Source organism: Lissotriton vulgaris, chromosome 1_1 (genome assembly GCF_964263255.1).
Source record: "Lissotriton vulgaris chromosome 1_1, aLisVul1.2, whole genome shotgun sequence".
NCBI lineage: Eukaryota > Metazoa > Chordata > Amphibia > Caudata > Salamandridae > Lissotriton > Lissotriton vulgaris.
The window spans coordinates 302,676,436-302,820,614 of record NC_141685.1 but is presented as its reverse complement, the minus strand read 5'-3'; positions in this window follow the sequence as shown (position 1 = coordinate 302,820,614).

Genomic DNA, 144,179 nt, shown 5'->3' with positions numbered 1-144,179 from the left:
GGTGCACCAATTGGTCTGACTGGGTGTTAGAGAGAACATATGTCTGAACGACTGAAGAACCTGTTTACAGTCGCTCTGTTGATGCTCGGAGAGGCTGCCACAAAAGACAACACCATCTACCGATCCATCGTCAGGATTCTGAGTGAGCAGGTCGGGGAGAGGGTCACTCTCCTCTTCCTGTCCCTCATCTAGGGCCATGAGCAAACTCATGTCCTTCCTGTCGACATATGCATTGAGCCTGTTGACATGAAGCACCCTGTGGGGGCTCCGGGGAGTTCCCAGGTCGACCAGGTAGGTGACCTCTCCCTTTTTCTCCAGGATGGTGTAGGGCCCGGACCATTTGTCCTTGAGTGCTGCTGGGGCCACTGGCTCCAACACCCACACCTTCTGTCCGGGCTGATAAACAGTCAAGACAGCCTTTTGGTCATGCCAAGCTTTTTGGAGTTCTTGGCTGGCCTTAAGGTTTTCAGATGCCTTTTCCATGTATTCAGCCATCCGCGAGCGGAGGCCAAGCACATAGTCCACTATGTTGGCTGCAGGCTTTTTGAGAGGTCTCTCCCATCCTTCCTTCACCAAACACAGGGGTCCCGTTACAGGATGTCCGTACAAAAGTTCAAAAGGGCTGTAGCCAACCCCCTTCTGCGGGACTTCTCTGTAGGCGAACAAGAGGCAGGGGATCAGGACGTCCCATCTACGCCGAAGCTTTTCCGGTAGTCCATGAATCATCCCTTTCAGGGTCCGGTTGAATCTCTCAACCAGCCCATTGCATTGTGGATGATAGGGTGTAGTGAACTTGTAGTTGACACCACATTCCTTCCACATAGCAGTTAAGTAGCTCGACATAAAGTTTGCACCTCTGTCGGAGACGACCTCCTTAGGGAAGCCCACTCTGGAGAATACTCCAACTAGGGCTCTTGCCACAACAGGTGCTGTAGTGGTCCTAAGGGGAATAGCTTCAGGATACCTGGTGGCATGATCCACTACCACCAGTATAAACTTGTGCCCTGATGCTGTTGGTGGTTCCATGGGACCGACGATGTCGATTCCCACCCGTTCAAAGGGCACCCCCACCACAGGCATTGGTATAAGGGGGGCCTTTGTCGTGCCACCTGACTTACCACTGGCTTGGCAAGTGACACAGGAGCGGCAAAACTCCTTGGTATCTTCGTTCATGTGAGGCCAGTGAAAGTGCGAGACAAGCCTGTCCCACGTCTTCGTCTGGCCTAAGTGACCTGCTAAGGGAATCTCGTGGGCCAAGGTAAGTAGGAAACCTCGCTGAGACAAGGGTACAACCAGCCTCCTGGTCATGCCAGGCTTGGGGTCTCTTGACTCAGTGTACAGGAGTCCGTCTTCCCAGTATACCTTGTGGGTACCTGTGGCGTTCCCAGCAGCCTCAGCAGCAGCCTGCTGTCTGAGGGGTTCAAGAGAAGGGCAGTCTAACTGGTCCTTCCCCAGGTCTTCCCTTGAGGGTCCCCCTGAACCCAAGAATTCAACTTGATCAAGTTCGAATTCCCTAGGCTCAGTTTCCCTCAATTCCTGTAGGTCAGCCTCCTCTGAGACTTGATCCACGACCTGGGGCAAGGGGGAAGGCGCAGCCTTAACCCTACTGCTCTTTTTCTTGGGAGGTGTCTGGTCCGTTGTTCCAGGATCCAGCACCTGTTCAGTGGGGCATTTCCTGACCTGTGACCTGGTCACAGCGAACACATGTGCTGGCAAACCTAACATTTCCATGTGAGTCCGGTGCTCCACTTCCGACCATTGTGATGACTCCAAATCATTGCCCAACAAACAATCCACTGGGAGGTCTGAACTAACTACAACCTTCTTTTGGCCAGTTACCCCTCCCCAGGAGAAAGCTACAATTGCCATACTGTGATTGGTAGTGACATTGCTTGCATTGGTCACCAGGAATTCTGTACCTGGCATGATCTGTCCAGGGTCCACAAAGTTAGGTGTCACCATGGTGACACTGGCACAAGTGTCCCTATAGGCCTGAGCCATTTTTCCATTTATGAAAGGCGTCTGTCTGTATTTGCCCAAAGTATTGGGACTTATGTCGGGGGACACGTCCACGTCCCCCGTACTGACAAGGGCAGCCTGAGTGAGTGTGCCAACTAAGTTGTCACGCCCCTCAGAACCCAGGGTTAACCCTACTAAACCCTTGGGAGGCGCACTACCACTGCTGACTGTACTAGGGGGCACAGGTGCCTTAGGGGCTGCAGTGGCAGGAGTCTGCCCTCCTCCTTTCTTGGTGCACTCACTAAACCAGTGAGATTTACTTTTGCAGTACTGGCACCATCTTTTGGATTGGCCTTCTTTCTTCTTTTGGGGAGCCTGACCCCCACCCTCTTTGGGTTGTTGGGGACCTGTCGAAGACTTCTGGTCATTTTGTTCCCCCTTAGAATCTTTACCCTTTTGGTCTGCTTTCTTCTGACCACCTTGATTCTGGCCCTGGTTCTGTTTAACTCTCGTACGAACCCATCTGTCTGCCTTCTTTCCCAATTCTTGGGGAGAGGTCAGATCCGAGTCGACAAGATGCTGATGCAACAACTGGTTCTGACAATTGTTTAAAATTTGTTCTCTCATCATCAAATTATACAATCCTTTGTAATCAGTAACCTTACTGCCCAGCAACCAGCCCTCAAAAGCCTTAGTGGCACAATCGACAAAGTCAGACCAGTCTTGAGACTGCGTTTTCTGGGTATCCCTGAACAGCACCCTGTACTGCTCAGTGGTTAGGCCGAACCCTTCAACGAGTGTGTTTTTCAAGACTTGGTAATCGTTAGCATCCTCCACCCTTGTGGTGAGGAGCTTGTCTCTTCCTTTTCCTTCAAAGGAGAGCCACAAGATAGCTGCCCACTGACTCTGGGGAACACCTTGCACAGTGCAGGCCCTCTCCAAAGCAGTAATCCATTTGTGGATGTCGTCCCCTTGTTTAAAGGGGGGTACTATCTTACCAAGGTGTTTCGTATCAAAACTCCTTTTCCTATTGCTAGGTACATTGCTGCCACCAGTGGGGACTACCCCACTTAACTGTTGCTCTCTAGCAAAGGCAAGCCTTTCTTTGGCCAGGGCAAGTTCTTCCCTTTCGATCCTCAGATTAGCTGCTCTTTCTTTAGCTTCGTACACTCTCCTCTGAGGGGACGTCATCCCTCTTTGAGAAGAGTTGTGAGAGCCATTGGTTTGAAGGGATCTGCCAGAGTCTCTCGACAGAGATCGGGCTCGTCCATTCCCAATGTTAAGCCGACCTGACAGTAGCGCTGGGGGTCCCCCGGTACCACTATCATGTTTGCTTAAGTTGGACCTGCTTAGTCGAACGACTTCTACCTGTCCCTTATCTGCCTCATCCCCAGAGGGATCCTCATCCTCATCATCCTCCACATCTTCGTTCTCAGTTGCGAGGTGGATGAGGTCAGGATCGTCTCTGGTTCCCTCGAGGGGAGGCATGTCACTTTCTGGATTAGAAGAGCTGGGAAGGGTCTCAGCTTTTCTGGCATCATAAGTCTCCAAGAGACCAATCAGAAAGGACGTTGTGGGGTTAGACCCCTGCTTGATCTTCCTGGAGTGACACACTTGTCTTAACTCCTTGAAGCTCAGCACAGTATATCTCGAAGGGATGACCTGTGGAGGGTCAACTGACACAAGGGGAGACTCAGAGTTTCCTCCTTTGTCCGACATACTGTTTCTAGTGTGGTGTAAGTGATGCACCTACCTACACTATGTGTTTACCTACTGTTCCCTTGCTAGGAGTTGCAGCCAAGGTGTGCTAAGCCTTGAGGAGCTGCAACAGCTGGTTCAGTAGAACTCAGAGTATTCTAAGCTTTAGTTATATGTACTAACAGTCCTTATGTGATCTTTCAACAAGATATTCCTAGGATACGTGTGGTAAAACAACAGCAAGCTCAAATCCCAACCGCTGCTCACCAATGTGAGAAGTTGGCCCGATATGCAGCGTTCGCTATTCTAGCGACCGCTATGTATCGTTCCAAACAACCCTTATGGTGATTGGTTGTAAGTCAACCTATAGACCAGCTTTCCTAGTAGCGTGGATACGAGCAGTCTAAGGCTAAAGACTCGAGAGGGCGTGTTAAGCCAGCTGTTTACCACACATGTACCCCTTGAACACCAAGTGAAAGGACACCACACAAGTGTTATGAAAATAAACAGTATATTTATTAAGAATCACAACAGCCCTGTACTCTTTATGAGGACAGGGTACTAAGCACAACCCAAATCTCTTAGGAAAATACTTCAAGTGCACAATTAAAACAAGTGTCCGAGGACACGGAAAGTTTAAGGTCTCGGGCGGACCCGATAAGGCAAGTCGGAAGCGAGGGACTCGGGACCCTAGAGTAAAGAGGCTATGCAGGCACCGAAATGCCGAGTTACCTAGCCACGAGGGCTGCGGCTGCACAAGTCTTACAGGCGTCGGGGTCTTCGCTGACGAGCCAGGAGCCGGAAGAAAAGGAGTTGCTGGCCGGCGACCAGTGATGAATAGTTCGAAGAGATCCAAGCCTGGATCAGAGATTGATGACACCTGAAAGCAGAGGGGACCAAGTTCGTACTACTAGCCAGTAGTCAGAGGGTACCAGGAAGGCACCGGTTGGCCGTCACCTCGACCAGGTGAGTGGGCGACGCGAGGCTCCACAGTCTCACGAACCAGGAGGCGTTGTCGGCGACCACGGTGGAGGTGCGAGCTGTCCCACGAAGAATGATGCTGTCGGCGTCGCTGGGCCCAGGATGGGGCAACAAGCCTTGGCAGATCTCAGGGCCACGTGGTGGGCCTAAGATGGCGTCTTGAGTGGACCAGGAGGGTCCGGAGTGCTTCTCTCACAGATGGAAGCAAGGGCCAGTCTGGAGCAACCAGACCAGCAGTGTTGATTGTCGGGTGTCGTCACAGAAGGGCACAAGCCAGCGGCTAGTGACCAGACAACGTGCTGAGCAGCGAGCAGAAGGGCCCCACGCAGATCGTGGAGATGCTGGGAGACTGCACTTCGGTGCTGGAGCGGCTCAGGGTCGGGGCTTCTCGGACCCCAAAGCACTCACCAGAGAATTGCTTCGATGGTCGTGCTGGTTAAGAAAGCGTGCAGGTTTTGATGATGGCCGGTCCCTCGAGGTCTCGTCGCACCCACAGATCACAGCTGGGCTGATGACGTGGGTAGAGGTCAGAGGTGCCAGGGAAGCCGGTTCTCGTCGAGCTGGGCCGTCGGATTCCTTGAGGAAGGACTTGCAGCAAACAGCAGAGTTCTTAGGTGGTGCCCGCTGATGCAGGGTGACTACTCCTTAGTCACAAGGGAGAAATCTTGAGAAGAGTCTCGAAGTCCTTTCGTAGAAAGTATTCTTGATTCAAAGATGATCTAATTTGGAAGGGTCCCCGCTCCGGTCTTTATCCTAAAGAAAGGGGTGGGTACATGACTAGGTCCTGCCCTAAGGGTGGGACCAGGAAGGGGGGTAGTTACACCCCTCTCCCCTGCCGGACTTTCCCCAGGCCAGGGCTGGCGCCCCTGGAACTGGTTCTGACCGGCAGATGCGTAGTGAGCACCGGGGTGCCACTCCGCAGTCACCTTCTCGCAAAAGCCCTACCTACCCAGAATACACAAACCCTGTCTGGGACGGTGCGAACACCGCCCTCGACAGGAAACCCTTTGTCCAAGCTCTCCTCGCTGGAAGGACTCCCAGCAGCAGGAGGTCAGACTCGTGTCTGTGGTGGCAGCATCCATTTTGTGGAGCTGAGGCTTTAGTTAACTTTAACCGGGGTTCACAGTTACGTACATGTCGTGTCCCTCTAGAAGGGCGGAATGCTAACCTCGTCGCCAGAGTTGGTGAGAGGGCAGCGTCCCGATTCGTATGACACCTTACTCGACATGTCTTGATAACGCGACACCGAAGTTACCGATGTGGCACGCGTTATCATGGAACAGCCATTGGGTCTTGATCCCGCAAGCTGCAACCGGGCTCGGCTCGGGCCAGAACACAGTTCACACAAGCCCACGCACTCTGCCTTCAGGATTGTCAAGGCCTGCCATAGGAGTGACTGATAGGAACTCGGGTGTCCATTGTATGGTTAGATATAGGGCTACTATATCTAAAGCAAAGTGTGATTACACGACTTCGCCCCAGCTGTCATGCAGCCAGTTGTGTCAAATTTAGGAGGCAAGCCAGGGGTGGCATAATACATGCTGCAGCCCCTGGCGGCCCTGGGTACACCTATGCCCTGAGTTACGGGGTCTGAAAAGGTGGCCCAGTACCAATTGGTAAATGCACCTAGGGTACATCGTAATTTAGAAAGAGAACAGCCAGGCTGTGGGTCTGATTAGCAGGCCCACAGCCAGAGAAAGTCGTAAACCAGTGAAACAAAAGCAAAAAATCTGGGTGATCATAGGATTGCAGACCCTACTCTCCTACAGTGGCCTCCCCCAGCTCTTACCTCAGAGCGCCAAATGCAGGGACCACCACGGGCGGCCAGAGGGCTAGCTACGCCACTGCTTGAACGAATGGCAGGAGAAAGAGAGTTCCACACTTGGGCATCCATTCTGAGAAAGACTGGGCGGCAATGTGTTTTATGTTGAAGGCCAGGACTCACTGTAGTGGTGAGTCAGAAGTGCTGAGATGTTGAGCGCCTCCACAGATCATCAGTTCCTTGAACAGATAGTGGGGATTATCAGAATGGATAATGCACATCAATGTGTAAGTAGATCTTCATTTAATAGGCCAGCGTAGAGAGTACAGGACTGGGGTGATAGGATCCAAGCACTCAGCTTGAGACCTCAGTGGAGTGAGATGCATTTAGGGAAGCTTTAAGAATGCTTCCGTTTTTTAGATTAGTAAGAAAAGGGCAAATTCATCACATTTCTTGGCAGGGTCAATTATACTAAGAGTAGGTGGAGCGTTCGTGGAGATCTGATGTCTTTTAAACATTCCCTGAGTCTATTTTGACCAGATCAATATGAGTTCTAATGGCCTGAGATTTTGCATCAAACATGGTTTTTTTTATATGTTCATCTGGCCACGTGGAAGTATTGTGGATTTACCCTGTCAAAGTAGTGTCTCCACTCTAGTAGAAGTAGTTGTTTTTCTGCATTAAGTTCTTTGCTATGTTAGGAAGCAGATCATTTACTCTTGATTCTTTTGTCCTTGAGTGGAGCGAAATGTGTAGGATGCTTGTCAAAGTGTCATTAAAAGTATTTGTATCTTTATTCATGTCCTGACCATTGGTGGGAAGGGTAAATAGGGATCAAGACAATAGGCAGGACCGTTGTGGTTGCAGCCGTGGGCGGGCAGGGAAGAGCGGTAGGGCAGTGGAGCCAGGTGGGGAGGATTTCGACAGACGACATCAAGGAAAAATTACCGAATCCCCCACAACCCGGTCCCTCCGATCTTACTTGCACGGGCTGTGGCTGTGTGGTTGAGATTAATAGTATCGCTGAGAAGAGCTGTGGTGCTCTTAAGCTGTCCACATATTGAAATACTAGTAAAGCATATGAGAACAAGCATTTGCAATGCAAATTGGTCTAGCATTTGTGAGACTTAGAGGTAATGGCGTTGTAATTGACAATGGGCCACATGTTAAAGGCAATTTTGCGATCGCAAACGCCGAAAGTCGCCGATCGCAAATCGGCAGCGTCCAATGTAATTTTGCGATTCCCAATTTTGCGATTGCTTTTAAGGAATCGCAAATTGCAATTCCTTAAATGCAATGTAAGAAGCACAGAAAAAGTGCAATTTGGATTTAAGGAATCGCAAATTACCACCAACTTCAAGATGGTGGTAATTTGCGATTTCTTTGAAAAATGCACTTTTTTGCATTTTTCAAAGTGCCATGTGACTCACATACATGCCCTTAGGGCAATGTATGTGCACCACATCTGCACCCATGCTCATTTCAGGGGTGCAACAGGGTGTCCTTTTGATCTTCAGCCCAAGTGCACGCGATCAGCTGCTACACTTAATTCTTTCTACCCATTGGGTGCAGCGTTTTGTTCAACCGACTTACTTTCATTTTGTCTTGCAGAGGTCCATTTGAGGCAACATGAGCAGAAAGTTGCAAGTTTAAAAAGCACTTGTGAAAAGCACTTCTAAAGGGGTAAAAAAACAACGAGGGCGGAAAAAGACGGCAGAAAAGTGAAGTGATCAGCAGGGCAGAGAGAGGCCAGGGAGGGAGTGGAACTAACGGAGCAGGAAATAAATAACTTCTGTGGCAGGAAACTATCATGCAAAGTATGCCCAGCCATCGTGCTATGAAGGACCAAATGAAACCATTATTGAAAACGCCACCAGGCGGAACAGACACATAAAAGAGGGATCAGCATTGACAAACACCAATAGCAAGCCAGCATTTCTGAATGCCACAGATAATAACCAATGGCAATAGGTAGGTGTGAGTAAACCCCACAGAAGGGAGTACAACAGATCAAGGCTCGGCCTAAAAAGGGATTTAACAATAATTGGACTAATGAACTGTGTATGTCCCTAGTCATGATAATCTAGTCCAGGATAGTGTCTTTGATATGAGCGGGTTTAATGTTGTTCTCTTGCTGGAAAGAGGAGTATAATAGGAAACAGGTGTCGCCCAATTGGGAGTTGAACTCTCCAATGAAGATATTGTGTTTGATGGATGTGATTAGTTGAGAAGCAATGTGAGGCGGGCTGCGTAATTCCATGTAAGGATGGGCGGTCTCATTGAGCCATGTTTAAGTTAGTAGGAAGACTTCTAAGTCTGAATGAACAATAGTGTCTGCAGTCTCTGTCCACTTGACTGCCAACCTGCAGTTGTCCAGCAGACATCTTAGAGTAGAGGTAGCAGTGGACTAGTTAGGAAGTGAAGTTGGCTGTATCTCAACGAGATTGTGCCCAATTTTAATATTTCTACCTCTTTAAACCATCTCTTCTCTTTATTAGTCTACATACCACCAATAAAAAAAAGCACACCAGACACATCCTGTCTGCCGGTCCCCAGTTTGTTGTAGCACATTTGAACCTCCATGGCCTGTACACTTAAGTCCTTTATTTTATATGCATTTATATGGTGTACGTTCTGAAACTGGTATGAGCTTTTAATTTATAAAGCAATTCTTGGACTTCTTTGGCAAAACAATGTTAACAAAGTTTCTATACACGCCCCCTATCCACACACATCCTCTTCTGCTGTCCTCTAGCCTCAATCCTGTTTGCACTCTTAGGGCCCGATTCACAGAACTAACTTAAGACAACATCCTAAACTTACTACTTTTGGTATTCACAGAAGTTAGGATTTAGTCTTAAGTTTGTCTTAAGACAGACTTAAGACAGACTTAAGACAAAATCCTAACTTAAATCTGTCTTAAGAAAAAATGCTAACTTCTGTGAATACCAAAAGTAATAAGTTTAGGATTTTGTCTTGTTAGTTCTGTGAATCGGGTCCTTCGACCAGATAGAACCAGCATTACCCTCGACAACCTGGGAAGCTCCGATTCCAATCAGCTCAGAAGTATCTTCCTCATACTCATTTTCCTTTACTCCCATTCCCCTAATTTCTTGCTCTTTACATTTATGACCTGTCCTGATATTCAGCACACATAACAAATTCCACCTTTTATCATTTTCATTCAGATAGAATTTGCACAACCTTTTCAACTTGCTCTGGATTCAGACACTCGTTTCTCGTTTTAGACTTTCAAGCGCACTTCACCTGCATTAAGTGCCACAGCTCTCTGTTTCTAGGTCGCAACTTTGCTTTTACCAAGGCGGGCCTTATTTGGAATTTGCTGTATTTACAGAGGCTCCTCCACCGTTCTCTGTCAATATGAATTATTTTGCTTCCACTTGCCACATAACTGGATCCCATTTGGAAATAGCTGAGATAATGGTCTTCCCGTGAGTATGTGTTGATATAGTATGGGAGGGTTGTGTGAGATTGCTAATTTAAATAATTTCCAACTAAATGATATTTTTCAAACTTTGCTGGAACTAAGAATCCAGCCACAGTTGATCTTTGAAAGGAAGCATCAAATGGATCTTTTTGCCAGCAGGAAGATCCCAGCTGCCACTCTTCACTTCAAGCATGAGGCTTTCCAAACTCTTCCAGAATGCTGCCTGACATTCCAACTGCTGAATGTCCAAGGCAACAACATCCAGCAGTAGGGCGTAGGACGGCTCAGCTACTTTGTGGTAATTATTGCCTTTACCTGCTGTCCCATAGGTTAAGGGCAGTCATGGGATGGGGTGAAGCCAATCCCCTGTAGGCAAAAATTCCATTCATCTTTGGTGGTTTGTCTGTCTGCAGGACAGGAGATAAAGTAAGGTACATTTACCTGAGGCAAAGTCAGGAAACCTCCCCTATTTTTGAGAAGAGCAAGTTTGCAAAACTCATTCAACTTTGAGGGTAGAATTTTCCTTTTGACCAACCCAGTATAATAAACCTACAGCTGCACCTCTAATTATCGTGACTACAACAGATTCCCTGTGCTAGCACTCCATATTTGTGTCTTTCACGACACAAAAAGCATACGTTGAGGTTAGTAAAGGAAGCATTTACTTGCTAATCACTGCTTTTAAAAACAAAAAAAAGACTCCATTGTTTGTGACAAAAACTGAGTTTAATGATCCTTAATGCTTGGTATGGAAGAAACATTTGTGACAAAAATATAATTTTACATATCCAATCACCATCTTAGTGACTGAAACTGTCATGAAGTCGATTACGTCCATTTACTGTGATAATTTATCAATTCTCTTTCAACTTCCTCCTAAGTTTCTTCCTCGTATGCCAACTCTTCCACTGATTTGTCTTCCACCTTCCATTAATCACTCAACCTGTCAGTGTCGAACATAAACCTACCCACACCGTGGTGTAAAAAGTAACACTATTTTGTGTACTGGTGATCAATTTGAGGCGAGGGTGTGGTGTGGGGAGTAGGGCTTGGGATGGGACTCAGAAATAGGGAAAGAGTACTGCCACTAGAATTATTGTTGTTCTGTGCCATTATTTGTCCAAAAATCATGCTGAACTAACCGTAGGTTGCATGATATGGTAAAAAAAATTGTTCAATCACCAAAGCTAGCCAAAGGCAAGCCCGTCTGCGCCCGTCCGCACTGGGCCCGCGCTTAGCGCCATAACCTCTGGTCCGCAACACTTGAAAACCAGGCCGGTACATTCCTATAATCGCGATACTCTGTTGGCCCTACGTGGATACGACAAATCCTCAAACTGTATTACATTGGAATTGCGGGAAGACCTGCAGTCCACTTCCCACTTCTGTATTAATTGTAAGCAGGCTCTCCTCAAACCTCTATGGCATACCAGTACCCATACCATGGCTCCATTTAAATCCGTGGAAAAGAAAACAACAATCGCGGTAAAATGTATGCTACTTAATGCCAGATCGCTGGTGAAACACAGCACTGAATTGGCGGAACTAATACAGGAATCCGAGGTGAAGATAGCCTTCATTACGGAATCCTGGACAGATGCTGCCTCAGGCCCAGATATTGTCATAGCCACCCCTCCGGATTATGAGTGCTTTGTCCAAAACAGAGTAAAGAAGAGAGGCGGAGGGCTTGCCATAATCTATCACAAATCGGTTAGAGGGTCCTTTCAGTCTGGCACGACCGACCTATTTTAAGCACTTGATTTTAATTTCACGCTTTCTAATCATCAAACCCTCAAAGGCTGTCTCATGTACAGGCCCCCTAGACCTAAAGCCCATTTTCTCTCAGGACTCACCAACCTGTTAGAAAAAGCTGTAGGCGTTAATACTTTCACTCTGCTAGGTGACTTTAATTTTCATCTGGAGAGTGATTCGGACCCAGATACTCTAGATGTTATTGATTTGCTACACGGGTTAGAACTAAATCAACTCGTCAGCGGTTCCACCCACAGGGCAGGACATACACTAGATGGCATTTTTTCTAACCATCCCTGCCCAGAGATGACTGGTGTTCACCAGGTCTCCTGGTCGGACCATGCGGCTATCCACTTTGAAATTAGGCTAGTCCCCCCTACCAGATCGGACAAGGTCAAAAACCCACCCAGAGTAATCAGAAAGTGGAAAAGCATAGAAGGAAAGGTACTGGAGAATCTGCTGAGATCCTCTATGGTGCCCCCCCCAGTAGAGGTGGAGGAAGCTGCCACAATTTACACAAACTGTCTGGAGGCAGCCTGCCTTCACGTAGCCCTCCAAAAACATATCACTCCACACGTTTAAGTCCCTCAGCCCCCTGGTTCTCGGAGCAGATCAGGGACCATAAAATACGCTGCAAAAAACTTGAAAGATCATGGCGGTAAAACTATAGAGAGGAGGATAGAAAACTACTGAATGCTGAGCTGAGAGGGTACAAACAGACGATCCAAAAGGCGAAACACGACTACTTTTCTAAACGCATTAAGGAAGCCAACTCCCCCAAGGAACTTTTCCAGGCAGTATCATCCCTGGTAGCCCCTAAGCCAGCGAAGATTCCCCCAAGTCGCGAATTATGCGAAGACCTGGCCAAGTTCTTCCAGACAAGGTAGGAAAGATATTTCTCCGGTTAGACAAGCAAGTTAAGATTGGGTCCCCCGAAACCGACACTGAAACAAACAGTATCAAAAGGACGCTACTCAATTTTGCCACTACCAATGAGGAAGAGGTCGGGATCAGATTACTAAGGATAAAACCGGGCTCCTCGTCAGACCCCTGCCCAGCCACAGTGGCTAAATTATCCCCCGCGTCCATGGCCGCAGGTCTTACCCCATTGTTCAATGCTATGCTGGACAAAGGGGAATTTCCCTCACGATGGAAACAAGCCTCCATACTTCCATTACTCAAAAAACCTAACCTAGACATGACCGATTTGAATAACTTCCGGCCTATTGCCAGACTACCTCTTCCAGCGAAAATCATGGAGGGTATTCTAAACACACAGCTGAGTGCCTTCCTGGGGGCAGGTCAATGTCTAAAACCTTCACAGCACAGATTCAGGGCGGGGCATAGCACCAAATCCGCTCTGACTAAATCAGTAGATAACATAAGAACAGTGATGGATGCAGGAGGCAGAGCTGCCCTGATCCTGCTGGACCTGTCTGCGGCCTTCGACACGGTCCACCACAAATTATTGGTGGACCGTCTGAGGGCCTGTGGTATACAAGGAAAGGCTCTTAAACTCTTACATGCCTTCCTTTCCGGAAGGACTCAGAAAGTGGCTTTAGGCGCCTAAGAGTCCGACCCTTTTGTGCTCCCCTGCGGAGTTCCTCAGGGGTCCTCCCTGAGTCCAACTCTTTTTAATGTGTACGTTTCTACCCTAGCACCAGTGATTAGATCTTTTGGCTTCCACCTAACATCATACGCAGATGACACACAGATAGTGGTGTCACTGCTACCGGGAGAAACTGACAACACAGCAGATAGGTTCAGAGGCTGCATGCGTGAAGTTAGCAACTGGATGGCAGGAAACTGCCTTAAACTGAATTCGTTATAAGGAAAATGGCCAGCAAGGGGTTTTATTGTTTTCCTATTTCTCAGCACTGTTGCGACCTGTTTTAAATAATCAAAGTACCTAAACCTGAGATTAATCAGTGGCTGTCCTATATTATTGATTTTTAGGAAAAGTCCCATAAAGTCAGAACAAAAAGTGTTACCACACTAACACAATATATTCAATAAATGATCAATAAAATACGAAAAAGCAGGATTTTGTGTTGTCTGAAAGTTATTATTTGTTTTCAAGACAGAAAAATATATTTATATACAAAAAAGATGAGCATTCATGTAGAATAGGATACATACATGGATATTATTTAGATATTCAAGGTAATAGTTGTTTCCTCCTTTGACATATCCAAATATTAAGTCCAGACTGCTTAAGCACAATAGTTCATTGATTTCAACTCAAAATCAGAAGAAAATCAAAAGATGACATAAGATCAAAAGTGCAGAGTTGGACTAAAATAGTCGACGTTTCGGTCTTTTTTGAAGATTTCATAAGACCATCATCAGGACAAAACTAGTTGTATATACAATTGATGACCCTTTTTACTTAGTTAGAAAGCACGTCAATTTAAATTCAAGACGGCAGCAGCACTTTCAATTGTAGCGTAGATGTGAGGCAAAGAAGTGAATCTTTTGTGCCCAGATTTCACTCGTATTAAATACAGGAGTGCTGTCTACAATTTCTGACGGAATATCCAAATTCGATCAATCTCAAATCACTTGTATGTTTTTTCAATCTCGGTCATGACCGCGCCAAAAAACGTCAAACGAATCCGGTTGAGGCGTTTGACGTTTTTGGGTGATTTTGAGTTGAAATCAATGAACTATTGTGCTTAAGCAGTCTGGACTTAATATTTGGATATGTCAAAGGAGGAAACAACTATTACCTTGAATATCTAAATAATATCCATGTACGTACCCTATTCTACATGAATGCTCATCTTTTTTGTATATAAATATATTTTTCTGTCTTGAAAACAAATAATAACTTTCAGACAACACAAAATCCTGGTTTTTCGTATTTTATTGATCATTTATTGTATATATTGTGTTAGTGTGGTAACACTTTTTGTTCTGACTTTGTGGGACTTTTCCTAAAAATTAATAATATTGGACAGCCACTGATTAATCTCAGGTTTAGGTACTTTGATTATTTAAAACAGGTCCTAACAGTGCTGAGAAATAGGAAAACAATACAACCCCTTGCTGGCCATTTTCCTTATAACAAGTTTTTGCCCGAGCCCGCAAGGGTATATTGGGTTGCTCACCTTCATATCCATTAAACTGAATTCAGCAAAAACTGAAGTTTTGTTATTTGGTTCCAGAGACAACTTCTGGTCCCCACGCTGGTGGCCAGAGGAAATGGGGATTCCTCCATCGCCGGTCACGAAAGGTAAAAATCTGTGCATTCTGATGGATGACTCTTTATCCTTCAGGCCTCAAATAAATGCCCTCTCTTCAACCATCCACTATGTGCTTAAAATCATATGGAAAGTTCTGCCGGTTCTTGCGGAAGAGCGGTACAAAAGGGGGGTGGTGATGGACGGAGCATCTGAATCAATCAAACACTCACACCCAGTCAAAAGATCTGGGTTTAATCCATCACCGTTCTTTAGCCCACTCTGCCACCCCAGTTCAGACATGGCCATATGCAAATCAGTCTGACCCTGTGCCTCATGGAAACAGTCCAGCCCGAACTGCCAAGCCATATCTTCCCTGGACCAGATACAAGCTTCCAAGGACCGTTTTCTGGCATTCCAGCCGTCTTAAGCCCGGCTTGCTTGAATCCAGTGGTAAAGTGAATAAGGGACACACGTCCGAGCATACCCTGCCACACTTATGGCGGCCAAAAGTGGTACAAAAGGGGGTGGTGATGGACGGAGCATCTGAATCAATCAAACACTCACACCCAGTCAAAAGATCTAGGTTTAATCCATCACCGTTCTTTAGCCCACTCTGACACCCCAGTTCAGACATGGCTATATGCAAATCAGTCTGACCATGTGCCTCACGGGAAAAGTCCAGCCCGAACTGCCAAGCCGTGGCTTCCCAGGACCGGAAACAAGCTTCTGATGACTGGTTTCTGGCATTCCAGCCGTCTTCAGCCCGGCTTGCTTGAATCTAGTGGCAAAGTGAGCAAGGGACTCACCTCTGAGCATACCCTGCCACACTTATGGCGGCCAAAAGCGGTATAAAAGGGGGTGGTGATGGACGGAGCATCTGAATCAATCAAACACTCACACCCAGTCAAAAGATCTGGGTTTAATCCATTAACGTTCTTTAGCCCACTCTGCCACCCAGTTCAGACATGGCCATATGCAAATCAGTCTGACCCTGTGCCTCATGGGAACAGTCCAGCCCAAACTGCCAAGCCATGTCTTCCCTGGACCGGAAACAAACTTCCCAGGACTGGTTTCTGGCATTCCAGCCGTCTTCAGCACGGCTTGTTTGAATCCAGTGGCAAAGTGAGCAAGGGACTCACGTCTGAGCATACCCTGCCACACTTATGGGGGCCAAAAGCGGTACAAAAGGGGGTGGTGATTGACGGAGCATCTGAATCAATCAAACACTCACACCCAGTCAAAAGATCTGGGTTTAATCCATCACCATTCTTTAGCCCACTCTGCCACCCCAGTTCAGACATGGCCATATGCAAATCATTCTGACCCTGTGCCTCATGGGAACAGTCCAGCCCGAACTGCCAAGCCATGTCTTCCCTGGACCGGAAACAAGCTTCCGAGGACCGGTTTCTGGCATTCCAGCCGTCTTCAGCCCGGCTTGCTTGAATCCATTGGCAAAGTGAGCAAGGTACTCATGTCTGAGCATACCCTGCCACACTTATGGCAGCCAAAAGCGGTACAAAAGGGGGTGGTGATGGACGGAGCATCTGAATCAATCAAACACTCACACCCAGTCAAAAGATCTGGGTTTAATCCATCAACGTTCTTTAGCCCACTCTGCCACCCCAGTTCAGACATGGCCATATGCAAATCAGTCTGACCCTGTGCCTCATGGGAACAGTCCAGCCCGAACTGCCAAGCCATGTCTTCCCTGGACCGGAAACAAGCTTCCGAGGACCGGTTTCTGGCATTCCAGCCGTCTTCAGCCCGGCTTGCTTGAATCCAGTGGCAAAGTGAGCAAGGGACTCACGTCTGAGCATACCCTGCCACACTTATGGCGGCCAAAAGCGGTACAAAAGGGGGTGGTGATGGACGGAGCATCTGAATCAATCAAACACTCACACCCAGTCAAAAGATCTGGGTTTAATCCATCACCATTCTTTAGCCCACTCTGCCACCCCAGTTCAGACATGGCCATATGCAAATCAGTCTGACCCTGTGCCTCATGGGAACAGTCCAGCCCAAAATGCCAAGCCATGTCTTCCCTGGACCGGAAACAAACTTCCCAGGACCGGTTTCTGGCATTCCAGCCGTCTTCAGCCCAGCTTGCTTGAATCCAGTGGCAAAGTGAGCAAGGGACTCACGTCTGAGCATACCCTGCCACACTTATGGCGGCCAAAAGCGGTACAAAAGGGTGTGGTGATGGACGGAGCATCTGAATCAATCAAACACTCACACCCAGTCAAAAGATCTGGGTTTAATCCATTAACGTTCTTTAGCCCACTCTGCCACCCCAGTTCAGACATGGCCATATGCAAATCAGTCTGACCCTGTGCCTCATGGGAACAGTCCAGCCCAAACTGCCAAGCCATGTCTTCCCTGGACCGGAAACAAACTTCCCAGGACCGGTTTCTGGCATTCCAGCCGTCTTCAGCCCGGCTTGCTTGAATCCAGTGGCAAAGTGAGCAAGGGACTCAGGTCTGAGCATACCCTGCCACACTTATGGTGGCCAAAAGCGGTACAAAAGGGGGGTGGTGATTGACGGAGCATCTGAATCAATCAAACACTCACACCCAGTCAAAAGATCTGGGTTTAATCCATCACCGTTCTTTAGCCCACTCTGCCACCCCAGTTCAGACATGGCCATATGCAAATCAGTCTTACCCTGTGCCTCATGGGAACAGTCCAGCCCGAACTGCCAAGCCATGTCTTCCCTGGACCGGAAAAAAGCTTCCGAGGACCGGTTTCTGGCATTCCAGCCGTCTTCAGCCCGGCTTGCTTGAATCCAGTGGCAAAGTGAGCAAGGTACTCACGTCTGAGCATACCCTGCCACACTTATGGCGGCCAAAAGCGGTACAAAAGGGGGTGGTGATGGACGGAGCATCTGAATCAATCAAACACTCACACCCAGTCAAAAGATCTGGGTTTAATCCATCACCGTCCTTTAGCCCACTCTGCCACTCCAGTTCAGACATGGCCATATGCAAATCAGTCTGACCCTGTGCCTCATGGGAACAGTCCAGCCCAAAATGCCAAGCCATGTCTTCCCTGGACCGGAAACAAACTTCCCAGGACCGGTTTCTGGCATTCCAGCCGTCTTCAGCCCGGCTTGCTTGAATCCAGTGGCAAAGTGAGCAAGGGACTCACGTCTGAGCATACCCTGCCACACTTATGGCGGCCAAAAGCGGTACAAAAGAGGGTGGTAATGGACGGAGCATCTGAATCAATCAAGCACTCACACCCAGTCAAAAGATCTGGGTTTAATCCATCAACGTTCTTTAGCCCACTCTGCCACCCCAGTTCAGACATGGCCATATGCAAATCAGTCTGACCCTGTGCCTCATGGGAACAGTCCAGCCCAAACTGCCAAGCCATGTCTTCCCTGGACCAGAAACAAACTTCCCAGGACCGGTTTCTGGCATTCCAGCCGTCTTCAGCCCGGCTTGCTTGAATCCAGTGGCAAAGTGAGCAAGGGACTCACGGCTGAGCATACCCTGCCACACTTATGGTGGCCAAAAGCGGTACAAAAGGGGGTGGTGATGGACAGAGCATCTGAATCAATCAAACACTCACACCCAGTCAAAAGATCTGGGTTTAATCCATTAACGTTCTTTAGCCCACTCTGCCACCCCAGTTCAGACATGGCCATATGCAAATCAGTCTGACCCTGCGCCTCATGGGAACAGTCCAGCCCAAACTGCCAAGCCATGTCTTCCCTGGACCGGAAACAAACTTCCCAGGACCGGTTTCTGGCATTCCAGCCGTCTTCAGCCCGGCTTGCTTGAATCCAGTGGCAAAGTGAGCAAGGGACTCAGGTCTGAGCATACCCTGCCACACTTATGGTGGCCAAAAGCGGTACAAAAGGGGGGTGGTGATTGACGGAGCATCTGAATCAATCAAACACTCACACCCAGTCAAAAGATCTGGGTTTAATCCATCACCGTTCTTTAGCCCACTCTGCCACCCAGTTCAGACATGGCCATATGCAAATCAGTCTGACCCTGTGCCTCATGGGAACAGTCCAGCCCAAACTGCCAAGCCATGTCTTCCCTGGACCGGAAACAAACTTCCCAGGACTGGTTTCTGGCATTCCAGCCGTCTTCAGCACGGCTTGTTTGAATCCAGTGGCAAAGTGAGCAAGGGACTCACGTCTGAGCATACCCTGCCACACTTATGGGGGCCAAAAGCGGTACAAAAGGGGGTGGTGATTGACGGAGCATCTGAATCAATCAAACACTCACACCCAGTCAAAAGATCTGGGTTTAATCCATCACCATTCTTTAGCCCACTCTGCCACCCCAGTTCAGACATGGCCATATGCAAATCATTCTGACCCTGTGCCTCATGGGAACAGTCCAGCCCGAACTGCCAAGCCATGTCTTCCCTGGACCGGAAACAAGCTTCCGAGGACCGGTTTCTGGCATTCCAGCCGTCTTCAGCCCGGCTTGCTTGAATCCATTGGCAAAGTGAGCAAGGTACTCATGTCTGAGCATACCCTGCCACACTTATGGCAGCCAAAAGCGGTACAAAAGGGGGTGGTGATGGACGGAGCATCTGAATCAATCAAACACTCACACCCAGTCAAAAGATCTGGGTTTAATCCATCAACGTTCTTTAGCCCACTCTGCCACCCCAGTTCAGACATGGCCATATGCAAATCAGTCTGACCCTGTGCCTCATGGGAACAGTCCAGCCCGAACTGCCAAGCCATGTCTTCCCTGGACCGGAAACAAGCTTCCGAGGACCGGTTTCTGGCATTCCAGCCGTCTTCAGCCCGGCTTGCTTGAATCCAGTGGCAAAGTGAGCAAGGGACTCACGTCTGAGCATACCCTGCCACACTTATGGCGGCCAAAAGCGGTACAAAAGGGGGTGGTGATGGACGGAGCATCTGAATCAATCAAACACTCACACCCAGTCAAAAGATCTGGGTTTAATCCATCACCATTCTTTAGCCCACTCTGCCACCCCAGTTCAGACATGGCCATATGCAAATCAGTCTGACCCTGTGCCTCATGGGAACAGTCCAGCCCAAAATGCCAAGCCATGTCTTCCCTGGACCGGAAACAAACTTCCCAGGACCGGTTTCTGGCATTCCAGCCGTCTTCAGCCCAGCTTGCTTGAATCCAGTGGCAAAGTGAGCAAGGGACTCACGTCTGAGCATACCCTGCCACACTTATGGCGGCCAAAAGCGGTACAAAAGGGTGTGGTGATGGACGGAGCATCTGAATCAATCAAACACTCACACCCAGTCAAAAGATCTGGGTTTAATCCATTAACGTTCTTTAGCCCACTCTGCCACCCCAGTTCAGACATGGCCATATGCAAATCAGTCTGACCCTGTGCCTCATGGGAACAGTCCAGCCCAAACTGCCAAGCCATGTCTTCCCTGGACCGGAAACAAACTTCCCAGGACCGGTTTCTGGCATTCCAGCCGTCTTCAGCCCGGCTTGCTTGAATCCAGTGGCAAAGTGAGCAAGGGACTCAGGTCTGAGCATACCCTGCCACACTTATGGTGGCCAAAAGCGGTACAAAAGGGGGGTGGTGATTGACGGAGCATCTGAATCAATCAAACACTCACACCCAGTCAAAAGATCTGGGTTTAATCCATCACCGTTCTTTAGCCCACTCTGCCACCCCAGTTCAGACATGGCCATATGCAAATCAGTCTTACCCTGTGCCTCATGGGAACAGTCCAGCCCGAACTGCCAAGCCATGTCTTCCCTGGACCGGAAAAAAGCTTCCGAGGACCGGTTTCTGGCATTCCAGCCGTCTTCAGCCCGGCTTGCTTGAATCCAGTGGCAAAGTGAGCAAGGTACTCACGTCTGAGCATACCCTGCCACACTTATGGCGGCCAAAAGCGGTACAAAAGGGGGTGGTGATGGACGGAGCATCTGAATCAATCAAACACTCACACCCAGTCAAAAGATCTGGGTTTAATCCATCACCGTCCTTTAGCCCACTCTGCCACTCCAGTTCAGACATGGCCATATGCAAATCAGTCTGACCCTGTGCCTCATGGGAACAGTCCAGCCCAAAATGCCAAGCCATGTCTTCCCTGGACCGGAAACAAACTTCCCAGGACCGGTTTCTGGCATTCCAGCCGTCTTCAGCCCGGCTTGCTTGAATCCAGTGGCAAAGTGAGCAAGGGACTCACGTCTGAGCATACCCTGCCACACTTATGGCGGCCAAAAGCGGTACAAAAGAGGGTGGTAATGGACGGAGCATCTGAATCAATCAAGCACTCACACCCAGTCAAAAGATCTGGGTTTAATCCATCAACGTTCTTTAGCCCACTCTGCCACCCCAGTTCAGACATGGCCATATGCAAATCAGTCTGACCCTGTGCCTCATGGGAACAGTCCAGCCCAAACTGCCAAGCCATGTCTTCCCTGGACCAGAAACAAACTTCCCAGGACCGGTTTCTGGCATTCCAGCCGTCTTCAGCCCGGCTTGCTTGAATCCAGTGGCAAAGTGAGCAAGGGACTCACGGCTGAGCATACCCTGCCACACTTATGGTGGCCAAAAGCGGTACAAAAGGGGGTGGTGATGGACAGAGCATCTGAATCAATCAAACACTCACACCCAGTCAAAAGATCTGGGTTTAATCCATTAACGTTCTTTAGCCCACTCTGCCACCCCAGTTCAGACATGGCCATATGCAAATCAGTCTGACCCTGCGCCTCATGGGAACAGTCCAGCCCAAACTGCCAAGCCATGTCTTCCCTGGACCGGAAACAAACTTCCCAGGACCGGTTTCTGGCATTCCAGCCGTCTTCAGCCCGGCTTGCTTGAATCCAGTGGCAAAGTGAGCAAGGGACTCAGGTCTGAGCATACCCTGCCACACTTATGGTGGCCAAAAGCGGTACAAAAGGGGGGTGGTGATTGACGGAGCATCTGAATCAATCAAACACTCACACCCAGTCAAAAGATCTGGGTTTAATCCATCACCGTTCTTTAGCCCACTCTGCCACCCCAGTTCAGACATGGCCATATGCAAATCAGTCTTACCCTGTGCCTCATGGGAACAGTCCAGCCCGAACTGCCAAGCCATGTCTTCCCTGGACCGGAAAAAAGCTTCAGAGGACCGGTTTCTGGCATTCCAGCCGTCTTCAGCCCGGCTTGCTTGAATCCAGTGGCAAAGTGAGCAAGGTACTCACGTCTGAGCATACCCTGCCACACTTATGGCGGCCAAAAGCGGTACAAAAGGGGGTGGTGATGGACGGAGCATCTGAATCAATCAAACACTCACACCCAGTCAAAAGATCTGGGTTTAATCCATCACCGTTCTTTAGCCCACTCTGCCACTCCAGTTCAGACATGGCCATATGCAAATCAGTCTGACCCTGTGCCTCATGGGAACAGTCCAGCCCAAAATGCCAAGCCATGTCTTCCCTGGACCGGAAACAAACTTCCCAGGACCGGTTTCTGGCATTCCAGCCGTCTTCAGCCCGGCTTGCTTGAATCCAGTGGCAAAGTGAGCAAGGGACTCACGTCTGAGCATACCCTGCCACACTTATGGCGGCCAAAAGCGGTACAAAAGGGGGTGGTAATGGACGGAGCATCTGAATCAATCAAGCACTCACACCCAGTCAAAAGATCTGGGTTTAATCCATCAACGTTCTTTAGCCCACTCTGCCACCCCAGTTCAGACATGGCCATATGCAAATCAGTCTGACCCTGTGCCTCATGGGAACAGTCCAGCCCAAACTGCCAAGCCATGTCTTCCCTGGACCAGAAACAAACTTCCCAGGACCGGTTTCTGGCATTCCAGCCGTCTTCAGCCCAGCTTGCTTGAATCCAGTGGCAAAGTGAGCAAGGGACTCACGGCTGAGCATACCCTGCCACACTTATGGTGGCCAAAAGCGGTACAAAAGGGGGTGGTGATGGACAGAGCATCTGAATCAATCAAACACTCACACCCAGTCAAAAGATCTGGGTTTAATCCATTAACGTTCTTTAGCCCACTCTGCCACCCCAGTTCAGACATGGCCATATGCAAATCAGTCTGACCCTGGCCTCATGGGAACAGTCCAGCCCAAACTGCCAAGCCATGTCTTCCCTGGACCGGAAACAAACTTCCCAGGACCGGTTTCTGGCATTCCAGCCGTCTTCAGCCCGGCTTGCTTGAATCCAGTGGCAAAGTGAGCAAGGGACTCACATCTGAGCATACCCTGCCACACTTATGGCGGCCAAAAGCGGTACAAAAACGGGGGTGGTGATTGATGGAGCATCTGAATCAATCAAACACTCACACCCAGTCAAAAGATCTGGGTTTAATCCATCAACGTTCTTTAGCCCACTCTGCCACCCCAGTTCAGACATGGCTATATGCAAATCAGTCTGACCCTGTGCCTCACGGGAAAAGTCCAGCCCGAACTGCCAAGCCATGGCTTCCCAGGACCGGAAACAAGCTTCTGATGACTGGTTTCTGGCATTCCAGCCGTCTTCAGCCCGGCTTGCTTGAATCTAGTGGCAAAGTGAGCAAGGGACTCACCTCTGAGCATACCCTGCCACACTTATGGCGGCCAAAAGCGGTATAAAAGGGGGTGGTGATGGACGGAGCATCTGAATCAATCAAACACTCACACCCAGTCAAAAGATCTGGGTTTAATCCATTAACGTTCTTTAGCCCACTCTGCCACCCAGTTCAGACATGGCCATATGCAAATCAGTCTGACCCTGTGCCTCATGGGAACAGTCCAGCCCAAACTGCCAAGCCATGTCTTCCCTGGACCGGAAACAAACTTCCCAGGACTGGTTTCTGGCATTCCAGCCGTCTTCAGCCCAGCTTGCTTGAATCCAGTGGCAAAGTGAGCAAGGGACTCACGGCTGAGCATACCCTGCCACACTTATGGTGGCCAAAAGCGGTACAAAAGGGGGTGGTGATGGACGGAGCATCTGAATCAATCAAACACTCACACCCAGTCAAAAGATCTGGGTTTAATCCATTAACGTTCTTTAGCCCACTCTGCCACCCCAGTTCAGACATGGCCATATGCAAATCAGTCTGACCCTGGCCTCATGGGAACAGTCCAGCCCAAACTGCCAAGCCATGTCTTCCCTGGACCGGAAACAAACTTCCCAGGACCGGTTTCTGGCATTCCAGCCGTCTTCAGCCCGGCTTGCTTGAATCCAGTGGCAAAGTGAGCAAGGGACTCACATCTGAGCATACCCTGCCACACTTATGGCGGCCAAAAGCGGTACAAAAACGGGGGTGGTGATTGATGGAGCATCTGAATCAATCAAACACTCACACCCAGTCAAAAGATCTGGGTTTAATCCATCAACGTTCTTTAGCCCACTCTGCCACCCCAGTTCAGACATGGCTATATGCAAATCAGTCTGACCCTGTGCCTCACGGGAAAAGTCCAGCCCGAACTGCCAAGCCATGGCTTCCCAGGACCGGAAACAAGCTTCTGATGACTGGTTTCTGGCATTCCAGCCGTCTTCAGCCCGGCTTGCTTGAATCTAGTGGCAAAGTGAGCAAGGGACTCACCTCTGAGCATACCCTGCCACACTTATGGCGGCCAAAAGCGGTATAAAAGGGGGTGGTGATGGACGGAGCATCTGAATCAATCAAACACTCACACCCAGTCAAAAGATCTGGGTTTAATCCATTAACGTTCTTTAGCCCACTCTGCCACCCAGTTCAGACATGGCCATATGCAAATCAGTCTGACCCTGTGCCTCATGGGAACAGTCCAGCCCAAACTGCCAAGCCATGTCTTCCCTGGACCGGAAACAAACTTCCCAGGACTGGTTTCTGGCATTCCAGCCGTCTTCAGCACGGCTTGTTTGAATCCAGTGGCAAAGTGAGCAAGGGACTCACGTCTGAGCATACCCTGCCACACTTATGGGGGCCAAAAGCGGTACAAAAGGGGGTGGTGATTGACGGAGCATCTGAATCAATCAAACACTCACACCCAGTCAAAAGATCTGGGTTTAATCCATCACCGTTCTTTAGCCCACTCTGCCACCCCAGTTCAGACATGGCCATATGCAAATCATTCTGACCCTGTGCCTCATGGGAACAGTCCAGCCCGAACTGCCAAGCCATGTCTTCCCTGGACCGGAAACAAGCTTCCGAGGACCGGTTTCTGGCATTCCAGCCGTCTTCAGCCCGGCTTGCTTGAATCCAATGGCAAAGTGAGCAAGGTACTCATGTCTGAGCATACCCTGCCACACTTATGGCAGCCAAAAGCAGTACAAAAGGGGGTGGTGATGGACGGAGCATCTGAATCAATCAAACACTCACACCCAGTCAAAAGATCTGGGTTTAATCCATCAACGTTCTTTAGCCCACTCTGCCACCCCGTTCAGACATGGCCATATGCAAATCAGTCTGACCCTGTGCCTCATGGGAACAGTCCAGCCCGAACTGCCAAGCCATGTCTTCCCTGGACCGGAAACAAGCTTCCGAGGACCGGTTTCTGGCATTCCAGCCGTCTTCAGCCCGGCTTGCTTGAATCCAGTGGCAAAGTGAGCAAGGGACTCACGTCTGAGCATACCCTGCCACACTTATGGCGGCCAAAAGCGGTACAAAAGGGGGTGGTGATGGACGGAGCATCTGAATCAATCAAACACTCACACCCAGTCAAAAGATCTGGGTTTAATCCATCACCATTCTTTAGCCCACTCTGCAACCCCAGTTCAGACATGGCCATATGCAAATCAGTCTGACCCTGTGCCTCATGGGAACAGTCCAGCCCAAAATGCCAAGCCATGTCTTCCCTGGACCAGAAGCAAACTTCCCAGGACCAGTTTCTGGCATTCCAGCCGTCTTCAGCCCAGCTTGCTTGAATCCAGTGGCAAAGTGAGCAAGGGACTCACGTCTGAGCATACCCTGCCACACTTATGGCGGCCAAAAGCGGTACAAAAGGGGGTGGTAATGGACGGAGCATCTGAATCAATCAAGCACTCACACCCAGTCAAAAGATCTGGGTTTAATCCATCAACGTTCTTTAGCCCACTCTGCCACCCCAGTTCAGACATGGCCATATGCAAATCAGTCTGACCCTGTGCCTCATGGGAACAGTCCAGCCCAAACTGCCAAGCCATGTCTTCCCTGGACCAGAAACAAACTTCCCAGGACCGGTTTCTGGCATTCCAGCCGTCTTCAGCCCGGCTTCCTTGAATCCAGTGGCAAAGTGAGCAAGGGACTCACGGCTGAGCATACCCTGCCACACTTATGGTGGCCAAAAGCGGTACAAAAGGGGGTGGTGATGGACAGAGCATCTGAATCAATCAAACACTCACACCCAGTCAAAAGATCTGGGTTTAATCCATTAACGTTCTTTAGCCCACTCTGCCACCCCAGTTCAGACATGGCCATATGCAAATCAGTCTGACCCTGCGCCTCATGGGAACAGTCCAGCCCAAACTGCCAAGCGATGTCTTCCCTGGACCGGAAACAAACTTCCCAGGACCGGTTTCTGGCATTCCAGCCGTCTTCAGCCCGGCTTGCTTGAATCCAGTGGCAAAGTGAGCAAGGGACTCACGTCTGAGCATACCCTGCCACACTTATGGCGGCCAAAAGCGGTACAAAAGGGGGTGGTGATGGACGGAGCATCTGAATCAATCAAACACTCACACCCAGTCAAAAGATCTGGGTTTAATCCATCAACGTTCTTTAGCCCACTCTGCCACCCCAGTTCAGACATGGCCATATGCAAATCAGTCTGACCCTGCGCCTCATGGGAACAGTCCAGCCCAAACTGCCAAGCCATGTCTTCCCTGGACCGGAAACAAACTTCCCAGGACCGGTTTCTGGCATTCCAGCCGTCTTCAGCCCAGCTTGCTTGAATCCAGTGGCAAAGTGAGCAAGGGACTCACGTCTGAGCATACCCTGCCACACTTATGGCGGCCAAAAGCGGTACAAAAGGGGGTGGTGATGGACGGAGCATCTGAATCAATCAAACACTCACACCCAGTCAAAAGATCTGGGTTTAATCCATCAACGTTCTTTAGCCCACTCTGCCACCCCAGTTCAGACATGGCCATATGCAAATCAGTCTGACCCTGTGCCTCATGGGAACAGTCCAGCCCAAACTGCCAAGCGATGCCTTCTCTGGACCGGAAACAAACATCCCAGGACCGGTTTCTGGCATTCCAGCCGTCTTCAGCCCGGCTTGCTTGAATCCAGTGGCAAAGTGAGCAAGGGACTCATGGCTGAGCATACCCTGCCACACTTATGGTGGCCAAAAGCGGTACAAAAGGGGGTGGTGATGGACGGAGCATCTGAACCAATCAAACACTCACACCCAGTCAAAAGATCTGGGTTTAATCCATTAACGTTCTTTAGCCCACTCTGCCACCCCAGTTCAGACATGGCCATATGCAAATCAGTCTGACCCTGTGCCTCATGGGAACAGTCCAGCCCAAACTGCCAAGCCATGTCTTCCCTGGACCGGAAACAAACTTCCCAGGACCGGTTTCTGGCATTCCAGCCGTCTTCAGCCCGGCTTGCTTGAATCCAGTGGCAAAGTGAGCAAGGGACTCAGGTCTGAGCATACCCTGCCACACTTATGGTGGCCAAAAGCGGTACAAAAGGGGGGTGGTGATTGACGGAGCATCTGAATCAATCAAACACTCACACCCAGTCAAAAGATCTGGGTTTAATCCATCACCGTTCTTTAGCCCACTCTGCCACCCCAGTTCAGACATGGCCATATGCAAATCAGTCTTACCCTGTGCCTCATGGGAACAGTCCAGCCCGAACTGCCAAGCCATGTCTTCCCTGGACCGGAAAAAAGCTTCCGAGGACCGGTTTCTGGCATTCCAGCCGTCTTCAGCCCGGCTTGCTTGAATCCAGTGGCAAAGTGAGCAAGGTACTCACGTCTGAGCATACCCTGCCACACTTATGGCGGCCAAAAGCGGTACAAAAGGGGGTGGTGATGGACGGAGCATCTGAATCAATCAAACACTCACACCCAGTCAAAAGATCTAGGTTTAATCCATCACCGTTCTTTAGCCCACTCTGCCACCCCAGTTCAGACATGGCTATATGCAAATCAGTCTGACCCTGTGCCTCACGGGAAAAGTCCAGCCCGAACTGCCAAGCCATGGCTTCCCAGGACCGGAAACAAGCTTCTGATGACTGGTTTCTGGCATTCCAGCCGTCTTCAGCCCGGCTTGCTTGAATCTAGTGGCAAAGTGAGCAAGGGACTCACCTCTGAGCATACCCTGCCACACTTATGGCGGCCAAAAGCGGTATAAAAGGGGGTGGTGATGGACGGAGCATCTGAATCAATCAAACACTCACACCCAGTCAAAAGATCTGGGTTTAATCCATTAACGTTCTTTAGCCCACTCTGCCACCCAGTTCAGACATGGCCATATGCAAATCAGTCTGACCCTGTGCCTCATGGGAACAGTCCAGCCCAAACTGCCAAGCCATGTCTTCCCTGGACCGGAAACAAACTTCCCAGGACTGGTTTCTGGCATTCCAGCCGTCTTCAGCATGGCTTGTTTGAATCCAGTGGCAAAGTGAGCAAGGGACTCACGTCTGAGCATACCCTGCCACACTTATGGGGGCCAAAAGCGGTACAAAAGGGGGTGGTGATTGACGGAGCATCTGAATCAATCAAACACTCACACCCAGTCAAAAGATCTGGGTTTAATCCATCACCGTTCTTTAGCCCACTCTGCCACCCCAGTTCAGACATGGCCATATGCAAATCATTCTGACCCTGTGCCTCATGGGAACAGTCCAGCCCGAACTGCCAAGCCATTTCTTCCCTGGACCGGAAACAAGCTTCCGAGGACCGGTTTCTGGCATTCCAGCCGTCTTCAGCCCGGCTTGCTTGAATCCATTGGCAAAGTGAGCAAGGTACTCATGTCTGAGCATACCCTGCCACACTTATGACAGCCAAAAGCGGTACAAAAGGGGGTGGTGATGGACGGAGCATCTGAATCAATCAAACACTCACACCCAGTCAAAAGATCTGGGTTTAATCCATCAACGTTCTTTAGCCCACTCTGCCACCCCAGTTCAGACATGGCCATATGCAAATCAGTCTGACCCTGTGCCTCATGGGAACAGTCCAGCCCGAACTGCCAAGCCATGTCTTCCCTGGACCGGAAACAAGCTTCCGAGGACCGGTTTCTGGCATTCCAGCCGTCTTCAGCCCGGCTTGCTTGAATCCAGTGGCAAAGTGAGCAAGGGACTCACGTCTGAGCATACCCTGCCACACTTATGGCGGCCAAAAGCGGTACAAAAGGGGGTGGTGATGGACGGAGCATCTGAATCAATCAAACACTCACACCCAGTCAAAAGATCTGGGTTTAATCCATCACCATTCTTTAGCCCACTCTGCCACCCCAGTTCAGACATGGCCATATGCAAATCAGTCTGACCCTGTGCCTCATGGGAACAGTCCAGCCCAAAATGCCAAGCCATGTCTTCCCTGGACCGAAAGCAAACTTCCCAGGACCGGTTTCTGGCATTCCAGCCGTCTTCAGCCCAGCTTGCTTGAATCCAGTGGCAAAGTGAGCAAGGGACTCACGTCTGAGCATACCCTGCCACACTTATGGCGGCCAAAAGCGGTACAAAAGGGGGTGGTGATGGACGGAGCATCTGAATCAATCAAACACTCACACCCAGTCAAAAGATCTGGGTTTAATCCATCAACGTTCTTTAGCCCACTCTGCCACCCCAGTTCAGACATGGCCATATGCAAATCAGTCTGACCCTGTGCCTCATGGGAACAGTCCAGCCCAAACTGCCAAGCGATGCCTTCTCTGGACCGGAAACAAACTTCCCAGGACCGGTTTCTGGCATTCCAGCCGTCTTCAGCCCGGCTTGCTTGAATCCAGTGGCAAAGTGAGCAAGGGACTCATGGCTGAGCATACCCTGCCACACTTATGGTGGCCAAAAGCGGTACAAAAGGGGGTGGTGATGGACGGAGCATCTGAATCAATCAAACACTCACACCCAGTCAAAATATCTGGGTTTAATCCATTAACGTTCTTTAGCCCACTCTGCCACCCCAGTTCAGACATGGCCATATGAAAATCAGTCTGACCCTGTGCCTCATGGGAACAGTCCAGCCCAAACTGCCAAGCCATGTCTTCCCTGGACCGGAAACAAACTTCCCAGGACCGGTTTCTGGCATTCCAGCCGTCTTCAGCCCGGCTTGCTTGAATCCAGTGGCAAAGTGAGCAAGGGACTCATGGCTGAGCATACCCTGCCACACTTATGGTGGCCAAAAGCGGTACAAAAGGGGGGTGGTGATTGACGGAGCATCTGAATCAATCAAACACTCACACCCAGTCAAAAGATCTGGGTTTAATCCATCACCGTTCTTTATCCCACTCTGCCACCCCAGTTCAGACATGGCCATATGCAAATCAGTCTTACCCTGTGCCTCATGGGAACAGTCCAGCCCGAACTGCCAAGCCATGTCTTCCCTGGACCGGAAAAAAGCTTCCGCGGACCGGTTTCTGGCATTCCAGCCGTCTTCAGCCCGGCTTGCTTGAATCCAGTGGCAAAGTGAGCAAGGTACTCACGTCTGAGCATACCCTGCCACACTTATGGCGGCCAAAAGCGGTACAAAAGGGGGTGGTGATGGACGGAGCATCTGAATCAATCAAACACTCACACCCAGTCAAAAGATCTGGGTTTAATCCATCACCGTTCTTTAGCCCACTCTGCCACTCCAGTTCAGACATGGCCATATGCAATCAGTCTGACCCTGTGCCTCATGGGAACAGTCCAGCCCAAAATGCCAAGCCATGTCTTCCCTGGACCGGAAACAAACTTCCCAGGACCGGTTTCTGGCATTCCAGCCGTCTTCAGCCCGGCTTGCTTGAATCCAGTGGCAAAGTGAGCAAGGGACTCACGTCTGAGCATACCCTGCCACACTTTTGGCGGCCAAAAGCGGTACAAAAGGGGGTGGTGATGGACGGAGCATCTGAATCAATCAAGCACTCACACCCAGTCAAAAGATCTGGGTTTAATCCATCAACGTTCTTTAGCCCACTCTGCCACCCCAGTTCAGACATGGCCATATGCAAATCAGTCTGACCCTGTGCCTCATGGGAACAGTCCAGCCCAAACTGCCAAGCCATGTCTTCCCTGGACCAGAAACAAACTTCTGAGGACCGGTTTCTGGCATTCCAGCCGTCTTCAGCCCGGCTTGCTTGAATCCAGTGGCAAAGTGAGCAAGGGACTCACGGCTGAGCATACCCTGCCACACTTATGGTGGCCAAAAGCGGTACAAAAGGGGGTGGTGATGGACGGAGCATCTGAATCAATCAAACACTCACACCCAGTCAAAAGATCTGGGTTTAATCCATTAACGTTCTTTAGCCCACTCTGCCACCCCAGTTCAGACATGGCCGTATGCAAATCAGTCTGACCCTGCGCCTCATGGGAACAGTCCAGCCCAAACTGCCAAGCCATGTCTTCCCTGGACCGGAAACAAACTTCCCAGGACCGGTTTCTGGCATTCCAGCCGTCTTCAGCCCGGCTTGCTTGAATCCAGTGGCAAAGTGAGCAAGGGACTCACGTCTGAGCATACCCTGCCACACTTATGGCGGCCAAAAGCGGTACAAAAACGGGGGTGGTGATTGATGGAGCATCTGAATCAATCAAACACTCACACCCAGTCAAAAGATCTGGGTTTAATCCATCAACGTTCTTTAGCCCACTCTGCCACCCCAGTTCAGACATGGCCATATGCAAATCAGTCTGACCCTGTGCCTCATGGGAACAGTCCAGCCCAAACTGCCAAGCGATGTCTTCTCTGGACCGGAAACAAACTTCCCAGGACCGGTTTCTGGCATTCCAGCCGTCTTCAGCCCGGCTTGCTTGAATCCAGTGGCAAAGTGAGCAAGGGACTCACGGCTGAGCATACCCTGCCACACTTAATGTGGCCAAAAGCGGTACAAAAGGGGGTGGTGATGGACGGAGCATCTGAATCAATCAAACACTCACACCCAGTCAAAAGATCTGGGTTTAATCCATTAAAGTTCTTTAGCCCACTCTGCCACCCCAGTTCAGACATGGCCATATGCAAATCAGTCTGACCCTGTGCCTCATGGGAACAGTCCAGCCCAAACTGCCAAGCCATGTCTTCCCTGGACCGGAAACAAGCTTCCGAGGACCTGTTTCTGGCATTCCAGCCGTCTTCAGCCCGGCTTGCTTGAATCCAGTGGCAAAGTGAGCAAGGGACTCACGTCTGAGCATACCCTGCCACACTTATGGCGGCCAAAAGCGGTACAAAAGGGGGTGGTGATGGACGGAGCATCTGAATCAATCAAACACTCACACCCAGTCAAAAGATCTGGGTTTAATCCATCACCGTTCTTTAGCCCACTCTGCCACCCCAGTTCAGACATGGCCATATGCAAATCAGTCTGACCCTGTGCCTCATGGGAACAGTCCAGCCCAAAATGCCAAGCCATGTCTTCCCTGGACCGGAAACAAACTTCCCAGGACCGGTTTCTGGCATTCCAGCCGTCTTCAGCCCGGCTTGCTTGAATCCAGTGGCAAAGTGAGCAAGGGACTCACGTCTGAGCATACCCTGCCACACTTATGGCGGCCAAAAGCGGTACAAAGGGGGTGGTGATGGACGGAGCATCTGAATCAATCAAGCACTCACACCCAGTCAAAAGATCTGGGTTTAATCCATCAACGTTCTTTAGCCCACTCTGCCACCCCAGTTCAGACATGGCCATATGCAAATCAGTCTGACCCTGTGCCTCATGGGAACAGTCCAGCCCAAACTGCCAAGCCATGTCTTCCCTGGACCAGAAACAAACTTCCCAGGACCGGTTTCTGGCATTCCAGCCGTCTTCAGCCCGGCTTGCTTGAATCCAGTGGCAAAGTGAGCAAGGGACTCACGGCTGAGCATACCCTGCCACACTTATGGTGGCCAAAAGCGGTACAAAAGGGGGTGGTGATGGACGGAGCATCTGAATCAATCAAACACTCACACCCAGTCAAAAGATCTGGGTTTAATCCATTAACGTTCTTTAGCCCACTCTGCCACCCCAGTTCAGACATGGCCATATGCAAATCAGTCTGACCCTGCGCCTCATGGGAACAGTCTAGCCCAAACTGCCAAGCCATGTCTTCCCTGGACTGGAAACAAACTTCCCAGGACCGGTTTCTGGCATTCCAGCCGTCTTCAGCCCAGCTTGCTTGAATCCAGTGGCAAAGTGAGCAAGGGACTCACGTCTGAGCATACTCTGCCACACTTATGGCGGCCAAAAGCGGTACAAACGGGGGTGGTGATTGACGGAGCATCTGAATCAATCAAACACTCACACCCAGTCAAAAGATCTGGGTTTAATCCATCACCGTTCTTTAGCCCACTCTGCCACCCCAGTTCAGACATGGCCATATGCAAATCAGTCTGACCCTGTACCTCATGGGAACAGTCCAGCCCGAACTGCTAAGCCATGTCTTCCCTGGACCGGAAACAAGCTTCCGAGGACCGGTTTCAGGCATTCCAGCCGTCTTCATCCCGGCTTGCTTGAATCCAGTGGCAAAGTGAGCAAGGGACTCACGTCTGAGCATACCCTGCCACACTTATGGCGGCCAAAAGCGGTACAAAAGGGGGTGGTGATGGACGGAGCATCTGAATCAATCAAACACTCACACCCAGTAAAAAGATCTGGGTTTAATCCATCACCGTTCTTTAGCCCACTCTGCCACCCCAGTTCAGACATGGCCATATGCAAATCAGTCTGACCCTGTGCCTCATGGGAACAGTCCAGCCCGAACTGCCAAGCCATGTCTTCCCTGGACCGGAAACAAGCTTCCAAGGACCGGTTTCTCGCATTCCAGCCGTCTTCAGCCCGGCTTGCTTGAATCCAGTGGCAAAGTGAGCAAGGGACTCACGTCTGAGCATACCCTGCCACACTTATGGTGGCCAAAAGCGGTGCAAAAGGGGGTGGTGATGGACGGAGCATCTGAATCAATCAAACACTCACACCCAGTCAAAAGATCTGGGTTTAATCCATCACCGTTCTTTAGCCCACTCTGCCACCCCAGTTCAGACATGGCCATATGCCAATCATTCTGACCCTGTGCCTCATGGGAACAGTCCAGCCCAAACTGCCAAGCCATGTCTTCCCTGGACCGGAAACAAGCTTCCGAGGACCAGTTTCTGGCATTCCAGCCGTCTTCAGCCCGGCTTGCTTGAATCCAGTGGTAAAGTGAGCAAGGGACTCATGTCGGAGCATACCCTGCCACACTTATGGCGGCCAAAAGCGGTACAAAAGGGGGTGGTGATGGACGGAGCATCTGAATCAATCAAACACTCACACCCAGTCAAAAGATCTGGGTTTAATCCATAAACGTTCTTTAGCCCACTCTGCCACCCCAGTTCAGACATGGCCATATGCAAATCAGTCTGACCCTGTGCCTCATGGGAACAGTCCAGCCCAAAAAGCCAAGCCATGTCTTCCCTGGACCGGAAACAAGCTTCCGAGGACCGGTTTCTGGCATTCCAGCCGTATTCAGCCCGGCTTGCTTGAATCCAGTGGCAAAGTTAGCAAGGGACTCACGTCGGAGCATACCCTGCCACACCTATGGTGGCCAAAAGCGGTACAAAAGGGGGTGGTGATGGACGGAGCATCTGAATCAATCAAACACTCACACCCAGTCAAAAGATCCGGGTTTAATCCATCACCGTTCTTTAGCCCACTCTGCCACCCCAGTTCAGACATGGCCATATGCAAATCAGTCTGACCCTGTGCCTCATGGGAACAGTCCAGCCCAAACTGCCAAGCCATGTCTTCCCTGGACCGGAAACAAGCTTCTGAGGACCGGTTTCTGGCATTCCAGCCGTCTTCAGCCCGGCTTGCTTGAATCCAGTGGCAAAGTGAGCAAGGGACTCAAGTCTGAGCATACCCTGCCACACTTGCCTCTTGCGGAAAAGCACAAAAAGACAGTGGTTACAAGTCTGGTGATGTCCCGCTTGGATTATTGCAACAGCCTTCTCCTAAATGCGCAACAGGGAATTCTTAATAAACTCCAAATTCTGCAAAACGCTGCTGCGCGTCTGATCACAGGCACATCCAAACGTGTCTCGGCTGCACGGGACCTGGTGCAGCTACACTGGCTACCAGTTCGGAAAATAATAATTTTCAAATCATTGTGCGTGGTCTTCAAGGCACTCAATGGCCTTGGCCCTCAGTGAATGACTCTGCTTTTCCACTGGTGCAAACCGGTAAGATCCCTCAGGTCTGCCAGGCAAAGACTGGTGGCAGTCCCAAGAGCTAGGAAAGCTGGCTGGGGGGCAGGAACTTCTCCTTGGGAGCGGCGAAAGCATGGAACGCTGTGCCGCTAAACCTCAGACAGATGCCTGACCTTTTATCATTCAGAAGAGCTTGAAAGATGTTATGCTTTGTGACCTCGGGGTCGGGTTGCCCACCGTGTGCCTGTAATAATAGCAAGACTAGTCCTTCAGGAAGAACAACAGACACGTTATGATGAGATTAGCTGTGCTAGTTTATTAAGTAACTAGTGCACATGAAATCATACAGGATATGAAATAAGGAAAATGTCAACGATACCCTTGCCTTCCAGCAATTCACCACGGAACCCCCTCGGCCGACAACGCCGAGCGAACCAAGGGACCAAGCGTCCTCCGCAAGAGCCACCTTCCTGGTGGCCCGCCAACGGAGGGCACTGTGCTAAACAGCGGCTGAAAATGCCGCTCGAGTTCTGTTTTGCTGAGGCAGAGTGAGATACTGTCCAGAGTCTGCTCAAGTGTTAATGGCGCAGCTCCGATGTCTTGGGGGAATTGCCTTGCCAGTCAAAGTCCGAACCTCCCCCTACGTTGTGCCGGTTCCCGGAGTCGAATCACAGAAGAGGACAGGCTCGCTTCCCCTGAGGCTGCACGGCTCGTTAGTCACAAGGTATTTCCCGACGCGGGGCACGAGCTCCTAGAATCCCGACTAGCACTGCTAGGGTACGGCAATATCTGACGCCGTTTCAGGTTCCCGGCTTCAATTTAAGCTATCTGTGTCTGCGCATGTCCACGCAGGGCCTGATGGTGCTCGTAGTCCCCTGCTTCACGTGACGTGTCTTCCGGCGATACTCTGCTGTCCTAGGCAGACAGGTACTATGGCAGACCCGGCTTCGGCTGTGACATTGCGTTGCCTCTCACTTCGGGCAATGCACTTGAATCCTTGGGATGTTCGCGCCGCGTTTCGTGCAGGTGTGTCACCGCAATGTTCACTGTACATTTCGTGCGGGTGTATCACCGCGATCCTGACAAAAGACCTGGCTTTTTACAAACTGATTTCTCTGATTTCTCGCACATATTCTCAGTCAGTCAGCGCCTGGACACCTCTGGGTAAAAGCGCGCTCTAAAAATGTGAAAAATAAATAAATAAGTGTTCAAGGCAATTTATATAACTTAGTCATATTTTTAAGTGTCTGGTGAAAGACAGTGTCACCCCATGAAATTATTCATTTAAACTATTCTATTCTTTTCCATTTGAGCACAATGTAAATTAACTATGCAGTTGCTCATGGTGGAATAACTAATACATTAATTGTTGCTTCTTTCCTCACAAGATCCTGGTGTTCCCCTGAGAAGCCCAGGCCCAAGCTCCAGTACCAAAGAGTGGTGAGAAGTAGCCACTTGGCAATGCCACCGGAGTGAGATGGCCATCATGGCGGGCTTCTGTCAGCAAATGATACTGCAGAAGGTGGAGGAGGACAAAGCAGAGATCTCTTCTTCCTCCAGATCGAAGGTCAAGCCACCATTGCCTCAGCGGCCGTAGAAGATTGAGTGAACCACCTCATGCTGAAGTCACCACCAATCCTCCTCATCCATCGAGTGCCTCCCCCACATGGTACTCATAGGCATAGAGAACATAAAGTAGGGCTAGAGGGACATTTTCAATTGACTGGAAGTTTTGGAGAGGCATTTTGAGTAGGCCCAGGTAAAATGTAAAGTACGCCCGACAGGAATAACGTGAAATTAATTTTTGACATGAGGAAAGAGCGCATTTCACTCTAAAATATAGGGTAAATACCTGATTTGCAGTACATGCAATTACGCCTAATTTTCCTGAAATTTTGCATAAATGCATGGAAGCAAGCTATGCGAATTTCACACACCCCTAATTAGGTATAGGAAGAGAAGTGTGGCTGTTGCCATCGCAGTGGGTGAGAACAGATGAAGAAAGGGCAGATTACAGTAGCATAATCTAGCTATGTATGTTTTTTATGGTTTGGAGAGAGAGGTGGGTCTGTTGCGGTGATGTGGGTGGGAACAGTTGAGGAAGGGGTAGGCTAATTTAAGATAGATTTGCGTGTTTTGTCGGATTTAGGGAGTGGGGTGTGGATTTTGGAGGTGGCGTGATTGGGAGCAGTGGGAGAAGAAGTATATTAAGTTAGGATAGATTTGTGTTGTTTGTGTTTAGGTAGAGTAGTGGGTCTCTTGTGGAAGGAGTGGGTGCTTTCATTTTTTGTTAAATAAAAACATTCTTTTTTTCCTTCTTAAGGGTTTTTATTATGGTTATAATTATGATAATTATCACTAAGGTTATTAGTTGTTTCATTTGTTGTACTTTTTACTGTAACATCTGCAAATCACCATGCACCACAGTCCTACCATCAAAGCACACACTGAACCCCAAACCTGGCCTATCACAACAAAATTGTCCAATTGTTCACCTCCTCACTCCCTCACTTTAGACTAATCTCAACTTGACCTGAGCTCTCTTTCTTGGTTACTCCTAATGACTGCCTCCAGTCTGCCCTCCTGCAATCAGTGTTGGAACATTGATGATACATTACCTTTACCTTCCCCTGCATTCAATAATGTCACCTGAGAGCACACACACCCAATCAGTCACTAGTAGTAATATCTTTCTGTTTCCTTACCCTATGCCCCTAGACACCACTCATCAGTAAACCAACCAATGGAATACAAGCGATGTGCTTATATTATGCCTACCGCTAAGTCCTGTCCAATCCCAACCCTACCACTCCCTCCTTCCAGTTCTTCCCTGAACTGAAAGGTATTGTCTGCCACCTTCCCATGACTTGCTGTTGTTGATGGTGATACAATGTTTTTGCCGGTCAAACGGGACTAAATGCTGGTTGCACTAACAGGCTTGAACAGGGAAGATGTCACAGGAAAACACAAGGTAATCCTTCTAGAGAATAGACGTGGTGAACCAGTGAAGAGGGTTTTTTTTCTCAACATGAAACCAAAATATAAACAGTGAGTGGAAAATCCAAGATAAAGGCCGGCATAAATCAACACAGCTTAAAAAGGGAGTGATTTACTAAAGATAATGGTAATTGGTTGTCTGTGGGATGTAGATTGTAGAAACAAAGGGTACCTACCATTATAAAATGTTATTCTATGCACTATGATGTCTGTAGCCTTAATTCTGGTTGGAGGTGTAAATTAGAAAAGGTTTGTAACCTCTCCTTGTAACTCTTTAGCATTACTTACACCACATCCACCGTACAATGTGTGGGATATGTTTAAGGTGGAAGCAGATGACATCACAACAGATCTCACAACATAAAGGAAGAGGGTTAGGGTATTGATGATTGAATGGGAAGGAGAATTAGGGAAAGATTTAGAGACAAAAACAGCATTCAGCAAGTACATGATCATGGCACATCAATCACGAAAAGAAGATGACAGTTAAGTTAACCTATATACTCTATAGCAGCTAACAGACTCCCAAGTTAGTTATAGTTATCTAGGCTGAAATCCAAAATAGCAACAATACACAGAGTGAAATAATATTTGTAACAAAAGTGAAGAGAATTGATACTGTAAACAAATGGTGCAGCTGCATTCCTCTGCCATTGTCGTTCTTGGCAGCAGGAGTAGAAAAACAGAGCAGGAGCACCATGGATGTTACACTCCCTTGACGAAGAGAAGGTATGTAGAATGAGAAAAGAAAAGTTACAGCATTAAAGAGTCAAGATAAACATGGTGTGCGAGGAGTCAGAGTGCAAAGCATATCCTATGATTCAAAAACCTAAAGGCCAATCTTGTACCACCTATCACAGACAATTTGCTGCAAGTTCCCTGAATTATTGATCACCTAAACTATAAATAGGTTTATCTGTGCCTATTATCAACTGTCCACCGCAACCACTTAGGACTTGCCACTCGAGCCACTAGTCTGTAATATTTTAAATAAGTCACCCCTTTCCAGTGCACAAAGGTGGGTCTCTTTGAGTTCTCTGGCTTTCCATGCAAGTAGATAGGCATTGGACCATCTTTCTCATGCTTTGTCCAGACTTGCAAAATTAATTTCTTCCAAAAATATACAGATCTGTTGAGCAAATTTCAGAAGAATAAAGAGTGCTGGAGTGCAATTACCAAAAGGCCAATCAAGTAACACTTGCAGCATGCATTCTGAATCAAATCATCAACTAAGCATTAAATGGCGAACTTACCTAGGGTAAGCCCTTCACATCCTTCACATGTATCATCACTTGGCATTTACTGTTGCAAGTTACCTGTACCAGTGTGGTGTCCATCTACCTATCTAAATGTCTCTTTTTCCCCAGAAGAGAGACATACATAAGCTGTGCATTCCTTTACATCTTCACTTATAGCTAAGCTTATTAGTGTGAAGGTAGACATGGGACACAAGTATCTTGTGGATTTCAGGAAATGTTCTCAAGTCAACCATTGTACACTTAGATTGGTTGCTCCCTGAAAAGTATACAGTTGACCCTAAGGTTGAATTAGTCTTCTTTCTTTGCCACGTATAATCATTCCACTTTTGCAATAGCCAAGAAATTACATTCATCTGTGCTTGTGTCTTGTGGAGTTCTTCATTTTTGAGTATGAAATGTTTATTAGTTTTAGTCATCATACGTCTCTCTACATGTTAGGAGAGGAACTGGTCATTCTGAACAATGACAATTGCCCCGCTGCACTGAACACCTGCTCCGAAGACACACAAGCTACAGGGAATGCAATGTACTTTATTGCTAGCCTACTGAGTTCTAGCCACTGTTCCTTTTTCGTATGCCAGTAGGTCAACTGCGCTTGATCCAAATAGATGTTTGGTTGGTCAACCAAAACGTTTTGTGCCATTTGTTATAGTTGAGGGCACTGTCTGTTTCATGATTGCTTGCATGCTTGATGTAAGTCATGGAATATTTATAAAAAAAACCCTTGCAGATGTTGGAAGTGAATTTGATGCTGTTGGTGCTGTCGGTTTAGCAACAGGAGATTGTGTTACACTGGTGGGTGCCGTTACAACATGCTTTATGAGTAGCAGTAGCCACCATGCCCTTTTGGAGATTAAGTGTGCAACAATGAACAGTGGTTCCCGTGGAATATGCAGAAAATATATTATAATAAAAAAGCTCAATGGCATATATTTATGGGGAAAACATTTCAGAGGGAGAAGCAAAACCATGCACAGATGAAGTTTCTAATATTTTTACTTATTTTTGCATTTCATATAGTGAAAACGAGTTTAAAAAAGCAGTATGCTCGGTGACCCAAGAGGCTGAATCCTAAACAAGGTAGGAAGGGGCAAAGTGACAATTTGTGAAATACAATAGGTTTTCAGTTTATACAAAAAACAACCACAGTTACATATAGGCAGAGTATCAACAGCCTTTTAACACAATAATACAGGCTGGGAAGTGGTTCGTTTAATTTGCGTATATTCTGCCTAATTAGAAAGTTGTAAGTCTTTCTAATATGCCTTTTGATCTCTTGCTTCAAGATCGATTTCTGGAACAAAATTGCCTTTTAGGTAAATATTGAATTGTGTGCTATAAGTACTGTATGTTGTGATGCAAGATATTATTGTGAGGTACTGCAACACTTTATTCATGCCAGTAAAACTATAACTTCAAAAATAGATTAAAATATAATACATCTAAAATTGCACACTATCCCAAGCATTGCTTGAACAACAGTGTAGAAACTCAAAAGTGTTCATGCCACATATATGTAAAGAAATAAATATGTGTGCATTGTAGGTGAAGTGCTTAAAGAACTGATTACTGCACAGCAATCTAGAAAATAAACAATGCCACGCTGATTTCAAAACTTTGCTATCTGCAATGATTTTCCGAGCACAGTACACCCTTCTGTTTTGTCTGATCGACATTGGAATACATGAGTTCTGTTTTCAAAGGCCTCCCTAAATCATTAATATTTTCCTTGCAGGCATCCTCCTTCTCCTCAAAAGCGGAAGGCGACCAACCATCAACCAGTGAAGAACACACAGCATCTTACAAGAACTTCAGATTCCTAGCAAGAGGCAGGGGGCACCGGATAATCAAATAAATTGCTATTCTACAGATCTAACATTCAGAGATGAGAACAAAGAAGCACACATTTCTATATTTCAGGGATTCACAGGATAGCATGATTCCTCCCTCAGGGAAAATGTTGAACTGTGTATATTTCTTGAGTAATAGTGTGGCAGCTCAATGTTGTATATTTCCACTTCTTTTCAGAAAGTTTTGATTTTCTGATTATAGATTCTCTTGTTGCTTTAAGTTATTGAAACATGTTAGCTTGAATGGAATCCTTACCATCTCTTTCCTCCTTGTGATTCTATGTGTAGTTTGTATGTTCTTTACCATCTAAGCCTCCTGTGCTTGACTGAAAAGCCTTCCTCAGGTGCACACCTTCTGTCTGGGATCAAAGGGGGTTCTGCAATGGCTGCCAGGCAAACTGCTGGCACTTTAGAAAGCGCAAGAAGAGGCAAATACAATAAGAAGGAAAAGAACAAAGATAAGTCGTAAGAAACATGGTATCTCCTCAATGTGCTACTGGTCTGACAGGAGCACATACAGCAGTGGTTCTTAACCTATGGTTCGGGAACCCCAGGGGTCCACAAGGCTTATTCAGGGAGTGTGTGACTAGTTAGAAAACTAAATACTATTATAAGTGCATTTAAATAAAGCAGCGGCGGCTGCTTTATTTGGGTGGAAGTGAGTTGCCACTCTGCTGTGGGCACAGCAAAAGTGGGAAATAAAATGGTAATAAAGCGACTTTATTACCATTTTACTTGTTTGCTCTGCCAGCCACCGTAAATGAGATTGAGGGAATTACAGGGAGGGCCATTGCTGCTGTGCACACTGGGAGCAGGGGTGCATGGCTACACTAGTTGAAACTGCACATGTCACTTAGGCCCGCAGTTTTGCGATGGTCAGCCTGACATGCGCAGTTTAAACTTCCCCAACCTGAGCTGTGATACACAACGGGGGTGTCTAGAGAATACAGTCCCTAGTGAAAGTTTGAGCACTGAAGCAGCCTGCCCCCACCAATCCCGGTGCTGCTCTCATGCTGGTTAACAGCATGAGAGCAGTGACAGGATTGGCTAGGGGAGTTGACTCTGGGGATGTCACCCAGTCAATGCATGCTGAGGCCACCAGAGCTCAACTGAGCGAAGACAGAGGCATAACTTCCTTGCGCTGACTTGGCGATCCGCCGATGAGGGCATTCAGAATAATGTGAAATTATGAGTGCTTTCTTCTGTAATTGGGGAATTTTGAGACAATAACATTTAGGCTGAGGCCTAGCGACTCCCAGGTCAGTACAGAGCAATGCACTGTGTGCAGGGATAGGGGGCGTTAGTCATGAGAGGGGAGGCTGGCTGAAGTGTGAAAGGTAAATAAAATAGCTTGGGTAAGGATAGAGAAGGTAGTGGTGAGACGTCTCAGGTGAGCGACTCTGCTGATGTCTATAGCACAGTTTACAGAGGCAGCAGATAGTCTGTTTCTGCTCCTTTCATTTTGGGACAGAAAGGCGGGGCAGGAAAGCCGGGAACTGGAAACTTTCCTGCTGAAAAACACACACACCCCACCGCCATTGTTGGCAGAGTGATACTGCTTCTTCTTGGAGCCAATAGCCATAGTATCAACAGGTGCTGACGTGTGCTCCAATCATCAAACCATTTTCTCTTTATAAATTCTAGGCCTGTATATTACCTGGAAACCAGGCATTGCCTTGATGAACTTTATTTCAGTCATTAGTGAAACACATACTTCCCTGTTTCGCTTTCACTGTTAATACATCCGGTAGCTACAGCGGGAGGTTCTTTAGGTAAACCATTACACTCTATTGACAATGTGGGGCCCATGTTTTGCGGCTGTGAAACTTCCTAAATTGCTGGAGGGCACAGAAATCGTTTAGTGCGTTGCTTCCTCCACCTCCCACAAACCCAAGGCCACCTAAGATGTGCTGTCCAGCTTCACATTCCTTGAGCCCACTCCTAATGCTGCTTGCTGGCACACGCATCGTGTGACCTTGGCAAGTTTGAACCCACATTTTGCTTGGTTCAAGAATACCAGGTTTGTCGTCATGTAGAATGTTCCTTACATTCATATATATTTATTTAGATACTCTCTCTCTCTCTCTCTCTCTCTCTCAATATATATATATATATATATATATATATATATATATATATATATATATATATATATATATATATATATATATATATATATATATATATATATACACAGTTCACTTCCTTTGAAAAACCGGGACACTCGGACTGCGGTGCACACCAGGGTCAAAGGCACCCTGTCAGTATTGCGTTCCACCACACGCTCAGGACAAGCGTGAAATGCACTCGAAATCCAGTAAATATTCACCATTCAATTAAACCATCCAGCAGAGTTCGTGGGTATTCATTTTATTCCAGCATGGAAAACAGTTCATGGAACCAAACCCCCTTTGGTTCCATGAACTGTTTTCCATGCTGGAATAAAATGAATACCCACGAACTCTGCTGGATGGTTTAATTGAATGGTGAATATTTACTGGATTTCGAGTGCATTTCACGCTTGTCCTGAGCGTGTGGTGGAACGCAATATATATATATATATATATATATATATATATATATATATATATATATATATTACCTACTGGCGGTCGCCGGTAGGTAGTTATAGTTAAGACCTAGTTTCCATAGGAAATCCACAACATTCTATTTGGAATAACTTTGGCGCGGTGGACGAATCTTCTTGAATTTCTCCAAGAAAATGGCCTGTTTGGTTCCGCTCCTTCCCTGAAAGTTTGGGGGTGATTCGTCAAGCAGGGGCCGAGAAAAAAGGGGGGTCCTAAAACGTGTTTTCCCCATGCAATGTTTCATAGGGACCTTTAGCCAGGGCTACAGCCCGAACGGCTAAACGGAATTACATGAAATTTGGCAGAGAGGTAGAGTTCTGTTCGCAGAATGTGCTTTTTGTTAAATGGTGTAACTCCGTTCAGTAGTTTCTGAGTAAATTGCAAGTAAAATCAAAGCGATATCTAGAGACGGAGTTCAGCACACGTACTGAAATCTGTTCAGTTACAAACTCGAGCTGCATGCTGATTGGCTGTGAACTGTCTGTCAACACTCGAAACCAGGAAGTGTTGGCGGCCATCTTGTGCCTCGCTAGAACCGAGTCACAAGAAACCAGTGAAAAAAAGTTGAGAATTAAGGGAAAGGGGTAGGGTAGAGACATTCTGACCCTCTAGGCTTGCTCAGGGGGTCGTACATGGATGTTTAGGCTCTATTTCATGTATTTTTTTTTGTTTAAATCACGGCGTACGCGTATGGAAATACGTACAATTACGAGCAGGAGCTGCATGCTGATTGGCTGTTAATGCTCCAAACCAGGAAGTGTTGGCAGCCATGTTGTTTGTCGGGAGAGCAGAGTCAGAAGAAAACAGTAAAACAAAGTTGAGAAATAACGAAACGGGGCAGGGTAGAAACATTCTGAGCCTATAGTCTTGGTCAGGGGGTGGTACATGGATCTTTAGGCTCAATTTTTATTTTTTATAAAATAAAAAATGGCGGGGTACTCGTGCAGTACTTGTACGTGGTGGAAAAGTTGAAGTCTGTTTTATTCATTAGGTCCCGGGGGGGGCAAATTACAGGGGCAATTTTTCTGCATAATGGGGGCTTGTAAGGTGCCCTGAGCACTGAGGAACGGAACTCCTCGGGTTTTATTTTGAAGTATGCCGGGGGGGTTACGGTCGTACTCCCTGCAGTCTCGGTGAGCGACACCCCTCGGGTCTTTTAAAAAAAATATATGTTTTGACTTCTCTCTTTCTCTCTCCCCGTACACGTCGCGGGGAACGCCACATTTCTGGGGCAGTGATATGTAAAATGACCTTCCAGCTCCGGGTACCTGCATAGTCTGAAGTTTTTTATTAATGTTGGGAGGGTGGGCTTGATAATACGTCCTTGTAAATTCCCATAGAAGCCTATGTTCTGGTGTTAACATGGGTTTCTTTGGGAAATAACAAGGTCATATTATGAAGCTCATAATCGCCGTTTTATCTGCAGTTTCCTGTCAATAAAACAGCCATAATTTTAACACCGGTCCTTGATAAAATACACCTAGGTTTACTGCTCAAAAAAAAGAGCAATGGGCCATATTATCAAGAAAAGGCGATACATTATCGTCGCTTTTATTGGCAGGAAACTGCCGATAAAGCTGTGATAATGGGCTTGATAATATGCCCTTGTGAATAACCATAGCAGCCCAGGTTAACGTCAGAACTTGGGCTGCTATGGGAAGTTACAATGGCCTATTATCAAGCACATTATTGCCGCTTTATCAGCACTTTCCTGTCGATAAACCAGAGATAATGAATCGCCTTTTGTTGATAATATGCTCCTTCATTTCTATGATAGTATGAAAAGCTTTCCTTTTTTTTGGGTGTAGCAGTTGTACTCTCTTTGTATGTTCAGCGTCGTTACGAAGCCCACGTTTTCTTTTTCTTCAAGTTCAACAAGCAAACCTTTCTTTATATGAGTTAATAAATCTGTCGCTTTCTTTTCCCGGTTCGTGTGTCATCCGCTGCTGTACTTTTGTACAGTATTAATAGTCATATTTTTTATATATTTATTTGAAAGGTAGTGCCGAGGAGCTAAACGTTGATTACGTAGTCCGTCCACCGCCATTTTAGTAGTTTATCACCGTTGTTTTTATTATATGTGTTAGTTAGAACTCAGTAGTTTTCAATCCTGGTCTTGACTATCTTACTATAGTATTTCAACATTATTTTTATTGTGGGCCGTCATACCCCTCCCCCACAAAATAAAAGAGGTATGTAGTTTTTTTAATTAACTTTTATTAAACAAATAATATAAACAAAACTCAATTATAACTATATTAAGACTGGAAAAATAACTTAAACAATGTTATAAACAAATTGTGAAATGGATTCCAAAAGGTGTCCGATTGTTAATCTGCAAAAGAAAAAAGAAAATTAGAGTTTAGAATTATGTAGATGTGAATAAATGAGCTGAAGCATTACGGGACATATTATCAAAAACTGCGATAAAATTATCGCTGTTTCAGCGGCAGGAAACTGCAGCTAAAGCGGCGATAATAGGCTTGATAATATGCTGTTGTGAATTCCCATAGCAGTGCAGGTTCTGGTGTTAACCTGGGCTACTATGGGAATTTACAAGGGCATACTATCAAACCCATTATCGCCGCTTTAGCGGCAGTTTCTTGCCGCTGAAACGGCGATAATTTTATCGCCGTTCTCTATACTATGCCCCTACAAGTTATGGTAACTCTACTGTTTTACATGTGCAGTGTTACTCGTACATTCCAGTTCTGTTATAGTGCTGCGTTCAAGTGGTGTCTATATGGAAGTGCCTAGTGTGTTACTGATGCCCGTTATGGCGACTTATTTCTAATGCATCCCTGTGAAGGCTTTGTAGATCTAGGCCTCTGTGCTTACCATTGTATAAACCTTGCGGCACAACACATAAGGTAGCAGACTTCACAACTCCACTTCAACAATTCTTCTACACGTCCAAGCAGACAGCAGTGTCTAAGTTTAAGAGAGAAAGGGAAATGATGCCACAGAGAGTGAGAGAGAGAGAAAACATTAAAACTCTGGGCCATAATATCAAGCCTTGGCGACAAAATTATCGCCACTTTATCGGCAGGAAAGTGTTGCTAAAGTGGTGATAATGGGTTTGATAATATGCTCTATAGAATTCCAATTGAAGCTCATGTTAGATGTCCTTCACATCTAACATGAGCTTCGATTGGAATTCCATAGAGCATATTATCAAACCTATTATGGACACTTTAGCGGCAGTTTGCTGCCACTTTCCTGCCGATAAAGTGGCGATAATTTTGTCGCCCAGGCTTGATAATATGGCCGTCTCTCGTTTCACAAATAAAGCTAACATTACAGTTTTACGAGTGCAGTGTACCTGGTATATTTCAGTTGATATTGTGCCGCGTTCAAGTGGTGTCTATATGAAAGTGCCTACTGCGTTACTGACGCCCGTTATGGCGACTTATTTCTAATGCATTCCTATGAAGGCTTTGTAGATCTAGGCTGCTGTGCTTACCTTGTATAAAGAGTGCGGCCACCGGAGTTCACCACTCCACTTGAACTCTGCTTCTATACGTCAAAGTATATTCAATAGGTTGCAGAGAATTCCATTGCTGTTGCTCAATAGGCCGTGGTTGCTTCTGAACGATGTTTGCTGAAGGAAACAAAAGGACATTTTGATTAGTCATCGTAAACTGATTTGCATAACTACTATCAAAAGTTGATTTTAATTTGGGTTCCTAACATTCCGTAGTTAAGACTGTTGCAGCTCCAGCAAACAAAGGAAGATCAATAAGTTAATACACAAATCGCGGTAGAACATCATGCGTATTCGTATTAAAAGATTTGCGCAAGTGCATCCTAAGGGTACTCAAAGCCATGTGACTTAAAAAGTAGAGATTTGATTGGTTCATAACTTTTCCTATTGCGACTGTTCAAAGTTCCGTCCTATTATAATTATTGGACTGTGACTTTCTTAGAAGAAGCATTTGTTCTGAGAATCTTCTCAAATAGAAGGAAGATCACAATAATAAGAGCAATGGAGTCATCTTCCAGCAGTTCTTCAGAGGGAGATTTCATTCCTGAAGAACCTCCAAAGAAGAGGAAAGAAGCTCTAATTTGGAAGTTTTTCACTTTTCCAGAAGGTCAAAAAAAGGTTAATGCTCCAAAAGTAACCTGTAAAATTTGCGAACCAACTCTTTCAAGGGGTGATCCATGTAAAAAATACTCCTTTGGCACAGCAAATATGGTGCGACACGTGAAGAATTTGCACCCCAAGAACTTTGCGCGAGCTGCAAGACGGAGGTTGCACGAGAACGCACCTGCTGCTACACCTAGCACATCAACTGCGGCAGCAGGATTTTCAGCAAGCAGTCCACACCCACATATTGATTCTGACTTTGCTAAAGTTAAAATTCTATGCATTTATTGTGATAAACCTTTGTGTTATGGTGAACAGTCTATAGACTTGATGAAACGCAGGATGCAGGATCATTGCTGTCCTCGACATTAGTTGTTCTTTTTTTCATTCTTTTGTCCCGCTTGGAATTTGTTGAGAAAACACAAAAAAAATACAAAACAAAAAAAAACAGTTCTTTTTAGAACTACCTTCACTTGTCAAAGAAAGAACTATATTTCTATACTAGTGTGTAAAAGTTTGTCAGAATGAATGTGTAGTTCATAAATGAATGAATGAATATGTTACTAGTGTATGGAGAATGTGAAAGCGCAGAACTATAAGGAACTGCTACAGCATAAATCTATAAGGTGTTTATCTATAGTATCCTGTAGTATGTCCGAAGCACTTGAATGTATCATATGTACATAAATATGTTACAAGTCTATGTTTCAATTTGCGCTGCTGGTGAAAGTGCCTGGGTGAATTTGTATGTCTTAGGGGTGGATTTACAATCCCCTTGTGCCTCTTTTACACAGCCGTTGTGTCACTTTTGTGACACAGCGGTGGTGCAAAAGATGTGCCATGGTGTGTGGTATTAACAATGTGATGCATCTGGAGGGTGTATTACATTGTAAAGCGCTGCGCCAGAAGAGGGTTTCTTGTGCAGAAGGGGGTGCAGCAAGGCCTCCTAAAAGTGACTGAGTGAAATGTATAACATTTTATTCCATGACTTTTGAGCTTATACTGCGTCAAAACCTTGCACATGCTTGAATGAGGTGTAAGGATTGATACAGTATTGTGAGCATAGTTTTGTTATTATTTTATAATAAGAATATGAAATATAATCTAAAAAATAAAATAAATATAAATATTTATATTAAAAATATAAGAAATTAGTATAAAAAGAAAGACATAATAATTAATACATTTATAAATTATCATTTACAAAACCTATGAAATTCACTGAAAAAACCATAGGTTTCACACACATTATAGTTAGGAATTAGCATTTAAAAAACCATGCAAATTCATTGAAAAAACCATAGGTTTCACACGTTATAGTTAGCTGAACATTTCTCTCATACAAAACCTTTGAAATTCCTCCGTTATAGTTAGCTCAGCTAACTATAACTTGAGCGCCCGCAATGCACTGCTGATGACGTCACATATTTCATCACTCATGACATGGTCAGTGACATCACTCTTGACATCACTGATGACATCTCAAATGACATCCCTGATGACATCACTGATGACATCATCCTTGTGGCAGACCTCCTCTTACTGTAATATAACCTTTGATACACACGATCAAAAATAGAAACTAAAATTTTCAAAAAAATGGAGATACCAATTCCATTAAGAACAATCTATTGAGTAATCCCAAAAATCTACATACACATCCACTCATTCACCAACAGTTCTATATAGTCACTCATACATGTACTCACTCATCATATGTACTCATACACCTATATATCCTGTTATACACCGACACTCATCTATAGAGTTACTCACACACGTACTTACAACTGCAAATAAACTATCAAAATCCATTTACTTGCATATACAGCTTTATACCCACCACTACACTAACTTCTACAGAATTGTAGACATACTTACTCTCTTAAACAATCACTTATAGTAACACATACTTATTTATACAGGAAGTCTTAGAATCTGTCGCTCTCAGATATACTCACTTATATACATCAATACTCACATGTACTAGTTTAAAACATATGTAGTTACTCATAAAGATACTATTGAGACAGTCATTCACTCACTAACACACCCATACACACAGTCATTCACCCATACAGTCCTGCACACATACTGTCTTCAAAACACATACATACAGTGAGTCAGTCATTCATGCATCTGTGCGCTAAGTAATACTCCCCACCGAACCATACAAACACTCATTTTGGTACACAAAAAACCAACTAATAACCCATATACACACTCATGTACCTACTCACCAACCCATGCAGCCACTTATATACAAAGTGAGACACTGATACAGATATTTAAATATTTAAAGATTACTCGCTAGTACACCTATTCAGTAAGATATACTTAATAAGTCAGTTATACAATCAATTTTACAAAACAAAACATCAATTTAGACACTTATTTACCCATTTATTCTTCCATCGACCTTTAGATATACATATATAAAAAAAAAATATTTTCCAGAAAGGCACACATTGACTGGATGATGTCATCAGTGATGTCATCAGGGATGTCATTTGAGATGTCATCAGTGATGTCATGAGTGATGTCACTGACCATGTCATGAGTGATGTAATATATGACGTCATCAGCAGTGCATTGCGGGCGCGCTAGTTATAGTTAGCTGAGCTAACTATAACGGAGGAATTTCAAGTTTTGTATGAAAGAAATGTTCAGCTAACTATAACGTGTGAAACCTATGGTTTTTTCAATCAATCAATCAATATATATATATATATATATTCTCCAAGAGTGCCTCTAATTCAAGGACGCTACTCCATCAAGAGGTGAGTTTACAAAACCTTTTATTTCATGAAAGCGGCACATTATGGCTGTTTCTTCAGTCCCCGACGCGTTTCAAAGCCACAAGCTTCTTCTTCATGGGGCAGCAGTTGCAAGTCACGGCACGGCCACACCTATTTTTACCCAGACTGCATGCAATTCACAGTGAAGCATGCTGGTAGATGTGGTCAAATATTCCCCACAATTAGGGTCCGTGTAATTTTGCAAACACAGTTTCTCTTGCCATTAATTTGATTTTTCAGCCCTCCAGTGGGCCCCAGACATGATGCGCAGCTTTCCCAGTGTAGCCTCCCAATGCTGTTTTCCCGGTCGACAGTTTTCACCCGTGCAGTCCTGCATCCATATTCCAAGCAGGTGGTGCATCCCTCGCGGCTGAGGCCGCCGCGCAAAATATTCTCCAAGAGTGCCTATAATTCAAGGACGCTACTCCATCAAGAGGTGAGTTTACAAAACCTTTTATTTCATGAAAGCGGCACATTATGGCTGTTTCTTCAGTCCCCGACGCGTTTCAAAGCCACAAGCTTCTTCTTCATGGGGCAGCAGTTGCAAGTCACGGCACGGCCACACCTATTTTTACCCAGACTGCATGCAATTCACAGTGAAGCATGCTGGTAGATGTGGTCAAATATTCCCCACAATTAGGGTCCGTGTAATTTTGCAAACACAGTTTCTCTTGCCATTAATTAGATTTTTCAGCCCTCCAGTGGGCCCCAGACATGATGCGCAGCTTTCCCAGTGTAGCCTCCCAATGCTGTTTTCACGGTCGACAGTTTTCACCCGTGCAGTCCTGCATCCATATTCCAAGCAGGTGGTGCATCCCTCGCGGCTGAGGCCGCCGCGCAAAATATTCTCCAAGAGTGCCTCTGATTCAAGGACGCTACTCCATCAAGAGGTGAGTTTAGAAAACCTTTTATTTCATGAAAGCGGCACATTATGGCTGTTTCTTCAGTCCCCGACGCGTTTCAAAGCCACAAGCTTCTTCTTCATGGGGCAGCAGTTGCAAGTCACGGCACGGCCACACCTATTTTTACCCAGACTGCATGCAATTCACAGTGAAGCATGCTGGTAGATGTGGTCAAATATTTCCCACAATTAGGGTCCGTGTAATTTTGCAAACACAGTTTCTCTTGCCATTAATTTGATTTTTCAGCCCTCCAGTGGGCCCCAGACATGATGCGCAGCTTTCCCAGTGTAGCCTCCCAATGCTGTTTTCACGGTCGACAGTTTTCACCCGTGCAGTCCTGCATCCATATTCCAAGCAGGTGGTGCATCCCTCGCGGCTGAGGCCGCTGCGCAAAATATTCTCCAAGAGTGCCTCTAATTCAAGGACGCTATTCCATCAAGAGGTGAGTTTACAAAACCTTTTATTTCATGAAAGCGGCACATTATGGCTGTTTCTTCAGTCCCCGACGCGTTTCAAAGCCACAAGCTTCTTCTTCATGGGGCAGCAGTTGCAAGTCACGGCACGGCCACACCTATTTTTACCCAGACTGCATGCAATTCACAGTGAAGCATGCTGGTAGATGTGGTCAAATATTCCCCACAATTAGGGTCCGTGTAATTTTGCAAACACAGTTTCTCTTGCCATTAATTTGATTTTTCAGCCCTCCAGTGGGCCCCAGACATGATGCGCAGCTTTCCCAGTGTAGCCTCCCAATGCTGTTTTCACGGTCGACAGTTTTCACCCGTGCAGTCCTGCATCCATATTCCAAGCAGGTGGTGCATCCCTCGCGGCTGAGGCCGCCGCGCAAAATATTCTCCAAGAGTGCCTCTAATTCAAGGACGCCGTGACTTGCAACTGCTGCCCCATGAAGAAGAAGCTTGTGGCTTTGAAACGCGTCGGGGACTGAAGAAACAGCCATAATGTGCCGCTTTCATGAAATAAAAGGTTTTGTAAACTCACCTCTTGATGGAGTAGCGTCCTTGAATTAGAGGCACTCTTGGAGAATATATATATATATATATATATATATATATATACATATGTTCTACCAGGTCCGGATGCCCTGCAGAGTCCAGTAGCAGGGTGGCATGGTGGCACATTGGTACTGTTGTACTGGGGAATGTTGCTGTAGGTCTTGTAGGAGTAGGGTCTACCCCTCAAAATGTAGGCCGAGCTGAGACAGGTAAGTCAGCACCTCACAAATGTTGCCAACCGCTACTGAAATAATATATATATATATATATATATATATATATATATATATATATATATATATATCTATATATATATATATCTATATATATATATATATATATATATATATATATATATATATATATATATATATATATATATATATATATATAACCTACTGGCGGTCGCCAGTAGGTATATATAGTTAGGATTTATTTTAATAGGGATTTCTGAAAATTCTATGTTGAATAACTTTGGCGTTGATGGACGGAATTGGCTGAAATTTTCAGGAAAATGGCACATTTTGTTTCTGATCGTCCCCTGAAAGTCTGGGGGGGTTTCGTCAAGCGGGGGCAAGAAAAAAGGGGGGTCCCAAAACGTGTTTTTAACATTGAGTTTTCCATAGGGCGGTTGGACTCACTTTTAGCTCAAACGGCTGAATAGATTTCCACAAAACTTGGCAAAATTGTAGGGACTGGTAGCCCGATGTTCCTTTGCTATGTCTCAAGATATATGCTCCAGTGGTTTTTACGAAAATTAACTTTGAAAAATATATATTGGGCTACATTGGGCTATATATATGTTAGAGCCCAAATGTAGCCCAATGTAGCCCAATGTAGCCCAAAGATGGCCACCAGAAACAAAAAAAAACAAATGTAGCCCAAATATCAGCCAGATGTAGCCCAACTATAGCCCAGTGACAGAATGTCCCAGAGTGTTCTAAAGAACAACTAGAGCGCTAACAGTCTTACTTATGACAAAAGTATGGCACACCTGAAGTCATCTTGATTGGAATAAAGTGTTAACACTTAAAACATTTAATTTGCAAAGGAACAAAATGAGGGGGTTCATTTTGCCATAGAAATTATGATTAGTGCTGAAGAAAGAAAAATTAGGGCACATTTTGAGTGACTTCTCAAATCCTCTTATATTTCATTAAAAAAATTCTGATATGCAGTCTCCCAAGATGGCCACCAGAGACAAAAGAGCCCAAATGTAGCCCAAATATCAGCCAGATGTAGCCCAACTATAGCCCAATGACAGAATGTCCCAGAGTGTTCTAAAGAACAACTAGAACGCTAACAGTCTTACTTATGACAAAAGTATGGCACACCTGAAGTCATCTTGATTGAAATAAAGTGGTAACACTTAATACATTTCATTTGAAAAGGAACAAAATGAGGGGTTTCATTATGCCATAGAAATGTTATATATATATATATATATATATATATATTCACTGAAAAAACCATAGGTTATAGACCATATATAGTTAGGAATTAGCATTTATAAAACCTTAAAAATTCACTGAAAAAACCATAAGTTATAGACCATATATAGTTAGGGATTAGCATTTACAAAACCTTATTTTACTCGCACAAAACCATTGAAATTCACATATATAGTTAGTTGCACTAACTATATATCGCGCACCCGCAATACACTGCTGATGATGTCACATATTACATCATTCATGACATGGTCAGTGACATCACTGATGACATCACTGATAACAACATCCAGTGACTGTATGTTTCTGTAAAGTTAAAATATGTCTTACATATTGAAGAATGAGTGGATGTATAAGTGTCTGGATTAAGGATTTAGTAGGTGCATGACTGACTGTATGAGTGAGTGATTAAATGTGTCTCACTGAGTGCATGGGTAAGTGACTAAACTGTCTTAATTTGTGCATCATTATGTCTGTTGTTGTGTAAACTGCTGCATGTGTTAATCAGTAGCTATATGAGTAACTATATGGGTTATTGATTGGTTGCCCAAGTATTTGTATGGGACACTGAGTGTGTGTGTGGGTGGCTGGGAGGTGTATGACTCTGAGCATAGATGTGTGAGCAGTTGATTCACTAGATGTATGGGTTCAAAAGTGCATGTGGAAACAGCAGTATGGGCAGTTGACTGTGTGCATGAGTGTATTGGTGAGTGAATGGATATCTCAGTGCTACATGTCAAAGTAAGTACATATGTAAAACACAGAACATGTGAGAGTTGACATATATAAATAACTGTGCATAAGAGCCAGTGAATGTGTGAGTGACTGTATGGATCATTGTGAACTTGAATCCGGGATTGTATAAAAGAGTAAATATGTGTTAGTATATGTTTGAATAAGTAGGGTGTATATAACTGTATAGTTGAGGAAATGGAGGTGTGATAGATTCTTTGCATGACTGACTAGGTGTGTGAGTAACTCCATGGATGAGTGACAGTCTGTGAGTGTCTGTTTACACTGAGTGTATCTAAGGTTATATTAGAGTCTGAAGAGGTTCATCGTATTATCACTTGAATGATGTCATCAGTGATGTGATCAGTAATGTCATCAGTGATGTCATTTGAGATGTCATCAGTGATGTCATCAGTGATGTCACTGACCATGTCATGAATGATGTAATATGCAACATCATCAGCAGTGTATTGCGGGTGCGCGATATATAGTTAGTGCAACTAAATATATATGTGAATTTCAATGGTTTTGTGCGAGTAAAATAAGGTTTTGTAAATGCTAATCCCTAACTATATATGGTCTATAACCTATGGTTTTTTCAGTGAATTTTTAAGGTTTTGTAAATGCTAATTCCTAACTATATATGGTCTATAACCTATGGTTTTTTCAGTGAATTTGAATGGTTTTTAATAGCAAATATCAAAAGATGTAAAATGTATTCTTTTTTTTTTCTTCACCAAAGTACGCTCCCCGGTTAGCTTACCGGTGCGCGTACCGAGCGCTCCCCCTGCGAAATTTTTAATTTTTTTTTCTTAATTTATGCTTGTATCAGCATCCTAATCCTCCCTCCGAAAACCTAGAGGGTCACAAAGTGTCTACCGTGCCCCCTTCTACCCATTCCATACATTGTTTGTCCTCCATCTTATGTATCAATTCTACCAATACACAAAATGGAGGACTCCCGTAACGCTGCCGGTTCGCGTACCGGGGAGCGCACCGGTAAGCGCTCGATAAAAAAAGGTGGGAAAGTAATTTACAGAAAAACCACTACAGACACTTTCATCAAATATAGAATAGCCCCTACTACATAGCAGTCCCTACCATTTCCCCAAATTTGATGGAATTTCATTGTGAAAATTATGCTGTAAGCCTGATTAAATATCCTGAGGTAAATTACCTAACCAAAACACTTATGAAGTGTTAGAATTGACAATCAATCAAAATGCTACTTTCAATATCTTCTATTATTTCATGACATTTGATTGGTTATGTACCTGAATATATATAAAGAAAGAGAGAGAAACACAGCCATTCTGACTACTACTTCTTGAAGTACATATCAAGTACATTTCAACTGATAACTTGAAGTTCTATTTGAAAGGTAAGATGTTATTTTAAAAACTGAAGTATGTTCTGTACTGTAAGCTAATTAGGAAAACATTTTCTGATAGTTATATAGTATCCCTCTGTAATACTTATAGATTAAAATAGACTTCTCTGGTTTAGTTATGGATGGAGTTAGACTTGTCTTGTATAATTAAGAATTGACTTAGAGTTTATTTCATACATTTTTTGATATTTCTACTTCCAGTTTGATACCATACACTGCCCAACGAAAAAATCACTGTTTAAAAAACCAAACTACCTGTCTGTACTTAAACCCAACAGTGCCCTATCTGTACTAATATATTTTTTTAAAATTCATTTTACAGAATACAAAATGGAAGGAGAGCAGAAAAATAACATGGAAATTGCAGAATGCAACCAAGACAAAGAAAATGATTCAGAATTCTTTGATGAATCAATGGACATAGAACTTCTGCAATGTGTTGAAGCTGTGGATTTCTTAATTGAAAATGAGTCAAAATCTGACCAAGAATTATTAGAAGTTCTTTTTAATTTTGAAAATAAATCAGAATAATAAATTTATATATAATAATTCAAAAATTGTTTGAGACATTATTCAGTTTTATATGTATTTTTTAAACTAGTAGCAAATTGATTTTAATGTAAAATCAGACTTTAAATATACTGTGCAACTTTAAGTTTGCTCATAGTTACTTCCTTTCTTCCACTATATCATCTCCAATGTGTATTTAACATCTCTTTATCATCTCCTGCCTCCATGGTGTTTCTGCTTTCCTGACAGACTACGCTATGAATACCATATACCTCAATAACTTCTGAAACAACCTGCAAGATATCTACAAAGGAAACAATGTATTTTTATTTTTAGACTCTGCATTGGTACCTACATGTTGGTACTTAAATAAAATTAAAAAAATAACAATGAATAAACATACAATATTTGAACATTCTTTCATCCTATTTTCCCAATATTACGCTTTCCGGACCGCTTCCCGGTGCGCGTACCGAGCGCTCCCCCCGCAAAAAAACGATATAAAAATTATTATTTTTTAACCCAGCGAGGCCCTTTTAAAGCCCCCTCATCAAACCTAGGGGGTCAGGGAGGGTGTACTCTGCCCCCTTATGCTCATTTCCCACTTTGTTTTTCCCACCTCTTGTCTCTCGATCCTACCGAGAGACAAGATGGCGGCCGGTCCGGACTGTTTAGAATGTTTACAGACACCGGAGAGCCAATCAGCTTCGCTTCGCGAAGTTCCGTTACGCGTCAGGTACGCGAACTGGAGCGTTAACTGGAGCGCTGTCACAGATATATCTGTTTTTTAAAACGTTAATTTCTCAAAATCCACTGGAGCACATATATTGAGACATAGCAAAGGCACGTCGGGCAAACCATATCTACAATTTTGCCAAGTTTCGTGTAAATCCATTCAGCCGTTCGAGCTAAAAGTGAGTCCAACCGCCCTATGGAAAACTCAATGTTAAAAACGCGTTTTGGGACCCCCCTTTTTTCTCGGCCCCCCCTTGACGAAACCCCCCCAAATTTTCAGGGGCTTCTCAGAAACAAAATGTGCAATTTTCCTGAAAATTTCAGCCAATTCCGTCCACAAACACCAAAGTTATTCGACATAGAATTTTCAAAAATCCCATAGGAAAAAAATCCTAACTATATATCCCTACTGGAGACCGCCAGTAGGTAATATCTATCTATATATATATATATATATATATATATATATATATATATATATATATATATATATATATATATAGATAGATATTACCTACTGGCGGAAAATCCTAACTATATATCCCTACTGGCGACCGCCAGTAGGTATATATAGTTAGGATTTTTTTGAATAGGGATTTCTGAAAATTCTATGTTGAATAACTTTGGCGTTGATGGACGGAATTGGCTGAAATGTTCAGGAAAATGGCACATTTTGTTTCTGAGCGTCCCCTGAAAGTTTGGGGGGTTTCGTCAAGCAGGGGCCGAGAAAAAAGGGGGTGCCAAAACGTGTTTTTAACATTGAGTTTTCCATAGGGCGGTTGGACTCACTTTTAGCTCGAACGGCTGAATGGATTTCTATGAAACTTGGCAAAATTGTAGAGACTGTTTGCCCGATGTGCCTTTGCTAGGTCTCAAGATATGTGCTCCAGTGGATTTTGAGAAATTAACGTTCAAAAAAATATATATATCTGTGACAGCGTCCCGGTTAGCGCCCCGGTTCGCGTACCAGATGCGTAACGGAACTTCGCGAGGAGAAGCGGATTGGCTCTCCGGTGACTGTCAACATTCTAAACAGTCCGGAGCGGCCGCCATCTTGTCTCTCGGTAGGATCGAGAGACAAGAGGTGGAAATAAACGAAGGGGGAAATGAATGAAAGGGGGCAAGGTAGATCCCTCCTGACCCCCTAGGATTGATGTGGGGGCTATTAAAGGGCCCCGCGGGGCAAAAAAATAAAATCATTTTTTTTTCGATTTTTCGCGGTGGAAGCGCTACCCGGTACGCGAACCGGGTAGCTCACCGGTAGCGTAACGGGAGTCCGCCATCTTGTGTTTCGGACGAATTTAGTCACAAGATGGAGGATAAACAATGTTGGGAATGGGTATGAGGGGGCACGGGAGACATATCCTGACCCCCTAGGTTTTCTGAGGGTGGCTGAGGAGGCCCATATATGTAAAAAAAAAAAACCTTTTATTTTCACATTTTCGCACGGTTAGCGCCCGGTCCACGCACCGGGTAGCGTTCCGGAAAGTGTAACAAGGGGAAAACCAAGGGAAATAGTAAAATAATATTTTAGAGTGCTTTGAGGTAGGGTAGCTCTGAATAGAGCTGTTGTGTTGTGTGGGTGATGTAAGTACCAACATGTAGGTACCAATGAAGAGTCTAAATTTCAATGTACACCGTCTCCTCTGTAGATATTTTGTATGTTCTAATATGGGTTATTTAAATTTAAATGTGTGGAAAAGCACTTCATGCTTTAAAGCAATTGTATTTTTGAACTGATTGTTCTTTCCTCTTAGTCCTCCTCTTTGGTTTTTTTCCCCACACTCTTCTTCAGCATGATAGTTGATAAATTCGTTCCCTCAAAAAATGTATATACATAACAAAATTATATTAAATACATATAAAATATATTTTTCCTTTAAAAGAAGAATACATTTTACAGCTTTTGATATTTGCTATTAAAAAACCATTGAAATTCACTGAGAAAACCATAGGTTATAGACCATATATAGTTAGGAATTAGCATTTACAAAACCTTGAAAATTCACTGAAAAAACCATAGGTTATAGACCATATATAGTTAGGAATTAGCATTTACAAAACCTTATTTTACTCACACAAAACCATTGAAATTCGCATATATAGTTAGTTGCACTAACTATATATCGCGCACCCGCAATCCACTGCTGATCATGTCACATATTACATCATTCATGACATGGTCAGTGACATCACTGATGACATCACTGATGACATCTCAAATGACATCACTGATGACAACATCCAGTGACTGTATGTTTCTGTAAAGTTAAAATATGTCTTACATATTGAAGAATGAGTGGATGAAGGATTTAGTAGGTGCATGACTGACTGTATGAGTGAGTGATTAAATGTGTCTCACTGAGTGCATGGGTTAGTGACTAAACTGTCTTAATTTGTGCATCATTATGTCTGTTGTTCTGTAAACTGCTGCATGTGTTGATCAGTAGCTATATGAGTAACTATATGGGTTATTGATTGGTTGCCCAAGTATTTGTATGGGAGACTGAGTGTGTGTGTGGGTGGCTGGGAGGTGTATGACTCTGTGCATAGATGTGTGAGCAGTTGATTCACTAGATGTATGGGTTCAAAAGTGCATGTGGAAACAGCTGTATGGGCGGTTGACTGTGTGCATGAGTGTATTGGTGAGTGAATGGATATCTCAGTGCTACATGTCAAAGTAAGTACATATGTAAAACACAGTACATGTGAGAGTTGACATATATAAATAACTGTGCATAAGAGCCAGTGAATGTGTGAGTGGCTGTATGGATCATTGTGAACTTGTATCAGGGATTGTATAAGAGAGTAAATATGTGTTAGTATATGTTTGAATAAGTAAGGTGTGTATAACTGTATAGTTGAGGAAATGGAGGTGTGATTGATTCTTTGCATGACTGACTAGGTGTGTGAGTAACTCCATGGATGAGTGACAGACTGTGAGTGTCTGTTTACACTGAGTGTATCTAAGGTTATATTAGAGTCTGAAGAGGTTCATCGTATAATCACATGAATGATGTCATCAGTGATGTGATGAGTAATGTCAAATGAGATGTCATCAGTGATGTCATCAGTGATGTCATTTGAGATGTCATCAGTGATGTCATTTGAGATTTCATCAGTGATGTCATCAGTGATGTCATTTGAGATGTCATCAGTGATGTCATCAGTGATGTCACTGACCATGTCATGAATGATGTAATATGTGACATGATCAGCAGTGGATTGCGGGTGCGCGATATATAGTTAGTGCAACTAACTATATATGCGAATTTCAATGGTTTTGTGTGAGTAAAATAAGGTTTTGTAAATGCTAATTCCTAACTATATATGGTCTATAACCTATGGTTTTTTCAGTGAATTTTATATATATATATATATATATCCATACTAATATAATAAAGAGAGAGCCCAAACCTTTGAGGCGGGTAATCTCAGGAACCACAGCACTAATCACAACACCCAATACAGCGTTGGAAAGGGCAGTTGCAGCAGAAGGACATAGGCTATGCAGACGCCCACCATATACATTTAAAAGGTAAAAGAACCGTGCCAGCAAAGTAGTCCCTTGTGGGCGTGTCTGCGTTGTGCTGTGGGCGTGTGCTGGGGGCGTGACAAACACTGGGGGCGTGTGGTACATTCTGCCCTTCATGCCATGTCTCATATTGTGTGCTAATCCCACCCTGCTCCCTTTAAATACCCCTGCACCCCATAATCATAACCCACCCTTACTCCTTAACCCCAACACCCTTAAACACTAACCCATCTTAACCCTATAAATATACCCTGTACCCCAAAACCCAAACCTATCCCAAACCCTAAAAATATACCCTGTAACCCAAAACACAAACCTAGCCCTGAACCCTATAAATACCCCTGTACCTCAAAACCCAAACATACCCCTGAACCCTAAAAATACCCCTGTACCCCAAAACCCAAACCTAGCCCTGAACCCTAAAAATACCACTGTACCCCAAAAACCAAACCTACCCCTGAACCCTAAAATACCCCTGTACCCCAAAACCCAAACCTACCCCTGAACCCTAAAATACCCCTGTACCCCAAACCTAGCCCTGAACCCTTAAAATACCCCTGTACCCCAAAACCCAAACCTACCCCTGAACCCTAAAAATACCCCTATATGCCAAAAGCCAAACCTAGCCCTGAACCCTAAAAATACCCCTGTACCCCAAAACTCATACCTATCCCTAAACCCTAAAACTACCCCTGTACCCCAAAACCCAAACCTACCCCTGAACCCTAAAATACCCCTGTACCCCAAAACCCAAACCTAGCCCTGAACCCTAAAAATACCCCTGTACCCCAAAACCCAAACCTAGCCCTGAACCCTTAAAATACCCCTGTACCCCAAAACCCAAACCTACCCCCGAACCCTAAAAATACCCCTATACCCCAAAACCCAAACCTAGCCCTTAACCCTAAAAATACCCCTGTATCCCAAAACCAATACCTATCCCTAAACCCTAAAAATACCCCTGTACCCCATAACCCAAAACTATATCTGAACCCTTAAAATACCCAAACACCCCAAAACATATACCTCAGTACCCCAAAACATATACACCTATACCCATACTTACCTTATCCAAACATTTAAAAAAACATGCTTCTACCATTCATGCATTTACAACGAATTTCGTTGTAAATGTATGCGTGGTAAAAGCATATAAAATGTAATGCCATGCGTTATAATGGCATTGCGGAGTCATGGTACTTTTGTAATGAAAGTATGCGGAGTGATGGTATGCGGAAAGAAAGTTGCAGAATAATGGGTGTTTACCCTCCCCCGGTAAGTACATTGGTGGCCCGGCGGCCCACATCTCCAGCAACATACTCATATTTTTTCATCACCCATTTGAAAAATGCACAGGTCTCTCTCATTGATGCAAAACTAAGCCACTGGAGTCAAGCTATCCTGGCTGAAGACGGCTGATAGCCAGAAACCGGTCCTAGGATGCTTGAAGAAATGGCTTGGCAGTTCGGGCTGGACTGTTCCAATGAGGCACAGGGTCAAGACTGATTTGCATATGGCCATGTCTGAACTGGGGTGGCTTGGTGAGCAAAATAACGATGGATTAAACCCAGATCTGAGACTGGGGGTGAATGTTTTGCCATTGTGCAACATTCCGTCCATCATCTTGTGTGTTTTGCTCTCTCATTGATGGCCAGCACTGACATACACTTTTAGACACACCTCCTGCCACAAGTTCTAGAATTGCAAACTTTAGAGCTGGGGAGCTACGTTCGAATCTCGGCATCAGCTCTACATCCTGTGATTCCAGGCAAATCGCTTTGTCTCCCCGTGCCTACCACAAATGAATGTGTTCTTCTGTAATGTAAATTGTGCTCATGCCATGTTGTCGAGTTTGCGCTATATAATATTGCAAGGAAAAATAAAGTAGGGAAACTCGAGTTCACACACTACTGAACGCGCACTCTTAAGTGCATCAGCAGTGCACTGTGAATCGGAGCGTTTCACAGGCCTGTCACAGATAAGAAATGCTATCAAAACGAAATCCTACAAAACAATATACTACTGGCCGACAGCAATTCATACCCAGACAACGTCCGGACGGGCTGTTAGTATATATATACATATGTTCTACCAGGTCCGGATGCCCTGCAGAGTCCAGTAGCAGGGTGGCATGGTGGCACATTGGTACTGTTGTACTGGGGAATGTTGCTGTAGGTGTTGTAGGAGTAGGGTCTACTCCTCAAATTGTAGACCGAGCTGAGACAGATAAGTCAGCACCCCACAAATGTTGCCAACCGCTACTGAAATAATGTTCCAAAATGTAAAACTGAAATTTTTTAATTGTTCTGTAAATTGAAGAAATGTAAAATTGGAGGCTAAAAATGAAGCTGGTGTCCTTGAATTGATTAGTGGAAGCAGTGCAAATGCATCAAATGGAATATAGTAAGCATGATGGGTGAACCCAGTTGGGTTTAGAACCACCCCACCCTTCCCATTACTATGAATAGTTTGATTTTTTATATATGTTTGTGAATTAAATGAAGTATTTTATAATTTGTGTATTTTCTGGTAAACGCTTCTTTCTGTTTTTTTCTTGTATTGTTTACTGCAGGCTTCTTCAATGAGTAGCTCGTGAGCTAAAGGTAGCTCCCCAGCTACCTGTGAGTAACTTTCCTGTGTGCAGAGCAGTTCCTAAAGTAGAACCTGTTGTTTAGTTGAACTAATATGTATGCCAAAATTGAAAAATGTTCATTTGCTATGAAAATGTGTGTATTTTCAGAGCCCATAATTTTCAAAATATATTTAAAGCTGATATTTGAATGATAAATTATGCAGCATTGGGAGACTTAGCACCAAAATTATGAGCTTGGTGCCAGGGTGATTGCATCTGTAGCTGTTATGTGTTATCCTTGTAGAAGCATGACTAAGCCCTTTATTACATTACTGATGGATGTCCTGCGCTGAGGTGACCACGGCTGGTAATCTTGCATACAGCGGTCACTAATGTAATCCTGTCTGATATGTACAACACTAATAATATTAGTAGTTCGGAGTGATTTTCATTGATCATAAGCAGCTCTTGTTAGTAAAAAGGTTGTAGACGCTTGGTTTGGAGGTTCAGATCATAGAAACTGCGCCCATTAATATCTTATTGGGGGTCCCTGGATTCCAATAATGATATGGTGGGGGTCCCCAGATTACAGTAATGATTAAATGGGAATTTACAGAAGGCAAAAGGTTAAGACCTACTGACATAGAGGCCTCATTCTTTCTCCTGGAAAATATACACCACAGTACTGCACCTGGAATTACCAATACAGAGAGGTGTTACATGGGTGTTCCCAAGCATCCACTCATGGATTGTGGCACATACTGATAGCAGTATTTACTGTACCATTATGAGTTTAACACCTCAGGCAGGGGTATAACACAGTACTAAGCAAACTTTCCAGACGTTCACCCCCAGTCACAGATCTGGCTTGAATCTATCATCGTTCCTTAGCTCATTTCGCCACCCCAGTTCAGACACAGCTATATGGAAATCAATCTTAACCCTGTGCCTCATGGGAACAGTCCAGCCCGAACTGCCAAGCCATATATTCCCTGGACCAGAAACAAGCATCCTGGGACCGATTTCGGGCTAACAGCCCTCCTCAGCCGGGCTAGCTTGAATCCAGTGGTAAAGTAAGCAAGGGACACATGTCTAGGCATACCTTGTCAACTTAGGGCAAACAAAGCAAACACACGGAGATGATGGACGGAGCATTGAAACTTTTCAGACACTCACCCCCAGTCACAGATCTGGGTTGAATCAATCATCGTTCTTTAGATCACTTGGCCACCCCAGTTCAGACACAGCTATATGCAAATCAGTCTTGACCCTGTGCCGCATGGGAACAGTCCAGCCCGAACTGCCAAGCCATGTTTTTCCTGGACCGGAAACAAGCATCCTGGGACCGGTTTCGGGCTAACAGCCCTCATCAGCCAGGATAGCTTGAAACCAGTGGCAAAGTGAGCAAGGGACCCACGTCTGGGCTTTATGATGATGAGAATGATGATGGATTCATCCCAGATCTGTGACTGGGGGTGAGCGTCTGAAAAGTTTCAGCGCTCCATCCACCATCTCCTTGTGTTTGTTGTATAATGCAGTACTACCACGTTTTCCATGCCAGAGGTGCGAAAAATTTGACACCTCATCCTTGCCCTACCCCACTGAAGTTTGCTACTTTTATATTTTGGGGCAAAACCCCTTTAGTACTTACGTCAATTGCTGCAAAGCTCAGAATTCCAATGTGGGTTTAAACTCCCATTTTCAACCGAATATGGATTATTGGGGCTCTGCGCCTTTGTATCCTAACCTGCAAAGGGCAGGACGGCCTTTAATGTACTTGGTGAAGGAAAAGTTTACAGCAGGCCACAAGTGACAGTGCACACATTCCCAGATTCACCATGAGTGGTAGACCTGGCAATGCATCAAAATGCTACACCTCCCCAGGTGAGGCATAACAAGGAGAAATAGCTTTATTGCTACTTGTTTTTGATTGTTTTTGTTTATTTCTGTTCAAAAACAATCCTGCCTATACAACCTGACGCAAGGGTGGTGCATGCATTGGCACTAGGCAGCCAAAAGTGCACTAGCTCTAGGTAAGAACAGGAATCTGCAGCATAATGTTAAATACAGCACATTCCTGACCTTTCCCTTTCATGCAGCACAGCAAGGTGGCTCGCTGCGTTGCACTGCATGAAAGATTGAGAAATCTGCTGCTAGTTGAGATTTAATAAACCACGCAAGGCAACCTTGTGTGGCTCTGCATGGCTTGATAAATCTAGAGTAACACAAGGAAGAGCAAATTGCTGCCTTGTGTTACTCTGCAGCAGGGAGGCGTTCAATGGGAGGAGCGTGGGTGTTACCACGCATCCACTCATGGATTGTGGCACATTCCCAGATTTACCATTAGTGGTAGACATGGGAATGTGTCAAAATGCCACACCTCCCGAGGAGAGGTGTAACAAGGAGAAATAGCTTTATTTCTCCTTGTTTATGTAGATCTTATAGAAAAAGGAAAATGTCTCTCAGGATTGTTTTTGTGCAGGAAGGTGTTCTTCATGCACAATAACAATCCTGCCTAGAACACAGGCATCCTTGCACCATGATGCTTGGGTGCCTGCTTTGGCACTAGACAGCCAAAAGTGTGCCATTGCTAGGCAAGGACAGGAATGTGTCCTATAATGGTATATAAGGCACATTCCTGCCCCTTCCCTTAGCACTGTGCAGCAAGGTGGCTTGCTGCGCTGCGTGAAAGATTGATCAATCCGGCACTGTGTCCATAAGGAAGTGCTACACGCACAACAAGCGGTACTAAATGTTTGGCGTATGCAAATGCAAAACAATATGTGTTCCTAACTCCCAAGCAAGATAGTCCATTTTTTTACTCTTTGCAATCTGCACATTACTACAGACACTCTTTGCATTGTTTGGCATGGCTGGGCACCTCATGTGTCCGTAGAAGAACATTTCTACGTAAGTAGAAGACCACAAGAACAGCAACATTTGGAAGGACACCCCAATGATAGTGGTGTCCTACACATCCTGGTGCCGGTGTCATATTTGGTTTTGTAGGGCAGTGAACGAGTAGCATTGTCAGTATACGAAGACCTCCATTCTGGCACCTTAACAACCATAACAGTGACAGGTATGCCCTTCAGACACGTCACCTGACCTTTCGGCTTTGACTTCTGAACCTCTAGTGTCATCTCATTCTTTTGGCGCTCCTGCCACCCTTCATGCTTGTCCTCCACAACAACAGATGGAATTGTAGGGCGACTATCAATCAGGTTTGCTGCATGAAAGTGTAGAGTAGCTGTTCTGCCTAAAAAAAGAGGACAACATAGCTATATCAACCTTGCCATCTAGGTCGCTAAACTCCTTGAAAATGACCATATCATACCTCTCTACTGTGCCAGTGCAAGTCATTCATCTCCATTAAAAAAGTCAACTCAAGAACAAAAAAATGAATCATGAGTCACTCAAAGTAAGTTAAAAAAAATAGGAGTAAATAAATGGAATTGAACATTAAGAAAGCCTGAGGATGACAGGAAAAAGAAAAACCCTAAAAAACAAAAAAGTCAGAACCCGTAAAATAGAAAGAAAAAAGTAACCGTCAAAAAGGCAAGTATTAAATGGGTTTTAAATAAACAAACGTTCTCTAGAAAATTGTGCAAAGCTTTACAGAATAAAAAATTAAGATAACAAAACAAACTTCTAATCAATTAAAATAACGTTATCATAACAGACAATGAGCAAGAAAACCAATCCTTACCCAAAATCTTTTCTCGGAAGCCAAACCAAACCCACAAAGGAAGTTGGAAGTAGCATTGCAATTTAGAAAAACAGAACGACTTTCCCATGCAGCAAGCTCCCCCGAATGTCACGTGAACAGCTGAAGCTCACCTGTGCTATCCAAGAATGTTCTGCACTTTCTTGTCCTCCATCCAGCTTTGTGCTTTACATATTCCAGTGCATATACGTTCACTTACATTTCCAAACTCACTTCAAAAGTACAAGTAGCCAACTCACAATGATGCCCTTGGTGGGACCACAGGTCACTTTTAAAGAGTTTTTAGGTCTCGCCTGTCGATGCGCATGCGCATCGAGCTTGCGAGTCTATGGTGGCTTATCCACTCTTTATCCAACTTGCAAGGAATCGTGGCGATTCCTTGCAGTGCACGAGAAATTTAAGCTCAATGCGCATGCGCATTGAGCTTAAATGCGCGTGCACATGCCCCCAGCCGCCTGCCTTGCCTACTCTCTCTCTCACAGCCTCCCCCAGCTCCGCCCCCTCACTTCTTGATTGCACGGCCGCTAGGCCGTGCCTCCCCTACTCTCCTCCTCCTACTCTCCTCCCCTCGCCGTCTGTTCCCGCACTCCTCCCACACCCCCGCTCCGCCCCCTCCCCTGCCTGCCATGTCGCGTAGTAAAATATTCCATGTAGACACCCTCCCGCCCCCCCACCCCCACATTATCAACCGATGATAGCGCTGACGCTTTGCATAAGTAATATTTCGTTCACTGCGGTGACCTTCACACTATTCAGCGCGGCGCCCATTTTACGAGCGCCGTGCTTTCAACTTAAAAGCCCCATCTCCCCGAAGGGTGCTCTCCATCCCACCACCACACACAGGCTACCTATGGAACTCCTCTCCCACCCCTGCTGCCAGGTTAAGGAGTTCATCTGCGACCCGGTCCAGTCTCTTCAGCTTCCCTTGCAGTTTGGACAATGCATTTGTCCGTAGGGTGCCCTCACTTCCACCACTTAAAACAGTCTGCCTGGTTAACGCACCCCCCTTCCCCGCTGCCAGGTTTAGGAGACTGCCCCTTCATCATCAGCTTCTCCCGGGGATCATCTCTTCAGCTGCAACAGCCACGGTGATCAGCCGCTTTGAAGCCACTGCTGCAATGGTAATTAACCCCTGGGATCCCGGAAGACTCCGTAGGCTTTTGTGATCATTTCATGCCCTGCACCTAATCTCTCCCTGCACCATCGCTGCTCCTATCTAAATGGATGCAGCTGTGTGTCTTGTTAACTTTGAAGACACTTTAACATAATTTAGCTTGGCGCAGAGCTCTTTCATGAGCGCCGCGCATTTTCTTTTCGTTTCTATGTGTGAGCATTTACTTTCCCTTGCACCCCCCACCCCACCGCTCATTCTCGTTTTGTCCTGTGCAGCCAGCGCTCACAGCGCTCGCCCCTCGTTCCCTCCCACTCGCTCGCTCCCTTGCCCCCCCCCACGCTCGCTCCCTTGCCCCCCCCCACGCTCCCCCCACCCAACTTGAAAGGAAGCCTCTTGTTACACTGCTTGTTCGCCGTGCTTTCAACTTAAAAGCCCCATCTCCCCGAAGGGTGCTCTCCATCCCACCACCACACACAGGCTACCTATGGAACTCCTCTCCCACCCCTGCTGCCAGGTTAAGGAGTTCATCTGCGACCCGGTCCAGTCTCTTTAGCTTCCCTTGCAGTTTGGACAATGCATTTGTCCGTAGGGTGCCCACACTTCCACCACTTAAAACAGGCTGCCTGGTTAACGCACCCCCCTTCCCCGCTGCCAGGTTAAGGAGACTGCCCCTTCATCATCAGCTTCTCCCGGGGATCATCTCTTCAGCTGCAACAGCCACGGTGATCAGCCGCTTTGAAGCCACTGCTGCAATGGTAATTAACCCCTGGGATCCCGGAAGACTCCGTAGGCTTTTGTGATCATTTCATGCCCTGCACCTAATCTCTCCCTGCACCATCGCTGCTCCTATCTAAATGGATGCAGCTGTGTGTCTTGTTAACTTTGAAGACACTTTAACATCATTTAGCTTGGCGCAGAGCTCTTTCATGAGCGCCGCGCATTTTCTTTTCGTTTCTATGTGTGAGCATTTACTTTCCCTTGCACCCCCCACCCCACCGCTCATTCTCGTTTTGTCCTGTGCAGCCAGCGCTCACAGCGCTCGCCCCTCGTTCCCTCACACTCGCTCGCTCCCTTGCCCCCCCCCACGCTCCCCCCACCCAAATTGAAAGGAAGCCTCTTGTTACACTGCTTGTTCACCTTGTTTCCTTCCTTTCTCTTCCTCTGTGTCTTTTATTATTCTCTGATGTCTGCGCCGGTCTCGTTTCCTTATACACTCTTTCACTCCCTCTGTATTTCTCCTTTCCTCTCTGCCTTTGTTCTCGTTTCACCCCCTCTAATATGCCATAGTTAGATCACACCCCTCACCCTCACACCACTCAGTGCTACAACACATATTGTGTTACAATAGGTGTCACATTTGCGAAACATGAAACTATTGGCATTGTGAATAACAAATCTATTAATTTCGCTACTTTCAAAACAAAACCCATAAATCAAAAAAATGTCCCTTACAATACCAATAACTCAAAATTTCCAAATGCCAGACCTATTGCATTGCTGTGCGTCTCTCCTCTGCTGCACTCTCCTGCTCTCTAGAGATGTGGCCTAACGACCAGAACTGCAATCTAAGTAACGTAAATACAAAACATGTTGCATTCCAAATGCTATACGTGTCACATTCGCAAAAGTTAAAACTATTGACGTTGTAAATAACAAAGCTATCAATTTAGCTATTTTAAAAACCAACAAATAAATAAAAGATTTGTCATTTACAAAACCAATAGCTCCAACTTTTCTAATGCTCACCCTCACTCACCCTCACCCTCACTCACCCTCAACACCTCACCCTCACTCACCCTCAACCTCACTCACCCTCAACCCCTCACCCTCAACAACTCACTCACCCTCACTCACTAACGCTCACCCACCCTCACCCTCACTCACCCTCAACACCTCACCCTCACTCACCCTCAACCCTTCACCCTCACTCACCCTCAACACCTCACCCTCAACCCCTCACTCACCCTCACTCTCACTCATCCTCACTCACCCTCAACACCTCACCCTCACTCACCCTCAACACCTCACCCTCACTCAACCTCAACACCTCACCCTCACTCACCCTCAGCCCCTCACCCTCAACACCTCACCCTCACTCACCCTCACTCACCCTCACCCTCACTCTCACTCACCCTCAACCCCTCACAATCAATCACCCTCACTCACCCTCACAATCACTCACCCTCACTCACCCTCAACAGCTCACCCTCACCATCACTCACCCTCACTCACCCTCAACACCTCACCCTCACCTTCACTCACCCTCACCCTCACTCACCCTCACTCACCCTCAACCCCTCACCCTCACTCACTCTCACACTCACTCACCCTCACTCACCCACAATCACCGTCAAACACACACCCTCACTCACTCTCACCCTCACTCACCCTCACTCACCCTCACCCTCACTCACCCTCAACCCCACACCCTCACTCACCCTCACTCAACCTCAACCCCTCACCCTCACTCACCCGCAACACCTCACCATCACCCTCACTCACCCTCACTCACCCTCACTCACCCTCACCCTCACTCACCCTCACTCACCCTCACCCTCACTCACCCTCAACAACACTCACCCTCAGCCACCCTCAACATCTCATCCTCACTCACCCTCACTCACCCTCAACTCCTAACCCTCACACACAATCAACACCTCACTCTCACCCTCACTCACCTTCACCCTCACTCACCCTCAACACCTCACCCTCAATCCATCACCCTCACCCTCACCCTCACTCACCCTCAACACCTCACCCACACTCACCCTCAACCGCTCACCCTCACTCACCCTCAACCCCACAACCTCACCATCACTCACCCTCACTCACCCTCACTCGCCCTCACTCACTCTCACTCACCCTCACCCTCACTCACCCTCAACCCCTCACCCTCACTCACCCTCAACACTCACCCTCACTCACCCTCAACGCCTCACCCTCAACAACTCACTCACCCTTACTCTCACTCACCCTCACTCACCCTCAACCCCTCAACCTCACCCTCACCCTCACTCACCCTCAAAAACTCACCCTCACTCACCCTCAACCCCTCACCCTCACTCAACCTCACCCTCACTCACCCTCAACCCCTCACCCTCACTCACCCTCAACACCTCACCCTCCCTCACCCTCAACACCTCACCCTCGACCCCTCCCCCTCAACCCCTCACCCTCACTCAGCCTCACTCACCCTCACTCACCCTCAACACCTCACCCTCACTCACCCTCAACCCCTCACCCTCACTTACCCTCAACCCCTCACCCTCACTTACCCTCAACACCTCACCCTCAACCCCTCACACACCCTCACTCTCAATCACCCTCACTCACCCTCAACCCCTCAGCTTCACCCTCACCCTCACTCACCCTCAAAAACTCACCCTCACTCACCCTCACTCACCCTCAACACCTCACCTTCACTCACCCTCACCCTCACCCTCACTCACCCTCAACACCTCACCCTCACTCACCCTCAACCCCTCACCCTCAACCCCTCACCCTCGAACACTCCCCCTCAAACCTCACCCTCACTCACCCTCACTCACCCTCAACCCCTCACCCTCACTCACCCTCACTCTCACTCACCCTCACTCACCCTCAACGCCTCACCCTCACCCTCACCCTCACTCACCCTCAACACCTCACCCTCACTCACCCTCACCCTCACTCACCCTCAACACCTCACCCTCACTCACCCTCAACCCCTCACCCTCACCCTCACTCACCCTCAACCCCTCACCCCCTCACCCTCAACCCCTCACCCCCTCACCCTCACTCACCCTCACTCACCCTCACTCACCCTCACTCACCCTCACTCACCCTCAACCCCTCACCCTCACTCACCCTCAACCCCTCACTCACCCTCACCCTCACTCACCCTCACTCACCCTCACTCTGCGCAACCACAGCATCTTCACTAAATATATTTAATAAACTTGAAGCTATTGGCAATATAAAATAAAATCCATTTTATTTACGTATTAATTATTAATTGTTTTTTAAAGCCATTGATTTTTTTTATATCAATACATATAAGTCACATATAAGTCCCATTAATACAAAACATGTTGCTTTACAAATGCTAGAGGTGTCACATTTACAAAAATTATAACTATTGGCTTTGTAAAGAAGAAAGCTATTAATTTAGCTATTTAGAAAAAACAACACATAAATAAAAAACAAAAAAATAATTAACACCTATAGCTCAAACTTTCCTACTGCGAGACCTATTGCATTTCCAATGCTTGTTCTGGTTTTCTGGGCCTGCCTGACAACCAGTGCCCCTGTGCACATGACTATTTTGTTCCAAATTTGTCTCTTTCCAAAGTCAGCAACTTCATTCCTTGACCACATCTTGGTGGATGCAGTAGCACAAATGAAACCACGTTTCCACATCAGTTCTGCTCTAACACACAGAACACAGACAAGTCACAGATATTGTTTAGATAAATCAATTGATAACTTTACTGGTTGTGGGTTCAGTGCATTGTACTGTAGGGGTGAAGACAAACACAAACTACCTATAACAATTAAAAAAGTGTACACTGGAATTCTAGGTATGACAGCTTAGAGAAGGCGTAGACGAACGATTCGTCTCCACTGCTCATATTTAAAGTCATTGAGCAGGCGCCCCCATGACTAGAGACGGGGCACCCTTAGTCACGCTATGGGCTGGAGCCCTGTCTTGCACAGGAAGTGTAGGCATGGAGGTTAACCCAACGTCATCAACAAGTGTAGAGAAGCATTGGCGGGCTACTTAAATCTGCACAATACAGATCACACCCTCTTTGCCCCTTTCTTTACGCCTGGTGCGGATAGAAAGCACCCATCACTTATCAACCCACCCCTGGACTGGCAGTATTCCTGGTAGATAATAAAGAGGGATACACAAGAATTCTGAGTCTGAGACTAGACAGACCCCTTGTCGGGGTATGATTTGCATGGGCACCTGGCTGGCGGGAGGGGGGACTGACCTGCTGGTGTCCAAGACTCTCCTGCCCTACCCTGCAATTTAAACTTTGGGGATTATGCCTATGTTTAGGTGATGGAGCGAGGTGGCAAAAACAAAATTTTGTGTACCCCTCGTGAAATCAATGTTCCATAACGTTAACTTTTACTAATGGTGTGTTGTGGTAAATTAATCAACCATAGTATAAGTTGCACACATAAACACACGTCGGATTACTCATTTTGCCTGCATGAAGCAATATAATTAACTAATTTGTATTGTTACTGTGATGTGAACTAATGCATAGCTTAAATATAAATAAACGCAGCATGTTTGTGCTTATAGTACACGTTTTTGTGCCAGAAAGTCGCCGGATATGTAAGTATAAAACTCATTTATGTGGCTTACCTGCTAGGTAATAACTAATGGGGAAACATTAGTATGGTGGGAGGTAAACAGAAGGGCTTTAGTTCCATGTTTAACATGAATTTGTGTTTGTTTTTATGATAGTTCCAAAAGTGGCCTCTGAGGCCTACAGAAAATATGGCTGCTCGGGTAAACTGTGAGCAAGTATTGGACTGCGCATGCGCGCCAAAAGCCTGCAAGTGAGAGTTAACTGCCTGTGCTCGGATGGGAGGTTCAAGGCTACCATGGCCTAGAAGACAGGATGATTACCAAAAACATGGACATTCGAATGTTCTGAACGTGGGAATAAACCCTAAAGTTGCATGTCAAGGAAGGGACCAGGCCAAAGACTGTCCTAAACAATGATTCTTTATGAAACTGCTGATTCACTGTGAACATGATGCTGTAATGATGAGGAAAAGCTCATCTACCCTAAATTTGTCCAATCAGAACTCGAGTTGGTGATGTTAGATACTTTTTAGATAGATTAAGTTAGGAAATTAGTGTATAAAAAACCCTGATTGTGCTTAGAGGGGTCGCTCCTTTCGATTTCATCTCGAAGTGCTGTCGGATTGTAGATCGAATCCTGGATGTAAGAACTCTTTGATTTATTGCTTGTTTTCTTTGCAGGACTAAAAGGATAGGATGAGGGTTTAGTTAGGGATGCTAGGATAGAATGAGTTTGGAACTATCCGTTCTTTGCTAAACTTTACTTAATTCTGAAATAAATGTCTATTTTCCGAGCTTTTAAATAAAATGATCATTTTGAAATAAAGTTTAAGATTTTTACTGAATAAAGAATTAATTAATGCCTAAATGTCAGACATACTAAAAGTTTGCTTTAAATAAAATTAGGAAAATGGAAGATTAAAAGCTGGTCTTGTAGTTTTTCTGACGCCTGATTTTCATTCTAGCAGATCCATTGCCATTATGGTGGTGTGTCTGAATAAATTAGTGTTTGATTAAACCATGGTAAATCGTTTAAACTATAAGGTGTAAATAATAACTAGTTAAATAGGTTTAGACACTCCACCAAATGTTATGGTAGGACTCCTTTGTTCTTTCACCAAACCCTGAAGTCGAGTTAAATGAACAGAGAAAGTGTGCAATGTTATGGGCCCCACTGGTGAATGAATGCGTGTTCTGAGGTTTCAGGGAAATGGCGACGTTGATTTAGAATTTATTTTTGGAGTCCCGCTGTAGAATAGGTACCCCAGTAGTCAGGTGCGCTATGCGGTGCCCTGGATTCGAGTTGTGGTACTCCTTTGGGTTGGAGGTGATGTGGCAAAGTTGTAAGAATGATCTTCCTTTCAATGCCTTTTGGTAAGGATGCATGGATGCCCTGGGTGGAAACAGGGGGCTGTTGCAAGTTAGGGCCATCTGGCACAAGGAGCACATTGGATCGCGTGACAATGTGTTCTGGATGTGCTTGGAATGTGACATCTGATATTTGACTTGTGTATGTCATCTTCCTGCTTGATTTTGTGTTTATACTAAATTAATGTTTCTGAATGAACACCTGAGCCTTGACGGTTCTTTGCTTATGAGCAATTTTAATTGTTAATTTGAATAAAAAGCTACGCCGTCGGACAAACCACACATGGGTTTTAATATCTTTTTTGGTGCTTTGCAGAATGTGGAGATTGAGTGAAGGCGAGTTGCATGTGTGCAAGTACTAACACCCTGAGCCCCACTACTGGCAGCATGGCTGTCTGCAGCAGACGTCATCCACTCTGACCTACTGTGTTTCATATTAAGACTAGGACAATGAGTGGTGTCTTAATGATGTCACTATGAGCATCATGGAGTATGAAGAAAGACTGCACTTCCGAGTCGTGGCTCAATCACATACCCTGCCCACTCAGTGTGTAATGAGATGTTATGAAAGAGGAGCACAGTGACGAGGCCTTCGCGTCTAGCCAAGTGAATAAAAGCAAATAATATGGCAGAAGAGCCGGAGGATGTACGATGTATGTTCCGCTTTCCGCTCTACGTGTGGTTGCCAGGCTATATCTAATGTTCCCTCAGAGCTCCAAGCTTTGACTGCGGTGGCGCGCGCTCCGAGATAATGACTGCAACCTCTTTGGTTGGTGGACAGCGGAAATAAGCTGTAAGTGGAAAGCAAAGAGGTGCCTTGAAATGGCGCTTTGCAGCCTTTTAGCCTCGACGGGATAATATGAAAAGAGAGCGAGGCTGCCATGGTTGTGTATATGCTGTTCTGCTCTTAAGGGTCAGAGTGTTTCCAGACATAAAGGGTACAGTAGATGAGCTGGGTAAGGTCACCAGGCGAGGTCAAGCCATTGCCTGGCTGACGCTCGCAGCCTAATGAAGACAGGGCACAAGGGGGACCTGGGATGAAAAGGTAATAGGATAATTAGAGACAAACAAGGCATTATCAGTAAGTGCTGTTCTAACTGAATGAGTAGCTACTGTGAAATGACCAATATTTGCAGCAGCAGCCCGCCATACATTCCTTATGGGCCATGGTGACTTCACAGTCAATTAGCAGGCAGGGGTCTTCACTTTCAATTTTAAATCTTACACGTGTAGTGTATGCACATGCTGAAGAACTGCAAGTACAACGTGGGTGCGAAGAATCTTCTTCATTCAAGAGGGAGAGCGTAACTGCAACCGCTCAATGTCATAATGTTCCGCCCCCACCATGCCTAGCGGTAATCACGTGATAGAAAGACTAGAATGTGATGGAGCGAGCTTTAGAAATAATTTTATTCAGGCTCGTGATGTCATACTCTCATAACTTGAAATAATATATTAATGAGTGTTTGCATGATTTATTATAATTAAACCAATTTAGAGTAAAATTCCACATCATTATATAGAACTAATGTGCTTTATGTTGCATTTGCAAGTCTGTTTTGTAACACATAACTAATATTGTTTTGTTTGTCATGTTCGTCCTATTGTCTTTGTCACTATTAATATGCGGCTGATCATTCATGGCATGTGCTTTATTATATGTGCTTACATGTTTGTCCTATGTTGTGATTGTCTGTCTGTGTATTATTTAATCATCTTTTTACTCTTTCAGAAACTTAAAGCTGGACACGATGAAGAATGGTAGATATTAAATGTGCTGCTTTATTTGTGTGCTTCTGCTAGGTGACTTATACTAATAGGTTAACATTAGCTATGTAGGTTGGAAACAGAATGACTTTCATTTCCTGAATTAATTATTGTTTTGTGTTTGTTTAAATAATAGTTTTCTGGAAAGTGACGTGAGCTAAAAGTGGCGCAGTGACGCAAGCAATAGTGGCGCAGAAAATTGACGCTTTCTGAAAAGAGGCCTGCTGTTGAAAAGCCACATGAGAAAAACTTATTTTGAAAAGGATGAGAAGCCTATGAACTTTTATTGTGAAAAGGTTTGAAAAGAACTGCAAAAGGCTCTCTGTGGAAAGGTTTGCTAATCTGCCACGAGAAGCTCAGAACGGACAGGCTCAAGGCCAGGATGTGAGTCGCGGCATTTTTGTGCACTACACGAACGATCTTTTGCTACAAAATGTAGCAGCCTAAGGAAGTGCTGCCAGGACTCTGTACATGAACAATGGCTTTGTGTAAAAGCCTGGACTTGAGGTGGAAGATGTCACAGTTTACTGTGGCGTGAGGTGGTTCAGCCAATGGGGAGCCAGAATTCAGCTGTTGGAATGTGAAAATAGTTAGTTTAACCATAGTTTTAGGGTATAAGAATAGGCTCTAGGAGCAGATTTTTGGCTTACGCTTCTTGATTCCAGAGGGACGTGTTCTGCTGTCCGATGAATACACGTTAGGAAAGGTAACTTTTGAAGACTTTGTTTTCAGGCGATGAGGGTAGAGACAGAGAGTTAGTTAGGATTTGGAAATACTCTTTTTCACTTATTTCTGCTAATGAGTAATATTTTCTTGAATTAAGCTCTCTTTATAAATGCTGAATAAAACTTTCTTATGACTTTTTCTAATGCTTGCTTAATAAAGTTCCAAAACCTAAGTTTTCCTGAATATGTTTGAATAAACTTTTAAAATGACAAGCTGGTCTTGTTTATTATAGTTAGATTCAAAACAACATATCAGATCCATTCGCCTCATGATTCAGCTGCTCTGTTATTCTTATGGGCCTGGTATTGATTGGTAAGTATGGTGGTAGATAGTGACATCATTTATGCAGAATTTTAGTAGGAGCGCTGGATCAAATGCAACACCACAACACGCAGTGAAGCTGAGTTTCATCAGTCTTTCCAAGAAAGACCTTGCAAATGGTAAACATTGTATATTATATCAGGAAATTGGTACTTACATCCCCACGTGACTTCATCTCTTTGTTTACTCTAAAGAATATGCTGAGCAGCTGACCTTTGCTCTCTGGGAAAACTTGCAATAGCTTTGACATTTTTTATCCATTCCTTGTCTTCAGGTGTTAAACTTCCAACTCTGTTGACGGGAACTGAAGCATTTCAGCTGTACCTCAGATTATTTGCATTTCAAACATTTGGTGTTGCTTGTATAGGGTTTGCATAGGGTCATGTGTATAGGGCAAACCTTGGTGGACAATGGTGATAGCCAGTGAGATGTTTTCTTTTTGACAGTGAGGGGAAAAAAAGAGAGAGCAAGTGCACTATGAAATCTACAAATGCAAATGTTTCACGCTGATCAACATTGTCCCCAGAACCCTAACGATGGCAAAGGCATTTGTGTTGTGTTTTGGAGAGGTCAGCTAAGCATGCACAGTAACATACCTGTTAAGCATGCACTTGCAATGGTCATTCTACTCTCTGAGCCCGGAGACGACCACCATTGTCCCAGCATGTTGCCAAGAATGACAAACATTGTGCCAGGCCCAGCCTTTTAGCAGGATGGACCACCATTATGCTAGGACAGCATATTCTAGAAATAATTTCGAATGAGCCAGGATCAGCATGTTTCATGAGATTACCACCATTGTGCCACTGACAGCCTGTTGTAAGACATTACCACCATTGCGCCACTCACAGCCTGTTGCAAGACATTCCTACCATTGCGCCACTGACAGCCTGCTGTAAGACATTCCCACCATTGCGCCACTGACAGCCTGTTGCAAGACATTGCCACCATTGTGCTAGGGACAACGTGTTGTCCAGGATTACAACCACAGAAGCAGGGCAAGAATTGTGCCATGAATTACCACCATTGTGCCAGGATGAGCATGTTGCTGGAGATTCACCATCACTTTAAAAAGACTCTGGAATGCCAGGAATTACCACTATGGTGGCAGCAAGGTGGCACCGCTGTGCCTGTGCAATCATTTTAACAGGAATGGCCACAGTTTTGCCAGGGCCTGCAGGTTGAAAGGAAATACTACCATTGTGCCAAGACCAGCACTTTGCCAGAAACTACCACTAATGTGCTGAGGCCAGTATGTTTCCAAGCATTACCACCACAGTGCAATGGCTGTCATTTTACTGGGAATTACCACCATTGTGCCGGAGCAATGTTGCCAGGAAGAACCACCACTGTGGCAGGGTCATCATTTTACCAGGGATCATCACCATTGTGCCAGTGCAAGATATTTACCAGCAACTACCACCATTGTTCCAGGGCCTGCCAGGATTCAACAATTATCGCCATTGTGTTAGGCCCAGGATGTTACCAGGAATTACCACCACAATGCCTAGGTGAGAATTTTACCAGGAATTTACACAGCTGTGCCACGGTAATTACCACCATAGTGCAAGGGCCAGCATGTGGTCAGGGGTTAACACCATTGAGTCAGGGCCAGCCTGTTGCAATGGATTTCAATCATTGTGCCAGTGTTCCATTGTTGTCAAGGATTACCACCATCAAGTCAGAGCCACCATGGTTCCAGGGATCACCACCATTGTGCAAAAACAATATAATTTTACCATAAATTGCCACCATGGTGCCACTGTAAGTATGTCGCCGGGAAGCACCACCACTGTGCAAGGGCCAGCATGTTTAGGGACTTGCCAACAGCGTGCCACGGTCGGCATGTTGCCAGAGATTATACCAATTGTCCTAGGGACAGTATTCTACTAGGAATTACCATCACTGCTCCAGGGCCAGCATGTTGCTAGGAAATACCACCATTTAGCCAGGGTCAGCAGGTTGCTAATGACGGCCAGCTATTGTGCTACGATCTGCATACTACCGGAAACTAACACATTGTGCCAGGGCCAGCATGTTACCAGGACTGATCAGATTGCCAGGAATTACCACCATTGTGCCAGGTGCAGCATGTCATAGGTGGTGTCCGTGGAAAAAACACTTGCAGAGACACAGAATCATGTTTGTACACACAAAGACACACAAACATGCACATGTGTATACACAGTCATTTACGCACACATACACTCACATATATGCACGTGCACACACACAGAGGTGCAGACACACAAACATTTGAACACAGTTGTACAGAGGCTTACAATCACACATACAAATATGCACAGTCTGGTATATAGGCACGCGGGCACACACTCAGATATGAAACTTTTCTCTTTACTTACCTTTAATAATGATTACTGCTGCTGATCCACTGAACCTGCCTTGCTCTCCTCTTCTAGCCTCGAGCAGCTCCCTATCAGGGAAGCACACCGGGCAGCCCGAGAGAGGGGGAGAGACAGGAGCAAGCAGGTGTGCAGGAGGAAAGGGAGACTTAGCCTTGTGATTGACTCTTGCTGCTGCCCCGGGGGCCGGTCTCTTCAACAGAGGGATTCTGATCTGACAAGAAGAACATGAGCTTGTCCCACCACGTGATACAAGAATGGTCCATTAGTAGCAGCTATTTAGGTTTTCAGGATTCTTAGGTTAGTGGGCAGTGAAGGATGCTGCTTTCCAATAATATCCTCATCTTTATTTCCCAGGTGCATCTATCCCTTGTGGTGGCTTCCCATTTTTGTCTATTTTCTGCCGTCGGTGGGAGGTGATCATTGTACCCATGAATAGTTGAGAGTCTACGCGCTAACGTAGGTGTAATTTTGATGGCGATGTTGTTCCAGATCCAAAGATGAAGAAAGCCCGCCCTTTGTTGTTTGCCTTTGTGCCTCTCTACTTCAGCCTGGCAATGCCATGGTACCTGAGGAGTTTAGGTTCTTGGGGAGACATGTTGTTGCACCAATTCAGCCGGCCTTATAGCTGATGCAGCTGTTTCTGAAGATGACACATGTGGAGGGGGAGCCACTGTAATTCCTTCATTCTTGGAGTGGTGTGGTTGAACATCTTCCAAGTCATGATGAGAAGTGCTGCTGTGTGCAGGATGCCATTCAGGGGTGACAAAGAGGTGCCTGGGATGCCGCTGAGTGCCAGGGTACATCATTGCCTCCATCCATGAAAGACGTGATCTGAACCCGCACCTGTTTCCTCAATATGTGTGTGGATAGCTTTTTCCCCATTATCAAGTACTAAAGGTTGAGCTTGCTGTGTGGCATGTGTAAATTCTGTGTGACATTCATAAATGTGACAACCATGCTTGAAACTATGAGAATTCACCAGCTGCATTCCCAAGTTCCTAACATAAGTTATTATAAATCTTGATTCTTGTTGGAGCTTAATACAGTAATTGGTACCAATGAAGAATGTGGGTCCTCACACCCACCGAGCCCCACTAAGAAAGATAGACCTAGGTTGGTGAGATGCGGCTGGCGGGAGTCTGGGATTTGGCAAACAGTGGTATACCCACCTACAAGCTGGGTGCAAGACATGGGTGAGGGAGGGCAGAGAGGGACAGCAGAGAAGGAAGGGTTTTCAGTATTTAGAGGTTTGAGGGATGTGAGGGAGGCCAGTGGGAGGGTGGGTCATATTCAGACAGATATACAGCATTCTTGAAAATCGTTTCACCTGTCCAGTACCGCGGTGCCTGTGAGTTATTGAAAAGAGCCTGAGAAGAGCTGTCAATGGATCGATCAGTGATTTGAACTGTATCCTCTGCCGGTGACAGGCTCCAAGTATGAAGTTGAGTCCATGCTGCTCTGGTCTTTGGATAACCTGCAGGTCAAAGGTTCCAAAGTGAGTGAGATAGCTTGGTGGGTTAATGCACCTGTTGAGCAATTGAATATGTGTGTGCCCTCAAGAATAATTATATTTTGTGTTATGCGGTTGAATTAGCTCCGACCTAACTCCAAGGAGTAGTAATGTTCTTTAGAGGGAACATTTTTATTTTGTCTTTATTTTATCTCACCGCAAGAAGAGAAAAGGTATTTTGAGGCTCATTTAGAGCTAGGTAAGAGCCTTGTTGGTGACCAGGTCAATGGTGGCCCTCGACTTTACTCAGCAGCAGAGGACTACACAAGGATCACCGCTGAATGCTGAGTGAGTCTTCATGTTTTGTGTCTCACTCGGCAGAATTGGCCGCCAAACACTAGCACAGTAGTGAATATCGTTGTATGTGGGTGTACACGTGATCAGGAAAAAGGCCATCACTCACAGTGCAAGAGAGCAAGTCGCTGAACATGACTGACCCACACACAGCTCTATGCTTTCTTTGATATACGCAAAATATGACTCACAATTAAACACACCACTATATGAAACATGCTGATCCAATGATAGGGTGCGTATGTGTACATGTATATCTTATAATTTATACCTTTTTTGATTACACAACATTGGTGAGGAGGTAAAGCTGTCTCTAGGCCATACCTAAAATGTAGTGTGTTTGTACAAACACAGATAATCAACCAAGGCTACTGAAGCCATCAACATTTATCAACTTCAGTACAAAGAAAAGCTTCACTACCATAGGCTGCAGCCAAACCGAGAGACCAGTCAGCTCCTCTCCGGGTGGTGCTCGAATGGGTTTGCCACATATCCTCACCTCCACTAACCATGCCACTAATGCTTGTTAATTAATCCCATTTTTCTCATATCAATGATCCATAGGTGTTCGAGAAGCATTAGGTTGAATAAACACTTCACAGATTCAGAGCGACAAGTGTCTATGCCTTGAGGGCTACATGTACAAGGAAAAGCCAACTCTTATTCCGACCCAACACAACCCCATTGAAGCAAGGGCAGCAATCTGAATATGCCAGCCGTAAACTCTGTAGAGGCAATTATTTCTATTGATGATAGAAATATGAATTGACATAATATCAGCTTAGAATTGTTTAATGGTAGGTCTTAAAAATTAGCACAGAAAGTCCAGTGATATGTGGTTGGCATCCTTTAGGAATTATTTCTCTGGTTTCCATATTCCTAAAATAGCTGGTCCATGTTATGGAGACTCCCAATATGTTTCTGAACTCCATGTTATGTTGTGTTTTGGTATGTTATGCAGATTTGCTGAGCACACTATCATCAGGGAGAGTATCCTGGCACAGAGCAGGTGAGTCTAGCCAAACCTAGGGCCTAGCAGCAGCTGTACCTCCATAAGAGCAGAGTAGAGTCGCCCTCCCCACTGCTGCAAGCGCAGGAAGCATAAAAAATAAAATGATAATAACATTATTTTATTACCATTTTATTTATTACTCTGCCAGTCAGAACTGAGGATGGGGCAGGGCCAATGGACCATTGCTACTGATTGGCAGCAGGTTGGCCACTTGAGTTAGAAGTGGGCATGATGGTTTGGCCGGCTGTCTTGTGACTGCCAGCACGTCATGCACAATTCAAACCTCTCCAACCCCAGCTGTCTTAGACAGCTGGATGGAGAGGAAGCACATGCCTCTAGTGCCTGTAGGAGCGCTGAAACAGCCTGCTCCAATCAATCCTGGTGCTTCTCTCATGCTGCTTAACATTATTAACAGACTGAGAGCAGCGTCTAGATTGGTTAAGGGAGTTGGCTATGGGATCACATGCTCGGAGCCACAGACTGGAGAACATTGAGGATGTGCTGCAGGCTGCTAATACGTAAGTTAAACATTTCATTTTACTTCATAAATTGTGGGTATGTAAATAATGTTAAGTAAATGCTGTAATGTAACGGGTGCTTATGATAAGCTCTCCAATACCTTCAGGTAGTTTGCACAGCGTGCTATATTAAAAAAAAAAAACAGCTTGTATCATGCCCCCTCATTTTCATATGTCACCGAACGCTACTTGGGCCTAGTGGGACTACTCCAAGAGCCAGATTTTCAGCTTCTTACTGACTTCAAAAAGTGAGGAGGAGGCTCTTATGTGTAGTGGCACATCATTACATGCTTTAGGAACAATGTAAGAGAAGGCCAACCACCGGATCTGGGATTCCGTATACATGGAATGTATGTAAGTTGGAGTCTGGATCAGCAGAGGTGTCTGGAAGGTTTGTGAAAGCAGGTGCAGTTGTTTAGGTATGCCCTGCCAGTGTTATGTAGTGCCTTCAAAGTATGAGTTAACAGTTTTAAATGTGCTTGTTTGTGTATGGGGATCCAGTGGAGCTCCTTCAGGTGTGGTGTGTTGTGAGTGCAGCGTGGGAGGCGGTATGTGAATCTGCCTGCTTAGGTCTGAATGGTCTGCAGCCTTTTAGTGATTTGTTTGTTGGTCCGAGCATAGAGGGTGTTCCCGTAGTCCTGCTTGCTTGCGGAAAAGGCTTGCATGATCATATTCCAGGTCCTGGTTGAGGGCCGTTTGAAAATCTTCAGCATCTTCAAGGTATGGAAGCATGAGGTGGTGAGAGCGTTGAAATGGGCGATCTTGTCGAGTTTGCTGTTGATGACGATTCAGAGGTTCTTGGTGTGGGGGGTGGGGATGGGTATTGGTCTTATCTCTTTTGGGCAACAATTGGAGTCTCACAGTGAAGTGTTCTTCCCGAATATTACGACATCAGTCTTGTCTGTGTTCAGCTTTAGACGGTTGGTACATCCATCAAAACAGAATTTCCACTATTTTCTAAGAAAAACAAATAACAACTAATCTGATCCTTGCTCAGTGACATGAGCTTTGATGACTCTGAACCCCAAATTTAGTCCAGCGCCACGTCACATGTTTATTCACCCTATATTGACCTCACTCTCAAGGAACACATACTAACGAAAACCACTATAGTTTAGTCCCAACTCTTTTTACTAAAGAAAGTGAAATTGTTCCTCCAAGAAAGAAACTGCAGGACTGATCAAATAATTTTCTGTTGAAGCTGGATTATTGCAATGCCCTATTCCATGCCCTCCTAGGTTCATCATCATAAAATAGTATACTGCATCAAGGGCCTCAAGAAATATGGCCGCATCACCTCCACTGGGATGGACCTGCACTGACTCCCCTTGGGGGTTTGCATTATCTTTAAAATTAGTTGGTTCACCTACAAAGCCATAACAACTAGTACCCTGCCAAGACGGTTGACAAGATCATTGGCTCCCTTAGCTATCAGCACAAGTACAGCCAGGGCACTATTACACTGCAGACAAAGAAGTGAAAGAAAACAAATTAAAGGCAACATGCATTTACCATCTAAGCAGGCAGAATTTCTAACGATATCCCTGTATCCACTAGGATACCCCAATCCTACACCAACTTCTGCCCTCAGAACCCAGTTACCCCTCAAATCACTCACTGCCATCTTTGCCTTTGACCCTGTACATCCCTCCTGCCTTGAGGCTAGGTTCACATTTTACAAATACCACAAACATATATAGATCTGTTCATCCTGTAGCTCCCTTGTCCTGTAAATAAGCATTCCTAATCACCACAACTGGAATTTTCATTAGGTTTAACCCTCTGCCAGCAAAGAGCCCTTGTAGGGTATAAGCAGATTTCCAGCTTCTCTCCCCTTTATTTAACCCACTTACTGTCACTGGAATATTTTTTTAACTTCTTCTCTTGGGCAAGGAAAAACAATGTTCACACTCAATGTAATCTTCAGTTGTTTCACAAGTCCAACAGAGAACAGGTGCAGTGGTCTGCCTTGTCGTAGTTCAGTGCCTTCGGGGGAGCCGCCACAACGACTGCGCCACTAATGACGATTGCAGGTACACAATGAGGCCATGTTGTACTTGAAACTACCTTTGGATCCGAATGATGTAAACATATCCTGATTTCCAAGTTTCTGCCTCTAGAATAGTTCCAGCCTCACTGCAGATTTAAAGATGGCACACCAGGCAGGGTGAGGTTCCGTGAATTCTGAACCCGTTTCATAAAGGTTATGGTATTGTTACGAATTTGGTAGTAGCGAACCGTAAATGGCGAGTGCGGCAAGTACGAGTGTTTTCGTCATATTTGATCGATGGATTCACTACGTATGTAGTGATTTCGTTCTGAACCCTCGGGTTCCATTTTGTGCATGACAGCCATTTGTGGTTGCCCTCACATAGGCCGATGTCTACGGCCGAACGAGTCTTTGGACACGTACACGTTAACTGACTTTTAGATGACCTGAGCGAACTGACCCCGTTGCCTGAAGCTAACCTTGCTAAGCCAGTTCCTTGTCCGGTAGCTGATCGAGATAGAGATCAAAGAGCAGGACATTGTTGAGTTTATTATACACGCACACACCCCTTTATCTTGCTTCACATCTGTTTCTCTTCCTTCGTTTATGGCCTGTTTATGGTTTGGGTTGTGGTCTTTTATTATGGGTTTGTCCGGCCTGTCCGAGCAAGAATGTTGGGCTTTCCCGTGTAATTGATGGTGGGCTGGACAACTGAAAAGTGGATTTGTCGTCATGCGATACCTTCTGCAATGTTACCTATGATTGGACAATTCGTAAATAATGGGTGTTTGTCAGGAATGTGATTTTTAGCATAAAAGACGATGTCTCGCAATACGAAAATTGAGCAGTCTCTAGCGAACCTACTTGTGTCGTACTTCGTAGACTTCTGTTCCTGGTTGCAGCCAATAAATTTGATCTTTGACGTCACCGAGAAGTATCCCGTGTCTCTGTATTCTAAGGCAGGAGAACCCGAAGACTTTGGGCGTGCCCCTGGCGCCGCTGGGTTCTAAAAACCCGGTTGTTCAAGGGGAAACTGCGTGGTCGGGAAATATTACACAATATTCCTAATTTCTTCAAAGTAAAAAGGCATCCGTTCCTAGAACATACAGAGGTAGGTTCTTGAACAGGCATTGGGACAAACAATTTTGTTATGCAAATAACTTCTCCATATCATACATAAATGTACATCCTTCTGCATATTAATTCTATCTGTACTTCAGTAATTCAATAATTGGATACATTTCTTGGGCAGTGGATACATCTTGATTGCACGGTACACTCGCAGTGGTCTGTCTTTATTGTCATTTTCACCCATTTTGTGTACTGTTATTTTTTTTGTATGTTAACTTCTTATTGAATGTTAATTTTCCTACTTTTGAGTGATGAACTAATAAACATAACTTGCTTGGTGCAATTTTTGTAAAAACCTTTTCTGTTGCTTTCTTAAAATTAGCTATTGACTTATACCTTCTTTCTTTTATCTTTACATTGCTGCTTGCTTTGTGTGCTAAACTCTTCACGCTGTGGACAGCCATCAAGTTAAAAAAGGCTGGACTGTGGCTAAATTTTGATTTAATTTGGGTGTATATAATTTATGAAGGCTTCCATTTTGCTGGAAGCTAGGACTTTTTCTCAAGCATATGCATATCCAAAGGTATCATTTAAATGCCTCAGTTAATATGAGGCACAAACACGTAATATTAATTGTGCCCTGTTACCGACCACGTTTTTTAACCCGATTCATACTCACTTTTACAGTTTTGTGTTCAATCAATCAATTCAACTGTATTCGAATCAGACAGAGTATCATAAAAGCTTACAATTCAATACACATTTAAAAAAATAAAAAGTTAATCAAATCATTAAAGACTAAGGCAACAAAAACATTTACAAATTTAGGGTGCAGCAGTTATAAACTTCCTTCTAGTGACGACAGACCTAAACAATCTTGCCACTACCACACATGTAAACAATTCCGGGAGCAATTGCAAAAATAAGTAGTCTGGTCTGCATTGTCTAAAATTTAACGATTTCATTAAAGGCCTAATACAAATAATCCAGTTTTGTGTTTGTTTTTACCACCTAAGAGCAAAGAACTTAATTGTGCATGGGCTAGTACTAAAATGTGAAAATTTCATTTGCATCCGTTTCATCACAAGTACTTGGGTCTAAATGAAATCCAAGAAGTCCCATCCATCAATTTTCTGTTCTACACAATAAACAATAAGCCCTTTTAAGTTCCAAAAGTTGTATTAAGGTTTTATGTTTTTATTTCTTTAATATATATTAGAAGTGCTTTATTTGCAGTAATGAACACAAGCTCTATTCTCTGGGGTCGAAATAGAAATTAAAAAAATGTAATGGGGCTTAAATGTTAGAATTAAAATCTATGGATAGCTGGCCATGCAGAAGAGGAGAGGTAAGGGGAGCAGGAGGCGGCAAATGTCTATAATGATGATATGAATATGTAAATAAACGAATCAGCATTTCTCAAATGGCTCAGCTTCATGTCATTGCTGAAGCTCCATTGAAGCAGGAAAGGCCTAGCAATGATTAAGGACTAGAAATCCCAAGATGCTGCAATGGGAGAAGTTCATTTAGAGGCAAGGGATTTGATGCCTACCATCTCCCCCAATTACCTCCAAGAGGAGCAGAAGCTAACTGCACATTACATTTATTAGAAGCCATCTTAGGCCTAATTGAAGGTAAAGATTGTTGCATTCACTTTAACATCTTGGCAGAATCTGAGAACATCTTTCAAGAAGTGGTTGCCCCACTCTTGTAGCATTATTGATTGTGCACAAGAGTGCCTCTATTTACCCATAGTCCTCTTGCCATGCTCCTAAACAAGAAATCTGAGCAGTCAACCTGTGTCTGTCCTAGACTGCTGTCCCAGAGCTCTGCTACTTTAATAAATATCCACATGGATGAATTTGCGCAAATTGCACAGTGAATCTTACAGTTAAATGAGCATTTTATTCCTATCTTAAGGCTTATTTCTAAAATGGAACATCGGTATGTAATGGCAAGACAGTTTTGAAAATGTGGAACATGACGAATTTGCACAATTGCAACGAGAATCTTACTCTATTAGGAACACTTTAGCATTTTATTCTTACCTTAAGGCTCCTCTTAATGGAGACAAACAAGAAACCTTTATGCAAATGACAAGATTTTTTCGAAAATGCTGTATGTTTATCCTTAAACAATTTTTCAGATTTTATTATCAGTGTAATGTTTAAATTAACTATGCACTTCACAAAGAAACTTGAAAATTGAGAAAGGAAGACAGGCAGAAAGGAGAATAAGCATGTACATCTACTTTGCACCGGTGGAATTAACAGCCACATGCATTAAGCTAAAAACCGGTCGCAAACGGGCAGATTCTCAGAATCTGCCCCTTTGCGACCGGTATTTTTGCATTTGGGATGCATCATCCCAAATGCAAAAATTCGCAATTTAAGGAATCTCTAAATTGAGATTCTTTAAATTGCAATTGCATTTTAGGAATCCCAAATTGAGATTCCTTAAATGCAATGCATCAAAGTAAAAAAATTAGCGATTTCGCTAATAGGAGTAGCAAATTACCATGAAGTTGAACTTCATGGTAATTTGCAAAAACTTTGAAAAATGCACTTTTGTGAATTTTTCAAAGTTTCATGTTGCGAACACACATGCCTTTAGGGCATGTGTGTGCGCAACATATGTGCACAGATACATTGACCCCTTTGGCGGCACTCGCGGAGGGTTTTGGGGCCCAGATCGTATCGTACGCTGACGATACACAGCTCCTGTTCACCTGCGACAAGGGCCACGACTTTGACAGAACTTCCATACGGGACTGCCTTGGGGCGGTGTTTGACTGGTTCAACCGGCACTGCCTCAAGTGCAATTCCGAAAAGTCGGAGGTCCTCTTTTTCGGCTGCCCGGCTGATCCCAGGTGGAAGGAGTGGTGGCCGGCCGGTATGTTCCCACCTGACAGTGACTCAGGGTCGGCGAAGAATCTAGGTATCCAGGTCGACAACTGCCTCTCTTTCAGGGGACAAGTGTCGGGCCTGGCCGGCAGATGTTTTGCGATCCTGAAGATGCTGAGGAAGTTCCTGCCCCTTCTATCCATCGAACACAGAAAGACCACAGTGCAGGCCCTGATTGGCTCTCGCGTGGACTACGCCAACATTCTGTACCTTGGCCTACCGGACTATCTTATATCACGCCTTCAAATAGTACAGAACTCGGCAGCCCGGGCCATATTCAGCCTTAACAGAAGGGCCAGGGCGACGGAGCTCCTCAGAACCCTTCACTGGCTGCCCATTAAGAAGCGGATCGCTTTCAAGGCCCTGACCATCGCCTTTAAAGCCCTGCATGGTCTTGGCGCCCGCTACCTTCGAAAGTGGATCACGTTCTACCTTCCATCGAGATCCCTTCGCTCTTCGTCACAAGCTAGGGCAGTCACCCCTAGGATACATCGGGCTCGCATCGGCGGCCGCGCCTTTAAACATCTGGCGCCCCAACTGTGGAACGATCTTCCTCTTGCGCTCAGATCCTGTTCCTTGACATTCAGGAAGGACTTGAAAACCGGGTTGTTTCAGCAATAAGTTCTTCCACCTCTGTCCTTTTTTCATATGACCTATACCGCCTGGTTATTTCTGCTCCTCTCCTTGACATGTGAGGCTCCGACAGCGCCGGGACACTCCCGGAGTAGCCGTGCGCTATAGAAGCACCCCATTTAGCACAACATTTCAGGGGTGCAACAGGGTGTCCTTTTGACACCCTGGCACCGTTGAAATTGCATTCTCAATTTGCGATTCTCTAATTGAGAATAGCAAATTGAGAATGTCTTCCCATTCATTCCTATGTGCCTCTAAGCTAATAGGAATGAATGGGCAGGTATTCCTTAATTGCGATTCGCAATTTGCGAGTCGCAATTAAGGAATGTTTAGAAATCGCTATTTTTTACGCGATTTCTACATGCATAGACTTTTGCGATTCCTTAATTGCGATTCCTTAAAAATCGCAATTAAGGAATCGCAAAAGCCAACATTGATGCATGTGCCTGTTAGTTTCTTGAAGAGAGTTTGATTAAAACCATACTGGAAGTGGCAAAGGGGCAGGGTGTGGGTGGCCATTTGGATAAGCAGGCTCAACATATCACTATTATGTTCTCTGAGCTTCTTTAGCTGGTCCCTTAGCAAACGAATGCAAGTATGTCCAGACATGCATAATACATACAAATGGCAACACCTGCATTGAGAGCTGAAAGGACAGGCTTAAGGGCATTGGAATGGAAAATGTACGAAAAGCTATTCCCTCCATCACACGTCTGATTTTTTAAAAGCAAGTGAGGAAATATAACTACTTAGTAAGAGTAGAAAAAGAAGGATTTTATTCCACACAACTTCAGACAGTGTCTGTTATACCAGGGAAGATACACCGTTACATATGCCTGCAGTATCATTAGTAAAAAGGGGTTGTACTTTGATAAAATGTAAACTTATTATTCACGTCAGACTTTGAAGATCTGATGGAAAAAAAACAAAGAGACAAGATAAACATCCAATATGTACTCCTGTAAAATTATCTTTTCCCTTAAAGATTAAGGTCGCTCACATGCAATCAAACTTAGCACTTCCTCTTTGAGAATGGGTTTTAAAGACCCAGACATTATTTATACATTGGCAAAAAGAATTATGTTGAAGCTAAAGATCTTTTAACTCTGAAGCTTCCTAAAACTTGCAGAGATTAAATAACCTCTTGACAATTCCAGGCTGATTTCAGTCCAGGGATAGGAACGAACGTGATGAGGGCATGAAATGAAATGAAATTTGATTTATAAAGCGCATGGCTGCCCGTGAGCGTCCCTGCGCTACAGAACAAAGAGCAAACTGAAGAGGGTACCGTTAATTAGGGCTCATTGGGAAAGAGAAATGTTTTAAGGAGCTTCCGAAACTTCAGATAGCTGGGTTCGGTTCGAATCGTGACAGGAAGGGCATTCCAAAGCGTTGCCGCATTAACCGAGAATCGGCGTCCCCCAGCGCGCGCCTTCCTCACTCTGGGGACAGTGGCCATGTTTCCGAGGTCTGAACAGAGAATCCAAAGGGACTTGTAGGGGCGGATCTGATTCCTAAGGATAGGGGGTCCCCTCCCCTGAAGTGACTTGTGGGTTATGCAAAGAGATTTACATTTTATTCTTTCGCGAATCGGCAACCAGTGAAGAGATCTCAGTGCCGGCTTGGCCGAGGATCTTATTGAGGAGCCGGTAAGCAGCCTGGCTGCTGAATTCTGAACACGTTGGAGCATGTAGATGGTAGCTTCAGGTGCCGCCAGGAACAAGGCATTACTGTAATCCAGTCTAGATAATATTAGCCCCTGAATTAGCAGATTCCTGGACTGGAAAGGCAAGAGTGGGAGAATCTTCCGCACAGACCGGAGTAGGCCATAGCATATACCTGCTGTTTTCTTTGCTTGAGTCCTGAAGGTCAGGTCCCGCTCGAACCATACCCTAAGCTTTTAATTTCATTTTTCGGGGCGGGAACATCACCCAGGCAGGGGGGCCAGATAGACTTAGGTAAGGATGTTAGTTGGTGGCCCAGGAGCATAAGCTCTGTTTTTGCTCCATTCAGTTTGAGCCGAGAGCTGGTCATCCAGGAATGTATTCCCGAAAGGCAAGCAAATAGATTTTCCGAGCACCTCTCTTGTTGGGATAGCGAGACAACTAGTTGGGTGTCGTCCGGGTAGGTAACTATTTTAATCCCAAAAGGATTAACCACGTCCTCCAGTGGGGCCATATAAACGTTGAAAAGGGTAGGGCTCAGTGAAGAGCCCTGAGGCACCCCACACTGGAGGGGGATAGATTTAGAAAGTGTGCTGCCTTCCCAGATCTGAAAAGATCGATTGCTCAAAAAAGATGAGAGCCATTGCAAGGCCATGCCTGATACTCCCAATCTAGCGAGGCGCTGAATTAAAATTCCATGGTCCACCGTGTCGAAAGCTGCACTTAGATCCAGGAGGATCGCGACAGCAAATCCCCCTGAATCCAAGATGCATCTTGCCTCTTCCGCCACCGCTATCAGGGCAGAATTGGTACCCTGACCCGGGCGAAAGCCCGTTTGGGAATTACGCAGCAGTTTGTTGTTTTCCAGAAAGGAGGAGAGCTGCTGGTTGACCATTTTCTCCGTGATTTTACTGAGGCCTGGTAACAACGATATTGGGCGGAAGTTAGCCAGGTCAGAAGGATCGAGACCTGGCTTTTTTAGAAGGGCCTTCACCCTGGCCTGCTTCCAGCTAGGGGGGACAACACCACGGGTAAGGGAGGCATCTGTGGTCGAAGATGTGAGAACGATTTACCTGCAGCAGAAAACATTGTTGGCTATCGGATATTGCTACATAATCTCTCAAATCATTAGATCTGCAGAACCCCACTCAGATCCATCAAGTCACTTATTAAGGGCAGAACCCAGTCAGTGAAATAGGATAGGTCCACTTACGTATACAAACCTTTTAGCTGGGATGTTCCTCAGTGGGCATCAACTTTGACCGTAATCTCTGCATACATTCTCTTGCTCGTATGATCATGAATTTAATCTTGGGTTTTTTCAGATGATACTTCAGTGCATGATCCTGCGGTCTCAAGTTGCCCACGAGCTCTCAAGGCGGCTCTACAATGGATGAGTAGAACTTACCTGAAGCTAAAAGGAGGCGGTGACATTAATACAAACCAATCTAATAGTTTGGACAATAGCTTTGGGTCAACATTAATCTGCCCGTGCCCTCAACTAACCCAAGTTGGGAGGAACCTTGTAACACTAATTACCTCTAAACTTTCTCTCAATCAAGACATTTCTGCTACATCAAAATCTATTTGCACCATCTCAGAATTCTTAGAAGTGTGTTCCCATTTTATATTTCGCATATTTATCCTGTCTTGATTTTGATAACCCAATCTGTTTCATTTTCCAAAGAAAAGCATTTTAAACTGTAATGAATTCCAAATTCAAAATCAAAAACCTTTTGTTTGGTCCTAGGAAATTTGACCATATACCTGGGGCCTTAACACAGCTACTCCTACTTCCTCTGCGTTAACAAAACACTTAAAAGCTTTATCTCTTACTCATTGAATATATTATGGGCAAGGACATACATTTGTCATACTTCTCCCTAGGTGTTTCTCTGGCATGTGGTACTAAACAGCTGTTTTAAGTTCCATGGGTTAACCAAAAAGCTTCAGAAGAGCTGTCAGAGATGAAGGTTCCGGTTTCTGAGATTCTATACCCGCTGAGATTAAATGCCACCTTATTCATAGCAAGTACCAAAGCAAGTAACTTTTCCCGTAGTTTTGCTTTTTGTTGCTAATGTAGGATCTGAGCGATAAGTGGACTTATGTTTGAAAATACTGCTACAGTGTCATGAGGTTAAGCTGAATGAACGTTGCACTTTAAAAATATCAACTTCATAATGATAGAACACAATTATACTAATGACTCCTTCTTGCTTATGGATCCTGCTGGACAGTGGCGGCCGACCCTGTACAGGGATGGGGGGAGGGAGGAGGCATGATATAAAAATAAAAAAACAACTTACCTTTTTCGCCGCCGCACATCTATCCCGTAGTCTTCGCAGAGCACCGGAGGCACCCAGTCTCTAGGACTCTACCAGCAAATCAAACACTGCAGGTGCAGCTTCGTGATTGGTCTCAGCGGCTGAAACGGCCACTCAGGCAGTAACTGGGAAGCTGGGCATGTTCTCCACTGAGCTATGCAATACAGCCCAGTGGAGAACATTCCAAGGGCACATGACTGTTTGGATGGCCCCAGAGGGCCGACCAAGCCATCATGCGCACTTAGAGAGGGGATGTAAACTACTCTTGCTCCCTCTGACTCCAGCCCCACTCCGCCCGACCTGGCTGGAGTCGGAGTCCCGCTCTGAAAAACAAAATGATAATAACTTCTTGTTATTATCATTGTATTTTTCTTTTACACTGCCCAACGAGCAATGGGGCGACGCTCCTCCGCCTTAGCAGAGGAGCCGCCACTGCTACTGGATAAATACATTAAGGTGCAAGAGGGCTGGACCTGTGGCATATTTTTAGGATATTCATCAAAGTGTACCCTCCCTTAGTAACACGTATCACTGCAATCCCTGTCACAGATTAATAGGTACTGGGACACCCTCTTATTTTGAGTTCTAATATCAACATAGCCAGAATCAAAAGTAACCCGCATCTCTAGGGTTTTTGACAAAAAAAACTGGGCTCTACATAATAAAGTCCCTCAAACAAATTTCTTTTAACCATATGTCAGGGAGGAATCAATAAAGTTCACCAGGATAATATCACTCCCCCTCAGATTTCTAACTTTGTTTCTTGTCCCCTTTGACTTCTAGGCACTCATTAATTATTGCTCTCAAAAAGCTCCATGTAACTGGCTATCACCACAGTGAGGAGGGGCCTGATGATGAAGCATGTCACCTCAGAGAGTTAGGGCCATTGTCTTTTTTAGGGGCAAACCCTTACAGCTGAGTCTGGGTGTTCTGGTATCCGACCTCTAAATGTAAAGTGTTCCGGTACCCATTAATCTATGGCAGGTATTGCATTAACACTTATTTTACGGATATCCACATAAAATACATTCATATAAAATTAATCTAAAAGGAAATAATTTCTAGACTTAATGGATATCCTAAATTCTGGCATGGACCTAGTCTTAGCAAACCTAGCACACACCGAACACTTTTGTAAAGTAACACAAATAATTACCTACCATTAGCATTAGCGGAGAACATATATTTTCTATTACGATGTGCGACTGCACAGCTCTGTGATCCCAAAGATGTTAGTGCACTTTTGAGTTGCTCACAGTGGACCTTCTGCTTAGCAATCTCACTAGAGGAATGCAAGCAGGCTTGCTCTGAGATGCCTCTTGTGAACCATTGTGTCACAAGATGTGTTTGTTGGCTATGAGAGAATGTGCTTTTTTTGGGTGCAGGTATTGATGGGTAGTGCATTGCACCTCACTCCCTTTCTAAAAGCATGATCTGGACAGACATTACGGATTGTAATCTCTGGGCCCAGATTTACTAAAGGCTGGCATCACCGTTGCATGATGCATGGTGACGATAGGCCCTTAAATCTGAATTACTATGCCACGCGTAGCCACCTTGCATGGCTCTGCCTGGCATGGTAAATCTAAAGTCACCCAAAGCAGCGAAAGTTGCTGCCTTGCGTTACTCGGCACTGGAAAGACGTTCCATAGTTGGTTTGTGGGTATTCTCACACATCCAATCATGGTTTTTGGCACATTCTCATATTCACTAACATTAGTATACCTGGTAATGTGTTAAAAGGCTACGTCTTACCAGGTGAGTCCTAGCAAGAAGAAACATGTTTATTTCTCCTTGATTTTTCCTGTTTGTATGTGTGCTGCATTTCGCAGCACATATAGAAAGGGAAAAAACTTTAGAGAATTGTATATGTCCAGGAAGGTTTACCTTCCTGCACAAAAACAATACTGCCTGTAAGCCAGGCACCTTTCCATCATGGTGCAAGGGAGCCTGTATTTGCACTAGGCTGCACTCCGCGCGCCACCGCAGGGAGGGAGCAGGAATGCATCATATCCTTGTGGATATTGTGCAGTCTTGCTCCCTCTCTGTCACGCAACGCAGTGATGCAAGTTGTCTTGCTGTCTTATCTTGCGTGATTTTATAGTAAATCTGCCCCCTGATGTCAAGTACAAAAGCTTGCGGATAGGTTTTGACGACAATATTTCCCATTTCATGGGCAATGCTCAGCAATTTTCTAATAATAGAGTTCAAAGATAAAGAAAACGATCCACTCCAATAAAAAGATGTATTGCTCGCTGTCTGGAAATTATGTTGTGTATGGGTTATAGTGGGTTAATGGCTATCCTGTGGAGGGAAACTGAGCAGAGTGAGAGATGTATTGAGTTTGCACAAAGGAATCACTTGTAATCATAACAGCAGCTTAAAATTTGCGCTGACCCTGACAAATATACGCTCTACTGACTGCAAAGAGAGGAAAAAAGAGTTTGAAACAGCATATGAAACAAATACAATAAACATGGCTGCACGCTTTTCGACATCTCGTTTACACCTGTGATAGATGGCATCTGGGGTAGGATCAAGACTATCAAAACGATACTTTTCTAGTAAAATATAGAGAAGATGGTGTAATGCCCATAGCCAGATGTATATTTTTAGAGAGGTATGGCCCTCCGCTATCACCAAACATTAAAGCTATGCACAATACGTGTATTCTTTCCCAAGTATTTGGCTAGGGCTGTCGCCCTCGAATCTGGGGAACAGGGGGCCATATTATCATGAAAGGGCGATACATTATCGCCGCTTTTTGTCGGCAGGAAACTGCCGCTAAAGCAGCGATAATGGGCTTGATAATATGCCCTTGTGAATTGCCATAGAAGCCCAGGTTCTGGTGTTAACCTGGTCTTCGATGGGAATTCACAAGGGCATATTATCAAGCCCATTATCACCACTTTAGGTGCAGTTTCCTGCCGATAAAAGCGGCGATAATGTATCGCCCTTTCTTGATAATATGGCCCTGGGTTCGAGTCTCGGCAATGACAGCTGAACATCCTGTGATTCTGGGCAAATCACTTAATCTTCCCATGCCTAACAAAAATGAATGTGTCCTAATATAATGCAACGGTGCTGTGCAAAGCGCTCTGATACCCGATTCGGGTCAAGTTTGCGCTATATAAAACTCTGTGAAAAAAAAAAATAATAATAATATGCAAGGTTTTAAAGCACACCATGCTTTTGGATGGTTTTTCATTATTGGTGTGATACTATTTGAAGGAATACTTACATTTTTTAAGGTACATTTGAAAGCATACTCAATCAGAGTTCCACAATCCATCTGAATTTGCAGTCCACTGCAGCACTGGAGACAACAGAGTTGTAGCTTTGAGAAAGCCCCAGCCCTGTGCGCCAAAAGAGGTGAAACACGAAATAGTTGCCTTTTGCGTGATAATCCAAAATATTTTTTGTTTTGAACAATTAATGTATAATTGGCAAATAAACAATTGTAAGAATAGAAAATTCATTAGAATGTACAGTCTTATTTCCTGTGAACTTCAAAGCACAATATTGATCATTTGTCAAAAGTGTCTATAATAATAGTACTGAAAACACTTTTCCATTTTTCATGTGTGTTGAAGGCAGCTGAGGGGTCAAGCAATATCAGGAGGCAGTGGGTTCTTCATCTTTGGTCATGAGGACATTGTGTATGACATGTAAAGAAGTGGTCTCAATGCTGCAGCATGATCTAAAGCCAGACTGGTAGTTGTACATAGGAAAATAGCTTAATTGTCATGTGCGAGGCATTCACAAATGGGAACCATGCAGCTGTAAATCACTTACTTATGCCTAATATTACTGAAAATGGCATAATATTGCTTATGAGTAAATGTGGGGGCAGAGAATGGGAGTTTGAGGACTTGGATGCAAGGGAATGTTTTGAATGTACGCTTTTGTAAATATATTTCCAATTCATTCCTACTATGGAAATGGTTGGAGATTTACATATTTTTAGTGTCACGAGAAAATTCCTGTGGAACATGGGAATAGGCCTAGAGCTCTCTCAAAAATGGGGTGGCACACAGGAAAGGGTTACTCCAGGAGCAAATATATTTTCTAGGAGGAGGAAAAAGGCAATTGCAAATAGAAGTTCTTAATTATGAAAAAGAAGAACAATTTTTGGATCAATACCTGTGCCTCTATATCCTTTCATTCTTCTCTTCCCCTGTTGATAGGTGAAATCTGAGCCCAATATTAGTGGTGCTCTGAAAATGATCTTCTTAGTTGCACAAATATTTAACAGAGACGTTCATTCACCAAAATGCTAGAAGAAGCAGAAGCAACTTCTCGCTGTTTGACCTCAGTGACATCACAGGAATTGTCATCACATGGCCTTTGTCCACAATCACCAAAGGAAGAGACTTCACAATATCTTTGAATGCACACCACCACACAAACTGACAACACTGTTAAGAACAGCATAACAAGTCCACAATTCATAGCTACAAAGGCACAGAGTGTGTGTGTGTGTCTGTTTTTATTACCACTCATATTTTGACTACGTACTGCCAGATATTCCAGGGGCTTAGTCATCACTAACCCTGGGCTTAGTTACGCGAAGTGCACTTCACACTATGCAAGCTAAGCGAGCTGCGTAGTGCGGTAGGGAAAATGCTGTACGAACTGATTGCACAATGCCAGATGCTTGTCCACACTGTGCAATCTTTGCAAACGGCATCTTGCACAGTGCAAGCGGTCGTTTTCTGTTGCTCGAGTACATTTGTACTCGAGCAGCTGTTTTCTCAACGCAGTCTGGTAGTTTCTCATAGCGAGCGGGAGCATACGCAACCACTCGCAATGAGAAATCTGACCTCCCCACGTTGAGAATCTCGCCGGGAGGTTAATTTTCCAAGCTCGTGAACGGCAACTTGATGTTGCTGATCCCGAACGAGGAAGAAGTCTCGCCGGGATGTCATTTTGTGCGCTCGCGGTCGCCAACTTGACGTTGAGAACCACGCGCAAGCAAAAATGGCTGCTATGCTTTTTTGCACTGGGCTACGTGCAATTTGCATAGCACGTAGTTGCGTTAACTAGTCCTACGTCCAGGGTTAGTCATCACCTGCCCAATTACAGTCATCATATGCGTAACACAGTTACATCCTAAAACACAGAGGCACAGCCATTGTATTCCCAGCCTTTTATTGCTTACATGTTCTTGGCAGCATTTAATTGCAATTCAGGTGCTACTCCAGCATTGAATGTCCAGTGCAACCTCCACTCCAGCCTCCAATACACCAATTCCGCCTCCAGAGTCCTGGTGCACAACTCCCAGGTGCAGCACTGGTCTCCAATGCCTAGGTCAATCTCCTTGGGAGCCACCCAAACTGTCTGCCGCCTAGTCTGCTGTACGTTTACTGTTGTTTGAATATCTCTATCAGGTTCATCAGATCTCCTACTTTCCCACTTTTGCAAACTGGATTAACTTGCCTGTCTAATTTAATGTCATTAGTGCCTTGAATTACTTCTATAATCCGATACAGTTATAGTATCAGCAGTAAAGGCCATAAGTGGCTGCACCGGTATAGTAATTCTCAAGTAATGCCTGGATGTGTTATGCTCTAACTTTTCGTGACCCCACTGCTTAGAAGTCACAGCAATAATACTATTGTTCAAAGATACATGATGAAAAGGAGCATACAATTATAATCAATCTAATTGTAAAATACAGTAATAATACAAGTGCATAAAATCCATAGTGTCCTTATTTTCACACAATAAAAGGATAGATAAAACGTATGGACGATTTGCCATTCGGATTCCGACAAGGAACACAGCAGATCAGAAAAGAAGTCATTTATCCTTTCATTTTGTGAAAATAAGGACGCTATGGGGAATCTTAGCACCTAATAATATTGGAGTAGAGGAAGAAAATGGCAGTTCCTTTGAAGATTTTACCCAACCCTGAGGAAGTCCTGTTAGACGAAACGCATTGGCTGGGCTAATGTACGCATATTTTTTATACTACAAATAAAGTGAAAATTGAAACAGATACACCAAGACTCCCTGTTCAATATTTTTGGATCTTATGGACTTGTATTATTATTGTATTTTACAATTGGATTTAATATAATTGTACGGTCCTTTTCATCTTGTACTTCTCTAATCCATTAATTTTCAGTATAATGTTGAAGTCACATATGTATTCAAATCTATTTTAAGACAATAGAAAATTAAAAAACTGCCAATTAAAATTCAATGTCATTTGCACAAGTCATTTAGTATTGAGAAGCAAACAGGCCACCCTGGTGATATATATTTAAGGAACAATCCATGTCACAATAGAGTACTATAAGCCCAGCTCAGCTCTGTAGTATACATTACATTTAACATAATGGACACTTCTCAATGTTGATGCTTTATTATATTGGGAACATGAAAGGTATGTGGAAAATAAATACAAACTTGGTGAACATTATCGGCGCCATCCTGCCCCTCGCTGATAGCCAGCGCGTCTCTCTCTCTCTTAACCTCGCAAGCATCCCCCCCGCACATTGGCAACCCCCGCTCTCTCATGCCTTGGGTCATAAACCCCCCTTCAGCGCAGCTTCAACACAGAATCCCATCCTGTTCCCAGCGCGACACCTCCCCTCATTCCTTTCATGGCCACAGATCCTTTTGATGCAAACCCCCTTTTCCTGTGTCCCCGTTTGTCTTCCTTGTTCCCAGGCCGCCACCTGGCCCTGCGGATACTGTTTATTACCCCGTACAGTAGGAAGCTTCCCCTCCCCATCAAAAGACCCTCGAGCCGATCAAAGCCCCCACCCTATGAGATCCGATCAACCCCATGCATTCCGTGAATCGGCGGAATGCCCTGCTGTGCGGCAACCATCACCTGTTGTGACCGGGGTGGGGAATCCAACTGTAAATGTATGTGGGAACGGGCCTGAAGGGGAGATTCCGAGGATGTTCTTTCAACTATCAACGTGTTGCGAGAATGTGTTATGTGCAATAAAGGTCATAAACCCTAGTATAAGAGGCCAGGCCTCAGAGATGTGGTTAGAGCACCTCGTGACGATACTTGCTGTCTGAATTGATGTGTTCTCCTCCGGAGAGAATAAAATCCTCGTTTCCTGCCTTCCAGTCTCCAGCGCCTGCTTCTTCATTGATTAACATTGGTGGGTCATAGAGGCGATACCGCCGGGCAACAAAAAAGGGTCTTTGGTTACTGGTTGTCTTTGGAACCCCTTTTTAACAATTGGCGTCCCAAACGTGGGGCCCATCAGCGACTCGTGGATCCAGTGGGAGAGGTCCTGACGACAGAGTGAACGACTGCAACGATCGGAAGGTACCCTGTCCGATAGACCCTCGTCTGACAGCCGATCATCCGAACTTCACTGGTTCCGAACAGACCTCTCTCGAGTGATCTGCGGTCCTGACTGGGAACCATCAGGAGTGCCACGAGAAGTACGAAGAGAAGAGGACGATCGGGCGCTGGATTCGGAAGACAAGAAACTGTCCATGCGGTCCGGGTAAGGTCGTGTAAACACGACGAATTGCGAAAGTGATAGATAATTGAAAGTGATTGATAATTGTTGAGAAAATACTAGTATTACTTTTTGTTAATTTATTTGGAGATTCACTGTCTGCAAACGGAGAAACAACAGGCTCTCCCTTTATAAACAGCGAAGGATAGGTACGCACCCGTCGGACCTATCTTTCTCCCCCATTGAACAATTGCCCCCCACCCCCCATTGATTAACTGTTATAGATTGTTTTCTGGAGATTCTCTGTCTGCAAACAGGGAAGAATAGGTCCCCTCTTTGCAGATAGTGAAAGGGTAGGTGACGCGAACCTTTGCGAGCCTACTTATTCTCCCCATTGACCATATTGATTTTTTATTTTTGACCTACATTGATTAACTGTTATAGATTGATTTCTGGAGATTCTCTGTCTGCAAACAGGGAAGAATAGGTCCCCTCTTTGCAGATAGTGAAAGGGTAGGTGACGCGAACCTTTGCGAGCCTACTTATTCTCCCCATTGACCATATTGATTTTTTATTTTTGACCTAACATTGATTGCTCAAGATTGGTTCATGAGGTATTCACTACGTGCAAACAACGTAGAATAGAAATATTCTGTCTAGTCTTTGCACGCAGCGATAAGATAGGTAGTGCTGACTATTATCCCATTGTGATCCGTCATGCCTGTCTTCTCCCCACTGGTTAGTAGCCTGTTTAGCCCGGACCGCTTATTAGAGATGAACCATCCGGCTCCACTGGAAGGCACCCCTAATAAGGACATGTTCATGAAGCATGGATTGATCGCTATAGCCTATAGTGAGCTGTGGCATAAATATACGAAAAAGGATCGAGAAAGTCAGTGGCCACTGAGAGGATCCTTTGATCTTGACAAAATAGAAACGGTAGAAATAGCCCTTCGTAGGAATGAAACAACACCTATTATGCTCGATAGTCTCGGTATGTGGCGCAAAGAAGCCACACGACGAAGGGAAGGCGACGAATTTAGAAAAGGTGAAGGGACACGACGGACAACCCTCCAAACGTCTAGTAGGCAAAGGGAAGGGCCAGCGATGGCACAGTCCCGAGGAGTAGACATGAAAAGAGAACGGTGTAAAGGGGTGTGCCGACAAGTCAACCCCGGGACACAACGACCCGAAGGTAATCCCCCGACACTGCGCACAGGACGAATAGATTTAAAACAGAACCAATGTGCTTTCTGTAAATGCCTCAGGCACTGGAAAGCCCAATGCCCGACTCTGCAGAGCATAGGTAAGAACGGAGGGTCGACAGAAAGGACAGGCCGACAGAAAGGAAAAAGGCGCGAGATAAAAACCAATCAGACTAGTGCAGACAGAACAGACAGGACCACCCCGTTTGATTATGCTCGATGGCACAGATTTCGTCAGACCAATTTTAACGACATGTTAGAGTTCTGGGACTGATTGCTCTCTGTTGCTCCCCCACTCTGAAAAACAAACACAACTGCAGGCCAGTGTAAACAACCCCCCGTTAGAGAAAAGACTCAAGAAAGCCAAGCGTCTATTATATAACTTAGGATTTAATTACGGTAAAACACACAACCAACAGTAAATAGAATAACTAGTAGAACTCTCTCTAAAACAAACTTTACTAATAGGAAAAATACAAAACATATTATGCTCACTCCGGAAGTCCTCGAAATGTAACAGTTCGATGATCCCGCCCATCCGAAACACATAACACGTGTGGGGCGGGGCCTGCCAGCAACCATGGGCCAAAAAGAGATCGCTGGCGAGAAGGTACTGGAGGCTCCACAAAGCAGGCAATGAAATGGTCTTCCCATACTACCCTTCCAGGGATGGCGTCCCCCGGGCCGCGAGTAGGGAGGGGGCGGCTGCAAATGACCCCCTCCCTCGTATCTCCTGGTCCGGCCATCACGAATTCCTCCATCGAACGGATGCAGGGTGGGCAGGGAGGGAGAGGCGACGCGGACGAGCCTCTCCCGCCTCCACAGGTAGGAGGCTCCCCTGCCCTGGTCCGGCGCCGATGTCCTCCAGCCGGGCGACGGCCATATACCTACGCTGCACAGGAAATATAATGCCCGACTGGTATATTTCCGCAACACAGGACATACAATGCCCGACTGGTATACTTGCATAGTACAGGACATACAATGTCCGACGGGCATATTTACGGAGCACCGGATGTACAATGGTCCCCCAAGAGTCGGAATCAGGGGTGTAGGGTGGTCATCATGTGCACCCCTGATTCAAAAGGGACGGCGTGGGATGCACCGGGAGAGGGAGACGGCACGGGCGAGCCTCCCTCACCTCCCCAGATGAAGGCTCCACTACTGCACCCTGGCGCCCCGAACCAAAATGTCCTGCTCCAGCAGCATGATGCTCTGTCCTTCGCCATCACAAGAAGTTTCTTCCACTCCTGATGGATACGACAAAGGGTGGCTGCCGCAGGGTCTCGAAATGGCGTCTGGGCCCTCGAAAGGCGGGTCTAGGCCGCTGGAGTAACTTTGTCCGAAATTGCAACTCGGGCACTTGCCCACCTGGGCGCAAGCCCCCACCATCGACAAACGTCCCCTCGACTTTGAAGATTCTACCAAAGTCCCAAGAGCCCTCAGCCCCTTCAGGCTTCCGGTGAGGAACAGCTGCATTGATCTCATATGAAATAACCACGGCACAGCAACAAGATGGCGGTGCTCTCGTGTCTGCATCAGCTTCCGTCTGAACCACCCAGGAACATTATGGGCTAACGAACTCGAGTAAGTTCCGGCTGAGCATCAACATGACCCGGTAAGAAAGACTCTACCCCCTCCCTCTCTTGATTGACGGTCCACGCCACCAGCCCCTCTGTTAGCACAGTTTCTTTTTGAACTGCCGAAAAGGACCCTGGCCCAACCGCCAATCGTCGGGGACATTTTTTGCCCCTGATGCTACTTCCGGACTAAACCGGCCTCGCCCAAAATGGCGCCGGTATCAATGGAAACTAACGGATGCCTCGTGGTATTCCTTAGCTAATGAAACTTGATGTACTAAGATATATATATGAACCATTGTGCACTCGATGAGAAAGGGAGGAGGGTTCACTTGGCGAACATGTGAGAGGGGTTCCGTAAAAAATGTTGATTTCAATGAACGATTTATTTTTGATATTTATTGTAACTGGTACATAACGTCGCTTATGATGCACACCCACGGTTTACATCTAGGAAATGTGATTCCGATGAGCTTGACTGTGTTTCCATTTATGAACTGAAATGCCCCTGATTCCCTCGTCACGCAATGAAATGTTTTCAGTTACTTGCAAATAATAACTTAGGCCTTTTTTTTTACATGTTCTTGTGCTACAAAATAACCCCCTACTGTATGTGCTTCCATCGACGACATGTCAGGCCAAAATATGATTGCGCTCTCACATTTTACGTACTGAATAATTATACAAATAAAGGTCTTAAAAACTATGAATAGGCATCGCATACTTTTGTAAATGCGGGTATCGGTGGGAGGGTTTTTCTGTGCGCAACTGTTCTGCTCCTTTTTTTAAGGTTATCTGAGAAATGGTTGTTCGGCCCTGGATTAATGATCGAATCAAAGGTATGATACGTTGCCTCCAAAATATGCGACTGAGCTCAGGAACTTACGTATGAAGAAGGACCTCGACTTCTGAGAATGGGTAAAGTAAAGCGGTGTGATTGATAAAATGCTATAAAGTTATGGTGGTTGAAGGTACTCAGGTACAGGGTTGAACGAAGAACTGATATGCCTTAGAACATCACAGCTTTGGGGAATGATTTAAGGATCCCGATGGCCGGATACATCTACAAAACCGGGTACCTCACGCTAGGCACCTCTGATCTTTTTAGCGTTTCCCTACACACGATCCTTAATGCCATCCTCGAACCTCCCCATGAACCACCTATCACATTGCCCGCCCCCTTAACTTCGGAGACCAAGACCCTAAGGATTATATCCCGAAGAGATAAGTACGAGTATGCGGTAAGTAAAGGACTTTCGTGCCCGTACATTTGATGTGTTCGAATGTTGTCCCCCCACCTCCCCCTTTCCCTCCTTTTTCCCTCTGCAGGTTACATTAGAATCCCGATTAGAGTATCGTAAGGGATCTGGAGCCACGTCACGCCCGATGCATGAAAACGGACTAACGCTGCAAGACGACACAAAAAGACGCCCTACCCAATGCACGACCTTTTTTGTACCTGATCTAATGCTCTTCTGTCCCAAAACTGCATGCTTTCTACATCCTAACACAGACCCGAAACGTCTAACGTTGGGTAACGCACTGAATAGCCCAAACAATACACGGACATTCTCCATGTCCCACGTGTACTGTTTGGCCTATTGTCTCTCTCTCTCTCTCTCTCTCTCTCTCTCTCTCTCTCTCTCTCTCTTTCTCTCTCTCTCTCTCTCTCGCTCTTTCACCCCTCCACACTTTCCCTCTTCCTAGCGACTGGCACCTAATTGACGAACCTGGTGCACCTCCTGATTGGCCCCAAATACCACAAGTATTTGCACAAATTTGTCCTAAATAAAATTGTATCGGTACCACGTTACTACCTCTCCTTTTCTACTAAAATATGGATGAAATTTAAATTGACCAAAAGGAAAAGGACAGGTAAGACAACTAAGGTTCTCCAAATTTGACCCACAACCAGGGAACTATTTGTCAGTGGCTTCTATGATAAAATATGTCTGTGGTAATGCGACCATCCCCATTCCAAATTGTCCCCATACCCCAAACAGTAAGAAATGATCGAGACACCCCCGTCTTCCCAAAATGCCCCCAGTTTGGTATCAGCTGCCCTGAATGAGAGCCTGAAAAACGCCCCCTGCTCCAATTCACTGTGTTCCTAATTGTTTTCCATAAGATCCCACCTTCCCCGAGGATAAGTTTACTAATTATCGCAAACCACCCCCCGAGTTTTTGTAGTAACCAGGTTGCGAGGATTTATATAGAAAGTTAGAAAAATGTGTGCAAAGTTAAAATTAGATCGAAAATCGAAAGAACTTGGTGCAGTAAGCCTTGTTGAAAATAAGATGTTTTGATGTAATGAAGACTTGTTTAGCCTATGTTCACCCCTCAGAAGGATGCCTATCAGACTGTGGTGAATAGCACGTTGTACTTTTTCGTAAAATACAAGGCCCTGAAGACCAGCCTAGCCTTGCAAGACTCGTACTAGGGAAATGGGTCTCTACCAGAAGAACTGACATCTACTATAATAGACGTATGCAATAAATGAGTACCAGACCTCGTACCTATTACAAATGAACGTAATAATCATCAAAGCGCCAAAGAATTAGCCAACAAAAGGAGGTTGTAAGGAATCCAGCAAACCCATCATCAATTGTTTATACGTTAGCCGCAAAAATCTCAAATGTAGCGAGTGCTTACCCCAGTTGCTTGGTGTTGGGAGAGAAATAGATTTATGTAATTACCTTCTTCTGCAAAATCTCTAAAGACTGTCTTTTCAACACTCATTTAAGGGTATCACTGTCGGAGGAGAAAGAGACCGGATGTGGGAGCACGCGGCCTGACTGCGGATTGTGGAACATCAGCGACGGAGGCCGAGGCGAGACCACAGCAGTAAGGAGTCGCAGGACGGGGCACTGTTTCAGACAAAGCTAAGGAAAGGGCTGACCTGAAGCCCCTGCTCTATGATCAACGTGTGCCAAAAAGTCCCCGCTCTCTGAACATGGTTACGGACCCGCCTGTCGCAAACTCTCCGTCCCCCTGATCTGTTCCCGACTTGGCCTTGCTCCATCCCCTCCTCCTCCGACCTACCATAAGGACTGTTCACACCCGCACCTTTCCACCCGAACTCCCAAGTTCCTCCAAATCCTACTGAGCTACCCAGAGAAGAGTACTCCCTGCGTCAGAAGGGAGGGAGCTCCGACTAAGTAGACCACGAACTATGTTAATCCCAGAACGGTGACCTAGAACTCCACCAAGGGTCGCCCCCGAAGAAAAGATAAACAAAGTCTGTGGTTCTGCCCGCTACCGAGCACCTTGAAGATGATGGAAACGCCAGATAAGAAGATGATGGAGGCAACAGGAAATACCCATCACAGAGACTCAAGAAACAAACAGACCCCACCACTCAAAGACAAATTGCACTTTCTTATCACCATCCTTTCTGCCTCCTACTAACTATGCTCTGGGTTACGGAAGAAAATGCACCTGCTCCAAAACCGTAACGCATTTCTCCTACGAGGTCTGACGAAAACCAAACAAAATGCACCCCTCCCCGCAGACCCCCAACGACTCAATCCACATGAACATTTCTGTTGATAGGTAATCCAGGTGCTCAACAGTGCCAACAGAAGACGGCATAGACACTGAGAACTCTGATTTTTTATTTTTTATTATATCTCATTTCTCTCCCAACCACCATTGGACTGACTATGCTCCCGCCGAGTACAAAAAGGACTTACTTATATGATAACTTACCAGTTCTTATTCCAAATGACTATAAGTATCTATGATCTGTACCCAACGCCCTCGCTACGTACTTCTAGTCTGATATTGCATTACGATGACTTTTTCTGCAACCAACTTAACGATGAACCCGCCTACTAGATGATGAGATTTTTCAATATGATGTTTATAATGTGATGTTTATGTACAGTTCTTTTGCCTAAATCCCCTCTCCCTTACTTATGATCGCTGCATATAGGTGTAGATAGGAAATAGGCCAGCAAGATGTCTTGGAAATGTTAAAGGGAGGACTGTGGAAAATAAATACAAACTTGGTGAACATTATCGGCGCCATCTTGCCCCTTTTCACGCCCATTCGTGCGCGTAAGCGGCAGCCATTTTGAACACCATGGCCTCCCTGCCCCTCGCTGATAGCCAGCGCGTCTCTCTCTCTCTTAACCTCGCAAGCATCCCCCCCGCACATTGGCAACCCCCGCTCTCTCATGCCTTGGGTCATAAACCCCCCTTCAGCGCAGCTTCAACACAGAATCCCATCCTGTTCCCAGCGCGACACCTCCCCTCATTCCTTTCATGGCCACAGATCCTTTTGATGCAAACCCCCTTTTCCTGTGTCCCCGTTTGTCTTCCTTGTTCCCAGGCCGCCACCTGGCCCTGCGGATACTGTTTATTACCCCGTACAGTAGGAAGCTTCCCCTCCCCATCAAAAGACCCTCGAGCCGATCAAAGCCCCCACCCTATGAGATCCGATCAACCCCATGCATTCCGTGAATCGGCGGAATGCCCTGCTGTGCGGCAACCATCACCTGTTGTGACCGGGGTGGGGAATCCAACTGTAAATGTATGTGGGAACGGGCCTGAAGGGGAGATTCCGAGGATGTTCTTTCAACTATCAACGTGTTGCGAGAATGTGTTATGTGCAATAAAGGTCATAAACCCTAGTATAAGAGGCCAGGCCTCAGAGATGTGGTTAGAGCACCTCGTGACGATACTTGCTGTCTGAATTGATGTGTTCTCCTCCGGAGAGAATAAAATCCTCGTTTCCTGCCTTCCAGTCTCCAGCGCCTGCTTCTTCATTGATTAACATTGGTGGGTCATAGAGGCGATACCGCCGGGCAACAAAAAAGGGTCTTTGGTTACTGGTTGTCTTTGGAACCCCTTTTTAACAGGTATACTTGGGAAGTGCATGTACACCCAGCCACCCTGTTGAGAAAATATAGATGCTTAATATCACCCCACTCAATAGCATTCATTGTATTCCTTCCGAAAGTCAAAGGCTGGTTTGTCTAGCTTGTGCTCAAACCTTTGACAATGACAAACAGAGAGTTACAATGCATGCTTGAATCCACTGATCCAACCCAGGATAAAATATGCAATGCCTGCACTTCTCAGCAGAAGTATTGTACGACTAATGGACAGTACCAGCACTCCAAAGAGGATATTTAAGGAATAATTACTAGAATCTGACACCAAGGGGTCGATTCCGATTCGGGAAAAAAAGCGTCCGTACGATTTGTATCCGGAGCCCTCTCTGTACGAATCGTACCCGTCCGTCCGAGTCGCGAAGTACGATCCGTATTCCGTGAATCCGTCCGAATCGTCGCGATCCGTACGTTTTGCAAGGCTGAAACCGTGAACCGTACGACTCGTACACATACCGTACGACTCGTACACATGCCGTACGACCTGACGAGTGCGATCCGGACCGGGGTATGAGGACGCAATTCGTACAGTCCACGTCAGGTAAGGGCGAGTCGTACGGAAAAGCACACAAACACATAACACACCGTACGGTCCGTACACCCCATGATCGCAGGGGTACGCACCGTACCCCTGCGATCATGGGGTGTACGAGCCGTACCCCCATTGTACGATTGGAGTACGATCGGTGTACGAGCCGCACCCCATGTACGATCGGTGTACGAGCCGTACCCCATGTACGATCGGTGTACGATCGGTGTACGAGCCGTACCCCATGTACGATCGGTGTACGAGCCGTACCCCATGTACGATCGGTGTACGAGCCGTACTCCAGGTGTACAATCTGTGTACGAGCTGTACCCCATGTACGATCGGTGTAGGAGCCGTACCCCCATCGTACATGGGGTACGGCTCGTACACCGATCATACATGGGGTACGGCTCGTACACCGATCGTACACCGATCGTACATGGGGTACGGCTCGTACACCGATCGTACATGGGGTACGGCTCGTACACCGATCGTACACAGATCGTACATGGGGTACGGCTCGTACACCGATCGTACATGGGGTACGGCTCGTACACCGATCGTACAATGAGGGTATGGCTCGTACACCGATCGTACACCAATCGTACAATGGGGGTACGGCTCATACACCCCATGATCGCAGGGGTACGGTGCGTACCCCTGCGATCATGGGGGGTACGCACTGTACCCGGGGGGGGCGATCCGTACCTGTTTCCACACGAACTCTGCTTTTACGGCTGTTTTCAGCTCCTGTAGAAAAAGGGTTGTACGGTGCGTACCCGACACATATCGTACTTGCTGGGTCGTAAAAACCAGCCACGAACCGTACAGATGTCGCGTACAGCGGGTTCCGAGGGAGAATCGTACGGAGATTAGAGTCGTACGGTGTCTTGTACGACTCGTACGGAGTACGGCTCCTGGTACGAATCGTACTTCGTTGTACGTACGGGGGACGTTTCAGGGTACGATTTGTACGGGAAAAACGCTCCGAACGGCTATTCGGAGCGTTTTTGCCTGAATCGGAATCGACCCCCAAGTGTAGCAATTGAAATGACCGCTAATAAACAGATATTCCTAAGTTCTAAAAATGTTATGTTTGCTTACATTAGAAGAGAAGACATCCATATTTTTAAACAATACTGTGTTTATTTTAAATTAATGTGTCTTCTATAAAATAGCACACAGAAAATGTGCCGGGACTCCACCCCCTCCAACCATAATTCTACATTTCCTTCAGGGACTCATAAATCCTCAGCTTGACTTGCTGTACTTTCTTTATTATACACTAGCTTTGGAAATATGCCCTTGCCGTAGGGTTGCCTGGAATTTTTTGCCTTTTCACTGAACTCTATTTTTGCTGGCTGTAGAAGTTTGTGCACTTTAACACTGCTAATCAAGGGTCAAGTGTTTGTGCTCTCAAACTTGGTAAATTTGGTAAACACTTGATTGTCACATTTAATTGACATAACAGTCCCTTGTATATGGTACCACCTGTACCCAGGGACTGCAAGTAAAATGCTACTATTGGGCTGCAGCACCATTGTGCCACCCTCTACAATAGGACTGCAAAGCATGCCTCGGAACTGCCCTTGCAGCCTGTATGTGCAGTTTTAAACTGCACTTTGGCGTAACACTATAAAAGATAGGCCAGGCTAAACCTTCCTTTTTAATATTAATAAGTCACTGTAATGTAGGCATTAAAAGTCCATAGGGCAGCGGGTAGGGTGTTTAAAAAGCAGGTCATGTGCATTTAATGTTTTGCAAGTCCTGGCAGTGAATAATCTCCAAAGTCATGTCACACCGTGGCAAGGCTGGCACTTCCATAGGTTAACATTAGTTTTGCACTATTTCCTTTAATAAGTGCTAAATTCAGTTTAGTAATATCTAGAAAAATGGTTCGAGGACGGAATTTTAATAGTAAATTAAAATCCAACTTAATGGTCAAAGTCAGGTTTATATTACTATTTTTAAAATGACACTTTTACACAGCGAACCCCCCTCTAACCACTTGAAGATGACTGTGCTGGGACAAACACAGCTCTGTTCTGCACGCAAACACCAATTTAAAAAAAAAGTTGAATACGAACAAAAAAGAAAGGGAAGGTGTGCGCACGCTATTCTCCTTATGTTTAGCAAACACATTTTTGTCCCACATGCGATGCGCACCCCACATGTTGACTGAAAAATTGAACTCTGAAATGTTGAACATCAAAAGGACTTTCACCACTGAGGCAGCTTTACGTTCGAACTAAATACAATTGACAACAGTGAATGAGGACCAGACCTAATTCATGTTTTCTTAGGCGCATATTGTCAGTTCTAATTTGTTTGTTTTGTGATGATTATGTATGGCACTTATAAGTTATTATTCAAAAAGCAGGCATCCACGTAGTTGAACAATTAATTTAATTTATTTTTTGTTTGGTGCAAGGTTTGATCTCACGATTGTGACAGCGCTGGCAGTACACACGCCTGTTTAAACATCACACACATAGCGCATGATGGGAAAGGTAGTTTTTCCGGCAGGAAGCTTGTATTAGAGAGCACACAGAAACCGTGAATAATCACGTGATGCTAATTAAGGGATTTATTTGTTACACATGGGCTTGGAGGCTAGTTGTGATAAGGTTGATGGGAAAACTCAGGCTGATGGGAGCTTTGGCATACGCTCGTGATTCATCAGAGAGCAAACTCGCTACAAGCCACAGGCTTTTACTGAAACCAGGTAAACTTCATAACTTTAAAAAGTGGCATTTAATAGAAGACCAGCTAGGGGTGTGGGGAGAGTAAACCATTCGGATCGAGTTTTTGGTATGTCTAGATGGTCAGTTCAGGTTGTTTTCAGAGGGGGAAGGAATAGAAAGCGCGTGATTTATGTGCACAGGATGAAACTGCCACTGTGGGGGATTAAAGGATTTTTTATAAACTTAGTTGTATGGACAGGAGGATACGCTGGAGTATCGAGAAATTTACAGTATGTTTATTATTATGTAATTTTCATTTTTCGAATATCAGTTTAAATGGTCCTTTATCTATTTTTTCCAGTACCCCTGAGGAAGAACTAAATAGTTCGAAATGCATTGGGTTTCTAACACTGGTTGTTCGACAGGATGTAAAAAGCACATGTCTGTGGAAAAGCTTCGGCAGCATTAGACATTTGAATATGCAAAATAAACACATCCAAGTTTCACCTGGCTGCCTCTGGAGTGATTTACTTTTTAAATACATGAAGTATGAAAATGACGTAAAGCTTATGGATAAAAAAGGATTAACAGGATGAAATATGATTAATGGATTCTTCTAGCGAGGAACGTTTCCTCATCGATGCAGTGCAACAGACAGGGACGCAACCCGCGAACCCCCCTCTAACCACTTTTACACAGTTGACATTTTTGTGCCTCAAACCAAAAGGCTTTACTGCCAGTTTCTAGCTGGAGCCTGACCCTGTAAATTTCTTACATTGAGCTGAGCATCACTTTCTGACAGTGGTCAAAGGGCTCTAGGTTAGGGTAGTGGGACTCCTTCCTTCTCAAGACAGCTTGGGATCTGTGCCCAGCCCTTTTCTGAGCATCAAAGGATGCCTATCCATGCCTCGAAAAATCAAAAATTGTTACCGGACCTGCAGGTCTAGTGACTTGAATAATCTACTCGACCTAACTGTAAGCGTTTGACCCATAAACCCGTCTCAAATTGTGTGATCCTAGACAAATACTTTATTTCACTGAGTCACCTTCTTTTTTATTACCTCAATTTGAGACCAGCTTCAAATATGTGAGTTCAGCATGTCTGTGATACAAAAGGCTCTTTAGTTTGATTTAATAGGCTAAACGTTTTCTCCATTTATAATCAAAATCTAGCCCACAAATATGGTACACATGACCCCTGATTTGCCTCTTAGTCAACTAATAAAATTGCCACTAGGGTGGGGGCAGGAATGTTTCTCATTTCATATTTAAAAACTCTATATTTTAATAAATATATCAATAAAGCATGATGAAACAGCACACTGTCATTTACAGACAGACATTTTACATCAAACAACCTTACTGATAAAACTATATAGGTACAAACAATATTGTGTGGAAATCGGATTTCAGCAAATATTTATCATTTGAGCATCCCCAAGTACAGTATTCTGATTTGTTTTGATCATATTAAAACCTTTGTTTCCATCTCACTTCGGAAGTACAAAAAAAGTACTGTTCCAACTGCTAAGAAACATTTTGAAATATTTGTACCGTTGTTACAAATTAGATACATGTTGTGTGCTCAGCACTATTGTCATACAGTTCACTTTACTTTATGAAATCCTCTAACTTTGCAGTTAGCAAGAGAAAAGTAAACAATAATCTGAACGATAAAATAAGCAGTGATTTATCAGAAGACCTCTGTCTGCAAACACACAGCAAACTTGAAAAGATAAAAACACGATTTAAAGTTATTTCCGAATAAACAGAACACCTGCTCTTTACCAGCATGCCAGACAGGACCAGTAGGCCCTAAAAATAGCTCGACCTTATAAAATCTAACTCACCATAGTCAGAGGGCAAGTCGATTTCTCTAGGCCAGCTATCTTGTCACTGGCAGGAGGAGCTCACACCTAGGCCAGCCTCCTATTTGCCTCTCTAACAAAGCTGGCACCAAACCCAGTGAAAGGGGAGGAACTGACCAGATATGGTTTAGGGGTAAACAAAAGCTTTCCCTCCACCCTTAGGCCAGCACTGGGCTTTAAAGTAGACACAACAGACTTTTCATCAGAATACTCCTGCACGAGTGAGAAATCAGAAGAAGGACTGCACTGCTCTCTGAACAACTTCAAGTAAGAATTACCTGCTTACCCTGAGCCCAGGATACAACAAGAGACCCCAGGGGTCAGTTGGGTGGCCTTCTATTTGAGCTAAAGGGATCTAACAAGCTTCCTGTGGCCTCTCTCCCTGCAACTACCCAGCTGACCAGGTTCCACTGGACTTACCCTGGACCCTGCTGCTGTCCTCTGTTGAAGTGAGTTGAATCGGGTCCCTAGGAGCCTGCACCATTGGCTGTGTTATAGTCTACTCCTTCTGCCCCCAAACTGCAAGAAGTGGCAGCTTCCTGGCTGGAAGACCGACAGAGATCAGGATCACCACCAGAGCTGCAGTTGTTGATGTTAAATTGCCAGTCGGCCTCAAATTGCTGGTTTGCCCTGCTTTCAGGAGATCTGACTTCTAGAAATGTTTTTTTTTATGTTCAAAGGTTTTTTTATTTGGAGCTGCAAGACATACAACAGTGCAAAAAGACCAGTTCGTGAACTTACATACATTGCTATAATGAAATCATAAAGAAAAAAAGAAATATAAACTTTGTTGCTGGTTACGTAAATTGCATTCTGTAATACAGGCGAGACCAGATAAAAACATAAGACTAGAAACACAAAACAAAGGGTCCACACATAATGTCTAATAAGCAGATGTAGACGAGTTGCGTCCGAAGTAACATGATGGTTTGTTTAGCATGACCATTATCACATGACATGACCTGAGGAGAAAAGAACACCAACATTGGATAGCAGAGGCAACATGAGCTAAGCATTTGTGTAGATCTACACTGTATACAATGGAAGGATGCACGTGACAGCTATGCAGAAAAGCGCACTGAGTGCCATGTGTTCAGATTCATGGAGGTTTGAATGCATCAAAGTGGTCATCTAGTGCGGACCAGAGTTTCCTGAGCGGCGGCCTCCATGGGGTGGAAGTTAAGGATATGTTATCTGCACCTCTTAAGTGGGAGACCCAATTAGCCAGTGGGGAAAGGAAGCTTTGTGTGTGCTTTTCCAGTTATTAAGTATGAACATAGAAGACTTCATCGGGACCCACACCAAACAGCATCCGAACGACATTGAGGTCCTCCCAGGCACAGACTTCAAACTTGGCCCCATCCGTTAACGACCACACTGTGATCCCGCTCATCAGCAACGCTTCGCCATCAAACTCTGCTTCAAATCAAGTTTGTCCCATCCACGACTTTTCAGAAACCACATTTTCACCAAAAATGTTTCTAAGTCAGATAGTAATTTTTCACTTGCAGGAACCTGGTTCCTGTATCCGATTCATACTCCTTTGCAGTCTTCTTTAACTTTTGATTTTGAACTGGTCTAGCACAAGCAGATGGCCTCGGTTGGCCCTTATTCATATCTACGGTTCAACTTATTGGATTTTTATCGCTTTGCATCACCTTGTTAAAATATTTTCTAAATTTTCCTACAATGGCTTCGAATTTTTGTTTTGTTTTCATTTAATTACTGTTTAAGTACTGTACAAATACTTTACACATTTCCTTTAAGTTCAGCCTGAGCGTTATGTGCCATAGCTACCAGAGGGTTAAACATAGGTTTATTTAGTGAGTTAAGTAGTTTATGCTGACAAGGCTTCTTCTTATTATTTGAGGGGGGTTCTCACCGCCTCAAAATTCATACAGCGAGTAAAACTGGCAAACTACAGCTTCAGAGATTTTGTTTACTTCAGTTTTGGGTAACATAACGTGTATTTGTAAAGTGCACGTTCACCTGGAGGTATCTTGGCGCTGAATAACAGATGTTTATTGTTACCCAACTCAATGGTACTCATTTTATCGACCTCAGATGGATAAAAGGCTGAGTGGACCCACTGGGATTTGAACCTGTGACCATGAGGTCAAACACAGGCCCTTGAAGTGGACACATTAGCTCACTGAGCCACCAGCACCTGTATAGTTATAAGGAGTAGCAAGAGAACCGCTACCTCACGTTATAGGTAGAGAATAGTAGAAGCTGAGGCTAAACCTTCGCAAAAAAAATAAGCAGCATGTGCTGCAGCTCTTTCAAAAGGTAGGGCACTGGAAGAAAGTGTTGTTATGCATATTTGTAGAGCCCACTATCACCAGGGAGGGAGTCTAGGCGCTGAAACCCACCTTCACAAAATATACAGCATGGATAACAACTGGGCAAAACTCATTCACACAAAAGGACAATATGTACAGAAGGAGAGCATGTCAACTTTACAACATAGACGGACAGGAAGCAATCTTCACTCCAAGCCGCCTCATAAAACAGGTACACACAGCTAGAAGAGACAGGTGTGCAAGCTGCCAAATGGCATCATGACATGTGGCAGGCGTTAGGGCAGGCCTAGATTTTATTTAACAGTACCTTACATGATGTGATGTTTACAGGCATGATTTTTGTGATAAAACGTTTGAGTGGTTGACGATGTTACACATAATAGGGCATAGCGCATCAGCAGCAGATGTGCAAGAAACAATGCTGAAGAGTGCAAGAAACACATTGATATTCTCTGGATAAATTAGAAGACCAAACAGAGGTATCCTGACAGTGCAGTCATTGCTGTTGGTAAAACGCACATTACAGCTCCAACCTATAACATATAAAGGTTTCAGGACTAACCTTGCAGTTCAAACATTTGTATAGTTGTATTGATCTTTCCAATATAGCTGACGCAGGAAAGTTATTCAATAAGACCCTTCCTGCTAGGCTGCATTTGTGAAGGAAATGCTAAACTTACCAACAACACAGTTTATAGGAATGGCTTCATTTCTAGGATAAGTTGCAGAGGCTACAGCCCTGGTTAATACTACTGGTGTTGGGGTCCTCTGCTGGATGATAGCTGCCTGTATGGGCCATTTTTAGCATTGCCGGTGATGCCGGACAAGGATGATGGCCTATGCAGACAGCTGTACCCTGCATCGTTGGCTAGCATGACTGCGCTTCACGCGGGCTCTACAGCCTTGGATCTGCCGCTCACAAGTCTAGAGGGCCGCTCTCTCCTTTCTCCCTCTCTCACTGATCACAAGGTTGGTCTGTGGTGTGCACCAGTAGCTGCGGGGACACCTGAGGAGCCCCACGCATATTGGCGCTGGGAGGCTGGGGTCTGCACAACACTGCAGCGTGGGCCTCACTCTACATCCACCGATCTCGCACAGTTCCTAGAGCTTAGGGCATACCCTGAAGGCACATGCATCACATTAGGGACCCGCACCAGCAAGCAGTCGACAATGGGAACATGTAAGGGAAGCACCACTGACAACAGCACTAACTGTGCCCTATACCCGCTGGCACTGCGGCCCTGCGGCCCTGCAGCCCAGCGACCTCCTTCATTCCCCTCCCCATCATCCGGACAGTCTGTGGGCCCACGCAGGCCTAGTTATTCCCCGGCATCTTGTGGTCTTGAGGAGAGATGGCCCCTTGGTTGACTGGAGGAGGATGCACCACTCTCCCCAAGTTGTCAGTTGAACAGCCATCTACCACTACCTTCCTAACAATAAACGATGGGGCCAGCCGGCTGCCTCTGCCTGAGACTGACCCCCTTTTTTCTACACCACCACTACTCGATGGAGGACCACTAAAGTCCCTGGGACTCCTGTGACTAGTGCTCGCGACTTTTTGTAGTGTATCAAGGGCCCCCTGGTAAGGATAAAGATCCTGGGTCAGGGAAAAGGTACAATGTGAAGATATCATCCCAGGCTATCTCTAACAAAAAACCATACTTGCTATGTAATAAAACAAATTTTTTTCCCCTTAAAGAGTGATAAGCATAAACTATAACACAACAATAAAAATTGATATCAAAAAGATTTTTTAATTTAAAAAGAGAAAGTGATTTCACATTTGTATCTTATATACATAATACATTGATATAAAACATATATTTTTAAGCATAAAACATATTTGATTAAAAAAACATTCATTAGACAATATTATTGTCTTGTGTATTAATGCTGCGGCTGTAGTCTGCCAACGCGTTTCGACACGACGTGGTGTCTTCCTCAGGACAAATTATTTTGCAGCCAAATACTCCTGTATAAACGTTATTTATTTAAAGCAACTTCGAAATCTTCGTGTAGTTGCAGCGAAGAGTGAGGCACCTTTGAATATCTATTTTGTGGTATGTGAAATCTTTATATCAAGATTTCACTGCTTCCATCTCACTCTTTGCAGTTTAAAATATGGAGCGTCTATTTCTTTTTTTAGTAGACCTGTGTTCTCACCTCGTGGTGTGCTTTCATAGTGAAGCGGAACGGTTAGTGAAGTCGGTAACCACTGGGTAAAGATGGTAAATAGAGCGCTCAGAACAGTGCAGACCGAGAGTTGCAGATCAAAATGAATATTCTTATTGTGACCCTTAACAGATACTTGTTTTGCAGGAGAGAATCCAAGGTCTTGTATATTTCAAGGACCTCTCGCGATGATAAACAAACCCGTCTTGTCGAGTATTGGACCTCTCGCGTTGGTAAACAACCCGTCTTCTCGAGTGTTGGAATAAATGCGTGACGTTGCAAAGACGTCCAAGAAGACGTGATATTCTTCTTAAGGGAATCTCTGCAAACTGTTCTCTGTTCTCGTAATCTCACCAGGTACCGGTAATTTGTTTCAAGGAAACAAATTCAGCGAAGGATCCAGGACCGTGTTGATCGGCTAACAGTTGATAATCGAAACCATGTCTGGCAAGAAGGCAGGAAAGGGTTCAGAGACAGACCAGATGCTTCGCATGTTGGTGACCAGAATGACGAGAATGGAACGAAGCTTCGGAAAAGTCCCAGCGCTTGGTCGTGATTTGGCGGATGTCAAGAAACAACTGGCCGCAATGAACAAGCCTGGTAACCCGAAGAAGGTAATAGGCCCGGCATTGCCGGGAGTCGTCCCCGAGGGTAGAGGGAAGCGGGTTAAGAGAAGGGCGGTGGCAGGGGAGGTTCCGGTCCCTGAGGTGCCCCCGGTCATCCCTGCCATACCAGCTGATGGCCCAGTACCAACCCCAGAAGCGGGTCAACCGATTCCGGTTGTGATTACGCCCGCTAACGATGAGGATATGCCTCCTGAATTGGCCACCCAGTTGGCCACATGGCTCAATAAGAAGGCAGGGAGTGCTACGGCGCCAGGAGACACGGCCGAAGAGGCCAAACTACTAATCCAGCAGTTGCGGCAGACGCGAGATGCCGCGAAGGCGAATCTCCCTCTTGTCTCCCCACAGGCGACAACAGAAGGACCGGCAGCTGGTCTCGAGAAAACGGCGGGAACAACGACCGCACCAGGTAAGCTCGCCTTGCCAGTGGCAGGGGAGGGCTCATTACCCTCAAGGCGGGAGAGGGTGGTTCAACATATCCCGATGGCCACAAAAGAATTGATATGGGCAGACAAGTATGTCAATATGTTTTCGTTGTTAACCGACCATCGCGAGATGGAATATGCTAAAACACAGAAAGATTTGTGGCACCCGAGCGTCTGGCGCGCCAAGATGGCGGAGTTCAGAGTGGAGGAGACGATAACGAATTGGGCGAAGGCCTTTGCAATGTTTACTGCGATTATTGGTGAACGTAAGCCCGAGGTATTGCCCGAACTGTCTTGTTATCAGGCACGTATAATGGATTTTTATGAAACGTATGAGGGGGATGAATGGAAAGGTTACGACATGAAATTCCGTAAAGCGAAAGAGTATGATTCCTCTCTGACATGGGATTGCCTCGACTCAATTTCTTGGCATAAGCAGCTCCTGCCCGGGACGGCAAGGACTTCCTCGCCAGGTGGGAATGGGTCGGGTATTTCCCGCCAGAAGCCCGCGGTGCCCTTTCGAGCAGGCACCGGTGGCGATCACCAGCCGAAAACCGGCGGGAATGGTGGAAAGCGGGGGGTCTGTTGGGGCTTCAATAGAGGCAACTGTAACAGACCGCAAGGTGCATGTAAGTTCAAACACGTGTGTGCGGGTTGTGGGAATTCCTCTCACCCGGAGAGTTCATGCAGATTGAAAAATAGCGGGTCGGGAGGTAAAGGAGGGTCCAAGCAAGACTGAGGTGGATCGTTGTGTACAATTGCCTACTCCCGTTGATCTCATGGCTATGACTCCTTGGTTAAACAAATACCCTGATTATGTCTCTGCTGGGGTGTTGAGGAAGGGATTCTTATATGGCTTCCACATCCCGGCGGGGGATTTTCGTGGGGAACCTTTTTGTAAAAATCAGCTTTCGGCACAGCATAATCCAGGTGTGGTGGAGAGAAAAATCGCTAAAGAGGTGAGCCTAGGCCGAGTGGCTGGGCCTTTTCAGCGCCCGCCAGTGGCGAATTTCATCTGTTCCCCATTAGGGGTGGTCCCCAAAAAGGACCCGGGGGAATTTAGGCTGATCCATAATCTGTCTGCTCCAAGGGGTTTCTCAGTAAACGATGCTATTGACCCGGAAGTCTGTTCGGTGCGGTACGCATCGTTCGATGATGCCGTCACCATGTTAAATCGCCTGGGCCCCGGGGCACTGATGGCGAAATCAGATATCGAATCGGCGTTCCGGTTGCTCCCGGTACACCCACAGGATCAGCGTCTGCTAGGTTTTGCGTTCCAAGGACGTTATTACATGGATAAATGCATGCCGATGGGTTGCTCCATTTCTTGTGCCTATTTTGAAAAATTCAGCTGTTTTTTAGAGTGGGCATTCACCGAGGCTATGGGGCATAGGCATGTTATGCATTACCTAGATGACTTTCTGTTCTTGGGAGCAGCCGGCGACACGAAATGTGCGCAGGCGCTACAGGACTTTTGCATCCTCATGAGGGAGTTTGGAGTGCCATTGGCACCAGGTAAGACGGTTGGACCATCTACTTCACTGGAGTTTCTGGGAATTGAGCTTGATTCTGTGGGATGTTTCCGTTTGCCAGTGGGAAAGGTATCGAAATTTAGGGCTTCCCTGGAACTTTGCCTTGGTAAGGCGAAAGTGACCCTGCACCAGATACAGCAAGCAGTGGGTCAGCTTAACTTTGCCTTGAGAGTGATATCAATGGCCCGCCCCTTTTCACGCTCTATTGCACAAGCTATGGTTGGTCTCAAAGAAGGGCACCACCGCACAAGACTGTCTGCAGAGGTTCGCCAGGACATGCGCATTTGGTTGGCATTCCTGGCGGACTTCAACGGTCGAGTAGTGTGGAACAAGCCGCCAGCGTCTTCGGACGAGCTGGGTTTGTGGACCGACTCGGCGGGGAGCGTGGGATTTGGCGCCATCTTTGGTAATCGATGGTCGGCGCAAACATGGCCGACGTGGTGGCACACCAGCGGTCTCACAGGTAACATAGGGTTCCTTGAGCTATTCCCAATTTTTGTTGCTCTGATGGCATGGCCGGACGAGTTCCGAGACCTCTCAGTGGTATTTTGGTCTGATAATATGACTGTTGTAGAATGCATTAACAATCAGGCAGCACGCTGCAAATGGATCTTGAGATTGCTGAAGGAAATTGTGCTGCTTTGCATGAGACTGAATGTACAGTTCAGGGCGAAACATGTGCCGGGTGTACTGAATCATGCGGCTGATGCACTCTCTCGTTCACATATGCAGGCGTTCAGGGGTTATCTACCTACGGCGGACCTAGTGGCAGCACCATTCCCCGAAGCACTCTGGCTAATCGGTGCCCCGGATTACAAGACCTTGTGGCAGCAAGCTTAGCCCCCAGGACAAGGAAGGCATACGAAGGAGCGTTTTGTTCCTATTGTGCATTTTTGGGTCCGACAGGGAGTCAGAACTGGGGTCAGGAGGAGTCCTTCCTGGGGTTCCTGGTAGCACTGCACAGAGAAGGCCGATCAGCGGCGACGGCCAATAGACACAGGGCGGCCATCTCATTCATGGCGCAGGTGCATGGCATCAAAGACCCAACAGGTTCCTTTTTGGCGAAAAAAGCCCTTCATGGCTGGCAGCGCCTCGAGGGTCGCAAGCAAGACGAGAGGCGCCCGATTGGCTTAGAAAGGTTGTCCCTACTCATGGCAAAACTAGTCACGACATGCTCCTCCCAATTCGAAGCAGTTCTGTTCCGGGCAGCTTTCGCATTAGCGTTCCATGGGGCTATGCGGGTGAGCGAACTGGTCGCAAGGAATAAGAAAGATGTGGAGGGAGGCTTGTGCAGGGATCACATCCTAATTAGGGGTGATTCGATGGTAGTCACGATAGCTAGGTCCAAAACTGACCAGGGAGCTATGGGAAACAGTGTTGTTGTCCAGCGCATGCGAGGGTCCCCCACGTGCCCGATAATGTGTATAGAGGAATACTTGGCACTGAGGGCGGATACAAGGGGGGGAGTTTGCTGAGGCACATCGATGCCACCCCACTGACGAGGTTTCAGTTCCAGAGGGTGCTAGCACTGACAATCGCTGCGGCGGGCATGGACCCGTGCGATTTCGGGACCCACTCCTTTAGGATAGGGGCTGCTACTGAGGCTACAGCCAGGGGTCAGAGTGCAGAAGAAGTGAAACAGTTAGGACGATGGTCCTCGAATTGTTTTAAAAAAGGTATGTGCGATTGCACATGTTGTGAAGTCAAGTTACATGCACTCACGCTTCTTGTCTTCTGTTTGATTTACAGTTTCGCGAGCATGTCATGCGGGGCGGAATTTGCAGTCGACCCAGTACCAGGGGACCAGCGGTCATGGATCACCGTCTGAGGAGAGAGTGGTTTGGGTCGTGGGCCACTCATACGTGAGGCGGGTCTGGGGGCGTATTCAAAGCAGGTGACGCGACTCGCGCAGCTGGGGAATACGGGTACAGAGTGGCCTTCCATGGAAGGGGCGGGCTCTGTATTGACCAATTTGAATCTTTTGTTGAGGGTCTATTAGGGCGGCCGAGGTCACCGCCATCTGTAGTCATAGTTCACCTGGGGGCAATGACTTGGTGACACTGGATAGACGAGTATTACTCGAGCAAGTTTTGTCGGCCGTTAGCTGGTTGGCAAAAAGAGTCCCGGGGTGCACGATTGCCTGGTCCCACATGATTCCCAGAAAGGTGTGGCGGGGGGGCCTTTCAGTGTCAGCACTGAACCATTCGGTGAAGAAAGTTATCAACAAAATTGGTAGATTGTTTCGCTCGGCGCAGTTGCATAGCATTCCCCATGGGTGTATTCGGGGTGATCACATGTATCTGAATGATGGGGTTCACCTGTCCCGGGAGGGGAATGTTTTACTCATAGGAGACTTCATAGCATGGCTAAGGGGTTTGAGGAAGCATGACCTTTAGGAGGAGTTTGAGGGGGCCGGATAGCCGGTCAACTATCCGGCCAGTGGCGGTAAGGTCATGATCGGTGAGCAGTAATTTCAAGGTCCCTAGAGGGGGGGCGCCACCCACTATGGATGGGAGCGCCCGGGGGGAGGCGGCCATTGGCCCCTCCCACTGGGAGGCGGCACCCACTAAGGATGGGTCGCCTAAGGGGAGACGGCCATAGGCCCCTTCCAGGGGAGGAGGCGGCTATATGCCCCTCCTACGAATTTCCCGGGGCCCGGATATCCGCGACGGCGGATGTGATAGAGAGTGTGGGGGTGGGGGGGAGTCCACGCTGTCCTTCCTACAGATACCTCACATGGGTGCTCGGACGACCTTTAAGATGGCGTCGAGCGGAAAGGGGGGCCCCCGACAAGACAAGGGAAATTAGAGTTGGCAAGGAGGGTACAGTCCTCTGCGCGGCCGCCACTCACACCGTGAGGGCGAGAGTTTTTGGTAGTAGGGATCTGACACCGGTTAAGACCTTGCCGTTGGCCCTTAATGCTAGGATGTACAATTTTAATTTAGAATGTATGCATTTGCAGGATGTTAGACTCGGCTAGGAAACCTTTGTATTAGAGATTTGTTAAGGTTAGCCAAAGAACATGTCTTCATCGAAATGTAATAAATTAAAATTGTACATGATTATGAAACTTTTTATTTAATGTTTTAATTTAGTTTCATATTTTAATAAATACGGCCGGGAGGGTGACTCCCTCCCGCCTTCCAAAAGTTCAGAACTGCGTCCGTCTTCCCATCCTTGGGGATTGTGTTGGGAGGGGGTGACAGGCATCCCGGCCATATGGAAAGGGGCGACCACTCGGTCTCCCCGAACGTATGGTTGGGTGCCCCGATCCTCCCGGGAAACCATTTTGGGCGGGAGGCGTGTCTCGGCTGGTATGCCCGAAGCGGCGTAGCCGGGGCGCGCCTTTTCCCGCCCAAGAGGGGTTGTCCTAGACACCTACACCGATGGCCACGCCCAGTAGGCGTACCGGCGGAGGGTACACGCCCTCCCGAAGAAGAATAAAGAGAGCGGGAATCCGAAGAAGCGTCCTCTTGTTCCTGTGCTTGGAAGGCTGCACCCACTCGTTGCTCGTGAGCCCTCGACGGAACAAGGAGCAATTTTGACCCACCCACCAGCCCCTTATGGCAATGTTTGGTTCTGCAATAAAGTTTTGCTCTGATAACATCTTTTTTCCCTCCGTATAGAAGGAGAATGAATGTCTAGAGTGATGATGTGATTTCTGTCAGTAGGATACTGTTTTTTCTTCTAGGAGTAAACAGTTTAATACAATTAAGTAGGCTGATATTTTCCTCCTTAGTAGGTGAACAAATGTTGTATTTATTTTTTGGTCGGGCGGTAAGGTCATGATCGGTGAGCAGTAATTTCAAGGTCCCTAGAGGGGGGGCGCCACCCACTATGGATGGGAGCGCCCGGGGGGAGGCGGACATTGGCCCCTCCCACTGGGAGGCGGCACCCACTAAGGATGGGTCGCCTAAGGGGAGACGGCCATAGGCCCCTTCCAGGGGAGGAGGCGGCTATATGCCCCTCCTACGAATTTCCTGGGGCCCGGATATCCGCGACGGCGGATGTGATAGAGATTGTGGGGGTGGGGGGGGGAGTCCACGCTGTCCTTCCTACAGATACCTCACACGGGTGCTCGGACGACCTTTAAGATGGCGTCGAGCGGAAAGGGGGGCCCCCGACAAGACAAGGGAAATTAGAGTTGGCAAGGAGGGTACAGTCCTCTGCGCGGCCGCCACTCACACCGTGAGGGCGAGAGTTTTTGGTAGTAGGGATCTGACACCGGTTAAGACCTTGCCGTTGGCCCTTAATGCTAGGATGTACAATTTTAATTTAGAATGTATGCATTTGCAGGATGTTAGACTCGGCTAGGAAACCTTTGTATTAGAGATTTATTAAGGTTAGCCAAAGAACATGTCTTCATCGAAATGTAATAAATGAAAATTGTACATGATTATGAAACTTTTTATTTAATGTTTTAATTTTGTTTCATATTTTAATAAATACGGCCGGGAGGGTGACTCCCTCCCGCCTTCCAAAAGTTCAGAACTGCGTCCGTCTTCCCATCCTTGGGGATTGTGTTGGGAGGGGGTGACAGGCATCCCGGCCATATGTGAAATCACTTTCTCTTTTTAAATTAAAAAATCTTTTTGATATCAATTTTTATTGTTGTGTTATAGTTTATGCTTATCACTCTTTAAGGGGAAAAAATGTTGTTTTATTACATAGCAAGTATGGTTTTTTGTTTGAGATAGCCTGGGATGATATCTTCACATAGTGCTCGGGACATCACCTGAGGGAGTTGTGGGGATGATCTTTTTGCCCCTCGGTTGGTATTTGGGATGTGCAAGCGGGCCCCACTGGATGCTGCCTCTTCTTCCCCCATTTGATTTGGCTGTTGTACAAAAATCTAACATTGGGCACCTACTTCGAGCCACACACTGCCTGGTAAGAGACTCTGTTTCACCAACATTACAGACTAGGCTGCTTGTGCGGCAGTGTCCCATTTGTTTTTTGGAGCTCAAGCAAGCAGGCCCATTTCTCCACGTAAACTGGTCCCTTCCACTAGCTGCGGTAATCACTGCTCATCATGTGAGGTCTACGTTTTGGTACCCATGGTGCCTCTACATGATTAATCATCGCATCCCATCCAACTCTTCATCCATTGAAGTTAAACAGGACATTCTCCTGGTGGCAATAGAGAACTCCTGGGTCTCTTTGAAACACAAAATAGACACTGTGGGAGCAGACTTTACCCTATTACGTGCAGTTTATACCAACCTGGCAGGCAAAGTCTTTAACGCAGAACAGATGATCTCTGTAACACAGCTGAAGTCGTGTGAGATAGAGAAGGGACAGTGTGCCTTATGGGAGAGTGTCCTTATCTTGGAGGAGAGAGCTGAAGACACTGAGGGCCACTCCTGAAGAATCAATATCTGTGTTGTGGGCCTACTCAAAAATATGGAGAGACAGGTTGCGGTCTCTAATGCAGAGCATTGGCTACAATGTCTACAATAAATGAACATCTCCAGCTCCTGTCACTTCAAAACCAGACAGTCACAAACAGGTAGAGGCACATAGAATGGTTAAGCAGGAAAAATGCCTACTTTTTAAAAGTGGCATTTTCAAACACATATTTTAAAAACCCTCTTTACTAAAACATGTGTTATTAAATTCTGAGTTCAGAGAGCCCAAACTTTATTTCTCTATCTTGTCACCTTGGGATGTTATACTTGTAAGATGTTACAAAGTACTTCCCCTTCTATTCTTTGGGACAGATAGTCTTTCAATAGTGAAAAACTAAATTGGCAGTATTTCACTATCAGGACATGTCACACACACCAGTACATGTCCTACCTTTCACGTACACTGCACCCTTCCCAGGGTGGTACATTGGGCCTACCATAGGGGTGCCTTACATGTAAGAGAAGGGAAGGTTAGGGCCTGGCAAGTGGGTGTACTTGCCAGGTCAACATGGCAGTTAACAAACTGCGCACAGACACTGCAGTGGCAGATACATTTACAGGCTACTCATGTGGGTGGCACAATCAGTGCTGCAGTGCCAATAGTTGCATTTGATTTACAGGCCCTGGCACACTCAGTTCACTTTACTAGGGGCTTACCAGTATATCAAATATGCCAATCATGGATTACCAATCATGATAACAATTTACACAGATAGCATATGCACTTTAGCCCTAAGCAGAAGTGGTAAAGTGCCCAGAGTCCTATAGCCAACAACAACAGGTCAGGAAAAAAAGGAGGCAAAAGCAAAACGTTTGGGGATAACCCTGCAAAAAGGGCCAAGTCGAACACCTGGAATATAAGAGGGATGCACACTCCCTCTTGCAGATAGATAATGTATTCTTATGTGCGCCCCAACTCCTAACACAGATAACACTGATGCAGGAATCCCACTTAACGCTGACGTAGGTTGTGAGACTGCAGCTGTGCTGACATGGACAAGTATATTCCACAAATGTTTCCACATACGTAAGACGCTTTGGTATGATCAGGGCGAGCGTTCCCTTCATGGCTAATGCAACAGTTTTTGACCTGGAGGGTCACTACATCTTTGTTGAGGGACACCTGAAGGGATGTTGCATACTCATTAGTTCCATTTATGCCCCTAATTCCGACCAAACGTGATTTCTAGCCAAATTCTCGGGGTGCTTTGGCGATGGAATGGGATACAATGGCTCCTTGGAGGGAACTTTAACAGTGTCACTGAGTGTTGTATTGGATCGCACCTTTCACCCTCTCCTTTGTATGGGGGCCGTATCCGATGCCCAGGCACTAGCTGACTGGCTGGGCACTGGAAGCCATCGGACATATGGGCCTACATAATGCACACACCAGGGTTTAGTCGTTTCATTTGTCTCTGCACAACTTCATGTCAGTATTGATCATCTGTTTGGCACCTCGAGCATTCTTCCTCATATAACTCATATTGATTACCTGGGTTGCACCCAATCAGACCACAACCCTCAGCACCTACAGCTGATTTGGGATGCCAAGTGCCACCCAATCCTGACATGGATGCTGCAGCCAGCAGCATTGGATGATCCTCCATTTCGTACCTTGTTGGGCACCTCCATTGCAGAACACTTTAACATTAATGCCAATATAGGGCTCGATTCACAGAACTAACTTAAGACAAAATCCTAAACTTACTACCATTTTGGTATTCACAAAAGGCACCTACTCATTTTGGTATTCACAGAAGTTAGGAGTGAAATTTGAAAATCGCGCGGTTTGTGACAAAGAAAGCTCGTCATCCGCGTAGCGCAGGTAACGCCCATGACGAGCTGGCTTTGTCATCCGCATCGAAAGGGTTAAGACTTTCGGTATTCACAGAAGGCATTTAGGAGTCCTAACTTTACTACTCCTAAACTGAGAAAAATCCTAACTTTAAGACTTTCGGTATTCACAGAAGGCATTTAGGAGTCCTAAAGTTAGGAGTCCTAACTTTACTACTCCTAAACTGGAAAAAATCCTAACTTTAAGACTTTTGGTATTCACAGAGGCATTTAGGAGTTCTAAAGTTAGGACTCCTAACTTCTGTGAATATCAAAATGAGTAAGTGCCTTCTGTGAATACCAAAATGAGTAAGTGCCTTCTGTGAATACCAAAATGGTAGTAAGTTTAGGATTTTGTCTTAAGTTAGTTCTGTGAATCGGGCCTGTAGTCTCGACTCGTCTGATTGAGTGAGATGCCTTCAAGGACGCCACTAGGGCCCATTGCCTGGGTTATACATGGAATGTGCGCCGGAAGCTTGACAGAGATATCACTCAGATAGAATGTGGTTATGAATCACAAGCTCTCCTGTCCCCTGAGTGCAGGTACCATCTGCTTCTAGCACAGCGGGAGTGTGCCGAACTATTGGCTGGCCTCCCCTGTCTTAATTATGTGGCCCATATGGCTAAAACACATGCATAGACAGATAACTCGAGCTCGTTACTGGCATGACTTATCTGCCAGGAATACCAGCGGCAACCATAGTAGCACTGGAGTCTGTGGTGTTATATTTCATATCAGTACCCTGATATAGGTCTTGGGAACATTGTACACTTTGCCTACATCATCTCCCCGTCATTTCATATGAACCAGCCTTATAACTCCATAACTCCAAATAAGGACAGACTGCCTTGTATGGACATAACGCCTTATAAGGACTGTAGCCTTTTATGGACTAAACTTTTCACCTAGTTCCATGCAGAGGGTGGGTTTTTCAGAATCGATATTGCTAAGACGTCATCCTTAGCACATATGAATAATTTATGAGTACACTCTCAAGGAGGTCTACTTCACCTCTCCCTTCGACGCACAAGGTTTAATCCCCAACGTCATCCTCATACTGAATAATGGGGAACATACGCACATAGACTGTATAAATACAGCACCTCTTGCTATCAGTAGTCAAGAGGGAACCGAGACTTCAAGGTCGACACATTGACCAGAGACGCTGCGGCTCTGGCATGCCATCGCTCCAGCTGACAGTGGTCTGACGATCCCTTGCGGGGTGTCCAGCTCAAGTCCAGGACGAAGTCCCACACTCTCACTATTCAGTTATGGGGGTTCAACTAAATCCTAGTAGGATTCTTGGCTCTTAGACTTAGGCTCTTAGACTTAGGCTCTTAGACTTAGGCCCTTAGACTTAGGCTCTTAGGATTAGGCTCTTTTGCGCCTACTCACATGCTAGGTACACTTAGGTACATCCAGACAGGCATCTTGGGAGTACGCACTTTATTTTATAAATGCATTTCATATTCATGTATGTGTGCATGACTATTGTAAAATGGTAGAACAATACTATTCCTTTGTATTCACTGTACTGCTGGTTCTATATCTCTGCTACTGTGTTACAGTTGTAGCAGTGTACTTGTTTTACATGAGAAGAACTACGGTACAATAAATTCTTTTTTTTTTTAAATATCTTTGTTCAGAATTTTCCATTTCTTAGCAACCTCCCCTCCCCCCCTGAGACGGACCGGTAAACCATTGATTCCATAATACACATTAACTCATGAGCATTACATTTGATTATTTTTCAAGAGTAAGTATCTCCCTTGGAAAAAAGGAAAGAAGGAAAACAACAAAAAAAAACAGACAAAAAGAAAATACAATACACTCCCATTAGTTTTGTGCGGCGCACCATAGTGTAAGAGAAGTCCAAATCCTTAACCACCTTTTACACAGTTGTTTACCCTTCCTTTTGTAGATGGCTACCTCAATGTTGGATATGGCTAATAATCTAGCTAGCCACTATTGGAAAGAGGGTGCTATAGGATCTAGCCATGCCGAAGCAATACATAATCTCAAGAGCGCCATTGCAACAAAAAGAAGCTTGTGGCCACTGCCTGGACTATCCAAATCATCTGCCCCTAGCAAGACTAACTCACTCGATAGAGCGATCTCTCTATGGAGAACAGACGTCAGAAATCTCTCTATGTCTTGTTTTAGGATTGTTAATCCGGTGCAGGTGGCGAAAATATTAATAGAGTCAGCATTAACCTGCATACATCTCGGACAGCAGGTCCCCTTACCGCTCCCTCACTTGGCGATTTTATCTGGCGTGTAGTATAAAAAGAAGCAGGTTTTGTAAAATTGTGCCTGGATCTTAGTAGAAAATAGGATAGTTTGAGCTAGCTGATAAGCATACAAAAATCCCTTGGTTGATATATCTAATTTTCCCTGCCACTTCTGTAAAGTTTTCACTAAGTCATCGGGGAACATTGCGATCAGGGAGGACTAGACTCCGCCAATGGTGTAGTTCCTAGTGTGAATGATTGTCTCCACTAAAGTTGTTTTTTCGCCTGGTGTCCTCCCCCTGGATTGCATAACAGAAAATCTCTGATTTGCAGATATTTTAAAAAGTCCCGCCAATCCAAGTGATATTCATTTTTCAGGTCTTCAAAAGATTTGACCCAATATGGGGTAAAAAGGCATCCTAGCTGAGTTATTCCTGCCTTGTACCATTTGCTTATGCAATTATCACTAAATATGGTTCAGGGGAGAATTGGGTTATGCATTAAGGGGGTATAGTGTGAGATTTGCCCTCAGCCTAACATTTTCCTTACCACCTTCCAAACCTTACTTAAACCCACTATAGAGAGTTTTGAACTTGACTTTTTTGTGGTAGCTATCATGTAGATGTCTCCATAGATACCCAAGGACAGAGGCGGGCTCGCTCTCCACAATCTAAAAGCGTATTACTGGGCATCAGTGCTACGCTATAGCAGGGAACTACTACAAAATACGGGGACAGAGGAAACGGGTGGGGACAACTATACACCATCCATATTCCAACTCATTCTGGGCAATACAAGCAGACAATAAATTCTTATTGTAAACACGCTCAAATGTTTCTACTGTCTATCTCTCTGAGAGCAAAAAAAGCAAGCACGAGTGACTGGGTTAAAGGTAGTATATTGTTTCCACGAGTCTGAGGTTATTATGTTCTGAAGTTGCAAAAACGAATCTCTCTGATAACAGGAGATTTTAGTAGCACTGCAAGCTAGCTAATGCAAAAACATAGGCTGACATATTCGGTGGGGGTGTACAGACTCAGTTTACTTCCAAGCCCACAGTATATGTTATCCGTAAACTGCTTACGTCCTGCATGAAAGGGTACTATCGGAACTACACTACAGTGCTTGGTCCCCTCTTCCACATCCAGAAGGCTATCCATGTTGAAATTACATGCATTGTGCCTCCTTGTATACATCTGTTACACCTGTATATACGGACAAGGTTGATTCCTTTTTAGCTACTACACCTCTGCCTCACACACCAGCGGAACAGAAAACTGAACTTGACAGTGCTTTTAGTTTATTCGAGATTCTGGAGGTCATCCGTACTCTCACAACAGGGAAAACCCTGGGCCCAGACAGTCTCCTGACCGAATTTTACAAAGCCTATGCTCTGCTCTTAGCCCCCTCACTTACAGACACTATATGATGAGGCCCTATTGGCTGCCTGTTTACTGGACTCACTCGGGGATGTTATGTTATGTTATAAATTTTATAGAGCACAGAGCTGTCCTACCGAATGGGCATCTCAGACATAAATGCAACTGTCATAAGCAGAATGAGTGACACACAGGAGACCAATTATTCAGGAAAGAGATACTTTTTAATGACTTTACGGAATAGCGCATGGTTTTGGATACTTCTGATACTCACAGATAGGGAGCTCCAGAGCTACAGAGCAAAAACACCTAAGGATCGTCCTCCGGCCTGTACTCTCTTTACCCGGAGAAAAATAGCCAGATGCTGGCCCTTAGCGCGCAGCTGGTGGGTGGGTATGTAGGGTGTAAGGGGTTTAGCCAGAATATTGGGGATGGGAGATTCATAATTCTATGGACAATACAGAAAGTTTTAAACTGGATACGTTTCTTCACCGGCAGTCAATGCAATCTGCAGATAGAATCGGTGGTGGGACAGGTTCTCGGCAAGCTGAGGAGTGTCCGGCCACAGCAGTTTGTGCTCTTTGTAGGCAAAGTATCTCTACTCTATTAACCCCAAGGTATAGGAAAATCGCATAGTCCAGCCTGGATAGTATTGTGGCCTGGATGATCACCTGACGGATTGTGAGATCGAAGAATCCCAACAGTGGTTTAAGCCTACATAGAAGCCCAAAGCAGACCCTGGCTACCGCTTTAGTTTGGGCCTGAAAAGTAAGTGCAGAGTCTACCCATACTCCCAGATTTTTGACTGTCTGTTTTGGTGCATGCGGGAGACCCAGAGTGGATGGCTACCAATGCTCGCTCCACAGATAAGTATCTTTACCCACTAACAAGATCTCAGATTTACTAGCATTAAGTTGGAGGCAGATGGCAGTCATCCAGTCTGAGATAGCTGTTAGATCTTCCTTAAACTTAAGACATCCTGTGGAGAATCATCTAATAGTGGTACCACCAACTGAGTGTCATCCGCATAGGATACCACAGTTAATCCTCTGCTCCTGACTACTGCTGCTAGGGGTTGAATGTAGATGTTAAATAGGGTTGGGCTCAGAGGAACCTCTTGGTAGACAGCATGCACCAGGGAGCAGAAGGGGGGGACGGACACTTGGAAGGTTCTCTTTGATAGAAAGGAGTTGAAATAGCCCAGGGCAGGGCCGGCAATACTGATATCCTCCAAGCATTGTAGCAGGATCTTATCTTACATTGGATGTGCGGAAGGGGGGGAACATGGCGGCAGCAAGCTGAGCTGCTGTAGCGCTCCGCACCTGGGTTCCCTTCTGTGAGCCGCAACATGTAACTGCTTTATGGTAATCGTGCCGTTTTTGTCCCTAACCTGTTCTCGAGGTCTCCGGGTGATCCTTGTCGCATTTTGGGTCCGCCGATATTGTCCTCGGTAGTTATTTTTCCTCTGAGCAGGGTTTTTTCCTCCATTACTCCCTATGTGTTTGTTGAGGGTGTGTCTCTCCGAGCCGGGAGACGCTGTTGCTGAGCCGGCACTGTCTCGCTCGATCCCGAGCTTGATTTCGAGTCCGAGCAGGTTGGAGCACCCGCAGGCAGTTTCGCGTTTGCAGCGTTGGAGCCTCACCACCCTGGAGCTTCAGAGGGGGCGCAGGACCCGAAGTCTTCTTCCTGATCTTCGTGGGGGTGCAACAAAGCCCACAGGCAGTTTTGTGGGAGATCCAGGGGGCATATTATCAAGGGGGTTTATCTCCGCTTTTTTGGCTTTAAAAGCCAAGAAAGCGGAGATGAAATTATCTCCCTATTACCTAGCTGTCGCTAACACCAGTTAGCGACAGCTAGTAGGAGATAGCGACCATCTTGGGCCCCACTTTGTATGTCAGTGATATTTAAGTGGTCGTGCCAAGATGTTAGCGACTGAAAACAGTCGCTAACATCGCTATCTCCTATTACCAACTTTTGGAGATATTCGCGCTAAGCGCGAATATCTCCAAAAGCTAACACCTGTCCTGAGCAGTTCTTAGCCATGTTATCCAATGGGAGGTGGATAACATGGCTAAGAGCATTAGCTCGGTAATGCATGAATATCGCTGACTTTTCAGCGATATTCTTGCTTTGCGGCGTTTTTTATCGCATTTGCGATAAACCTTGGTAATACCAAGGTTTATTTGCGGTAAAAATCGCCGCAGCTCAGCGGTAAATTTTTGTCTCTAACCAAGCAATAGCGATAATTATCGCTATTGCTTGGTAATATATGCCCCTCGGTTCTTTACCTGAGAAGGAGGAGGAGAGTTTATCACGGTCGGCATATTCTAAAGCAAAAGGTGAGATCTGCCCCGTGCTTGTGTGCGAGGAGACATTGGAGGCCGAAGCAGGGGCTAGCTTAAAGAAAAGTAAGCGCAAGGGGTCAAAAAGAGGGCCAAAAAAGCAATAACATACAAGCTGTTGAAGTTACGAACTCCAACTCAGCATCCAGCTTAAGTACAGAGGCAGACCAGCCATCTGCGCTTCAATCCTCTGTTTCTGACAGTGTTAATCTACCAACGAAAAAGAAGCTCTCCTCCTTTCTTACTGGGCAGGTTAAGGTCAAGAGAGCTTATACACGTAAATTGCCCAAGGGTCCCAAGCACACTGTTTCTGCTAATATCTCGGGGTCTAGAATTACTCCGTCGTTACGGACTTACTTTAAAGTGATCCCACAAGTGTTACTCCTCTCAGATCAGCCCTCCTTCAAGGAGTCTGCACACTCTCCAATAAATCCAATGACATCTACTGGAGGTCTGGGGTCTGTTGTGGTCACGGGTGCTGCCGCAGCCGACGCAGATACCAGTGATGGTTTGCCAAGTAATATTTCAAGTAAAATGCCTCCTGATTATTCACCAGGATCTGCTAATCATTTGGGCTTTGTGGCAGCAGGGGAAGGGGACATGGCCATGGCGAAGACTAGCAGAGAGATGGCAGTAGTAGCTGCAGTAAATATGAATGAAATAAGCGCAAGTGTATGTATGTTTGTATGTATAGGCATTTATATAGCGCACTACTTACCCGGAGGGTCCCAAGGCGCTTCGACCGCTGCGAAACCCTTCCTGGCTTCCCTGAGAGATGGTCCCTTAATGGGTATAACCAGGGTGAGACCAGGCATCCCCGGCGGTCTGGTGGGGCCGTTAGTGAAGATGAGGCAAGCTAATGCCCAGAGTTGCCGAGTGTGATCGCTGATCAGAGTGGGCACCGAGGCGAGAATTATCGAGTCCGCTGACCCTGGTCCAGAAACCTGCCGCGCCGGGAATCGAACCCTGGTCCCGGGCCGTCCTCTGCTCTCGGGTCTGCCGCCTCTAACCAGTGAGCCACACTACTTCATTCAGGTGAGGGTAGCCTACCAGGTGCTATCCTAGGTTCGAGCATAATGTTGTCTCCTATGCCTAGGCCTGTAGTTACATAGTCTTTGTACCACCCCGGACCGATGGCACTGGTCCTGGCTCCTCCACTTGTGCTGCCACCATTGTCTTTTACATGCGGTCTCCCTGCTGAGGGCATACCACAAGGTGAGGCGCCAGATGTGGGTGCGTTTGCCCCCCTGCGAGAACTTTGATTGACAACTGTGATAATTCAGCTCTCGCTGCCTCTCTCCAAGCTATGTTTCTTCTTTGACAAAGGATATAAAAAGCGGGTTTGAAGTTTCAGCAGCGAACCAAGCTGACATTAGGTGTTTCTGTGAATCTCTGGATAATAAAATTAGTGGGCTCACCGTGAGAACAGAAACCCTAGAGGACTCAGTAACTGGCTTATCCCTTCAGTTTGATGAGGCAAAAGCGGACATTCTTAAACACAGGAAAGATGAGCAGCCACTGGCAGAGAGGGTGGAGACGCTCGAAAACAATGCCAGGCGGAACAGCCTCCGCATTTTGAATATCCCGGAGGATAGTGAAGGCCCGGACATCAAGCAGTATATCATCACGTTATTGAAGGAAGCTTTTAGACTTGATCAATCCACTGAAGAACCAGCCCTCGATATTCAGCGTATTCACAGGGAGCCTTTTAGAAGAAATCCCCAAAAGGCTAAGCCTAGAAAAATCTTGGTGAACTTCCACACATATTCCCTTAAGGAGACTATAATAATAATAATAATAATAGGGAGATTTGTAGAGCGCATGGTGACGCCAACGGCGTGTCCCCGTGCTGAGATCCTGGTGCAAGCTGGAGGGGAGGGAGGAGGAACACTATTGAGAGTAGAGAAGAGTTTTCAGTTTAGCTCTAAAGGTGGATTCTGAGGGTTCCAGGCGGAGCTCCATGGGGAGTTCATTCCAACTGGACGCTGCCAGGTACCTGAAGGACCTACCACCCATCCTGGCTTTGGACACCCTAGGTATGGCCAGGCGTCGCGTGCCGGATGATCTGAGGGCACGCACAGGCTCATATTGTGTCAGAAGATCTTGCAAGGGGAGGGGTGCCCTACCGTTGATAATCCGGTGGCACATGCAGAGTGCTTTAAATTTCACCCTGTTTCTCACCGGGAGCCAGTGGAGTGCTTGGAGCGCGGATTTTGAGGCTGATCTTCTGGGCCGTCTGAGGACCAGCCGGGCTGCGGCATTTTGTAAAACCTGCAGACGGTTTAAGTTCTTCTCGAGGGTCCCCAAGTAGAGCAGGTTGCCATAGTCCATTTTGGAGGTGACTAAGGCGTGCACAAGTGTTTGGCGGGCTTTGATGGGAAGGAACTCCAAGACCTTCCTCAGGGTCTTGAGGGTCCCAAAGCATGAGCCGATCACACGGTTGATCTGAGGTCCGAAAGTGAGCTTAGAGTCGAACCAGACACCAAGATTCCTCGCCTCCTGGCATGGGACTGGTGTGGGTCCTAGGCAGGGTGGCCACCACTCTGATGTCCAGGCTGCTTGGTCTCCCCCCACCACCAGCACCTCAGTCTTGCCTCCGTTGAGCTTGAGACAGTTGGCAGACATCCAGGCAGCGAGATCTTGCATGCATGCTCTGAAGATGTCTGCCGACAGACCGGGCGCTCGCGATAGGGAGATGACGAGCTGTGTATCGTCAGCGTACGATACCATGCGCAGGCCGTGACTTTCCACTATGGTGGCAACCGGCGCAACATAGAGATTAAAAAGTGTCGGGCTCAGAGATGAGCCCCTGATCGAGGGCCACTCGCTCTGAGTAACAGTCACCCAGTCTGACTTGGAAACCACGTCCGGATAGAAACGACTGGATTATACTTAACCTAGCCCTTAAACAGAAATCTGTGAGTGGTAAGGGTTTAACTTCCAGATTCGTTCTGATCTGTCTAGCACTACCCTTGATAAACAGTGGGAGTTTGGGAGGAGGCTTGAGGCTTTTAGAAGTTACGGTGCTGTGGCTCAACTGGTCTTCCCTGCCGCACTTAAAGTTATGTACAAAAATAAAATGCATAATCTCAGGTCTGTGCAAGCAGCTGACGAGTTACTTTTGGCCTTGGGAAAAGATAAGGGGGCAACAGGGTAAGGTCACAGCAGTTGGTTCCCTGATAATAGAGTGTAGCTGTGCACAATAATGGGAAAATCTGGAAATTAAGAGTATCAATAGAAAACGTTTTCATTTAGATAAGTGAATAGGAATAGAGTTATTAAAAATAAAAAAAAAAGAAGAAATATTGTTATTTTGTAAGCTTTCCTATATTAGCTCTGGTTGTGTTGGTGTGCCCTGTTTAAGCACATCGATAGGCGTAGCGATAGGGGACCTTTCATGTAGAATAGGGTCTCTTCTGATGATGCCTGTTTTTGTTTAGTTCTTATTTTGCTTCACTCTTTGTTTTTGTTGTGGACGGGACGGGAGCCCAGAATAGGGGCGCCATCTTCTGGATTCTTCCAGATAGATAGAGCTAGGATTTCCGAGGGAGGGTGGGGGGTTGTTTGGGGCACGGGGGAGGGTTGCTAGGGGAAACAATTGAAAAAATTCCTCATTTTCGTATGTCCTTGAGCTGGGTTTTTATTCTGCAGAAGTGGTTCGAGGGACATGTGCTTCTAAGGCATTGTAGGCAGTTTTATCTTTGGAGATATGGCTTAAGCGTGTTGACAGGAGTTTGGGTGAGCAGCTTCCGATACAATGAGTAAGTTATCAATTCTCTCTTGGAATGTTAATGGTTTGCGCACTAATCCTAGAAAGAACAAGAAATGTCAATATCTTCAGGACGCAGATGTGCAGATTATAGTCCTCCAGGAGACTCATCTCGCTGAATCTGAAATGTTAACATTAGTCAAAAAAATAGGTGGATTGATTTTTGTATAACAACTTCCCAGCTGGCACACATTAGAGGAGTTGTAATAATTTTTTTTAAATCCATTAAAGCAAGGCTAGTGTCAAAGCTGGTTGACTCCGGGGGGGAGATGGGCCATTGCTTCAGTGATCGTAGCTGGGTCTTTAATTACCATAATAGGGTATTATGGCCCAAACCAGGATGATCCAACAGTGTTGAGAACTCTTTTTCTCATCTTTTGTCATATTCTGAACCTGTTATTTTGGCAGGTGACATTAATATAGTTTTGGATACACTACTTGATAAATCTCCCCCTAATAGGTCAAAGACCTTGTCCAAATCTAGGTCTTTTCTGCTAGACCAGATGAGGCAGTTAGGTTACGTAGATATTTGGAGAGAAAAAAGCGGGAATCAAAGAGGGGTTTCTTTCCATAATTATCGTTACCATCATCAATCAAGAGTAGATTACATCCTGATCAGTCAGTCCTTAGTTAATTTGGTGCAATCAGTGTCTCATTCTCCATTCCACCTATCTGACCATGCAGCATTAAACTTAGTTCTGGATGGTTTCCCTAAGAGCCCCGTAAGAAACTGGTCTTTTGATCGTTCTCTGCTCTCCTCCGTAGATCTTATTAATACTTTCAATTTGGAGATCCGGCACTTTATGGACAGAAATATTAGGACTGCCTCTCCGGGTAACGTGTGGGACTCATTTAAGGCCTTTGTCAGGGGCCTTATAACAAATAAGGGTGCATTTAAGAGGAAGAAGTATAGGGAAGCTGTCGACTCCCTGGAATCTGAGATGGCCAGTATCCAATCTGAAATTGTCAAACATCCAGAGGCTCCTTCTGCTACCAGTCAGGAGTGGCAAAATAAGTTAACTATTTTTAAAGGTGATCTGGGATCAGTGTTGAATGCCCGGGTCCCTGAGAGGTGGCAGGCTAGTAAATTAGCCCATTTTGAATATGGTGAGGGGGCAGGGAATCTGCTAGCCTGGAAGGCGAAGACTGACCAGGTTAGGATTGGAATAATATAGATTCAATTATTTCCGGCAATATAACGCACCAAGCGGATGCAGATATTAGGGGAGCCTTTCAAGAATTCTTCTGCGAAATCTATCGCGAGGATAAAAACATCGAAACAGAGCAGGTTAAGGATTGGTTGGGCACTGTTACTGTTGCCTGGGTTGACATTAGAACAACGTGCAACCCTGGAACAAACCATAACGCAGGATGAAGTGAAACTGGCGCTTGCGGGTAGTAAAAAGGGTAAGGCATCCGGTCCGGATGGCTTGCCCTCTGAATTATATAAGTTCCTGGAACCATCAATTCTTCCCTTTTTAACTGATCTGTTTAACCAGATTCTTCAAGAGGGAGCTCCCCCACCCATGTCCTGGAATAGGGCGTGTATAACATTAATATTGAAACCTGGGAAATTGTCTACTTGTTGCGGGTCGTATAGCCCGATCTCCATCTTAAATTCGGACTACAAGATCTTTGCATCAGTTTTGTCAAACAGGTTGGGGGCGGTTGCCCCTTATAGTCTACACCCTGATCAGAAGGGTTTCGTAAGGGGCCGCCAGCTTAATGAGTTGACGTATGATCTTATAGGTGCCATAGATATGGCATCTGTTAATTCACTCCCCTTGGCGGTCCTTACACTCGATGCCACCAAGGCCTTCGATAGAGTGAACTGGGTATATCTATCGGAGGCCTTGGCGAAATTCAACATCGGAGATACATTTAGGCGCGCAGTACAGCTATTGTACCAAAATCCATCTGCCTCCCTGCTTGTAAACGGGGAATTTTCTAAACCATTTAACATCACTCGCAGTACGCGTCAGGGCTTTCCTCTCTCCACCCTCTTATTTGATTTATATATTGAGTCTTTTGCTCAGAAATTGCGGGATAACTGTAACATCAAGCCCTTTACCTATGAGGGGTGGGAGAATAAGGTAGCTCTATACGCGGATGATGTTCTCGTTTTTTCCTCTGAACTGAGCTCAGCCTATTAAGCTGTAATCGCTACGGCCCTAGAATTTGGCAAGGTGTCTGGTTATGGGATCAATGCCATCAAAACAGACATTATGGTGTGGAATGACCCTAAGCCGGTGGTCGGGGTTGAGTTAAGTTCTACTCTTCGATACCTGGACCTGGATATCTACAAGGACATAAATAAGCTTGTTCCATCTAATTTTGCCAAGAATGCTAGGGAATGTCGTATGCTGATGAGATCTTGGTCTTCCCTGCCCTTATCACTCTTGGGGAGAGCAAACTTAATAAAAATGTCAATACTCCCCAGGGTTTCTTTTCTGTTCAACACTATTCCCCTCTTTTTTGAGCCCTCTTTGTTAGCCAAGCTCCAGAGCGATATAAGTTCTTTTATTTGGAATAACGGACCCCCAGGATAGCCTGGAAAAAGCTTAGGCGTCATAGAGAAAAAGGGGATCTGGCGGCTCCTTATTTACAGCTATATGCGTGGGCCTTCCAACCTTCCCATGCAAGGATGCTGCTTCAGACGCCCTTAAATTATGGATGTGGGTGTATGTTTGCAGCTCTACTGCGGGGGGAACTCACCTGGGACCCCGGGGTGGCTTCTGGATAGTTTAGCAACTCCACTGAGAGAAGCAGGTATGGAGGTTTGGGGGGATCTTTTTCTGGATGGTTGCTTACTCCCGTGGGAGTCCTTACTGGCCAGAATAGGGGCTGGGCTCTCTAGGTTCAAATACCTGCAAATTTCAATTTGGGCACACTCACAGATTTCTGTTAAGGGTAGATTCCTTTTCTCTTGGATAAGGCACCCTTTAGAAAAGAGGTTTCATTTTGGTATAGCCTCTTTCTTGAAGAGGTTGAGGGTGACTTCCATCTCCCAGTGTCTTTGTGGGCTTCATCCATTGCAAACCAGAATGTGGAAGGTCTGTGGCTTCAGTCATCTAAGCTCCTATGGAATATTGTGAAACCCTCTTGGCTTCGGAGGAACAATCTTTTTACCTTACATAGGGCCTACTACTCTCCACAGTGGCTTTCTAAATTCTCAAATAACACAACTGTGGCATGCCCTAAATGCGGGTTGATTGCGGCTTCAGACCTACATATGTTTTTGGAGTGCCCCCAGCTTCAGTCTTTCTGGAATACCCTCTGCCTAGCTTTATTATCATCTGCTTTGGGTTCTGTAGTCTTGTTAAGTCCTGTCCTGGTAATCTTTGGTCTGGCACCAGAGTTTCGAGGTCCGGCTAAAAACTTACTGTTTTATGGAATTTTACTGGCCAGGAGGGAAATCTGCAGAAAATGGAAGGACTCGTTGCCTCCTACTATGTTGGATTGGCGTACCTCAGTCCTGCAAACCTCCAAGTTGGATCTGATAAGAACGGGTAATCCGGATAAGGGAAATTTTTGGCTCCTGTTGAACTCGGCTTGATTGGGTTATCTGACCATGGGTTTTTTGGGGGTTTTTTTTCCCCACGGTTCAATGCTTAGCTGCTTGGCTAACCTTCCGGTTTTGGTATACCCAAGAGGGCGATATTGGTATTTTAATGGGTACTTGACTGCAGTAAACTACCCCTATGGTTGTCCGGATGAGGCGCTGTGAGTTTGAAGACTTAACTGATGGGTGTCACTTTATCATCGGATTAGTGCATTACCCCCCCCCCCCCCCCCGATCTTAGATAACAACGGAAGGAGAGAAATAGGGCGGAAATTCTCCTGTTTGAGGCATCCAGCGTAGGTTTTTTAAGTAGAGGGAGCATGTTTCCAGGCCATGGGGACTACCGAAGACGACATAGAAAGGTTGATAAGTTTGCAGAAAGGAGAAAGACGCTGAGGTAAGAATTTCTGAAATTGGTCCAGTTTGAGAGGATCTGCAGAGTATCTTTATTTAAGTTTATTGCAGAGGTGTGGCGCCGCGGCCAGGGCGACTGACTCCGAAATCTGGGGATCACGGTTCGATCCCCGGGGCCGGTGACAGATTAGCCCAGCACCATGTGACTCTGGGCAATAGCTTGCTTAATCTTCCCGACGGCCCCCAGTGCCTAGAGACCCTCACGGGTGATTGTTCGCGCTTTAAAAATGTGGATTATGATTATTATTATTATTCTTAGATTGTGCGCATCCCTTGTTGAGAGACCGCCATGAATACAGAGAGTATAGGAGTATCTTGGGGTCATGGGGAGGGGCCTGTCCTGATCTCAGTGTGGAGAAAGGTCCTGTAGATGTTCTTGAACTTCTTGATAAAGAAGGCGGCGAGCATCTCGCATTGCTGATTAGACGAAAGAGTGGGATCTTTGGGTTGCCCCGAAGATTTAAGATCTTTAAACATGGAGAAAATACATTTAGCCGGGCTACTGCTATTTCTGATCTCATCAACAAAGTAGGCCGCTCTTTCCTTCTGAATAGCCCTATGATAATTCTTGAGGCTACACGGTATTGTATTTTCAGAACTGGATCATAGTCCCCCTTCCACGCCCGTTCCAGGCTTTTCCAGGTTTTCTGGGCTGAGGCCAGGTTGCCATTATACCACGGGCATGACTGGGTGTTACGGCTCTGGGACCACCTGGCGGGAATGTGAGTGTTAAGGGAGTGCGTGAGCCAGTCAGATAGGGTGCTCTCAGCCCCATCAGGGTTGTCAGGAAGGCTGTGTGTGTGACTCAGAAGGAGAGAGAGAAACTGCTCGGTATCAAGTTTATGCAAGGGGCGCTGCTAAGCCGATTTATGAGCTGCGCCCTGGAGGGGCCCAACTCCCTGTAATGCCATGAATATCAGGTAATGGTCAGACCAGCTCATAGGGTGCATTGGCTGTGAGAGTTGGTAAGCTGGAGAAAACAGGATCCAATAAATGTCCAGCAGAGTGTGTGCAGCCTGGGACGCACTGGGTAAGTTGGAGGCTGGCGAGATCCTTAGAAAATTGCCAAACTCACAGTCTTGACTAGCATATAAATGCAAGTTAAGATCTCCAATGATGCTTACATTGGCTGATCTGAGGGTAAGTATGCCAGATGCTGCACTGCTCGTCTTCCTTCCCAAACCTGACTGTGACCCTACCGCCCTGAGTTCGTACCGACCGTTGGCACTTCTTAATATAGACTATAAGAGACATCTGCTGATTGCTGAACGTGAGCCCTGCCCGTGCGAGGTCCTTTCTGCTGGGGCTGTTTTTTCCACTGCCACACCTCGAGGAACCCGCTTCGCCCGTGGGCTTGGGCGCATCGTTGCTGCTTACTTGCTGTGACTGGAAACTCTTGGAACCGCGGAGAGCAGGGCTGCGAGCGCCAGGTGAGGATCAGGGACTCCATTGCCCAGGAGTCCCTGCGCTGACATCATCTCCTGCACCTGGACGCTCTCCCTGCTTGCCCCGCCCCCTGAGCACCGCTGAAAAGTGCCTGCTTGCTCCCTGTTTGGTGGGAGACATCTGCTGATTGCTGAAAGTGAGCCCTGCCCGTGCGAGGTCCTTTCTGCTGGGGCTGTTTTTTCCACTGCCACACCTCGCGGAACCCGCTTCGCGGGTCCCGCTTCGCCCGTGGGCTTGGGCGCATCGTTGCTGCTTACTTGCTGTGACTGGGAACTCTTGGAACCGCGGAGAGCAGGGCTGCGAGCGCCAGGTGAGGATCAGGGACTCCATTGCCCAGGAGTCCCTGCGCTGACATCATCTCCTGCACCTGGACGCTCTCCCTGCTTGCCCCGCCCCCTGAGCACCGCTGAAAAGTGCCTGCTTGCTCCCTGTTTGGTGGGAGACATCTGCTGATTGCTGAACGTGAGCCCTGCCCGTGCAAGGTCCTTTCTGCTGGGGCTGTTTTTTCCACTGCCACACCTCGTGGAACCCGCTTCGCGGGTCCCGCTTCGCCCGTGGGCTTGGGCGCATCGTTGCTGCTT